Source organism: Asterias amurensis, chromosome 3, assembly GCF_032118995.1.
Source record: "Asterias amurensis chromosome 3, ASM3211899v1".
Lineage (NCBI taxonomy): Eukaryota > Metazoa > Echinodermata > Asteroidea > Forcipulatida > Asteriidae > Asterias > Asterias amurensis.
The window spans coordinates 15,762,064-15,906,242 of record NC_092650.1 but is presented as its reverse complement, the minus strand read 5'-3'; the positions used below and the strand labels follow the sequence as shown (position 1 = coordinate 15,906,242).

Genomic DNA, 144,179 nt, shown 5'->3' with positions numbered 1-144,179 from the left:
ACTACCAGGCATTTGTAACAAGGTGACGGTGTGTTTGTCTGGGGGGGGGGGGGGGGTGGACCATGGGGCGATTGTGTTTGATGTCCTTGGCAAGGAGGCCAAGAGGGTTTTGAGAGTGAAGAGCCCTTGCCGAAGTACTGCAGCAACCTGCTCCATACATGTACAATGTGTACAGTCATCATGGATGAGTGTACTGGGGCCTCAGTTTAGGTTATTGCCCTGTGTGTCATGGCTCTTGAGAAAAAAAAACACTCACAGACCATGAACAGAAATGTAAACAGCCTTGTTTAAAGCAGGTCTTTTCTTAACACTGCATAATATGTTAAAGTATGCGAGAGGCATTCTTTTCTTAGTGTCCAGCTACAAGAATGTTTTTTGTATCGGTTAATGTTGACTGTTCTATATTATGGACAATGTACCATAGAGGAATGTTATCAAAGTGTAGTCAGTACATGTTGGACATGTAACTACAACATATCCATGTACCAAAAATATGAATGTGTTTTGTTAGAATTGTGGTTGGTATCAAACACCATAAAACAATAACATTACTCTAAATTTACACTGGACTGCAGACTCAAGGCCAGTTATCTCTTTAGCCTGGAGCCAGTAGGCCTAAACCCACAAACAGGACAAGTCGGACGGTTTTGGAGTTTTTGACCAAGTGTTACTTTTCAATCTGATCAATATACTTTACACTAAACTCTCATACAACACAAAGGAGATCAATCTTCTTTAAGTAGTGCAAAGTGCAATGTTACAATTGTGTAGTTTTCTTGTTTTGTTGTTTTCATTTCAATTCTGGCCATTTAAAATCAATTACATAATGTCTGGTCCAGTAAACCTTTTGAGCCACACAACATACCATTAGCAGACCGATGGATTTCACAACCACCCACCCAGACACCATTTCAAGCCCTAGGTGTGGTAATAATGTACATGTACCTGGGGTAGATTTCACAAAGAGTTAGGACTAGTCAGAGATATCAAAAATGTATGGCTAGTCCTAAGTTAGGACGAGTAACTGGTCCTAACTCGAGATAAGACTAGTCCTAACTCTTTGTGAAATCCACCCCTGTGTAGGCCTACTTCACCATACACACAGTAAGGTGCCCATTTATACCCAAGTACATGTACATTGATATACAGAACCTCTCAGAAGGGGGGCGGGATGTACACCAGGTCTTTATGCTTCATTTCTGAAAGGGAAAGGGCACCAAGGCATTTTCCCCTTGGTGAAGGGCACACAGGCAATGACTGGGGGGCATGGAGGCAATTGCCTTCATTGCCTCTGTGAAGTATCAGGCCTACATGTTTACATGTCACTTCAAACGTGCCCCAGACAGCAACACACACAAAATCTGCTTCCCAAAATGGCGCAGCCAAGGTTTATCGTGGGCGATGGCGTCAGATTAACTGGGTCAATATTTGAAAAACAAAATTGGCTAGAAATAGAATAGATTGGTCGGGGCAAGCATTTAAGTTTGCAGCACAGGTGCCGTGTTGATAAGCGGTTAGTCACCTTGTTTTGTTCATGAGGTAAGGTAAACATTGCAAGCTGTTTTTCCATGTAAATGATGTAGTTTTTCAGACTGGAACTCTGTTAAAGGCACTGTATACGTTTGGTGATTACTCAAAATAATCATTAGAAGCATAAACAAAATTACTTGGTAACTAGCAACGGAGAGCTGTTGATAAAACATTGTAAGAATCGACTCCCTCTGTGAGAAAGCGACAAATGTCTCACTTAAATATTTTAATCTGAGAAATACCTCAGGCTTGACACCTTTCCCAGGCGTCTGAAAGCACACAAGGTTTTTGCATCAAGGATGTTTTTTTTTTTCTTTTTTTTTTTTTTTCTTGCAACTTCAATGAGCAATTGATTCCAATTTGGATACATGTACGACGTGTTTGGATACATGTACACCGCGTGAGAATACTGGTCTTTGACAACACACAAACGGTGTCCAGTGCCTTTATGGGTACATGTAGGTAGAGAACTTGGGACTTTATTTGACTTATTATTAAAATAGAAAAACAGAGGCCTTCAGGGAAGGCAAACAAGAGTACAGAAAGAGGTCAACAAACATGATTGATTAGTGATGTAGATCTGTCAATTTCTGTCAGGCACCTGATATCAATCATCAGCTGTCATAAAGGGGATGTCCTTCACCTTCTACAAACATTGCTGCCAATCTCACAGTGATGTTTACAATATTCTTCTATGTCAAGAGGAAGGGTGATGACGTTGAGGATACCCAGGTTAATGAAGACGTAAACAAAAATGGACAGGGCTGAACATTACTAAAGCCGTGTTCCCATTGGATTTTTTTCTTTCGCCGAAATTACCATGACTGGCTTAAGTGTAATTCTACAGCGCAAAGCTGTTCGCATTGGACTGTTTGGTGGTACTGATGAGTTACCGTCGCTGCATGTCACACTTCTGTGACCTCTTTTAACCTGTTAGTTACATCACGGTCACTGTATGTTGACAGCTAAGTCAGTTTACCATGCGTCCTCATGTGACTTAATTTTGTAATTCTACAGGAAAAGCTGTGATACTTAAAAAAAAAAATTAAAAAAATAGGTCCAATGGGAACACGCTTAATCAGGCACGATATTTTTTCCTTGGTGGAAAAAGTAAGGAAATTCAAAATCCAAACTTTTGATATGTAAGTGGAACATTTGAATTTGCCTGTACTGCATTTTGAAGAATAGTGAACCACTTCAAACAGGTTTTTTGTCATGGAACTTTGGCTTTGAGGGCAGATACATTTCTGAATGATATTGATGACGACATTATACAGTGTACACTGCACTGTACCACCAACCCTTAAGGCCTTGGGTTACTTGAACCAAAGTGCGCCCCTGGTTTTGGGGTGAATGCTTGAGCTCTCTTTTACCAGTAGCAGATCAATCTAACTGCAAACTACAGATTAGCAAATGTATAAAAAGATTCATGATTCATGAATTAGGGTTTCGTTTTTTAATCCGAGGGTATTAGCCCCAAGCTTTTAGCAATCTGGATTTGCATTCTGACGTGATCAAATTGAGAGTAAATAGTTTAATCCCGCCCCTCGGCTAATCTTTTCCCAAGTTGCAAATTGAATCTCATAATCTCTAGACTTATTGATTGGGAAAAGCTTCGGCAGGCACTAGGACTGTAGCTTTCAATAGAGGACGGTAACCACCAGTAAGTAGAACCCGTATTTTGGGAAAATGCAGGAAAAATATAGAATAAAATAAATTGGTTAACTATTATTTTACAGGATCTCATTTAAAAGATGCTAAGATCTACATTGTACTACTAAATTATAATGTCTGTCATTGTGATACCGGCTGTTAAAGGCAGTGGACACTATTTGTAATTACTCAAAATAATTATTAGCATAAAAAACTTTCTTGGTGACGAGTAATGGGGAGAGGTTGATGGTATAAAACATTGTGAGAAACGGCTCCCTCTGAAGTGCCATAGTTTTCGAGAAAGAAGTAATTTTCCACCAATTTGATTTCAAGACCTCAGATTTAGAACTTGAGGTCTCGAAATCAACCATCTAAACGCACACGACTTCGTTTTGACTAGGGTGTTTTTTCTTTCATTATTATCTCGCAACTTCGATGACCGATTGAGCTCAAATTTTCACAGGTAAGTTATTTTATGTATGTGTTGAGATACACCAACTGTGAAGGCTAGTCTTTGACAATTACCAATAGTGTCCACTGCCTTTAACACATAGGATTCAATTTGCCTCCAGCTCGGAGGGCTAGTGGTAAGACATCTACTCTAGCAGGGCAAAGGTTGTGGGTTAGAATCCCACCTCAGTTGCTTTTTTTTCACAGAACTCTGGAAAGTATAAGGTGCTTAGAGGCACTAGACACTATTGGTAATTACTAAGAATAATGGTAAGCATAAAACTTTATTGGTAACGAGCAATGGAGAGCTGTTGATAGTACAAAACGTTGTGAAAAATGGCTCCCTCTGAAGTAACAAAGTTTTTGCAAGAAAGACGTAATTTCTCACACAAATAATAAAAAGCCTCGTGCCTGAAAACTTTAATAACTACAGTATTCATCTGAAAGCACACAAAGTTGTGCAACATAAGGTTTTTTTTCTTTCATTGTTTTCTTGCAACTCCGATGGCCAATTGAGTCCAAACTTTCACAGTATTTTTTATTTTATGCAGATGTTGAGATACACCAAGTAAGAATACTGGTCTTTGACATTACCAATATGTGTCCAGTGCCACTAATACACAACGGTGTGAGGATAAAACTAATTTATAACCATGGAAATTGGAATAAGTTCTTACTTGGACTGTTTTCTTCATCCGCTGTGACGGGCCGGGATATTCTGAGGAGTAGATATCTGTCAGGAAGAGGGAGTTGATTAGTGTGCTCTTACCAAGTCCAGATTCTCCTGTAAACCAAAGACACAAAAACAACAACTTTATTTAGACACTCTGCAACAAACTAAGTCGACAAACGAAATATTTGCAAATAGTTCCCAATATTGATGCCATCTTTACGACAATTTTGGTTGTGGCTTTGGGCTTAGACGAATGTTCAAATTTGTCTATGCAGCTGAGTGGTTCACCGACCAATCATTCCCATAGTTTAAGTAAAAACTCCTGCTTGCCACAGGCAGTGTTTACGCACAACGCAATCGGGCAGTATCCCCCTCCCCCCTCCCAAAAATAAACCCCAAAAGCAACATAACAAACAGCAAATAAACAAACTATTGACTGTGATATGGTAGCTTAATTGGGCAAGGTTAATTTGGAACTATAAAAAGAGCCAATTCATTCCACTTAATTTTTTTTTCTCGTTTTTTTCTGTTGATTTTTTCAAACTCTGAAAATTTGACATTCATGATCATGTAATATACATGCAAGTATGTACATGTAGGTTTACACATGTACACTAGGGTCTACATGGGCTACTCTAAACTGTCTGACTACGTGAAACCATGCTACATGTAACTCACTGTATACGTACATAAGAGCACTAGGTAATGTGTCTATCAATGATAGCATTTATTACACTATGCTGATACTGCAATCAGTTATCACCCAATCATTAATCACTTGGCATACCAATGCAGTGTAAAAGCAATTAGCATTCAGTACAGCCATGAATTCCAGTTCCCATCCACAATTGGTACAAATTGGAAAACCCAACCAGTATTCATGGTGTTTACCCCATGGGAACATGTACATTGTACAACTCTATTCTGTATTATCAAGGATGTTTCTCTCCATGGCTGGAGGAATACTGTACTGTAGGGAGTAGGCTACAATGTATTTATACACCAGGCATGGATTGCTTTGGCCCTTCAAGGAAAAAGTGGGAATATATATCATTGGGGATTGCACTATTTGTTCACTTTTTGGGCAAACCCTGAAGGCTGCTGTTTGCTGTATGTGCACTTTGTTAACATGTACAATGTGTCATGTACTTTGATATTTCCTCTGTTTTGTGGTAAGATTTGGGTTTTTGTCTCTGTCTTCTGTTCATTGTGTTGTATTTTTAAAGCCCGAAACAACGAATAAGGCCGATGCTATGGTTTCTGAAATGGACAGGTTTTGAGATGTACAAGTGTACATGTATTTCAAATTGAGAACTACGTATTCCTTCTTGTCTGAGGTAAAAATAGTTAAAAGGAGAAGCTATTCCCAAGAGATGGCCCGGCATTAATATTCAGTTGTTACTTTTCTGTTTACCCATCAACCAACATTTTCGAAACGAGATCCACATTTTTAATTAAACATTGTGCATTCCATTGAGCATGGAGGAAAAAAAATATAGAAAGCTGTGGTCCCTTCTCCCTGATTATTCTGAATGGCACACATTGCCTTCCATGTATCCCCGCACTGTATTATGTTTGGGTTCAGCTGCATACACCCAACACCACCAGTCATCACTTATAATTTCCAAGTCTCACCGGAGGGTGCCGTGAAATTCACATCATACACTAATAAATAGCACAGAGCGCACAGAGGGAGTGCGTTCTTGTTGTTACAGACAATTACTGGCCCTCTGTATAACACGGACAATACACAGTACAGCGTAGTGTACATAATGTGTCTGTGAAACAACAGTGCAGTCTGGACACCAGGTTACAATGTCGGTCTACATGTATGCTGGGGAATAATTAGGACACACACTGCACATAATATTGCATGACCTACTGCATATTTGATAGATTCGTCAGCAAGGTCTAACCTCCATGGTCTAACGGCTTAGCCATCTGACAATGTACAGTTCACATTCTGTACACATTGCTAATTAAAGGAATGAACAGGCCCGGAACATGCACTTTACAGTAAAATCATGGAGGTAATAATATCTTTCTCCATGGTACAACTAGAGAGCCGTTGTACACAACAAGTAATTACTCTCAAGTGGTGTGTTCATACAGCCACACAGATACACGTAGGCTACACAGAACAGTATGAAATATTTCTCTGCCCTTCATGATATGGGCCTACATTTAAAATCACCAACTGCACTTTCTGAAAATAACATTTTTTTATTTTAAGAAAATAATTTTTTTTAAAGCACATAATACATTTCAGAACCAAATACTGAGATGTTTTCATTCTTCATACCTGATACTGACAACAGATGTGAACACTTGTGACTCAAATGCACATTTTGGAGGAATACTGTCCATGCATAGAAAAAGGGCCACAGAAAAATCCCCCTTGCTGCATTGGTGAAACACTTCTATTCTATGCAAGGTATTGATATTCATGCAAAACAAAAATAGCTTCATCTTGAGAGATCAAAATTGTTAAAAAAAAAGGATTGTTCCAAAAAACAAGTGGAATGTTTGGGTAAGGAGGTTAATATTGCCGTAAGTGTGTGTACACGCATTGACCCATTACCACGTAAAGGTAGCTTTGAAGGGCAAGATATGGCCCACTAACCACACACACAACAAATAACAATACCCTTTGAATAACGGTCCTCAAATCAACAAGTACAAACGGTCCACTGGGCCGCAATGAATCAGACAAACCAGTTTGACCATATTTGAACACATTGGTAATATCTATCGAGTCAAATCCTGGAATTCGTTCGATTGGAATGTTGATTTGGCGTCAACAAAAGCTATCTGCACTTTTCTTCCACTTTTACATATTATATGTACTACAAGTTGTACGCATTATTGTGTGTACACAGCTTTGTACTACCTGGGTTCATGGTTTTGTGATTGTGAAGACTGTGTTTTATTTTCAATCCGATTGATCCTGGAAAGTGTGTTGACATTTTGCTTGCTTTTTGTTTAAATGGTCACCTCACAAATGCTCCATTTTACATACAAACACAAGTACAAACCTACAAGTGGAAAGTTCTATGAGCTCAAACCCAGATACTGAACACCTTGCTGAACACACATATGCACACTAGCCGTCACATCGCAATAATAATGCAGCGCCTTTTTCTGATGCGACGGCCAGCACGTGCATGCAGTAACTGCATTTGAGTCCATGACTCCATGAACATGTGCAGCCACATTGAGTTGAAACAACTAAAAAGGGATGTGGGGTGTTTTGACGTGGGTGTTTTCCCTCCTTTCGTTTTCCTGTACAAAACCATTGCATCATGCCTGCAGACTACGGTCCAGTTTAAAATCAAGCCCTGCTAATGTGTACAAAATAGACAAGTACATGTCGGTGTACGTGTATGCCTGCATGTAGACCCTCCACATCAATCAGATTTTACTGAGTTTGATTGTACACCAGTGAAAGTCACAGTACATTACAAAGTAGACAGGCTTTAAAGCCCACATCCTGTGAACTCAATAGCCAATTGTGAAAACAAGTTTAGAGAACGAACAAAGCGTTCAATTCCTTCCATTCAGCGATTGCACAAATAATCCTGTGATTGGAGTGGGTTTAAGTACACTGCATTGAACCATGCCACTACCCACCTTTCACCCACCGCAATCGTACTCTTTATTGAACAACAGAATGGAATGCTTTCTCTGGGGATAAATACTTTTCAAGGTTGACAATTTTCATGGATTTTTTTTTATTCCTTCTTTAGCACAATGGTGAGGGTCAAAACCTAGTAATACTTGGTAAAAATTGGTGTGTTTAAATGGATTTGTTTGAAGGTATTTCCGGTTCAAGTTGAAATAACTTGCATTTTATGTTTGGCCCACATGTAGCCCACTATACTCTAAACCTCCAAAGGTTGATCCGGAAAGCTACCTTAAAAAATAAAAAAATAAACAAAAAAAGCTCTTGAAAAAAATACACTAGTGTATAATGTTTAGCCCTTTTCTGCCAAGTGTTTCAGAAATTTACTAAAAAAAATTTCATATTAATTCATTTGTGTTGCCCCACTGCAGCAGTTTCTTTTCAATGGTACATTTGGTTTATTTCCGCACAATGACTAGGTACATCTTTTTAATTTATTTTAAGGAAATAAATTCAATAAAAACAAGCCACACTGTCCATACAAACATGTATTCAGTCCAGCCCTTAATTTATGTTTTATAAGCATCAGTATTGATTACAAACCAGAGCAAGATACATTACATAATGTATTGACCCAAACCACCTTACCTCATTATCACAATAATCTTGGTTGTACCATTTTGGAAGGCGATGTCAGAATGTGTTGTACATTGCAGTGCACATTTTTTAATTAGACATTTGCCTGGGTTGAGGGTTTGAGTTGAGGTACTACGTACCACTCCCAGTATCACTATCTTCCCTGTGGGTTTCTGAAAAACCATTTAGCCAGTTTAAAGCGAGTGCAGCTTACAGATTAAATCTAAACATCAGAAATTTTATAGAGCTGTGTACTAACCTAATCATTACGATAAAGCACATTTTATAGTAGAGCTTACATGTACTGCGTCACAGTTCTGCCCGCAGTGGTCGGTGCCGGAAAACCCGCCTGGCACCCAGGATTTCTGACCACCACACATAGTACTTGGAAAGTTTTTAGTTACATTTGCAATTTCCTTTCAAAATCAAAGGTTTTCAATGAAATATAAAATTGGGTTTTACCAGTAACAAATTGTACCGCAAGCCATTTATTTCGAGCACTTCTTTGGTTTGTCTATTTATGATCTACCATGTTATAGTGATCCATCTCGCAATGGTTTCCAGGGAAACATTTTTCCACCACTTAAAGGCAGTGGACACTATTGGTAATTACTAAAATAATTATTAGCATAAAACCTCACTTGGTCCCGAGTAACGTGGAGAGGTTAATGGTATAAAACAATCATTGTGAGAAATCGCTACCTCTGAAGTGACATAGTTTTCGTGAAAGAAGTAATTCCACGAATTTGATTTCGAGACCTCAGATTTAGAACTTGAGGTCTCGAAATCAACCTCTAAACGCACACAACTTCGTGTGACAAGGGAATTTTTTCTTTCATTATTATCTCGCAACTTCGATGACCGATTGAGCTCAAATTTTCACAGGTTTGTTATTTTATGCATACATGTACACCAACTGTGAAGGCTATTCTTTGACAATTACCAATAGTGTCCACTGCCTTTGAGAAATAAATGTAGCTGAACAGCACTCGCAGTATTGATTCGGGCATAGTCCAGGGTGATATGTCTACACTAAGTGACCTTGACAATGTCTCTGGAAACAGTGCTCAACCCAGAGGGCATAATAATAATAATAAGAATCAACTACAAAACATGTATCAAGCCCACGCTAGCAAGAACCTTTTCCCCTGAGGTGCTGAAAAGGTTGAGAGGAAATTAATTAACATCACATGCAGATGTGAACAGGAATATCTTCAGCCTACATTGTGTGGAATAGAAGGAGTATACATCGTTTATCAGTTTCAATAGATGGAGTGTGCCCAGCAACAGAATTTTAGAACAAAGACAGATGAAGAAACTGCATCACAAAATAAAAGTAGATTGTCTCGGGGTATGATGTGGAGCGAGAAGTTAACAAGTCCTCAAGTGTTTAACACACATTTGGCAAGCAGACCACTGGAAGGTGTGCCCTTAACTTTTTTAGTGGCTAGCCAGCAGGACCAGGGCCCAATTTCATAGAGCTGCTAAGCACGAAAATTTGCTTAGCATGAAACTTCTTCCTTGATAAAAACAATATTACCAACCTAATTTCCATTTTGTTGCATTTCCTGGTATTCAGCTGAACATGTATGCTCAAATCTTGAAAATCACGTAGAAATTTGGTTGGGAAATCCTGTTTTTATCAAGGCAAACATTTCATGCTAAGCAAATTTTTATGCTTAGCAGCTCTATGAAATTGGGCCCAGGTGGCTTGTGATTTCACTAGTCCTGCCAGCTTCTTCACTGCTACATACTTGAAGGTTTTTCTTTCAACATTGGAATTAGCATGTATGAGACGACTTGCACGAAGTACTTAAGCAATAGACTAGCCAACTGGACTAGTTGGACACAATACTGACTGGTCCTCAAGTGTTTAAAAACAAATATGTGACCCGCTCTGTGAAAATGAGTCAGATCTATGTAGGCAATTTCAGGAATTGAGTTATATGCATGGCTGGAAAGAACACACCAACAGCAGTAATTTTGTATGTGTCTAAGCTTTGGGGTGTATCGCGTTGCTGAGTTACTCCCGTTTGAAATTAGCCACTACAACACCATTTTTTGTGAAAAACGAATTACAAGTAAAATGATATTTTAAACTACAATTGTGCGCAGAAGGATACAAATTAGACATACGTATGATCACAAAATTGTTGTATTCATAGCTTTATTGCCTAAAAGTAAGTGTTCTAGAGGTTAACCATGCAACTAAAGATCTTAAAAAGAAAAAAAGATTTTTAAATTTTTTTTTAATACATTTTCCGCATTAAACTGTCCATAACTCAATATTGCATTGGGCGACATGTGACTCATTTTCACAGAGTGGGTCACATATTTCACCAGCAGAGTAGTGGATGATACCAGCTGCACCAGCTGTAGCAAAAGCCAAATGATCCCAAATCCCCCTAGTCACTCCTTAACACTGCATTACATCCCTCAATCCTTCTGTCAAATTGACCCAAAAGATTTGTTTTCCCCCCGTCTCCTGTTGGTTAGAGCTCACAGTACAATCACCCAATTGTTGGATGGATGAGATATTTCACAGGTTTGTGTACAAGGTCAACACTGGTCTCCCTTGTGGACTTGACGGAGAAGAAAGCTTCTTTTCTTCTAAACCAGAGTTGATAAATTCCAGATTGTGTGAAAAATCCTGAACAATGTACAAATCAGGTAAAACCACCTTAATACATGTACATTGGGTTGACAAACTATGGGTTTATAATTATAAACTGAGTTGCATCTGGTGATCCCTTGGCTTCAGAATCCAAAAGATTTAAAGACACTGTACACTATTGGTAATTGTCAAAGAGCAGTCTTCTCACTATGTGTATCTTAACATATATGCCTAAAATAACAAACCTGTGAAAATTTGAGCTTGATTGGTCGTCGGAGTTTCGAGATAACTATGAAAGAAAAAAACACCCTTGTCACACGAAGTTGTGTACTTTCAGATGCTTGATTTCGGGACCTCAAATTCTAAACTTGAGGTCTCGAAATCAAACTCATGGAAAATTATCTCTTTCTCGAAAACTATGTCACTTCAGAGGGAGCCGTTTCTCATAATGTTTTATATAATCAACCTCTACCCATTACTCATTACTAAGTAAGGTTTTATGGTGATAATTATTTTGAGATAATACCAATAGTGTTCATTGCCTTTAAAGAAAAATATAGTAAAGATAACACAGGCAGATTCTGGTTAAAAAAAATAACTAGAGACCATTGTTTTTATGCCTATTTCCTGATAAACACACCATACATCCTGCATGATTTTAACATACAATTCAAACTCCCTATAAGGAAGCGGTTTCTGTTCTATAAAACGTTTTGTTTTTAATAATTACATTTTAACCATGGACATAGCATTTTTAATACTACTGGCACATCCAGGATGTCCACTGTAGTGCAAGATTTACTAATAGTTTGTGGTTTGAAAATACAAAAACATTTTGCCTTCCGTTATTAATTTGGGAAATTAATGGGGGCGATGAAGACCGGATGAAAATGGTGGCTGGATAATGTTGAGCTGTCCTGTACTCAGTGTCAAGCTGATGGTCACAGCACATTAATACCAAATGACAAACAAGTAGGCCTACAATGTATTTCAAAATAGCTTCTTTGGGGGGGGGGGGTTAGGGTAAGGGTTAGAAACAACCCACAGCACCCACAGAAATTCCCGTGGTGCCCTGTGCCTTTGCTGTGGTGCCCTTTGCAAAGTTCCAACACAATTTTAAAATTTTCCTCATAGGCCTACATTCAGGCCTGATACTTCACGGAGGCAACGAAGGCGATTGCCTCCGTGTCCCCTGGTCATTGCCTTTGTGCCCTTTGAAATGCTCCAGTACAAATTTGCAATTTCATCATAGAGTGCCCTTAACCAAGAAGAAAATGCCTTGGTGCCCTTGCCCTTTCAAAAACGAAGCATACAGCCCTGTACATTATACACATTTTTGGCCCAAATTTAATAAAATTGCTGGACTTGCCTGCCCCCTTGCTGTTTTTTTTTTTTCATGTGGAACTTGAAGTGCCCCTTACCAGAGCAAAAATTGCTGTGCCCCTTCAAGAATGAAACTCAATGCCTCGGGGAAAGTACTGAGTATACAGTGATAACACACATCGGTGTATGGATAAAAACCAAAAATAATATTCTTTATCCCCAATGCAAATTTAACATCTCTTTTTTTATATCAATGCCTGTTTTTGATCTACACAAATGATAAACACTGATGTACAGTAATACACTATATACATGGCTCAATTTGCTCAATCGCTCACATAATGCCATTTTGCTATGCCCGCATGTCACATTTTATCATTTTCGTCGAACATGTGTAAGAATTTGCTCTCTGGTAAGAATCCAGCGAAATTAAATGGCTATTGCATCTACTATATGAATGATCTCAGGACTGCGCCATGCTGATAATGACTCATGCAGCATTCTCAAAGGTTCTATTTTTACGGATGACCCCTGCTATTCATGTTTTAAAGCCATTGGACACTTTCGGTACAGGAAAAAAAAAAAAAAGTTCACCGATTTACAAATAATTTACAGGGTTTACAGAAGGTAATGGTGAAAGACTTCTTTTGAAATATTAGTCCATGAAATGCTTTACTTTTTGAGAAAACGGTATAACAATATAAATTCTCGTTAACGAGAATTACGGATTTGTTATAAACACATGTCATGACACGGCGAAACGCGCGAAAACAGGAGTGGGTTTTCCCGTTATTTTCTCCCGACTCCGATGTCCGATTGAGCCTAAATTTCCACAGGTTTGTTATTTTATATATAAGTTGTGATACACGAAGTATGGGACTTGGACAAAACTGTTTACCGAAAGTGTATAATGGTTTTAAACCCATTTAGATCTTCCTGATGTTGTATACAAAGGCAACACAAATCAGCAAGATATTAGTTTCGTGACTAAATGCAGTGGACACTATTGGTGATTACTCAAAATAATTATTAGCATAAAACCTTTCCTGGTAACGAATAATGAAGAGAGGTTAATAGTATAAAACATTGTGAGAAACGGCTCCCTCTGAAGTGACGTAGTTTTCGAGAAAGAAATAATTTTCCACGAATTTGATTTCGAGACCTCAAGTTTTGAATTCGAGGTCTCGAAATCAAGCATCTGAAAGCACACAACTTCGTGTGACAAGGGTGTTTTTTATTTCATTCATAACTCGACAACCAATTGAGCTCACATTTTTCACAGTTTTGTTATTTTATGCATATGTTTAGATACACCAAGTGAGAAGACTGGTCTTTGACAATTACCAATAGTGTCCACTGTCTTAAGACGTTTTATTTTGTTTTTAAAAAAGAAGTTTAAAAACCTTAACAAAGTTACATTTTAGATTTTAGGGTAAAAACAATGCGGGCACTAAGAGAGTTCAGATCGAAAAATTTAAACATTGATTACTCTGAATAGACCCCCTCTGAAAAGCCCTCCTGCCCCTGAATATGCAACCGTTCAATCCTCTATTTGTCATCACTCAACACCACAATATTTGAACACCCAACCTCAGATAAGAAAGGTATGCATGGCCCAGTGATAAGTAAATTGTTATTTGGTTTTAACAGACTTCCTCAATACTTCCATGACTTTTCTCAGGAATTTTTCATGGGAAATTGCACACTAAATAAATTTCCCATGAAAAATTCCTGGGAAAATTTATTTGACCTATTCACACTTGGATTGCAAACCCTTGCATTTTCCCAGGAATTGGCTACCCATGCTTATGAGACCAGCCGTCGATTTCACAAAACTCTTCGTAACTTAAGACTAATCTTAGGAATTTTTAGGACGAGTCCAAACCCTGCACTGTAGCATGCAAACCTTAAGAATAACCCAAAGTTAAGACGAGTTACTCATCCTAACTCGAGATAAGACGAGTCTTAACTTTTTGTGAAATCGGCGGCAGGGCTAGAGTCAGACAGCATAATTGTGGTAAGCATCTTTAGTGTGCATTTTTCCCCCGAGGAGAAAAATCCCATGGAGTGTGAAACGAACATGGGGTTGCAGTGGGGTTAAAAAAAAACAGCCGTCGATTTCACAAAACTCTTCCTAACTTACGACTACTCTTAGGACTTAGGACGAGTCCCAACCCTGCACTGTAGCATGCAAACCTTAAGACTAATTCTAAGTTAGGACGAGTTTACTCGTCCTAACTCGAGATAAGATGAGTCCTAACTCTTTGCGAAATCCACGGCAGGAATCATCTGGGGATTTATCATCCCCCGGGACGTCCAAAACAAACTTAAAATTGTCCTCATAGAAGTGCCCTTTACCAGAGGGAAATTGCTGTGCCCCTTCACGACCGAAAAATCAAGGCTTGACTGCAGTCATTCATGATTCAGATATTTTTTGACCTTGACACAAATCAAACATGAATAAGTAGATTACTTACCAACTACCATGAGTGTGAAATCAAATCCCCTCTTGACGGATCTCCTGTAAACTTGATTAGGAAGATTAGCAAAACCTACATACCCCTCCATGTCTTTTGGTTTATTCTAAACGGCACAAAGAAAGAAGAACAAGAGAAACAAATGGATTTAGAAAATTAAAGAAACACGATACCTTGAAATCTGGAGGTGTGATCCTCAATTTAGAGGCAAATTGAACCTTTGATTTTTTTAAAGCTATTCAATTGTTTTAATCCCTTATAATGTAGATAAAACTAATGTAGTGCAAACATGTTTTTAGAGGTGGTACAGTTTGTGAGATATTGCCCCAAAATCCAGAGTGAAGACGCCTATCCAGGAAGAATAATCCCAGATAGGAATATACGATTTGTCTCAAATTCAAATTTGAGGGCATAAAAACTGATAAATGTGTTAAAGGAACACGTTGCCTTGGATCGGACGAGTCGGTCTATACAAAAGCGTTTGTAACCGTTTGTTATGAAATGCATATGGGTAGAAAGGTAATTTAAAAGTAGAATACAATGACCTACACAAGTTTGCCTCGAAATTGCGTGGTTTTCATTATACTGTGCGAACAAACACGGTCAGCCATTTATGGGAGTCAAAATTTTGACTCCCATAAATGGCCGACCGTGTTAGTCGACAAGGTAAAAGAAAAACCGTGCAATTTCGAGGCATGTTTGTGTGGATCATTGTATTCTACTTTTACAGCATCTTTCTACCCATATGCATATTATAACAAACGCTTTTCAAAGACCAACTCGACCGATCCAAGGCAACGTGTTCCTTTAACATTTAACCAAATTACTTTGAGGAAAAATGATTCTCAAAATGCGTTAAACTATCAAAAGCTGCAGCAGGCTTCTAATCAGTCGTCAGTCGTTATTTTAATCTTAAAAAACCTGACCCCCTGTCTGAGTGTCTGGTGAACTTTCTATGAACTTCTTTCCATGTTTTAAAAAAGATTTTCAGTTCATCGGGCTATCCAAATTGATGAATTGACTTTGCCGGAAATTAATTAATTAGTTTGGAATCATCGATGAGGCAATGATCACTGAATTAAATTTGTGAATCAGTCTGTAACATGTAGGCCTAAACTGTATACTTTATGTAGGCATCCTTTGTGTAGGCCCACGGTCAATCCATTTCCTTTGTATACAATAACAGAATGCTGCACAAAATGTCCCAGTTGCTGCTCACAAAAATCATCATTTTCTACTCTAATATTTAGAGTGCACAAAACATGTTCATTCAATGCAAAATGGTGCTAGCGCCACACCCTTATTATGTTTAACACTTGTACTTGAAATCTTGATAGCGTTTTTTGTCCCATGTTTTGGGTGGAACATTTTCTTAACTTCTGTATTTTTTAGTATTTTGAAAACTTGGCTGTATTGAATCACTTTTGACCTTCAGGTCACTTGGGACTCTGTCAAGGTGAACGAATAAATACAAATAAAAACTTCACCAGTTCACTGAGACGTCACAATGAAAATATTATCAAGATCAAATGACTCATTTAAATATTATGGACTTCGGTCAAAGGCCAAACAAATCCTCTGAAAAGAAAAGTCAAATTTTCTTTTTCAAAATATCTTTCAAGCTGAATCTGTTATTGCAGGTTTCAAAGCATTCAAACAATTCCTGAATTTAAATTCATTTTTATTTGGAAGCTTATTGTAAGCAAAACTGGAATGCTGTCAATCAATCTTCTGACAGAAAAAGTCTGCCAATCCCTAAATGTTGAAAGTTAAAGGGAAGTTAAGGGACAGTGTCGAGAGGAAGTGACTAAATATTCATGATGTACACAACGTGTAGATTGCTGGCGACTACCCACAGGGAACCATGATGTCATAAGGTTTACTGTGGGTCATGGTTCTTTGCAAACTTAAAGGGTTTCATAATAATTGCTTCTCTTCACCCAGGGGAATAAATGGGTACCTGCGAGGGTAGAGGTTGATATTGTGAATGAAAAAGCCTTTGAAGCGACATAAACTGTTGCCCAGGTTGTATACTCCCAAGGGAGCTGAGAAACATTAAAAAGGGATGTTATTGGCCCTATGACCAGGGCACTAATGTAAAGCGCTTAGAGAATTAAGTGTTAGTTATTAGGCGCTATATAAATCGAAGGTTATTATTATTATTATTATTTATAATCACTATTTAAATAAACTAATGGGAATAAAAAAAAACTACAGCAGCTTACAGTAAACACTTCCAAATACGTGTGGTTTTGTTATAAACACCACTTTAAATTCTTCAAAGTGTGTCATGAGATACTGTTATTACTATTCTGGACTGGAACTACATGGAAGCCACAGAGTCAGTGATTCTGTTGCCCAGTTCTTTGCCTTGGTGCCCCCCCCCCCCTTTTCAATAGCTTGGAACCACATGTATGAAGTGTCAAGGTTTTCCAATTGGGAAGTGTCCCTCGCTAACGATTTTGAAGTTCTTGTTTGGCAGAATGAGCTTTTACAAATCAACAAGACAATAATTAGATGTTGTGGTGCGATAGTACCACCACCAGACAGGAAATATTTGTCCCGGGGGAGTGTCAAACGTAGTACTGAATTCAGTTCCTGTTGTTTTTGTACTTAAGCAAACGGAACTTTTAATATCTTGAAAAAGACTCCGCCAGTGCTAGGGTCAAACTGAAACAACAAACCGTTATTAATTGTTTCATATTCCATGGACCATTGAAAAAACTTTGTGGACTAGTTAAATGACAATCTCTTTGCTGGCCTATCTATCAAGGAGAACAATTTAAAGGGTAAAAACCCTGTCATCAGATTGGAATTTATGTACGATGACTACAAATTTATTGGGTACTTTTATTAAAGTTAATCAACAATGACCACAACATAAACCAGTGGAGTGCTGTCTGAACTCCATTTTATTTCCCATCAATGAGAGTACTTTACCTACTTAAAAAAAATGCTTAGCAAAAAAAAGAATAAATGAATACTCACGGCTGTCAATGTATTTAGTGCCGGCATGTTGTAGTTGATGAAGTCCAGAGAAAAACAGCATCAGAACGCAACCAGTCAAACGTATTCCAATATGGGTGAAGAAGAGAAGGGGAAAAAAAATACACACAGGAACAACGATCAGTAAAATAGTATCCAAAACGCAAATACTAAATCATATCATATTCCCATTTGAAGTCAGAAGTGTCATGAGTGATGAGATCACTTCCCTACGCCAGACTATTGCTTGAAGTGAACGGTGAAACTACACATGTGTACTGGTGAGGTTCCCTATCCAGCAGTGATTATATTATGCAGTGATCCGATGACCAGAGAGTTTTAGCTGCGATTAAAACCACACACAGTCCACACACACTGTACACGTCATGCAGTGCTTGTGAATACAAGCCTCTGTCTTCCCATAGAGCTACGGTCTTCCTGTGGTGGGGAATGTCAACCAAGGCAGCCTGTAGGTCAAACCACACTACATGCGGAAATGTAAAAAACACAGCACTTGAAGTCTTCACACAGAGCCAGCACCAGTTGGCAATCACACTCTCTGCACAGTGTATGTTTCTTATGAATCACTCTCTGCACAGTGTATGTTTCTTATGAATCACGCTGCTACTACGGTACAAGCATGCAGTCTGTCTGTCTGTCACTACATCTAAAATTTCATTACTGCCTCATCATCTGTTGTTCATTTCAAGCGCGCCTCAATGTTAAGGATCTAATGTTCTTTTGATTATGTATTAAGTCTTTGCTATCCTGATGCAGGCTGGCTGGTAATCCTCCAAACATGCACAGCCCACAAGTAAATATTCCCTTAAAAGCTCTACCATCAAAGCTTTGCATTGTTCTCTGCAGGGATTTCAAAAGAGGCAAAATAGAAAGTTGCTCTGGTAGGAATGCTGCTGCATCACACAACAACAAAAACCACTAAGCCTTCAGTTTGTAATGATTATGAGGGGCATTGTGAAATCAACCTTAGAAAAGTACTCAAGGAACTTTGCATAAAGAATCCCTTGGTTTCTTGTCCAGGGATGTGGTTTGCTAGAAGTCCCCCAGGCAAGGTCTTCTTTTTTTGCACCAAACACAATGTACACAAAAAAGGTACTCTGTGTATACTACAGTTAAGTAGAACAGTGAAGGCACTGACTAACTAAAGGCTTCATGAACATTAGACATAACAGTAGACAGGCAAACTACTCTGTCACAAGTACAATTTCGGAATGGTGTCCCGGCTAAGCAAATGTTCTCTGCTTTTAAATTTAAAAGCAGCGGTATGAAAATGTGTCCTGATCATGTAATACTAATAAGAGAGTTTCCACATGGAGGGACTAGTTTTCTTTGGTCAAACCATGGCGGTTGCTGGACGCCGTTTTCATTCCAAATGCAGCACAACCAAATTGGCAGACTAGTCTGGCCCCCTTTGTTCGCCCATGCGTCAGATCATTTGGTACAACTCAACCAGTTTGATCTCTGGCAATGTCTTCTCATTTTAAATAATGACTAATGTTTATTCAATACTTCCTGCTGTCAAATTCAGACAATCTATTCTAGGACTGAAACCAGACAACCAATGCAGGAAGATCCTGCAGGGCAGAGCCAGACTAACAAAAGTACTACGCCTGGAATGTCGTCTCTGACTGAGAGGGCAAGGCCATTTTTTTCATTTCAAAAAGCCTATGGGAAACTCTTGAATGAGCACCAAGAAGGCAAAGACTAGGGCAACAGAAGCCATAGACTAAGCACAAAAACTATTTCACTTGAAACCCGACTAAGGCCAAATAAAAAAAAAAAAAGCATATTCAGCGTCCCTTTACATATTCAGCGTCCCCGATACACTTAAACGATTTCAGACGGAAATAACACAAATTTAAAAAAAAAAGCCCCTGCCAGTTGTCAGACGGCCATTTTGAAGAAAGAAAAAGGCCCTCCTTCCCTTTTTCAACAGGATCTTTTATTTTTTATTTTTTTTGCCTTAAGGTTACACCCAAAAATACAACAATATCAATGTATTGTCTTTGACTTGTTTCCTGTTTAGTTTTGTAGTAACTTTTTAAGCAGGCTCTCTCTATGAATATGAAATTGGGCCCTTGACCCAGGGATCCAAACATCCACCCAAACACAGGGGAAGGCCTGGGTCTGGTAACTTTAGTAATATTTAAAGGCAGTGGACACTATTGGTAACTGCTCAAAATAATTATTAGCATAAAACCTTACTTGGTAAAGATTAATGGGGAGAGGTTGATGGTGTAAAACACTGTGAGACACGCCTCCCTCTGAAGTGATGTAGTTTTCGAGAAAGAAGTAATTTTCTACCAATTTGGTTTCGAGATCTGAAAGTACACAACTTCGTGTGACAAGGTTGTTTTTTTTCTTTCATTATGAATATTATCTCGCAACTTTGACGACCAATAAGCTCAAATTTTCACAGGTTTGTGATTATATTCATATATGTTGAGATACACAAACTGTTAAGACTAGTCTTTGTTGACAATTACCAATAGTGTCTAGTGTCTTTAAAGAGCTTGGTCCAAAACTAAGTCTCCTACTAAAAGATCTAAACCACAAACGTTTGTCTATTTCCCACTTGAATTCTAAATAAGCCGGATCGTGTTTGATACAGAGGAGGATTGCTGCCCCTCTCACTACGTACAGTGTAGCTGGTTTTGAATCACACAAGCAACTTAAGCCCTCTGTTGTCTGCTTGGACTAACAATCTGGTTACCACCTCTGGTCGATTGAATAGAATTGGAGTCATTGACAGCGCACCTCTATCAATCATGTGTCTATTGATCAACGGATCCTTGAGGATTTTGGACGGGTGGAAGTCTATTTTTACCACTTAAGGTAAGAGTTTTGTTGCAAAAACAAATTTTTCTTGATTTTGCCGAAAAGTATGATAAACATTCCTTTGTATGGTCTGTAAAGTTTGTTTTTTTCATTTTCTTTGAAAATTATCTCAAATTTCCAAAATTTTCTTTGTAAGTTATCTTGTAATCCGTATTCTTGCTTTGACCATTACACCTTATTTTTTTTAAGACATAAAAATAAGCATGGCACAGTTAAGGCACACTGAAATACCTTGTACTTAGGGTCTTATCTCTTTTGAGCTCTTATTAATTAACGAGAGTCAACTGCTGTGACTGTATAGTTGGTGGGTGCAAATCAGACACAAAAGTGCTACTAAACATAACTTGGAAAACTTGGAGCACTAGCAGGGACTTGGTAGGGGGGATGTAAAATTGGCCCTGTGTTTAGTCCCAACCATGTCCGCAACTGCACCACCGGGCAGGGAAAAACATCCCTCAGTCACTGGCAACAGTTATTTTCTCAACAGCACACTGCATGATCCCTGCCCAGCTTCTACTCATGGAACTATTTCAGGTTTCGTCCGCTATCTTCTCCATTAACCTTTTACGTAAATCACGATACTGGTTCATTAAATTTTGGTAATGCAAATCTCCTTTTTTTTTTTTTCTCGCCAAAACTAGGCTCTATGTCCTTTGAACTCTCACTGGCCCTGTGGGTGACAAAAAATCAACTCCTCAATCTCAAAAATGGTTAAAAATGATAAATTTTTACCGTAATTCAGTCCCCAACTACTCCGTTTTACCACTACACTACAAATGCCGATTGTTCCCAAACTCTGCCGAACGCATGGCGAAGTCACAACACGTGACGAGTGGCGCATACTATTTTTTCCCCAGGACAAACGTGGAGAATTATCTGCACACGTTCGTCCTAGAAAGAAAAAACACTGATCCGGCTTTGTGTACAAAACTTATGGACACGCGTCTGGGACTTGGAGTCGATTTCACCAAACCCTTCCTAACTTAGGAATCATCTTCTGAAATGACGACGGGTTCAGTTCCGTACCCAAGTACGTAGGACGAATTGAACCCATCCTAAGTTAGGACGGGTTGCTCGTCCTAACTCGATTACCAGCCCCACCATGTGGAACATGGCCAAGGTTTTTGCATAATATTTGCAAAATTGTGGACTTCGGCCAAGTTTTAAAGTTTGTCGAGCTAGTTATAGCAGGGTCCTTCGCTGTACCATCTCATCAGTTCATGTCTAGCTACTATTGGCCAGAACTATGCACCCTCCAATTGCCCAAAAATGCATTTCCTCTAAAGAAAAGGCTAAAAAGATAACTTCACTGTAGGTAATCTGATGTTACTTCTAGAAACTATAAGGCTCCCCTGTGAGCCTTATAGAGGTCTCATATTTAGGGCCTCCTTAACGCTATACGTTTTTCAAATCAGCGTTGATGGGTGAAAGTTTTACGACCATTAGCCAGCCAGAACTGAAGTTTCCTGTGTACTGTTCACCTAAAGCTTTCCCCACCCTACTCAATATACATTCAAAAGTTTAGAACTTGAGGTCTCGAAATCAAGCATCGGAAAGCACACAACTTTGTGTCACAAGGGTGTTTTTTCCGTCATTATTATCTCGCAACTTCGATGACCGATTGAGCTCAAATTTTCACAGGTTGGTTATTTTATGTATAATGTTGAGATACACCAAGTGAGAAGACATGCTTTAACAATTACCAATAGTGTCCACTGTCTTTAAGGAGGCCCTAAATATGAGACCCCTATACAAGTATAAGGCTCACAGGGGAGCCTTATAGTTTCTACAGAAGTAATCTGATGTTATGCTTGCAGGGCTGTATGCTTCGTTTTTGAAAGGGCAAGGGCACCAAGGCATTTTCTTCTTGGTAAAGGGCACCCTATGATGAAATTGTAAATTTGTACTGGAGCATTTCAAGGGCACCAAGGCAATGACCAGGGGACACGGAGGCAATCGCCTTCGTTGCCTCCGTGAAGTAACAGGTCTGTTCTTGTCAGCATGTGTCTGTTTTTGGTTTGTTGTTGCTTACGTTTATAAATGTTATTCCTCCATGTTATTACACATAGGACTAGGCCTAATATACAACAAGTTAATTAAACCACCATGATTAAATCATGGGGGAGAATTAATTTTTCCTCCATGATTAAACATGATTTATTGAAAATGTTGAGTTGTGAATGAAATGAATAATGATATTATCTCAAATGTGGAAAAGATGGGCACCGAAAAGATGTCTTCCACTATTTTCAGTGTTTGTGACTGGAAAACTACTAACTAGTGTAGTTTATTATATTAGTAATACACTCAAATACGATCATGCTTTTGGTCATAATAACTTTTTAAAAATCTGAATATTTTCTGTTTTGTCATCGACACATAGAAATATAGGCCTGCCTAATCACTTCACTCTTCGTCGGCAGACAAAACATTCACGTGAACCTCCCCACGAGTAGTGAAATGGGATGGGCAAGTAAGTCAGTCCAAATCTTCACCTCGCTGTATCCGGACTTCAAAAACACACATTTTCCTCATACAAGCGAAAATACAATTCTAAAAGTTACCTTTACTTGGTCCATTTTTTCTTGGCATTCAAAATAAATGAATATTATTAGAAACTTACCCATAATAAACTGATATGTCACAGGCCTTCTGGTCGAATTTCTTGACTTTCGCCTGTTGGTAGAAATTGCATGCCTGTTGTACGCATTAATTATCGCTGGTTACCCTTACGAGATACCTTTGGTTCTTGTCATTACGCGTACGATGGGTACCCACTTTGTTTTTGTGACCGCTGACCGGAGCACATCGGCACAAGAGAGGGCGCACTTCATCTTTTCATTTTGTAGCTTCGTTTTGAAAAAAACTTGAGTGATAAGAAGTCATCATAAATACAAAAAAATGCTGAATGCATTAGTTTTTAACAACGGAAACTAGCTAAAAGTTTTTACAAAATGTTTTTTTGCACATTGAGTTTCATAAAGTATGAAAGCAATTTAATTCCCAATAGTGTATTTAAATGACTTGGGGTGTTGTCAAATGGGTAAACAGAGGGGGAAACCCGAATGTCACTCTAATAATTATACTCTAATAGAACATACCACTAGCATGCTAGTTTTTCATCAGAACCACCACCCTTTGTTTTCGAGCCCCAAGACAGTTTTCAGCAAAGGCTAGTGTCCCCCTAAGACGTTCCCGCTTCAAACAGCAAGTTGCAAACTTACAAAGGAAAACTGCAAAGTACTATCTAATCGGGGTGAAGAAAAAAAGACAAAACAATTAGGCTCTACAGCAGAGGATTTGAATGCGCGATCTCTGGATTAAAGACACTGGACACTATTGGTAATTGTCAAGGACAAGTCTTCTCACTTGGTGCATAAAATAACAAATCTGTGAAAACTTGAGCTCAACCGGTCGTCGAAGTTGCGAGATATTAATAATGAAGAAATAAACTTCCTTTGTCACACACGAAGTTGTGCGCTTTCAGATGCTTGATTTCGTCGGACCTCAACATCTAATTCTGAGGTCTTGAAATCAAAATTCGTGAAAAAAATTACTTCTTTCTCGAAAACCACGTTTCTTCCGAGGGAGCCGTTTCTCACAATGTTTTATACTATCAACAGCTTCCTATTACTCGTTACAAAGTATGCTAATAATTTTTAGTAATTACCCGGTGTCAACTGCCCTTATAACGTGCCTTTGCTCTACCACTAGGCCCTACCAGCTGTGAGGTATATATCTAACTACGATCATCCAGATAATTCATTTAAAGGCAGTGGACACTATTGGTAATTTACTCAAAATATTTGTTAGCACAGAACCTTACTTGGTAACGAGTAATGGGGAGAGGTTGGTAGTATAAATCATTGTGCGAAACGGCTCCCTCTGAAGTGGAGTAGTTTTCGAGGTAGAGGTAATTTCCAAAGAATTTGATTTTGAGACCTCAGGTTTATAACTTGAGGTCTCGAAATCAACCATAACGCACACAACTTCGTGAGACAAGGTTTTTTTTCTTTCATTATTATCTCGCAAGTTCGATGACCGATTGAGCTCAAATTTCCACAGGTTTGTAATTATTGATGCATGTTGAGATTCACCAACTGTGAGGGCTAGTCTTTGACAGTAGTGTCCACTGCCTTTAACAACAACAAAACATTGAAACCAGAGCAGAGTTCGCCCAATTCCGACAAGTCATTACCCAAAGTTTGATGGACTTTATTCTTTGTGTTTATTTAAAAGGGTATAATACAGGTCAAACTTTTATTGCAGTTGTGAGATAAGTCTCATAGTCGAAGTTACCTGTTCATGTTTGTTGCGTGGCGAAAAACTCTGCTAGGGTAGATAGGTGTTCCCACTGCAATTTCACAATGGAGTTCTTAACGATAATGCTCTGTTTGGTGGTCTTGAGTTTGCTAGCGTACATAGCGGTAAACCTCGCCGTAACAGACCGGGGCCCACTCCATGGGCTGTACGCTGTGCCCGGCCGGTGGTTCACGCTCAAGTTCTTGGTCATGAGGTGTTTCCTTGCATGGACTAGCGACAGGAAACACAACATCCGTAAGAGGGCTCTCAACTTTACAATGATGCAGAAGAAAACCAAAGAAGTAGCAAAGATGGAGTCCTTCTATGGATTTGAAATGGTGGGTTTCGCTTCCTGTTAAAAATATTACATAAGTTTTAATAATTTGACTATAGGAAGGCCTACCGATAACCCAACCTGGCTAATTAAAGGCACTGGACACCCAACCTGGCTAATTAAAGGCACTGGACACTATTGGTAATTACTTATACTAACATTAGCATAAAACGTACTTTGTAACGAGCAATGGAGAGCTGTTGCTATGACAAAACATTGTGAGAAACGGCTCCCTCTGAAGTAACATAGTTTTTGAGAAAGAGGAAATTTCTCACTCAATAGACTTCAGCCGAAGCCTTTTATTTTACATCTGATCCACAAAGAGGAATGTAACAAAGGTGCATTTATTTTGATTATTCTCTTGCAAACTCGATGACCAATTGAGCCCAAATTTTCACAGGTTTGTTATTAATTTGTAGGCCTATGCGTGGGATACACCAAGTGAGCATACTAGTCCTTGACAATGGGAGACTTTTGGGACGCTTGGTGGCAGCAGACTTACCAGGTAAAATCCATTGTTCTCGGTAATGTGCGCATGCTCAGAACTACGTAAACAATGGAAATTTACCTGGTAAGTCTGCTCCCACCTAGCGTTCCAAAGTCTCCCATTGCCAACGTGTCCAGCGCCTCCAAACCGCTAGTTCACGAGGTGCAATATATTAGTTCCAATTACAAAGTCATATCTGCGTTTGCTGCATAAAAAGTTGCACACCGCGCGGATTTAAAAATGGCCATGCGCCAAATCAACACTGCAAGTGTTTATTCGCAAATATTGTTCAAATTTTGACTGACGTTTTTGTGGAGAACTTTCGGAGTCGTAATCTCCAGAAATTACGTTGTTAGAAATTGCAGAGTTCTCTTCGGAACGAAACTCAGACCCAGTATCTTTTCATTAACACCGTATAAAGTGTCATTTCAATACTGAGTAAGAGCTACACAATACAATGCTTCTAAGTTCGCTACCCCTCGCTCGAGGCTCTAAACGCAAGTGGGTGATTTGTGGGTGAAACTTGGCCCGATTTCATAAAGCCGTTAAAATTTCTTTGCTAAGCAATTAGTCGGGCACCAGCTTTATAAGCTTCGCAAATTTCATGTCTTTTGGGCTGGTAATCCGATTCTGCTAAAGCATTACTATTCTGTGTTAAGCGAGTTTTTGTGCCTTGTAAAATTTGCCCTCGTGATTTGTCGACGACTCCATAAAACAATGTCTGTTCGTTGCTGACCGGAACCATATTATTAGATATTTCTCACAAAAAACAACCCCAAGGGCCAGAACTGTTTGTACATCAACGGAAGCGACAAAGGTGGTGCAACTCGTCTGACAGTCCGGGTGACAATCCATCCAGATGACAGGAGGGAGGTGTGGTTCCTGTTGAGAGTGCCTGGTGTTGGAGACCTGGTTCTACCAAGCCATCCGGACTGCATTGTAGACAACGTCCGCCCTGGGGACGGATTCAACGGAGCAGGACTGACCTGTACTGCCATCGATCCTTTAAAAACATGGAGAATCTCCTACAATGGGCTTTGTAGGTATGTCAGACAGTCATACTATTATAATGAGCAATTCACAGTTGTGACTTAAGAATGTCTGTCTAATCAAGTTCCCGTCCAGGGAAATCGGCAAGCTCCCGCAGTCCCTCAATATTCTTAAAGGATTGTTTTTTAAAGGGAATCATAGGACAACACGGGAAAAGCCAAAGTGTTGCACAAAAAATAAAGAAATAATTGTGACCCGGTGCTTGACGACAATAAAGTGAAATCGGCAGGTAGCTTGGCAGGGTTGAACATACGACATTGTGATTGGAAGTTCAGTCTACAACCACTGGCCCACGGTGCCGTAAGTCAGAACAAGTCTGAGTAGATTGGGTTTGGTCTGTTAAACGATCAATCTTGATGACAAAAAATGTGTAGGCCTACAACAATAACAGTGGCATTTAAAACGTTGCACCATGTGGATAATATGCAACAAGGCTGACCGTAACACAAAGTTAAGACTGTTTTTTTTATCATTACCACAAGCTTCATATAGAAAAGTGACTTTTTTTCTTTTTTAAAGGATTGGCATACGTAGAAATTGGAATGACGACGACCGGAGACCTTCGGTCCATGTTCGATGCAGCCTGTTGTAAGTAGATCAGCTTCATTCATTAGTAGGCCTAAGGTATAGAGATGGTGGGATTGTGTCTTTGATCTTGGAACTTAGCACGTGAGGCAGAGTATTGGCTGTGATGGGGCCATCGCAAAAGTCGTTTAAAGGCAGTGGACACTATATTGGTAATTACTCAAAATAATTATTGGCATAAAACCTTTCTTGGTGGCAAGTAATGGGGAGAGGTTGATGGTATAAAACATTGTGAGAAACGGCTCCCTCTGAAGTGACATAGTTTTCGAGAAAGAAGTAATTTTCCACGAATTTGATTTCGAGACCTCAGATTTAGAACTTGAGGTCTCGAAATCAACCATCTAAATGCACACAACTTCGTATGACAAGTGTTATTTTTCTTCCATTATTATCGATGACCGATTTAGCTCAAATCTTCACAGGTTAGTTATTTTATGCATATGTTGAGATACACCAACTGTGAAGGCTAGTCGTTGACAATTACCAATAGTGTCCACTGTCTTTAACAAAACCATGATCAATCGCAACAATTTGACAATCATCATGCTTGCTTTGCTACACCTATTATACAATTGACATTTTGCGATTACTCTAAGCCAAGCAAACTTTCCCATGAATGTTTTATTGTTACAGGCCAAATTCCACGCTTATCACCAACACGCTATAGATGACACTGTTATGTATTTGATATGAAAGGTTTATGACCTTTATACACTAATCTGAATACAACAATTATTACCATGCACTTTTGTTTGAATAATTTTTCCTTACCATGTCCTTATTTCCAGGTGGAGTGCCTTCACAACGTTTTATGATTTCGCTTCAGACTTCAATCCCAGTCTTGAAGCGGACAGCCTAGCAAAAGAACAATGGACTCAAGAATGGTTCGCCAAGCTCAAAAGGTCAGTTTAAGGCAATGTTGGGCTTGTGTGACGCTATATGTGGCAGTATAGACTTGTTTGTGTACTGCGTCAATAATTGAATGTCAGGTTGAGTGCCTTTACAACATTTTATGATTTCACTTTATTTTATGATTTCACTTGTTATGAAGCGCGGAATGTTTAGCATGCCCTTTTGAAAACACAAGCACCCCTCTCCTGTCCATTATGTCGGATCAATGTAGATTTTGTGTTTCAAAACTTTTTGTTTCAAAGAAACATTTTCACATCTTTCCAGCATGCATCAGGACCACTATACTCAGTTTGGTATGATCCATGGAGTTGTTCAAGTTGACGATGGAGACGAGACTAAAGTGGTCATGCGTGGTGTCAAAGAACGTCTCATAGGTAAGTGACCGTCGAGAATGTTGGAAACATGGGCTCGTGTACCCGCCGCCACTTTTCGTTTAGAACTGCCACCCTCATAGATATTTCTGATTTGGGGATTTCAGTATTTTTTTTTTTAAATCGATTTAGAAAAAACAAAAAAATCCCAAACGAAAAGCCCTACGACAGTAGCAATTTCAGAGTGCCCGCACAACTCTCAGTCAATGATGGGTCTTCAATGACCTAATTGAGGGCGTTGGTCTTGCAACGTCAAGTGCAAGGGGTATAATAATTAGACTTGACTCAAGTCCCAATCCTGTGCCATCCCCATGCAGGAAACTACTAGTTTGTGATGCTCTGCATTCCCCAACCTGTTCCGCATTCTCGGGGCCACATTTTGACGGCAAGCGCGCATTTCACTGTGTTCGCTACGTGTTGTTTTATCTATAGTAGGTTGGTGGTGACACAAGAATGGGACTTGAATCAAGTCTAGGGGTATATCAACGAGGAATAGCATGTAATTTATTACAACTCATAATACATCATGCTCATTAAAAAAAAACGTAAATAATCTTCCTTTATTTGTTTTATGGCCATTATTGTAGGTCCTGAACAATTGCGTGATTTCCACACTCGTATAGCAAACTACATTGTCTTGGAGGTAAGAATTACAATGAGCCTAATAATAACTTTAAAAAAAAATATAATACAATAATGTTTAAGTTGGCAGACTCTCTGAAACAAAAAGTACACAAAATAAAGTCGGGTCCCGTGTTTGAATGCTTTCGAAAGCATGGCTTCGGTTTCCTCCGTTTTTCTCCGGCTTCCTTCGTCTTCTTCCGGTTTCGTGGCCACTGGACTAAAATTAATTGCTAGAATGTTAGGCCGTGTCCGAATTAATAATTTGTTTTACTCAATTCTTAAAAACTACAGTACTTCAGCGAGTAATATTTTCAGGGAAGCTTTCTACTACGTATCATTATCTTCAAACTGTGTAAGTTTAGTGTAAATCCTCCACTTTGTATCACGTTGATTTCGTATTTTGCAGAATGGTAACTGTTTATACGTCGAAGCCTCATGTACACCTGGATATAAGTCAGAGTAAGTTGAGTTTTATGGGTGTTTATTTCTCATGGTAGTTGCTATAGAAAATAACTTTACCCAGAATTTAAGCTGACCCACCGTGCTCATTTAATGACACACAAGACCTGAAGGTCAACAATTTTTTTCCAGAGGCCGTTACCTACTCCTATAGGGCTGAAACAGGGTTACCCCCTTTATAGTCCATACAGATGTAGGCTTGGTCGTGTTCGCATCGAATATGTAGGCTTGGGTATCACCAGTCCGAGTCCGATATGATGAGTTGTCAATATTACTGTGAAGCGCATCTTATTGTACGAACAATAATATTAAATCGATAAACTGTGTGGTTTTCCGATTATTTACACCTTTTCTGCATGGATTTCGTTTTCATTTCAAATTTCAAGCAAAAGAGCGGGCTTCTTGATGAAAGTGGTTAGTGACGTCATTCCTGCCTCATCAGTCAATCTCCCACTGTCCGTTCTGATGGAGAATGCAGAAGAAGTACCGAAAAACTTCACCTTTGACCTCCATCTGGAAGGTATGCGTGTTGTTTCATTCATTGAAGATGTTTTGTTCGGTTCTGCATAACAAAACGAAATATACAATTTGTTCATTCTCGATTTTATTTCATCGTGCTTTTATGGGTTTTAGTAATACAGCATTCTTAAAACCGGGCAATTTTACGTTTCCTCATGCTAGGTTTTTGATGTCCCTTTGAGTTTTATTTGGCAGTTTACCTTATTGAAATGATTGGATAGCTGTTATCCCCATGGTAGTAGAGTGAACCACGGGCCTAATTAGGCAACAAAGACGACATCCAAATGTATTATTAATGTGATGATTTACAAAACACACTAAATTGGCTACTCACATTACATCAGAAATCAATGTTCATTCTAATTTTTGAAAACAATGTTCAATGATCGATTTGTTTGTCAATACTTTTTATTGCTCTCCTTAAAGATGGATTGAGATTGGATATCAAAGTCACTACAGACGACACTATGTACTTCAACATGGGCAGCGACTGGTGTGTTCAGATAGGGGAGGGAATGGCCCGCTTCACTGTAAACGGCATAGAAGGATGGGGTGTGTGTCAGACACTTAGAAGGTTAGTCGTGGTAGCTAATAAGAGACTTAGGAACGCTAGGTGGCAGCATACTTTACTTGGTAAAATCATTGGGTGCGTTCGTTTAGCTTCCCAGGGTCGACCCCGGTGTGTGGCGTTTTCTTTTTCCAGGACGAACGTGTGCAGATAATTACCTACGTTCGTCCTGGAAAAAAAAACCGCCACACACCGGGGTCTACCCAGGGAAGCTAAACGAACGCACCCATTGTTTCATGCTCCTTCGCTGTGCTCTTACACATGAAAAACAGTTTCACCCTAATGACTGACAATAACACAAAGTACAATACAATCCATTGTTTTGTATTATCAGGTTTATTAAAGCATGGGAATATGCCGGTGGTAGGCCGATTACTTGGTAAAATCATTGTTTATGTAGTTCCAACGTTACCGATAACAATGGATTTTACATGTGAGGTATGCTGACATCGTGTCCAAAAAAGTCTCAAAATCAAAAGTTCTTTTTCAAATTTCCAGAAGGTTACAAAATGTTATTTTGAAAGGACTCATCTGGTCAAAGTCAGAGCAAAATGTTCACTAGTTATTGTATATCATAGTTTGGCTTCAAAATGGATACCGCTTCAAAACATTTCAACTAATGTATGTATTTAAAGACACTAGACACTATTGGTAATTGTCAAAGGCCAGTCTTCTCACTTGCTGTATCTCAACCTATACATAAAATAACAAACCTGTGAAAATTTGAGCTCAATCGGTCGTCGCAGTTGCGAGATAATAATGAAAGAAAAAACACCCTTGTCATACGAAATTGTGTGCGTTCAGATGCTTGATTTCCAGACCTCAAATTCTAAATCTAAGGTCTCGAAATCAAAATCTTGGAAAATTACTTCTTTCTCGAAAACTATGGCACTTCAGAGGGTGCCGTTTCTCACAATGTTTTATACCACCAACCTCTCCCCATTGCTCGTCACCAACAAAGGTTGTATGCTGATAAATATTTTCAGTAATTACCAATAGTGTCCACTGCCTTTAATGATATAACTTCTTAAGTACAATAAATTGCTGATTTGTAAAGAAGTAGTATAAAACCAAATGCTGTAATAATTTTAGGGTAGTTTTAGCAATATTGTATTCAAAATAATTTTTAATCAACATAATTTTATATAAATTTCAAATTATTCGAAACAGGAATGATGGAGAGAAACGAAATCTTGTTGAAGAATCACTACCCAGGCTGTACAGGGAACCAGGTAACTTCAATGTCTACTGATGTTATCCTTTTGAGCTCTTGTTTTTAGTGAGAGAAGGAACAGTTCGAAAGTTTAAACTTTCAGCCAATGCCTCATTTGAACTAATCATAATAAAGACATTTATAAAGGGTAAAAACATATCCACCCACTCAAGGATTGACAAGAATGAAAAGTTATATAAAAATTGCAGTGGACACTGTTGGTAATTGTCATAGACTAGCTTTCACAGTTGGCGTATCTCAACATTATGCATAAAATAACAAACCTGTGAAAAGTTGAGCTCAATCGGTCGTCGAGCTTGCGAGATAATAATGAAAGAAAAAAACACCCTTGTCACATGAAGTTGTGTGCGTTTAGATGGTTGATTTCGAGACCTCAAGTTCTAAATCTGAGGTATCGAAATCAAATTCATGGAAAATTACTCCTTTCTCGAAAAACTATGTCACTTCAGAGGATGCCGTTTCTCACAATGTTTTATACCATCAACCTCTCCCCATTACTCGTCACCAAGAAAGGTTTTATGCTAACAATTATTTTGAGTAATTACCAATAGTGTCCACTGCCTTTAAGGAGTGCTTTCATTTTGGTCTTGAAATTGTCGACAGTCTTACTTGATTGTCTTCACTGAGTTGAGAGGTCTGTTCAACGAACGAGGAGCAGCAGAAGCAATAACGCTTGACCACCCAAAAAACTGTATTGTATATTTGTTAGACGGTGTACCTCTGAAAGACATCTCGGTGCTTGTCGTACCTCTGTCGGCGAGTGCGTGTCAAGTATCAAATCTTACTGGAGGGAAAGGATCACAACTTGCGAAACTAGTGGCTTTGCGAAATCAAATGCCTGTTGAGGTAAGTCTATGACCCTTTTCGAAACCACGGCTGCGGCTTTGATTTCGGCTCTCGTCTGACGACATGGCACGGATACGCAAATTACGCACAATATGCCAAACCACTCGCGGGGCCAAGCTATAATATAGCCTCCGCCGAATCTTATGAAGCCAAAGCCGTGGTTTCGAAACGGGCCTTTGTTTCATGTGGAAGTCAACAAAAGAAGAAGACTGATTTGTACAAAACAAACTCAAACCAACAACCAAATGGGAATCTAGCCGTCGATAAAGTTACACTTCGTTGAAGATACAACCTAAATATTGGCAGTTTTACGGGAATTCAAGCATTTACACATTGTAACACAATATCTGATTTGTCTCTCTAATTGAATACAGTACGAAGTTCCAAGTGGTTTCTGCATCACAACAGCTGCGTTTGACAAACATTTGAAGGTAATTTTAACCATTAGGTCTAAAAAGTAAAAATAAAAAAATAAAAAAATATTTTTATTTTTTGTGTGTGTTAAAATATACTAATTCTAACCCGTCCTCCTGTCCAGTTCTTATTTGTTTTTTTTAAACCGCAGAGCTCTCAATAATTGGTTAATAATATTTATACTACAGTTTCATCACATAAAGGCTTAAATAGCCCCGTAAAACCAATTCAAAATACTACTCAAACTGAAACAAAGGAGAAAATGAATGGACCTTCGAATAGCACTTCTTAAAAAAAAAAAAAAACTTTTACCAAACTTTCTGGACTTTACTCTCTGTGTTAGCGGCGTATCAACCGATTTGAAAGAAAAGCAATTGCAAGTTCCGAAACGTTTTGAAACATAATAATTTGGAAATATTGTGTGAAGTACATATGAATTGGACATATTGAAGATGCTATGTCAGATTTTTGGCCGATTTGACCCATAAACTTTGATTTAAAATTCAATAGGTATTTTGATTGGGGTCGAGAAAATTACAAGCTTTTAATTGAGCCATTGCTCGAAAAAGTCCGCCAATTATTAGTAGCAGTGAAATAAAGTGCTCAAAATTAGTTTTTGTCGTGATCCCGACAATATATCACGTGACCAATGTGTTTTATAAGAAACGTTTAAAATTTTTGTCCTGGTCCCTGACCATTAAAAGTAAAAATTAAACTTTTGTTCGTTAGAGCGGGTGATAAAAAAAAACTATTTTTTAACGTTTGGGGCCAAAAATCTGACATAGCATCTTTAAAAGTAAAAAAAAAACAATTTCTAAACGAGTGCAAAATTCCCGCTAACAAAAATTGTTATGCCCCCAAAATCCCAACGGGATCCCGTTTGTGAAATCCGGCGATATCCCGGTTTCACTTTTTATGGGTTTGGTTTTAGACGATTACGTTTACGTTATTTGATTCCAATAGAACAACCCAGATATACAGAAGGCTGTGACAGAACTGAGTGAAGTGTCTTGTAGCATCCGGGAGGGGAATCTACAGGAAGAATGCGAAAGGTAACTATAAATAATGTTAGAAACTTTTATTTGCTATAATTTTCCCGCTTCTTTCTGGATCCTCCCCTTCATCCCTTTCCCTTTTTTTCTATAGGATATGTATTTGTTTGTACTTGTTTTACGCCTTTGAAGAAGGTCCGGTTTGTATCGAAAGCTATAAGGCCATCTACCCATACTCGTTATTTAAATACAAACATGATATTTGTTGTTGTCTATTCATTGAGTGCGTGGATAATTTATTTTCACTTCTTCATCACAACAAAAATAGATCCACACGCCCCTCTTTATTTTGCAGGGTCGTTGACTTGGTGTATAAAACCATCCTCTCCAATGATTTGAAAGCGGAGATATCTGGGATAATCTCGACGATGTTCGGGGACTTTGACAGCGCGAAGACATTCGCAGTTCGCTCATCAGCAGTTGGTATGTGAAGCCTTAAAGGCAGTGGACACTATCGTTAGTTACTCAAAATATTTTTAAGCATAAAACCTTACTTGGTGATGAGTAATGGGGAGAGGTTGATAGATAAAACATTGTGAGAAACGGCTACCCCTAAAATGACGAAGTTTTCGAGAAAGAAGTATGTTTCCACGAATTTGATTTCGAGACCTCAGATTTAGAATTTGAGGTCTCGTAATCAAGCGTCTGAAAGCACACAACTTCGTGTGAAAAGAGTGTTTCTTCTTTCATTACTAGGGACTTTTCGTTTTCGACGACGGATGGTTCTGCGACGGTTGTTCAGCTAAACGTCGTTTTCAGCACAACGAAGATTCATCCCAAGTACTGTCGTAGAAATTGAGGGACGACCGTCCTCAAAGCCGACGCATGCGCAGATGACGCCAAATGTCATCTTTACCGTCGCAGAACCATCCGTCGTCAAAAACGAAAAGTCCCTATTATCTCGCAACTTCGACGACCGATTGAGCTCTTAATTTTCACAGGTTTGTTATTTTATGAACATGTTGAGATACACCAACGAGAAGACTATAGTCTTTGACAGTTATCAATAGTGTCAAGTGTCTTTAAGTGCTAAATTTTATTTTCCTCCTTGTGTCTTGGTGCTCTTTGTTTGCAATGTTCTCCTCTCATCTTTAGGTGAAGATAGTTCATTGACGTCTTCCGCTGGCCAGATGCAAACGTTCCTTGGTGTGAATAGCTTGGCTAAGGTAAGGCTGCGTAAAATTACATTAAAGGGAAGGTACACGTTTGGTAATTACTCAAAACAAATATTGACTAGGCAACGAGCATTGGAGAGCTGTCGATATTATAAAACATTGTGGGAAACGACTCCCTCTAAAAGTAACGTAGTTTTGAGAAAGAGGTAATTTCTCACTAATATAATAAAAGACTTCTAGCTAGAAGTCTTTTATTCTTATCTGAAAGTACACAAATTCGTCCAACAAGGGTGTTTTTTCGTTCATCATTTTCTCGCAACTTCGATGACCGATTGAGCCCAAATTTTCGCAGGCTTTTTATTTTATGCTTATGATGGGATACAACAAGTGAGAACACTTGTCTTTGACAATAACCAATCATGTATCTTTCCTGGGTGTGCCACATTAAACAAAGATGCAATGGAAGAAAACGTAATTTTCATCTGACAATCAAGCCCCGCTATCTCCATGTAATTCTTTTTCCAAGAACAATTAACCCACTGTAATATACTATTTTTCTGTCTGTAGGTGTTTCAGGCTACACAGGATTGTTGGGCATCTCAGTTCTCGTTCCAAGCCGTACAATACCGAAGGTAACAAAGTGTCGATACTTACTCTCGTAGTTTATATTATACGGATCCGACAGAAAGGACGGGTTGGTTTGACGATATTTTAGTTGTGACGGCTGAGTCCGAAAGGGAAAATCTTGTCAGATACCTTGGTCCAAGTTATTGTTTCTACTTACTTGTAAGCATCGATTCGACACCCATGATGACAACAAAGCACACGCTATTAAGAGTTAAAGCCATTGGACACTTTCGGTCAACAGTATTGTCCGAAGGCCCACACTTCGTGTATCACAACTTTTATATAAAATAACAAACCTGTGAAAATTTAGGCTCAATCGGTCATCGGAGTCGGGAGAAAATAACGGGAAAAACCCACCCTTGTTTCCGCACGTTTCGCCATGTCATGACATGTGTTTAAATTAAATCCGTAATTCTCGACATCGAGAACTAATAAATTGTTTTAATGTTTTCTAAAAAAAGTGAAGCATTTCATGGAATAATACTTCAAGAGAAGTCTTTCACCATTATACAGATTTACAAATAACTTACATTACAGAAGGTAATGCATTACCTTCTGTAATGTAAGTTATTTGTAAATCTGTGAATTTTTGTTGTTCTGTTCCGAAAGTGTATAATGGCTTTAAACCGTGGTTCATCCCGCGAATGCAAAAGCGATATACGATTTTTGACGTCACAAACTCGCAACGAATAATTTTCAAGTTGAGCTGTGTTCAAACCCCCTGTGAAACATTCGCAGCAAGGGCAGCCCAGTGACGTCAAAATTCATCTTGCATTCGCAAGAAGCATTCTAATTGTTTGTTTACAGGCAGTACGGTCAACCAGTAGACACCGCTATGGCAGTAGTTATACAAGAAATGGTTTCTGGAGAAAGTGCGGGTAAGACGCAGCCAATGTTTTATTATTTTTTATTGTAGACCAATCCCTAGCCCACGTTTAACCTGGACTTATTAATCCTTTGACTGCACCATCATGATATCCACAAAAATGTATAATGTGAAGTGTGTATAGGACCAGGATGCGATGTTTATAAGATGGCAATATTGGCAATCGAAGTGGTACGGCTCGCTTGTGCGGCACCTAAATGTAGCCCGAACCCTAAATGTAGCCCGACCTAAATGTAGCCCTAGGTCCGGGCTACATTTAGGTACATGTTTGGGGCTACATTTAGGTCGGGCTGCATTTAGGGCTCGGGCTATATTTAGGTGCCGCACACTCGCTCATACTTTGAAAACGATGACTATGATAAGTACCGACGTTCAAATAGAGCAATTAAAGCCCAAGAAGGTGGGCTAACCAATATTACATTATCGATTTGACGGAGACTGAATGTTTTAATTCTACTGACCAAAGTATGGAATTCTTAATATTTTGGTGTTTTGACCCAATTCCAGGTGTTGCATTTAGCCGTGACCCACTGACTGGTAACCCAACCAAGATTGTCATCAATTCCAACTATGGACTGGGAGAGGTAAGGAGTTGAACATTTTCTTCAATGCTAAAAAAATACGCTAAAAAGACACATCCTTTTCGTCTGACAACTCACACCTGTTATCAACATGTATAATTGCTTTTCCAAACTTTTCCCATTGGTGGGTTTTCCCGTTATTTTCTCCCGACTCCGATGACCGATTGAGCCTAAATTTTCACAGGTTTGTTGTTTTATAAAGAAGTTGTGATAAACGAAGAGTAGGCCTTTGGATAATACTGTTTACCGAAAGTGTCCAATGGCTTAAAGCCATTGGACCCTTTCGGTAAACACTATTGTCCAAGGCCCACACTTTGTGTATCACAACTTCTATATCAAATAAAAAACCTGTGAAAATTTAGGCTCAATCGGTCATCGGAGTCTGGAGAAAATAACGGGAAAACCCACCCGTGTATCCGCGCGTTTCGCCGTGTCATGACATGTGTTAAAAATAAATCCGTAATTCTCGCTAACAAGAATTGATATTGTTTTACTGTTTTCTCAAAAAGTAAAGCATTTCATGGAATAATATTTCAAGGGAAGTCTTTCACCACTACCTTCTATAAACCCTGTAAGTTATTTGTAAATCTGTGAACTTTTGTTTTTTTTTTGTACCGGAAGGGTCCAATGGCTTTTAGGTTTACTGAAAACAGTTATTCATTGCAAACACTGGATCTTTGCTTTTGTTTGTTAAATGACCTTTTACCTTGCAATATTAAGACATCGGACAGAGGCCAGAAAACATTATCAAATATTGATTAAGCTATTCGCCTTATTGAATTCGAAAGTCTGTAGTTTCTGGAGTGGTAGAAGCAGACACGGTAATACTACGGGTTGACCTCAACAAGTCATTGACTGTAGAAAGCAAGGTGATTGGACGCAAGGAAGAGGCCATTTGCGTCGCAGGTAAAAACATTCTTAATCCGGATTTAAAGGTAGTGGACACTACTGGTAATTACTCAAAATTACTCATAAAACCTTTCTTGATTATGAGTAATGGACAGCTCCCTCTGACGTGACGTAGTTTTCGAGAAAGAAGTAATTTTCCACGAGTTTGATTTCGAGACCTCAGATTTAGAATTTGAGGTCTCGAAATCAAGCATCTGAAGTCACACAACTTCTTGTGACCATGGTGCGACATGGATTTAATTTTTGGCGTGTGTTCATTTTAGCCATAGTGGAAAAGTTAGACAAAGTTTCATGTAAATCTGAGCTGATTTGACAACTACTGGTTAATTTCAACCCATAGGTTTGTACAGTAAATATTTGGGGGAGGGGGTGTCTGGCAGGCCTAATGCAGCAGAAAATTTGTCTGGCGGTTGATATTTTTAACTTAGTATCATGTTGATGACCATTTCCACTTGGTTTCATGTGGTACATACAATGTTTGATTCAGCCCATTGTTTGTCCTCTTTGTTGGGGTTCATGCGCCACACGCAGCGGGGGGGGGGGGGGGGGGGGTCCCCAGCAGACATCCATATCTGATTACGTCAGGTTATCCACTTAATGTTCCTGTACTCAAATATTGGTACCTCGTTCCTTTACACCAAAGTGCTCTGGGCTGCCGGTCTAATAGTTTTAGATATATCGAGATGTCTTTCTAATAAAGCTTATCCTGTTGACACGCATGTTTTCCCGTCAACTTGCTTTTTAAATTCATTTAGGAGGAGGCGGAACACAGACCATCCACCAGACTAACAGTAAATCAGCGAGTTGCTCAATCTCAGATGCGCTGAGCCTTAAACTTGGACGAGTTGCACTTCTGGTGAGCATATCATGTCAACACAAAGAGTGTATCTCCATAGCCTATGAGAAAGATTCTGCTGGGGTCGACACGTCATGCCATTAACTATTTTGGTCTTGCATTTATATACGATATGTCCGTCGGTGAACTCTTGTTCATTATTAGTCCTGTGTTTGATTCAATATGCCTTGGGCCTACTTGTATCATCACTGACGTGCTATATTGAAACCTCCAAAACTTTACTTGCATATTTCATTAAAGACAGTGGACACTATTGGTAATTTTCAAAGACCAGTCTTCTCACTTGGTGTATCTCAACATATGCATGAAATAACAAACCTGTGAAAATTTGAGCTCAATTGGTCGTCGAAGTTGCGAGATAATAATGAAAGAAAAAACACACGAACTTGTGTGCGTTTAGATGGTTGATTTCGAGACCTCAAGTTCTAAACTTGAGGTCTCGAAATCAAATTCGTGGAAAATTACTTCTTTCTCGAAAACTACGTCACTTCAGAGGGAGCCGTTTCTCACAATGTTATATACTATCAACCTCTTCCCATTACTCCTTACCAAGTGAGGTTTTATGCTGATAGTTATTTTGAGTAATTACCAATAGTGTCCACTGCCTTTAATGTCTACTAAGAAGTAAACACTCTTAATATAAGGTTTCAATTTGTTTGTTTTCACAGTTGGATGAGTGTTTTTCTGATGCCAGGGATATTGAATGGGCCGCTGTTGGAGATACCATCTATCTGCTCCAGGTAATATATAGCCTTTAGTCAAGGCGCACGCGGCACACCGGATGGCACGCACAACCCAAAAAATGTAACCCAACGAATTGAAGACTATCACCGCGAGCGGCAAAGCCGCGAAGCGCCTTTACCAACTCGTTTTGGGGCCTTATGTTTTTCTTTACATTTGCCAACGATTTTGGTGGGAGAAAATGTAATCCATAATGCATTAGCGTGGTGAGTTGCTGGCCAATAAGAATCCACAATTACTTGCATGACGTCACAAGAACGTTCGATGCAAATTCGTTGCATTTTCTCCCACCAATATCGTTGGCAAATATAAAGAAAAACAAAAGGCCCCTAAAACGAGTTGGTAAAGGCGCTTCGCGGCTTCGCCTCTCGCGGTGATAGTCTTTTTTCGTGCGTTACATTTTTGGGGCTGTGCGTGCTATCCGGTGTGCCGCGTGCGCCTTGACTAAAGGCTAGGTAATATACGGTGGCTCCAACATTTTAAAGGCAAAGTATGCAGTGATCACAAAAATGAAAGTCAGATAAGGCGCGTCTTATCCGCTGGAAATTACGGTATAGTAAAGCAGTGGTAAAATCCTTGCTCTATATGGTAAAATGATGGGGTTTAGAGAGCTGTCCCCGGTAGTTGTATGAGAACGATATATACTCATTTTTTAAAATGGAAAAATACTGTTGTTCTGCTGACTTTTTTTTCTGGTTCAGGCACGTGCCATTACAACGTTCGACGTTCCATCTCAGTATGAGCTTCTTCATAAGTTTGATTCGGGTTTACCATCGGACAAAGTTTGGATGAGTACAGCCAACATCCAGTGAGTTATATTTCTCAACAATACTTCCTTTGTTTAAAATAACGAGCATTTTCCAGAGGGATATGACTCAACAGTCGCTATTCTGGAGGGATAAATTTTGGTAAAAGAAATCTTTATTTTTTTTTAATGTTATACATGCAGACAAATAGTTAGTTATCAGAATTTTTTTTATTATACAAGAACATTGATAAACCCATGAGGTTGTGAACCTTGAGGACATGGGACTGAGCAAAACACCAAGTAGGTTTCCATTTCCAGTATTGTTTGGTATTTTGTTTGGTATTGTTATACCAGATATCTCCCTGGTATCCTTGCTCCATTTCGTAGTCGTTTTACCCTCATATCTTGCTTATCTAATAGCTGATTCTTTCATTGCTGTTGTTGTTGTTGTTGTTGTTGTTGTTGTTGTTGTTGTTGTTGTTGTTGTTGTTGTTGTTGTTGTTGTTGTTGTTGTTGTTGTTGTTGTTGTTGTTGTTGTTGTTGTTGTTGCTGCTGTTGCTGTTGTTGTTGTTGTTGTTGTTGTTGTTGTTGTTGTTGTCGTTGTTGTTGTTGTTGTTGTTGTTGTTGTTGTTGTTGTTGTTGTTGTCGTTGTTGTTGTTGTTGTTGTTGTTGTTGTTGTCGTCGTCGTCGTCGTCGGTGTCGTCGCCGTCGCCGTCGCCGTCGCCGTCGCCGCCGCCGCCGCCGCCGCCGTCGCCGCCGTCGTCGTCGTCGTCGTCGTCGTCGTCGTCGTTGTTGTTGTTGTTGTTGTTGCTGTTGTTGTTGTTCTTGTTGTTGTTGTTCTTGTTGTTGTTGTTGTTGTTTTATGGTGTATATAAACATATTTCATAAAATAATATATAATTTTCAGAGAGATGTGCCCAGGTGCAGTTTCTCCACTGACCACTTCGGCTTTCTTCATTGACTGTGACGTCATAGATCAGGTACACGTATACCATTACGGGAAAGCCCCATTCATAAAAGAGGCCATACAAAAAAAACATTTTCATTTCGGGCATAACCGGCAACTAACACCTGTTATACCTCCAATAATTCTGTAATTCCTTTATAAAAGTAGATTTTGGATCATGCACAAAACTATGCAGAAGGGCTGCTGACATAAGTTTAATGATCCAAGTCATTCAATGTAACACATCCACTTGTGAAAAGGATGTATAGTTTTCAAACAATAATTGTGGCGGAACTATAGGAAAATTAGATGCGCTTTCCTGTAATGCCATACACGTTTTGACAAAGGCCCTTTCAAACCGCCGCCAATCAAGTCTACTAGGATAACGGCATCAGTCGTTTTTCGTAGACTAGATCACGGGCAGCATAACCAGTATTTTTTTGGTAAGATGTCAAATAATCAAATAATACAATGTGAAAATTATAAAGAAAATGCACGGTGTCCACTCAAAACAGAATAGAAGTAACTTTCAATTTCCTTAATTTGTCTTTAGCTGAGTGGCCGTACATTTGAAAAGGCCATATCGTTCCCTGCAGTTCGACAGATAGTTGTGTCTTACAACCACGCCTTCATCAGTCTCACCGTAAGTTTCATTGAATAAATGAAGAGAAAATATAATTAGCTGTTGCAACTGCTTACCATGCACAAAAGGACCTATCGTATGAATGCAAAACATAGACAATGACCTGACGTTTCGACCCTAGCAGAGTCTTTCTCGAAGGGTAAAAAAATAAAAGAAAAAAGTAAACCACATGTGTCTTTAAAATGAATTAATTTTGTTTTAAAAACCCTACTGTATAGCCCGCTTATTTTGTACGCGAACCTCCCCATTGAAGATATAGGTCTATAAAATACCGGTATATAAACACCTTGCAAAGAGGTACGTTGTCAGGACAGTACTATTTGACCACGTCGTACACGCTGGTTAGCTCATGCCATGATAACCTAAGCTGGACCATACCACACGTCCAAAAGGGGTTGTCAATCAACATGGGACGGTGAGCTGGTTGGAAATGGGCAGGAAAAAGTTATGCCAACATCATTTGGTACAAACATGTCCATTGTCAATGGAGGTGAAATCAAAATCTAATTAATTAATTAAGTGAACAATTGAGCTTCATTAAATCAACCCAGGCAATATCTATAAACAGACAAAACATTTTGAAAAAGATAATGCAAAACAAACTCTCTTAAACTATAGGGAACAAATTACCATAATGTGCTCACAACAGAGGGAGGTGGCAACCAGGTTTCGCGTAATTTAAAAAAAAAATGATACAAACCAATATATTTCTAATTTTTTGCCTCTATTTTGGACCTGGATATAATAGAATATTTTGACGACTTACCTGAAGATGATCCGGGTATCCGGAAACAGGTTTGGAGGAATGCTATTTGGAGCGGTAAGTTCACATACCTTTAAAAGGGGGGGGGGGGGTTAAAGCGTTTGGTAAAATGTCAAAGACGTATTCTCACTTGTTGTATCCCAGCATGCATGCATAAAATAACTAATCTGGGAAAATCTTGACTCAATTTGTCTTCGAAGTTGCAAGACAATAATGACAGATAATTCACCCTTGTTGCAAATATTTGTGTGCTTTCAGATGCCTATAACAAAAGGCTCCAGACCTAAAGTCTTTTTAGTATTAATTTGAGTGAAAACTCTTTCTCAAAACGTCACTAAGGAGAGAAGTTGCCCTTTCTTTCAAACTGCTATCGAGGTGCGCTTATACTAATTTAGTTGTGTTTCATTGAATGTGTTAATTTTAAGTGTCCCTTACTAAAACATTTAATCAAATTTCATCGAAATTATCCATTTTCCTCTCTCTAGCCGTTTGGCGAGGATTGTGTGGTAGAAGCTAAAAAGTTGACCCAACCTGCTGTAGCCGGGTGGCGCATGTACCTGTGCCGTCTCAAGTTTCTTCTGGTAAAGAGTTACGATTTCGTTCTATTTCATAGAGTTGCACAAACACACAAATCAGGACACTAGAGTTATGTTCATCCATGGAGGAAGGAAGAGAAGGAGCTCGAACGACCCGCAAAACCGCAGAGTAACAAAAGAATACTCTGACAATGCCCCTGTCTGGCCAGTGGAAAAAGATAGGATACCTCCAGCTGGACGGCCGATTAACGAGTAGGATTAAATCTCTTTGTACAGAACGTGTGGTACCGCCAGTCTGCGCTCTTGACTGCGTGAAAAGTTGAATCATTGGAGACAAGAATTGTGAATATACACGTTTTCATTTACCGTTTGTGGTGTTTCACGGAAACATCATGGCATATTTTTACATTTTTTGTGACTTTCCGGTCACTAGCGGTGGTTCAAAATTTGGGTATTAGCACACGAGGGTGGTTGGTATTCAATTGTGTTTTTCGATTTGGTGGGCACAAGTGTACACAATTTTTATCAGGTCTCAACAAAGTTGTTTTTCTGTATTATATCCATACGACATACGACACCATGGTTGAGTGAAGAACCAAGTGCGCACGCGCAAACTCACGTACGACAGGTCGCCCATTGTCTGTGTAAGGTATGTGGGTGATTACGAGATGTCGTTAAACGGTTGCGGTACCACGGGTTCGATTTTTTAAGTCCCTTCTTTCGAGCTCCTTCTCTTCCTTCCTCCATGGTTCACCAGAGTAAGATTATCAGCCAAACTGACAGAAATCTGTTCGGGCAGCTGTATGAAATTGGTCCACGTGGTAAGAGACCAGCGGTATTGATACTGGTCGCTGCCCAGTGTTGTCAGCCTGATAGGTCGCATAATGTTGGCTCGTGCAAGTTCAAAACTTGTGTGTGGTAGTTTGAAACCTTTTTAAGGACACGAGTTCTAAAGGTGCGCGAGGAGCTACGCTGAAGACCTTGCCGATATTAATACTGGCAAGGTCTTCAGCGTATAGCACAATAATGTACACGAGCAAGTCTTAAAAGACTTCCTCGTCTACAATTTTGTTCCTTTACTCAATGAAAAATATCATGATTTTTCTTTCTTGCATAAGGGTATGGAAATTGTTATCTTACATTTTGTATTCGCATATTAAACTGTACAGGCAGTCTTCTTCAATAGGAAGCGGTTAGAAGAAGAGTTTGCTCGAGCTAACCAGCATTTGACGCAAATTTGGAATACTGCACGGGAGCAATTTGACGACATTTGCAAGCACCCGGAGTATGGGTACAAGGTAATGAATTAACTACCCGGAATTGAACAGGTAGTTTTTTTTAAGTGAGGGCGTAACCCCAGGAACTAAACAAAATGTGGGAAGGTTCCACTAGTCAGTCGGGGGGGGGGGGGGTTGCTGAGGCATGTTCAGGTGTGGCGGTTTCAACTTTCCGGTAACATTACGTCATGCGATGCCTGCGCACAGCAAGCGAATGTAGTCCATTTTTAGTGCCGTATTGAGTCATCCGTGTTACTCTCCGGTAGTTGTCCTGGCGGCGTCCACGAGTACAACGAGCGGCGAACGCATGGTTCGTGTGAGAGAATTTGGTGTGAAGACCAAGCAAATTATCCTGTATTTGACCAGTGGTACATATACCGAACGAGCGTCAGAGAATTAGAAGATTTGTTTTACTATTCTGGTTTAGTTCATTTATTTATTACCGTTTTTATTTTATTTATTTAGTTATTTATTTATTTTTATTTCACTGAACTACAGTACTCGCCAGGGTACTCGCGGCGGTATTTTTGTCTGGCTACGTCACCCGGAAAACTGAACACGCCGGAAAGCTAAAACCTTTCGAACAACGTGCTGAAATGTCCGGCTACGTCACCCGGAAAACTGAACACGGCGGAAGACTGAAACCGCCACACCGGGACGTGAAACCCCCTCTCTTACACCATTTTAGCTTTATGTTAGAGACTTGTGATTTTTTCCCCCACATTCTCACAAGGGCTGTGTTTATATTTTTCTCCTTCCTCTTTTTTTCTCCGTCCTCTTTTATTTGATTTTCTTTTGTTTGACTTTCCTGTCAGATGCTACTTTATCACGCCTTAGAAACCCACAAGTCGGCGGTCTTGCAGGAGACTACTGCGTCACTCATCCGCAAGTACACGACCGGTAAGCTCTTTAATCAAAACTATTCATCTTTCGAGACCACCAATAAACACAATTGACATAAAATAAGTGTAGTTGGGTTTACTGATTACTATTCGAAATTGATGGATGTTTCATTTTAGCCCCTTTTCATTAACGGAGCTTTCCTCTTTTTTACTGAACCTAATAAAGACACAATTGCTAATGTGGAGGGAAATGGGAAAGGTCTACAACACAAAATATTTCGAACACCGATAGAAATAATGTGTCCTGGTTGACAGAATATTCATAACATAAGTTCGTTGTATTTCAGAGGAACTGCTTTCTACTCACATCGCCATGTTGTTGTCTTCCTGCCCGAACGTTGAGAGTGCACAGGTGCCCTTGGCAATGGAGGTATGGTAAACGATTCCTTACAACGTAAAACAATATTGCATGTAAAATAGAATACAAAAAGTAAGTATAAATGAGTGTTACAATCTTGAAAAATAACTAGAAAATTATTTATTGCCAGAAATAGAACACAAATACAATGCTGAGATTTACAATAGACAAAGAGTATAAGACCGTGTGTGAAAAAAACTATAGGCAGCCCAAATATTTTCCAAGATTAAAAATTTAAATTTGACATGCACATAAATTAAGCGCCCTCAAATTGCCTCATCGGTGCAGATAGTATAACTGCACAGACAATATTCTCGGATGCTATTGTACCCGAGAGACTATTATGCTTACTCAGAAACTTTAAACGCAGATGAATACAAGAGCATAATATTAGTGACTTCATGTAAATTGTCTCCCTCTTTTTTCTTTGATTCAAGAAAATAGCAAAAGCCATTCTGAAAGAAGATAAGAGTGAAGAGTTTCAGGCGATGACTCCCGACGACGCCCTGGACTGGCTGCAGGGAGCATCCAGCGGTGAAGCAGGGATAGTGTTTGCTGACTTTCTTCGATGCCACGGGCACAGATGTATCCGTGAGGTAGGAACCAACATCGGGCCTGTGATTATTTTGCCTTGATCAAGGCGCTACAGCCAGCCGCGATCTGCAAAATCCCAGTCCCCATCACTGAATTCCACCAGTGCATCCCCATACATAACACAGTGCATATAATACGTATACAGCGTATGTACACACATACGTACTGTACATGTACATGTACCATCTGTATACGGTACACTTACGGTACATGGGTATGAAAGTAGAAAGACACGACCGTACTCACGACTACGCTATACTGTTCTCGCTGTACAATGTATGGTAATGTACATTTGTGTATGCACTGCATGCGTGTGCAGCGAACCGGGCCGGGGAACAGTACGTCAACAGCCTTGATCAAGGCTAGTGATTATTTGGAAAAAGATTATTCCTGATTTTAGGGTTTGTTATAATATTGGCATTCTGATGGTCTTTATATGAGGCGAACTCATCAATACATAGATGAAAGACTTATAGCTTATGTTGTGATCAATCAACACTTTCTTATTGTGTTGTTGATATTAAAAGAAATGCCTCTTTGGTAAAGTCTTTTCATTAGCGACTCAATCACTTGTTTTTCAGGTTGAGCTTCGAGATAAGTCTTGGAGCATGGAGCCAGCACAAGTGATACCGTCGCTACAGGTACGAAAGATCATTAAAACCCCTGAAGTGTGGACAGTGGACACCCATCAAGGGAATGCTCCATTACAAAAACAAACTAAAAAGACGCATCTTTTTCGTCTGAAAACTTACACGTCACCTGTTTACTGCTGTTCCAAACAGTGGACTTTATTGGACCATGCATGCACAAACCAATTGGGCTTATGAATGCCCTAAATAATTTAATGTATGACACAATCTACTGAAAAGGACATTATACTTTTTGAGTTTTTTGTGGCCAAATTCGGAATTTTTTTAATTGAGCTATCCCGTATTGCATTCAAATCTAACTTGCTTTCAAATCTTTAAAAAAAAGGAAGACAATTTTTTTCGTCAATGTTGTGGCTTATAATTTGTAGATTTTGTTACAGTTTTTGTTTAGCATGTTCATTTACATGTTCCTGTATTTTGTTTAAAGCAGGTCGAGTCCTTCCAACCACAAAGACTTTGTTTAGATGGTCTGCCCACCAAAGGAACATGGCAAACTCTCACCTTATACTCTAGCTCTCATCACAAGGGATTATGAAAGCCAAGCGGACAACAGCCAATCTCTCTCATATTATATAAACATTGGTTTATTGGTGACAAATCAAGAAATTTTGACTCGGTCTAGACGGCGCGGCAACACTTATTTCAGTCACTGTGAAATCAGCGGTTAGCTTTGTGAGATTCGAACCCACGACCTCTTGATTGCCAGTCATGTCAGTGTTGTTACTGGCCAGTCATTTCAACCAAAAGGACGTTGCTGGTAGTATTCCGTATTGTAATTTATCTGGGCTCGTAAAGTGACTCTTTATATTTGCAGGCAGTTCTAGCGACGGGTTCACACAGTTCATCCGAGAGAAAACGTGTACTGAGTGCTGCTGAGGCAGTGGACCAGCTTGGTTTGGCTCTACCGTCAGTCATTAGGTACGGACATACACTATGGCCCTTTTCGAAACCAAGGCTTCGGCTCCAGATGCGGCTCAGGCTAGCTTGGCCCCGCGGTCGATTGACAATATTGCGCATGCTTTGCATACGTGATCAGGGCTCCAGACGAGAGAACGGAGCAAGAAGCCGAAACCAAAGCCGAACCCGTGGATTTGAAAAGAGCCTATTGTGTGATTCAGGTCCTCCGTTTTAAGCACACGCACAGTAGTTGCCTCAGCAAAACCGTTAACCTATAGCCATACCTTCTAGAACGGATTTAATTTACTTTTGGTTGTTTTTTCATTATTTCTACAAGGCTCTGCTCCATAATGCATTACCAATCTGCTCATTCAATCTGCGGTCCTCCAATTAATTTTAACTTGTTCTAAAATTAACACCCTTCGGGATTGTCATTTGCCACATACTTGATCTACACTCTTGAACGAACCATATTCGTAATATTTCCGATGTACACAATGTCAAAGTTACTCTAAAAACTCACCTTTTCAAATGATGTATTTCTTTAATTCTCATAGCTCTGTCTTAAAGTCTTTTGATTGCGCTAGCGCATAACACACACATGCCTAAATCTTAAAGGAACACGTTGCCTTGGATCGGACGAGTTGGTCTGTGAAAAAGGTTTGAAACCATTTGTCATGAAATACTATGGTTATAAATAGCACGGTTTTCATTTTACGTCGCGAACTAACACGGTCGGCCATTAATGAAAATGGCCGATCGTGTTAGTCAACAGGGTAAAACGAAAACTACGCAATTTCGAGGCATATTTGTGTTGATCATTGTATTCTACTTTTACAGCATATCTTTCTAACCATACCGGTTTTATAACAAACGGTTACAGGGGTGGCTTTCACAAAGAGTTAGGACTTGTCTTATCTCAAGTTAGGACCAGTTACTCGTCTTAACGTAGGACTATCCATGCAATTTGTATATCTCCTAGGACTAGTTTTAAGTTAGGACTGGTCCTCACTCTTTATGAAATCGACCCCAGAACGCTTTCAAAGACCAACTCGACCGATCCAATGCAACGTGTTCCTTTAACTTCATAATTCGCTCACAAACAAAAATAAAATAACATAAAATAACACATCACCCTCAACCCATTGCAAATGATAGGCTAGCCCTAGCACAGGTACGACGTCACACTTCAAGATGCGTCATTATTCAATCTTAGCCAGTTGTAAAAGTAATTTTTTAATCTGACTTTACCTTAAAAGGAAGATCTTGGTGAGTTATATTGTTCCAAAAACCAGAGAGGGCGTGGCGTGCAGAGAATCAAGCAAGGTCAGTTTTACATTATAGGCATAGAGCTATATAGCTCTATGATTATAGGACTACTGTAATAGACATCATTCTGTCCCCATCTTGGTATTGTTTCTCGTATCGAATAACAATTAACGAATGCTAAAAATCAATTTGCAAATAGGTACCAGACTATTTTGTTCAGGCAGCTTCGGTTTGGTAACCTTTCTTCAGCCAGTGTTTTGGCCAGAACCCAGATTTGAAAACTATGGAAAGCCATAAATGCAAATATCGATATCGCTATTTTGGGTAACAGTGTAATAAAATTGTTGAACTAACTATGAGAGGTATTATATTTAATTGAAGGTTTGCAGAAAATGTGGATTTTGTTAAAAATCTCTGTTTTTACGATTTAGTGTTTTACTAACATTCGGCCGACCATGCCAACCAAGCCAGGCGGCTTATCAACAAAGAAAGGTCTACGGCTGCACCATAATGAAAATTTACTGGCAGGCGATAATGTTTCAATCAGCATGCTCTGATCGTCTCCATTGGGAGAATGCTAAGGCTAGATGTAGCCTTGTACAAGGCTGTTGACATACTATTTGCACCGCTGTGGGTGTTGAGGGCGACTGACTCTTTGTCACTCGCGATTCTGTTGTCCACCGGATGGACGTTTTGGGCGGCAGGTCCCAAAGTTTTAAAAAGTTGAAGTAGAAGTACTATACACTATTTGCACCGCTGTGGGCGTTGAGGCGACTGACCCTTTGTCAGTCGCGATTTTTGCTGGGCAAAGGTGAGGGCGTCAATAGCGGTGGGACTTTTTGGCCCCTTTTTTGTTTTGGGGTTTTGGGTTTTAGGGAGTACCCTTTTTTACCCCACCCACCCTACCCCTTTTTCGCTCCCGGCTGTGGTTTCTACGTTTAGAACCTTTTCTACCCAGTCCACAATCAATGACGAGACTGGAGCCCAGGACGAACAAAGCGGTGCAAAAAATTTACTGTTCCCTGGCCTGGTTCGCGGCACACGCATGCAGTGCATACACGAATATGTACAATACCTGCATTAGTACGGCCAGAACAGTATAGCGTAGTCATGAGTACGATCGTGTCTCAACCTCGTACGTGTGGCTGGTTAGTAGGATTTATGCCGATCGCGGCCGGCTGTAGCGCCTTGATCAAGGCTATGCTAGATTTTGTAAAAAGCTGCCTTGTTTGATGCTTGTTTGAGATTGACTTCTCCTTTTGTTTCCAGTCCATGTACATCAAGATCAATCACAACCTGAAGGAGGCGTACTGGAGGTTGGCCGATCTCATGGTCAAAGAGGTAATTTAAAATTACTAGACATTTATTTTTAAACCATTGATACAGAAATGACCACCACACAGTTAAAACACCCGGGTCAGACTTCATTGTGATTCTGTGTGTGCCCCCCCCCCCCACCTCCGATAAAAATACAACTGTTCCATTTAAACCAAACCTTAACTTACATGCTAATTTCATTTGATTGATTTCTTGACTTTTCAGGGCCGCATTCCCGATGAAGATTTGCTGTTTTTCTTTCTTCCCAACGAAATAGATCGTCTCCTGACGGACAGATCACCAGCTCTTATCTCCAGGTATGTGCCATGATTTAGATATTACTCAATATTGGTATATTTTTTAAGAACTCCAATTTATACCAAGCAAGAAGATAATATCTAAGTAGGATTTGAAACTTTCTCCAGAAGACGATCAGAGCATACTGATCGAAACGTCGAGTTGAAACCAACGGTTCTTTTTTAGAACCACCCCAACTCATTAGAGAGTCATTACATGGTGTTACCGCAAATCTTTCTATATAAGATAATATCTACTTACTGGGTAAGTTAATATTTTTGAGAATTAGTCTTGTTTTATTCTACTGCTGCGGAGTACACTTTCGGAATTCGGGAGACTTCTCTTCTGAAAAAAACCCTTAAAGACCGTGGACACTATTGGTAATTGTTAAAGACCAGTCTTCTCACTTGGTGTATCTAAACATATGCATAAAATAACAAACCTGTGCAAATTTGAGCTCAATTGGTCGTCGAAGTTGCGAGATATGAATGAAAGAAAAAACACCCTTGTCAAACGAAGTTGTGTGCTTTCTGATGCTTGATTTCGAGACCTCAAATTCTCAACTTGAGATCTCGAAAACAAATTCGTGGAAGTTACTGCTTTCTCGAAAACTACGTCACTTCAGAGGGAGCCGTTTCTCACAATGTTTTATACTACCAACCTCTCCCCATTACTCGTTACCAAGTGAGGTTTTATGCTGATAATTATTTTGAGTATAGTTACCAATAGTGTCCACTGCCTTTAAGTGTTGAAAGTATGAAATCGGCCATGACAACTACTTTCGCTACACGTGGATTAAGGGGAATTCGCGTTATTTACCTTCACTAAAATAAAAACGCACGCCACCATTTTGGTTCGGTTTCAGAGCACTGCGGAGACGCCGTATCTTACCTCAGCAGGACTCCATGAGGTTTCAATTGGTGTTTGCAGGTCTGCCACAACCGGTGAGGGGATTCCTTTATTCAAACATTCAGTTGAGAAAGACTATTATAAATGTAAACAAGAATAAGTTTTTGCTGCCCTTGTTAAAGACAGTGGACACTATTGGTCATTGTCAAAGACCAGTCTTCTCACTTAGTGTATATCAACATATGCGTACAATAACAAACCTGTGAAAATTTGAGCTCGATTAGTCGTCGGAGTTACGAGATAACCATGAAAGAAAAAACGCCCTAGTCACACGAAGTTATGTGCTCTAAGATGCGTGATTTCGAGACCTCAAATTCTAAACTTGAAGTCTCGAAATCAAATTCGTGGAAAATTTCTTCTTTCTCGAAAACTACGTCACTTCAGAAGGAGCCGTTTCTCACAATGTTTTATACTATCAACTTCTCCCCATTACTCGTTACCAAGTGATGTTTTAGGCTAATAATTATTTTGAGTAATTACCAATAGTGTCCACTGCCTTTAAAGCCATTATACACTTTCGAAACAGAACAAAAAAAAGTTCACAGATTTAAAAAATAACTTACAGGGTTTACAGAAGGTAATGGTGAAAGAGTTCCCTTGAAATATTATTCCATGAAATGCTTTACTTTTTGAGAAAACATTAAAACAATATCAATTCTCGATATCGAGAATAACGGATTTATTTTAAACACATGTCATGACATGGCGAAACGTGCGGAAACAAGGGTGGGTTTTCCCGTTATTTTCTCCCGACTTCGATGACGGATTGAGCCTAAATTTTCACAGGTTTGTTACTTTATTATATAAGTTGTGATACACGAAATGTGGGCCTTTGGACGATACTGTTTACCGAAAGTGTCCAATGGCTTTAAAGGGCCTTTGAACCAACTTAATCTAAATATCGGAATGCAGAGACAGTTTTTAATTGGTCCGATGGGGATCGAACAAATCGTCAAAGAATTTCAGAGGTTTTTAATTGATTAACAATCAACAGTAGCTTCTTATGTAGCTCTCAAATCCTACACCATATTGGACTATATACGTTAATTGAATTGTGAGACCTACTTTATTTTCATAACTGCCACAGTGTAATGGTTTACAGTGTGCTGTGGCGCAATATGCTGCCAATACAACCATGCAGGAACACCGGGCGAACCCCTTCTCATTTCAGTAGAGAGCCTGTGTCAATTTAGAACCACTTTTATGGAACATTTTAATTTAAAAATTACTTCTTACAATTAATGAATAACCTTTGCATGTCTCTTTCAAAATATTTAACCAGATTAAGGAGGGTGTCGACCACGATATCACAGATGTCGAACTGAAAGGTAATTATTGGATATATAAAGTTGAGATGAACAGAATAAGCAGACAATATTACATTACATTGTACATGCGGGTGTGTTCTTAGCACTAATGTGCCTTCACATTATTAAGGACAGATTTACGGTCGTCACGACTTATTCTTTTTTGTTGGGGGGGATGCATAATCATGTTGAAGATCTGCAACAGATGCCACATCACTACACTACTGTCCTTGGTTGCAGTTGTTTTTAAACAAACAAACCAACCAGCCAACCTGCCATATTACCAACCAACCAATACAGTCAATATCAACCAATTCAATCTATCTATTAATCGATCACTCTACCACATCAATGCATAAATGCATAATGAGCAACGATTCATGTATTATATACTTTTCAAATACGATTCAAATACTTTTTAACTACTTTACGTGTAAGCTTTGGTTTATGTTTGAATTATTTTGTTTGTGTTTTGTGACAAGTAAAGTCTGAAACCGGCAATGTGGAATGCACCTGGTATATAATGTGCTTGTAATATCCGTTTTACTTTGACCTTTTCGCAAGCAGTATAAACTGTTAAATGAGGTGCATGCTGGTCTAGATAGGGATCTTGCCGGTTTCAGACTTTACTTGTCACAAAGCACAAATAATTCAAACATAAGCCGTTTTGCGTCTTGCGTACACACGGCAGTCTGTGAGAAAACGAACAAAAGTTTGAATTTCTTAACATTGGGAGTTGCATTATTTCATGAAAATGACGGATTTGTGAAGAATATAATATGACGACCGAAACCCACCGCAGGAAAATATATGCTGCCATGCAATGTAAATCTGTTGAAATCAGTGGTTTCTTGCAGGTAAGATTTGAGTTATGAAGCTTTGAAAATTGTCCGCCCCAGAAATGGACTCCGATATCCAGGACGTCACTGTAGTATAATACGAAAGTGTAAGGCCGCCAGGGTTAGCTAGGGATCAAACTTGATCGCTAGCCAGACCAGCATGCACCTCATTCCAATCCTAATGCGCACGACTGTCTAGTCTAAGGCCGTGTCCGAAACGACGACTTTGGCTACAGCTACGTCTAGATCAGCGCGTCTACCAGTGTTGAAGAATAGGTAGACGCGCGCGATCTAGCCATAGCTGTAGCCAAAGTCGCCGTTTCGGACACGGCCTAAGTATGTGCGATAACGTTGATTTAAACTGGAAACTTCCTGCCCTCTTTGACACAGGAACGCCAATCAGTCAAGGAGTCGTCAAGGGCACGGCCAGGGTCGTGACGAAGCTGCAAGATGCAGCCAACATCAAGGTAAGGGTCCCCCTCTCATTCCGTGATTGAATTTCTCTTCACTTTCGCATATCACGTTAAAGGCAGTGGACACTATTGGTAATTGCTCAAAAATATTATTCGCATGAAACCTTTCTTGGTTACAAATAATGGGGAGATGTTGATGGTATAAAACATTGTGAGAAACGGCTCCCTCTGAAGTGCCATGGTTTTCGAGAAAAAAGTAATTTTCCATGACTTTGATTTCGAGACCTCAGATTTAGAACTCGAGGTCTCGAAATCAACCATCTAAACGCACACAACTTTGTGTGACAAGAGTGTTTTCTTCTTTCATTATTATCTCGGAAGTTTGATTGCCGATTGAGCTCAGATTTTTACAGGTTTGTTATTTTATGCGTATAATGAGATACACCAAATGTGAAGGCTAGTCTTTGACAATTACCAATAGTGTCCACTGTCTTTAATATAAAGATATACACTATGAAAACAATGTGTCAAAATGACCCAGAAATGAATCAACCTCATGACGAATTCAAGTTAAAAGTCATCTTTATAACCCTTTTCCGGGTCACCGGTGTCGCATGCAATTATGTCCTCAATACTATCCGGAGGACATTATTGCATACGGTTCTGCATATGCAATCGCGGACGCTGCTGCATATTGCAATTGTGTCCGCCCGGACACATTTGCATATGCAGTTGTGTCCGCCCCCGTGCAAAACCGTCCTTGAAATTAACGCCCTTCGGGAACACGTTTGCCATTGTTTTACTAGCTAAGTGCAAGTCATGAAAGGCATGGGAAATGTTCGGACGTTGGGTGTTCGCTGCAATCATAAAATACATGAATATTCATGCTGCATATACGTAGGTTCAGTGCGCGCGCACATACATGTACAATCATGTACATGTCCACCGGACGGTTTTTGCATAGCCCCGGACACGATTGCATATGCAAAAGTATCCGGAGCGGACAGTATTGTATTGCGGACACAATTGCATCTGACACCAGTCATCTTAAGCTGGGAATTCGATCAGGCCCAGGGACCAGGGCACAGTTTCATAAATCTGCTAAGTTAAATGTGCTTAACATAAAAATTATTGCCTCAGTTTTGATAAAAACATGATTACCAACCAAATTTCCACGTGATATTCATGATAAACAAACAACAGCTGAATACCGGTAACAAGCAATTTGCAACAAATGGAAATTTCGTTGGTAATCTTGTTTTTATCAAGGACAAAATGTTGTGCTAAGCAAATTCTGTGTGCTTAGCAGCTCTATGAAATCGGGCCTAGGAATTAGGATAATTTCTGTGTTCTTACTTAGGGTGTTTCTAGACTGTATTTTTTAGGTTGTCTAATGTTGACATGCTTTAATCTTCTAGAAAGATGATATCCTCGTGACTAGGATAACTGATATTGGTTGGACTCCGTACTTCCCTCTGATCAGCGGACTGGTGACAGAGATTGGGGGTGTTCTCTCTCATGGTATGCCATGCAGTGCTATATAGAAAGGTTCCCTATAAGCACTTGTACTTGCTTTTTAGAACCAGTGATTTCAACTTTACAAATGAATTTTCTAAGAAACACAGCCAAATACTCACGTAATTTTGTTTACGTTTCCACTAGTGTCACTAGTCATCCTCAAGACGAGGCACCACCAGTCGGTTGGTTGCGCTGTTGCCTGCTTCGGCCACTGGATGGTGGTTTGGCCGAGTGTGTCCTCCCCCGGGGCAGGCCTGCCCCGGGGTGAAACTTGGGGTATTAGGGGGTCCCATGTGTGATACTTCAGTGATTTCATTGGATTTCATCCAATTATTTCATTGGATGAACGTGCAGTGAGGTAATGTCTTTGTTTTGATTGGTCCGAGGTGATGTGGTTGCAGCTGACAAACAACACCTCGGACCAATCAAAATTCAGGTATGGATAGCTTACGTTCGATCGTCTGGCTGCATGCATGAGTGTCCACATGTGAGAAACCCGCGACGCTATCAAGATAGTTGAAGGCACTAGTTGACTATAGACTTCCAAACGAGTAGTTCGAGTGAGTATGTCGCTACGAATGTACGTCACAGTGATCAACCACATTGTCGACTTAACGCGCCAAACTAACCCAGAGGTCGAAGCTAATAAAGTTTAAGTCCCGCCGTAGTAAAATGTTCAGTTGTTCAACCCAAAATTGTTCATTCCTCAGTGGTGGTATAGGCCTATCACTATTTATATCCAAACTAATATCCGCTAAAACCTGCTTCGAAAACCTTGCTTGTTATTTTGACATCTCTAATATTTTCATACAGGTGCTGTGGTGGCCCGAGAGTATGGCATTCCATGTGTAGTTAATGTGGAGCATGCAACCTCCGTATTCAAATCTGGTATAAACAATTTATTATCTTCAACATTAACACATCATTATAATCTGATGCCATATCTACATCAATAAAATGCAGGCTATGGGGGGCAACTTCTCTATATAGAAAAGAATAAATTTGAATTTTGAATTTTATTAAAATTTACAACTTCGTGACCCGAAGGTCAAGTTACATAGTCTTTACAATTGTTAAAATAGATACGTTATTTCAATTATTTTTTAAGGCAAACATATAAAAGAAACAAATTTTGCTTGATACTTATACGAAGATGACTGTACATATTTTTGTGTATTGTTGCCGAGTAAATAAATGTATGCCACTGTACAAAAGAAGTACGTACAAAAATTACTCGGTAAGTCTGCAGCCACCTGTAGCAACCCAAAAGTTCCTCACTACATTTGCTTTTTCCAAACTATATTAACAGCTATCTATGATCTTAGAAACAATGTTATTGTCTTAATGACCTTGTAGTTAATTATAACATATTGTATAGACCATTTGCGATAATATATGTACCTGTTATACAATTTGTTTGGCAGGTGATGCTATTGTGTTGAACGGTGCACTGGGGACCGTGGAGAAAAAGAAAGACCACCAGTGACGTCATCCACTCAATGGACACCGCTGTCGATATATCGACAACGCCAGTGGCGTAACTCTTTATTAGGAAAAAAGACGAAGACTTTTAAAATTACATAGAAAGCACGAGTTGGTCCCTCTGAAAGTGCAATTTGATTGCAGATCTATCCAGTACAATCAAAAGTTTGTTACGGATACCTGACCTGCACCCGGGTACCTGACCCGTATGGCATCCTGACAACATCAATATGGAACCACAGCAGAACCTGACTATTTTTCACGTGAGAAGTCCGTCGTCTGCTAGGTTTTCTATATTGTTTTAAACTTGGTTTTTCAGGGACAAGGACTAAAAATTAGCCTTGGTATTCATCATTTTCGGATTCAGCACCCCCAAATTAGTTAAATCAGGTATGTTACCAACTTTTACTCAAAAATGCCGCTCGAAGTTGTTTTTTTTAAATCTGGTCTAGACACATTGAAACCCTTGTGTCGTGTCAGTTAGTGAAAACGGATCAGTTTAATACTGTGCAAAGATTGCAGTGCATATTATTATTTCTGGTTCAGTTTATTAATTATGATCACATTAAAAATTGAAGAAAATTGAAGTAGCCCAAAGTCCAAAATCACTTGAATTATACCAGACGTTTCAAGAAAAAAATGCTTTATGGAATATCATTTTTTTTTAAAGTTAAAATTACATATAAATATACAACAAGCAAAAGAGCCGAGTGGCTTTACAGCAATACACTGTAAATTGAAGAAAAATATTAAGTGAAGGATACAAAATAGAAACGAGGAGTCAGCATGATGACCAACAGGAGATTTGAACTCAAACTTCGTTAAAGGAACATTACAGAATTGTTAAGAAACAAAAATCGTGAAGATCACAGATTTGCATAAAACTTACACGGTCAAATGATGATGATAGTTGAAAATATCCTTTGAAATGTTTCTGTCTGAAACGTCAGATTTGATGAGAAATAAATAATCTAACTTCACGTTTGGAGTTTATCGCTCAGTGAGCGGTTTTTTTTTTTTTTTTTTTTTTTTTTTTTGCATCGTAGCAATGCAAAACTTGTAATCGGTTTTTCACTATTCTCTCGTGACCCAGATGGCCGGTCGATCTTAAACTTCCACACGTTTGTCAGTTTATTTATATGGATTACATAAAGTGCTTAACATTGCCAACAACTGTTTTGTTAGCAAAACCCAATTCTGTAATGTTCCTTTAAATTGAAAGCCTCAGTGGATAATGTACAAACTTATTTACACTGTTTTTTATGGTTTTGTACACGAATTCATCAGCTGAGAATTAGTTTTCATATTTCAATTAAAGGAACACGTTGCCTTGGATCGGACGAGTTGGTCAAAACAAAAGCGTTTGTAACCGTTTTTTATAAAATGCATATGGTTGGAAAGATGTTTTAAAAGTAGAATACAATGATCCACACAAGTTTGCCTCGAAATTGCGTGGTTTTCCTTCTACTGTGCGAACTAACATGGTCGGCCATTTATGGGAGTCAAAATTTTGACCCCCCATAAATGGCCGACGTGTTTAGTCGACGAGGTAAAAGGAAAACCACGCAATTTCGAGGCATGTTTGTGTGGATTATTGTATTCTACTTTTACAACAGCTTTCTACCCATATGCATTTTATAAAAAACGGTTACAAAGGCTTTTCAAAGACCAACTCGACCGATCCAAGGCAACGTGTTCCTTTAACTGATCAGAGAGGGCCTATATACAGTTTGCTTTGCATCACAAATTTGCTGAAGAAATGGTAAGGAATACACTCTAATACTGAAGTAAAAGAATACAGTCATAAACATGGTGCAAAGAATCATTAGAAATATAGTTGCACTCAAATTTGAATGGACAAAATAAAGGAATATTTACTGATTGTGCTCTAAACTGCTCAGTGTTGATTTCCATACATAAGGTTTCATTTTTTTATACAATGTACACGGCAATCAACCTTTTTGACCATATTATGGTTCTAATTTATAATAAAACACTGATTAAATAACATTCATTGCAATTTACTTATAATAATTGTGTTGAGAAGACTGAGTCAGGTGTGATATATTTACAGGTTTCCCCGGCGAATTTCAGCACTATGCGTTTAAATTCGCACATTTTCCCCCTAATCCACTCAAACATTATAGGTTTCTTTTTTGACTATTATGCATTCAATTTTGATTTTTTTTTACACACATGATTCCGTTTTTCTCATTCAGACTAGTTTAAGTCAATCTATTTATAAAACGCACTAAGACTACACTTTGACCATTCTTAATTTGAATTTCTACTACCTATATACATAATACAAATTGAAAGATCTTATTATTTGACCAGTGAATGCCAAACTGGTGATTGTCTACAATGGCCAGCCGTCGATTTCAACAAAAAACTCTTCCTAACTTAGGATTTATCTTCGGACTTAGGACGAGTAAAGTTCCGTATCCAAATACGTAGGACGCATTGAACCTATCCTAACTCAAGATAGGATTCATCCTATAGCGTTCGTAAAATCGGCTGCTGGTCTGTGGTAGAATGAGCAAGTTGTTAAAGTATATGGACTTTTGTTGAAATTGGCCACTTAGCGCCAAGACTAGGTTCGGATATGCTTCAACGCCTCGTACCCTCTAGAACTCTCTAAAACCCGATTTGGATGGTCAAGTAATCCGCCGTGCCCCACGCTGGAAACAATCAAAAGAAGTGAAACAAAACAAAGAAATGCAATTTAAAAGGTTGAAGCATAGTTATCAAAGTTACGGTACACAATTTGTAATGTAAAAACATAGATACTATATGGTTTGCGGTAACACCATGCAAAGATAAACTCTAATTCAGACGGGGTGGTTTTGAAAAGAGTTTAAACCTGGTTCGTTTCAGAACCCCCCCCCCCTCAAATTATTGCCCATTGAATTTGCAAGAAAATAATGAAAGAAAAAGAAAACAGCCTTGTTGCATTACTTTGTGTGCTTTCATTTGCATAACAAAAAGGTTTCAGCTGAAGTCTTTTATTATCTGAGTGAGAAATTACCTCTTTCTCAAAAACTATACTTACTTCAGAAGGTGCATTTTCTTAAAATGTTTGATACCATCAACAGCTCTCCATTGCTCATTAATTGTGTATGCTAAAATAACCTTGAGTATACCAATAGTGTCCAGTGCCCTCTAAAATTGTATTAAGACATTAACTATAAAGTACTGTTTGACGTACACCAAATTGATGCAGTGCTCTCTGTGCTATACAGTATGGCTGGATAATCGCTGAAGGATGTCTCAACTGAGCAAACACCTTCCGAGTCTATCACCACCAACCAACCAATCAGACAGTAGTCATCATTGTTACTGATGTAGAACCGTCGATGCCATGGGTTCCTAAAGTGTGTATAGGACAAGAACAGGCAATATTTATGGTTTGCGATATATTATTTTTCGTTTGTGGATTATTTATTGTTTATTTCCAATTGAACGCGGGATAGTATACAAATATTGAGTGGCTCGCCGAGTGAAATGGATTAGTCCAAATTTTACCGAGCGATATAATATTCCTTCCATTCCACGAATTAAAGGAACACGTTGCCTTGGAGCGGACGAGTTAGTCAAAACAAAAGCGTTTGTAACCGTTTTTTTTATAAAATGCATATGGTTGGAAAGATGTTTTAAAAGTAGAATACAATGATCCACACAAGTTTGCCTCGAAATTGCGTGGTTTTCCCTCTACTGTGCGAACTAACATGGTCGGTTACAAAATGCAACTGCTCGCCTCACCACCTTAACCAGACGCTCCACCCATATCACCCCCGTCTTAAAGTCCCTTCACTGGCTTCCCATCATCGATCGCATCGCCTTCAAGATCCTCATTCTCGTTTTCCAGTCACTTCAAGGAAATTCACCGGACTACATGACAGACATCATCAGTCGACATCTACCGTCACGTAGCCTTCGTTCAAGCAGCGCCTTGCAACTTACTGTCCCCCGCACCAGTCACTCTTGGGGAGATCGATCCTTTTCACATGCTGCTCCCAAACTCTGGAACAATCTACCCCTTGAAATTAGTCAGTCTTCTTCATTGACTGTATTTAAATCCTGCTTAAAAACCCACCTGTTTTCCTCACGTTTTTGTGATTAATTTGTTGTTCTTTTCTTTTCTTTCTTTTCTTTTTGTTAGTGCGCCATGAGCGTCAGTCATGGCGGATACCGGCGCCTTATAAATTTTCATTATTATTACTATTATTATGTAGGCCTTTTTTTCACATGCAAAAAATGTATCATTCGTTTGTATTAAAAAAGAAAAACTGGCAGCACAAAGCTGAATAGTGTTGCGTTCAGGGATGTTACCTTAGTTTGTTTTCTTTCTATTACAACTGTTGTTATGTTATGTATGTTTCAAGTTGTGCAAATGGAAACCAACCGACCAACGAGAGTTGTTTGTTTTTATTCATGTGGCGGCAATGCGCTTCCGTATATCAGAATCACTTTCACTTCATAAAAGAATTCCATTCAAGATCTATGCTCACGCCACAGACATTGTCGCTATGGCAAATTGGACGATTCTTTTGGTTATTTTATGTCGTATGGTCCAGTGTGGTTTGACCTGGACCTTTGCTAATATTTTATTAGCAGAAAAATAAATTGCATGAAAATGATCACTGCATAATTATGTAAATTTGCTATCGGGCTAACCACCATTTTTATTGACTGAGTATAGGCTTCACATACCAGCCGTCACTGACATCTCCATCGATAGAGAAGTAATTTGTAGTGGCCGTTGGTGTCAGGTCACTCCATGGAGAGGATAGAAGGCGCTCCTTGGCGAACCAGCTCGTAATGTTCGAGTCCACTCCATTGAATACCAATTCAACGTTGACCCCAGTGTAGTCACACAAGGACAGTTTGACCTAGGGACATAGATTCAAACGGTGTTTTAAAGACAGTGGACACTATTGGTAATTGTCTGAGACCAGTCTTCTCACTTGGTGTATTATATCTCAACACACATAAAATAACAAACATGTGAAAATTTGAGCTCAATCGGTCGACTATCAACTTCTCCCCATTACGCGTTTCAGATACACAGATGCACAACTGATTGGGTTCGAGGTGGGTAAAAAGACGTCTGGGTACTGCACGCCGTGTGATAGTCGTCGGACTCACACGGCAAACGATGCACTGTCATACGGCCGCCGGCTAGTAAAACTAAGACATATCATGTGACGCGCTCTAAACCAATGAAAAGGCAGAATATTTGTAAGGGTGTTATTATACAAATATAATATGGTTTGAGGGTGACTAGACGATATTAGCTCCCCAAGGTATTGGAAGTTGACAAACTAGTTCCCGAGGCGAAGCCGCGAGGGAACTAGTTTGTCAACTTCCAATACCGAGGGGAGCTCATCGACTAGCCACCCGAAATAAACCGTGTTATATTTGTTTTACTATACTTCATACTTATTCAGTTACCGAACATGAGTTTTGAGCAAGAGAAAAATGATTACTGTGAAACAAAATGCACATGATAAGTTTGTTAATGTGTTGGATGTCGCTTAGAGAGCGTTGTTCGTGCGTATACTTATACAAAACGGTGCCACGATCAATAGCGCCTGGGGATGACGTCGCGCAATGGTAGTGCGCATGACAAGTACAATAGCTCCCGGGTAACTATTACTTGTCATGCGCATTTACCACTTGCGTGAATACTCACGTGCGTGCTTGGTAGTTAGCAAAATAAACACCTGGCACGTGATGATGAATGGACCAATGAGAACTCGACTCTCTGTCATGAATATGTATGAGGTATAGTTAAACAATGTATGGCATGATTTTTTTTCCAATAACATAATATGTAAAATAAGCAAACTTTTTCATTGCTTAAGATTGTTTTGCTTAAGCAGCTTTCTGAAGTTGGCCCCAGTATATGCCCTAGCCCTACACCTGTTTATTGGTGTTGTGTTGAGTAGGTATACATATTCAAACCGGGAACCTATAACAAAAGAGGACATTGGTGTCCACGGTTCAGGAAAGGTACACAGCTGGAAAACGTGTACAAAACCACTGCAAAGAGGTTAGAGTATAATGACAATCGCATGTCTACAGGTAAGGACACGTAGGCTTTACTGCTTTGGTTGAACCGTCATGCACTTAAAGTAATTTTGCATATATTTTTTACAGGACATGTTTTTTAATTCTATTATAAATAATTATGCACATAATTCTGGTAGCCTGGCGTTTATACCCTAACGAATACATGCAGTTTTAGTATTTCCAGCGAAAACAGCTTTATGAAATCGGGCCCGTGCATGGTGTGACGGACGTACTAAATATAATCGCTGTCTATTATTCATACATAAAACCCCTGAAGCACCAATTAGGCATTCAAGCAATTCCTTTGTCCGTCGAGAGGTCAATGATGACAAGAAAAACACGTTCAGCTTGAGTGCCTTTTTTCACAGAGGATATTATTTTTTTCAAATTTCATCCTCGCTTTACAAACAAGCTGAAGGCCATAACAGCAAAACAAAATATAAAGGTCAACTTGATATAATAGTGACTTCTTGTAGCGCTCATCGCCCGTCACTCTGTGACGCTCAAGACACTTCAACTATCAGTATTTTTCCTGTTGGAGGTGGGACTGAAGTATGAGACCTACTCCTTTAAAACACCATGTAAGGGTTTACAAGGTGCTGTGGCGTTATATGCCGCCAACCAACCAGGAACACCTTCTCTTTACACAACACACGGGACCTACGGCTTTACGTCCCATCCGAAGGACCCGTTGAAATGTGACAACACCCATTGTGTAAAATGTTTAATACTGGGTGTGTTTTTTTTTCTCACTGCGAACCCACCTGCTTCATAAAGTGCAACTGTCCATTCATCCACTGAGAGTAAATCCCTGGGTTTCGAAAGTTCCCGTGTGAAACTAAGTTGTTGTCGCCATAGTACCAGGTCGAGTTGGTCCACAGATCAAACATGTTGATTCCCGTCCCAGCATATCCTCGGAAGGCCATGGTCCATTTAATCTCTATAAAGTAAACGCTTATAAACATTGAAGAAATCCTAAGATGTCGACATTAAAGGCACTGTACACCTTAGGTTATTGTCAAAGACAAGTTTTCTCACTTGGTGTATCAGCAAATATGCATGAAATACAACAAACCTAAATGTGTAAATTTCGACTCAATTGGTCGTAGAAGTTGCGAGAGAATAGTCAAGACAAAAAAAACGCCCTTGTCGCACAAGTTGTGTGCTTTCAGATGCCTTGAACCATGCTTGAACTGATTCCTCAACTCAGGTATCTCATTCAATTCAAATAATATTTTAGTGAGAAATGACTTAGCCTATTTCTCAAAAACTATGTTTCTTTTCAGAGGGAGCCGTTTCTCACAGTGTTTTATACTGTCAACAGCTTTCCATTGCTCGTTTCCAAATAAGTTTTTAGGCTAACAATTATTTTGAGTATATTTAGCAAAAGTGTCCAGTGCCTTTAAAACAAGAATTAAAGTTGAGGGGAAGATATGGATTCAAAGATCAAAGTTAATGTCTAAACGATTTAACATTCAAGTTAATATAAAGCTGCCTCCCTGTTTAATATCACTGCGGTATAAATTATAGGCATAATTATTGTATGTTTTGAGGAACTGTAACCATTAGTTTGTGTCTTCTTATATATTCAACAGAAGTTCACATTAAAAGTATTGATGAGGGAAGTATAAAGTTAAAAGTTATAACCTTTTACTCCAAAACTAGTTGACCAAAGAAAAACAATCAGAATTGGTTTGATTTTTGTTGTAATGACCACAGTAAGTAAAACTTGAAACGAATCACACACTGTGGTATACTGTTTACAAAAGCACTCCATTATTGAGGGGCAGACGTCGATTTCACAAAGAGTTAGGACTCGTCTTATCTCGAGTTAGGACGAGTAACTCTTCCTAACTTAGGATTAATCTTAATGTCTGCATGCTGCAGTGCAGGTTTGGGACTCGTCCTAAGTCCTTTAGATTAGTCTTAAGTTGGGAAGTGTTTTGTGAAATCGACGGCAGAACAAAAACTTTAAAATCCGGATGGATTCAATAAAAAATAAAAAATTCACCGCAATGGAGAGAATTCAAGTTTGAATGTAGATTTTTTTCACGTTTTATTCAGGCTTTATATTATTTTTTTCCCCATCAGGTTTGATTCAGGTTTGATTCCGGTTTCACTCGGGAATTATTCACGTTTTATTCAGGTTTTGTTTAAATTGTTGAACAATTATTAGAAATAAAAATGACATTTCCTACAACCCTTTGCAGAAGACATTAAAACCACGATCTTACCTTGATTGTCTGGAGTTGAAGGTTGAGTAACATAATCATTCGACTGTGGATGAAAATAGACTCAATGTAAGGCGGGTTATACAACCAAATGTATTACTCTGCTGAAAAAAAGGTGTCACGCACGGGAAAAAAAAGACCAGCGCGAGCGAGCGACGAAGCCCGGAAGTTCGCCGCAAAGTTCGCCTCAAAGTTCGCCGTGAAGGCGGCCGCGAAGCTTCGCTCGTCCCCAGCGCCTTGCTTTATGTAGACTGGCCGCTGGGGCCGAGCGAACCGCGAAGCTCCCCGCTCGCGCTGGTCTCTCTTTCGTGCGTGACATTTTGGGGTCGTGTGACATCTGGGGTGCAGGGTGTGCCTTGACTAAAGGCTATGCCTCTAGCTCCTTAAACCGACAATCTCGGTGTCTAGTCTATATAGTTGGTAACCCCATGGAGATAGAATGGTAAGACAATGCTCTAGAATTGCAAGGATCGTTGGTTCGAATCCAGCCCGAGTAAAACATGCTTGTGATTGCTTTCACAGGACTCGGGAAAGTACTGAGTAGGCCTATACAGTGCTTATACACACATCGGTGTATAAATTATGGGTAAAAACCAAACTGAACTATACGAGACTTCCTGTGAAACTAAAATATTGCTCTTGATGTGGCTTTTACATCCGACAGTATACCAGAGCGCATGAGAAGGCATTGTTCCGTTTTTTGACAGGTATAAGCATTTCACTTTATTGGCCTATCCTTCTTTAGAAACACGCTCTAAACTTTTTGGGTGCACCGTTTATCACATAAATTGTTCTTTGATTTGAATATATAGCAGCCTACTTTGACTCAACATGTCCGAAACATTTTAATTGTGTGGAAAAATTAGTGTCTAGGCCCTAGGCTTCATCTCCAAGTGAACTATTTTCCACTATGCTCTTACATGCTGCGCCTCTGTGGTGTACACTGATCCGTAAACCCTGGATACCAATCTGTCGAAATAAGAAAAGCCATCATCTCGTTTGTAACTCTCAGGGAATTCCTCTTTCCTGGCGTCGTTGAGTTGACACACTCCATTCATGTCATCGTGATTGAATGACAAGCACATACTGCGTCTCACGCAAAGCATCAAACACTGCATCCGAAGTGTTCCCGATTGATTCAAGAACGAGCGACCGGTCAAAATGTGGTTTTGGGATGGATGGAAAAGGCTTCCATGAGACCGGAGACAACTCGACCCGGCAACTAGCGACTCATCGGCCATCCATACCAACATCACCGTCAAACCAAACGGTAGCGGTATGCTCATCTTATTTAATTTTACTGAGAATTTGTTCAACATCAGACGGCCACTTTAAGATGAGTTCTCCACTTAATTTGCTGTTGACCAAGTTGAACTGGTAGATTTAGAACGCACTATTTATGCCAGACTTTTTTCGCAGCAATGGTTGAGTGCCTTGCTTATAAAGGCACTTAGTGTACCCAGTCTCGACTTTTTGTTAAATAATTTACGCCGAATAGCCTTGATGCTAAACGCACAATTTTATGTAGAATTATTCATTTTCATCACAGGGGTTTTGTGTATTTTTTTCAGGGGAACAAAATAACGTGGAAAAATCATTATTGAAAACAAAAAATTGTAAGCGTGCATTGGTCCTATAAAATGTTTCACATCGACTATCGAGCCGTCCCGCATCCAGCTCCGTCAAAATGTAGCTATTAAGGTCCCAAGAGGCTTGTGCGTGTTTGGCTTGTGCGAAAAGCGCTCGCCTCTCACCAAGGTGAGCCCGGTTCGATTCCCGGCCAGGGCCATAGTGTTAGTGGAGTTGTGCGTTGGTTCTCTGCTGTGCCACGAGGGTTTTCAAGACCATCCGGTTTTCTTCCCTCGGGAAAAATCAAACACTTTCGATCTTGGCTGTGCTCCGTGGTCATAATGGGTTGATGTGGCTGGCAGCCAAAGGCGCCCTTGCATGCCTGCTTCTCGAACACGTTGTAGCCGCGTCCTTCGCAATTCAGCTCTTAGCTGCGAGTACGGATGATAGCCCCAAATTATTATAATTATTAGAATGGAACAGGTTGGGGGATGCAAAGCATTACAAAACAATAGTTTTCTAAGGGGGCACAGGGTTGGGACTTGAGTCAAGTCTAGGTATTAGCTGAATTCTAGTTGGATTGAAAAGGTCATGCCAGAGCTGAGGGCAAGGTTTCATTGCTCACGTGGTTGCTCTATGTTACTTCGGACCAATCGTACCACGTTATGCCAAGAGGGGAAAGCTTACGTCACTGCATGGCTGCTCACTTGGGCCAATCATAAAACAGTAGAGAGGCCTACAATGTGAAAGCTTCCGTCATAAGGTTTTCCTCCCTCGCGAGGTGGTGTTTGTTGGAATACCGGACACTTCGGCACCTTGCAAACTCGGCACCAGCAAACTCGGCACCTCTCAAACTCGGCACCCACAACCTCGGCACCTTGCAAACTCGGCACCCACAAACTCGGCACATGCACAACTACAAACTCGGCACCTGGTTGAAAACGCTCAATCTGCCACGGTTACAAACTAGGCACCCAGTTGGAAATTGAAATAAATCCAGATCCTCGTCGTGTGTATCGACGGGTTCGACGTCGTACCGACAACGATACACACCTAATAATTAATATTAAAATACGTAATTTCGATGTCCAAGTATTTTTTGTGACAATTTACACGAAACTTTGATCCAATAAAACACCAATTCAAAATAAAGAGTACGTGTTAAATAATTTCTGTTACAGACTGTCGTGGACTGTTCTTTTTCACGATTCCACTATACACCGCGTGCATGAGCAAACCGCTACCGTGTGGTGGGGCAAAAGTCCCCCATGGCCGACGGCCGCCATGTAGGCAAAACACGCTCCCAAATCACACTCTCTTCAAAATCAAAAAGTCATTCTAACGTTTTCAATGTCCATTACATTAACACATAGCGATGCACTTTTACCAAAATGATTGTGAAAGAAGAAAAGAAGGAGAACAAAACTGAACGTGCGGACGTAAAGTTTCCCTAAAAAAATCTCCGATGCCAATTTTTCAAAAGTTCGGAACCGGTTATGGCCATATAAGCTACGGTGCCCGAGTTTGGTTTGGTGGACCAAAATAGGCCGGTGCCGAGTTTGTTTGGTGCCGAGTTTGTTGGACCAAAACAGGCCGGTGCCGAGTTTGTTTGGTGCCGACATTCTTGGTGCCGAGTGGGTGCCGAGTTTGCGAGGTGCCGAGTTTGCGAAGTGCCGAGTTTGCTAGTGCCGAGTTTGCAAGGTGCCGAAGTGTCCGGTACCCTGCACTTTCACCAACATTAAAAAAAACGAAAAACAAAACAAAAACTGTGAACGTGCGGACGTAAAGTTTCCGGGGAAAAAAATCTCCGATGCCAATTTTTCGAAATTTCGGAAGCGGTTATGGTCATATAACTTATAAGCTAGCATAACTACTTATTATGTTAACTAAATTCAAACCAGTTTTTATGGTGTTAATACCACTCTTCGGGTGGTATTTGCTTCGAGTTTGGCTTGGTGGACCAAAATAGGCCGGTGCCGAGTTTGTTTGGTGCCGAGTTTGTTGGACCAAAAAAGGCCGGTGCTGAGTTTGTTTGGTGCCGACATTCTTGGTGCCGAGTGAGTGCCGAGTTTGCGAGGTGCCGAGTTTGCTAAGTGCCGAGTTTGCTGGTGCCGAGTTTGCAAGGTGCCGAAGTGTCCGGTACCCGTTTGTTTTGCAATAATAACCACTGCTTGGTTCTGTAATTGTTTTGTAATAACCACTGCTGGGTTTGTAAAGACCATGACCGTGTACACCTGTCTTTATCATTATTGTCGATAAGGTGCACTATAGCCTCCTCTACATCGACCAATATTCATGTGGCAATAGTTTACGGAGGCAGTGGACACTGTTGGTAATGGGAGACTTTTGGGACGCTTGGTGACAGCAGACTTACCCACGCTTGGTGACAGCAGACTTGCCAGGAAAAATCCATCGTTCTCGGTAATGTGCGCATGCTCAGAACTACGTAAACAATGGAAATTTACCTGTTAAGTCTGCTGCCACCTAGCGTTCCAAAGTCTCCCATTACTCAAAATAACTATTATCATAAAACCTTTCTTGATCACGAGTAATTGGGAGAGGTTTACAGTATAAAACATCGTGAGAAACAGCTCCCTCTGAAATGACCTCAGAATGATTTAGAATTAATTTTTTGAGGTCTTGAAATCAAGCATCTGAAAGCACACAACTTCGTGTAAGGATGTTTTTTCTTGTATTAACATCTCGCAACTTCGACGACCGATTGAAGCTCAAGTTTTCACAGGTTTGTTATTTTATGCATAATTATGTTGAGATACACCAACTGTAAAGACTAGTCTTGTGAAGACTAGTCTTTGATAATTACCAATAGTGTCCAGTGTCTACAAGTTAAAATAAAAGTTTGATAATAATATTGTGGTAGGGGATCCGTGCGCCGCGATCCGTGCACTCATACGGATCTAGCGCCCTCTCTTGTTTGGTAAGTAACAGTTTGCACGTCGTCCGCCGTTTCAACAGGTGTATTATTTTGGTGGTAAAAAATCGAAGATTTTGTATGAAAACTGTGTGAAAACTGGACCGGTATAATTATTTGAAATGTGGAAAAAGGACAACTAAGGAATGACCAGCTTCACACCCAAATTCTGGAAGCCAGGTAAGGTTAAGCGCTATTGCAGTGATCTTTGCACTTGCCTTTCGTTAAAAAATATTGAGCAGTCAAATTGCTTGTAAATGCACAGGAGACTGGGTTCGATTCCCAGTTATTTTTTAGGGGCAGTTGGTAAAAGTCGGAGGTAGCCGGCCGGAGGTTGCGTTAATTGCGCGATAAAAAACAAGATTGTTTAACACACTCTACTAAGTCTTGATGAAGTTTGGAAGACTCATCCTTAGCCTTAGTTAGGCAGTTGAGTTATGATCAATTCCCTCTGTGCCTCTTTTTTAGTTTTAGTTTTAAGTTTTAGTTTTATAGGAAAAATTTTCGGGGAAAAAAAGAAAGAAAAAAAAAAAAGTTCACAAATTTACAAATAACTTACAGGGTTTACAGAAGGTAATGGTGAAAGACTTCTCTTGAAATGTTATTACATGAAATGCTTTACTTTTTGAGAAAACATTAAAACAATTATCAATTCTCGACATCGAGAATTACGGATTTATTTTAAACACATGTCATGACACGGCGAAATGTGCGGAAACCAGGGTGGGTTTTTGAGCCTAGTGGGCCTTTGTGTTTGGACAATACTGTTTACCGCAAGTGTCCAATGGCTTTAAATGGGGTTAGCTGGGGGAAATTATCATGATATGTCCCGAGAGTCTCTCTAGGACCAGACTCCAGAGGGAATCGACCCGACTGCCTCTGCAATCGTGTGGGGGAAACCATGGCAATTGCTGCAGGTGTTGTGGGTTATTTCAAGGCCCGTCCTTATTTGAAATTAAAGATTGAGTTAATAATGTTTGAGAAGATGTTAAAATTGCATCGGGGGATAAAGAATATTAATTTTGTATGTTTACCCATACACCGATGTGTGTTAGCAATAATGTTTACTAATTTGCTCTGGGTCTGTTTGTGGTAACTGCAGGCACAGACAAGCCAGGGGCAGGTCTTAAGGAGGAGCGGCGTCAGGTCGGCGAAGGAAGTGGCGAATGTGTTGTCTATAATCCGAATGTTGCCGTTTCCATTGAACAACAGAGGCAGAGACTACCCGTCTTCAAGGTAATTCAGCGAATGGTGGTCGACCAAGATTTTGGAAAAGTTTCCGTATGGCGTCACCACTTTTTCACTTGATATGAAATAATATATTATCTAATTTACCTCAATGAGATATCCCTTTTTATAAAAATGAGTGAAAAAGTGGTGGCGCCATACGGAAAGTTATCCAAGATTTTTTAGCCAGGATCTAGTAATTTTGCTGGAAATGTAAAAACAAGACGACCAAATTGTTCACTCACAATAATATCGAAGCGCACGTATCCTACCAACAACGTCAAGGTGCTACTTAGCCTTAGTATAATACATTTTCTTATTTATAGTTTATAAATAGAGACAAAGACACACTTCTGTTGTAGTATCATCGGGTCATGTTCTCTAACTCTCAAGAATCACAGTAATAACAAGATGGCTGCTCGCGTGGCAACTGCCTATAGTTACGAACACAAGAGGGCGGTGTAACATATAAAGTAACTTATACAGAAAGCGAGGTTATTGTAAGGTATGAATTCTGAGACTCAATTATGTATCACCTTATAAGGGTTTACAAGGTGCCACGACGTATTCAGTAGCCACAGCCAGGAACATCGGGGCGAACCCCTTCTATTTTCGATAAGTGCACTGGGTTCTTTTACATGCATTACACAACACATGGGACCAACATCTTTACGTCCCATCCGAAGGACGAAGCAGTGGTCAAGTGTCTTGCTTTAAAAGGACACAAGTGTCACAACTGGAGATTCGTACCCACACTCTGCTGATCAGAAACACCAGAGTTTGAATTCGGTGCTCTTAACCACTCGGCCATGACACTTCCACAATACATTATTTTACATGTAAATTACAGATAAAAGAGGTTGTCCAAATTTAAAACAGGGTGTCCAGAAGATGTTTAGGCACCCATTTGGTGCATGGACGACAGGCCCGGAGTTTCATCTTTGAGTGAGCAGGGCCATGTTTTATTTATGCTAAGGGCACTCCCATAATTGTAGGTCAACATATTTCGTCTGGACCAGGGGCCAATTTCATAGAGCTGCTTTAAAAGCAAAAAATTTGCTAAAGCACGAAAATAGCTCGCTTATTTTACACATGTTACTGGCCAAAATGTCATGCCATATACATTGCTTATGACTAGTATTTAGCTGTTGTTTACTTAGCATAACAATTGAGTGGAGTCTTGGCCGGTAATCTGATTTTACTAAGCAATGAATTTTTTGCTTAAACAAAATTTTTTGCTTAAGCAGCTCTGTGAAATTGGGCCCTGGAAGTATTTTTATGAGTCTAGAATCAATATGAAAAAAAAAGAAAAAAAGTTTAAAATGCATTTAGCTACTATTATGTTGTCACCTTCAGCATGCATCTTCTTGAATTGTATCTTTACAGCATCGAAATCACATCTTGTATCTCCTCGAAAAGTTCCAGACAGTTGTAATCGTCGGCGAAACAGGATGTGGAAAGAGCACCCAGATCCCTCAGTACCTGGTAGAGGCCGGGTGGGGTGCAGATGGGTATAAAGTGGGTGTCACACAGCCCAGGAGGGTGGCTGCTGTCACAGTAAGTCCATGTGTTTTCTGCATTATTATATAGTAGGGTAAAAAGCACCCAGATCCATAACATGTACCTAGTTGTGACTATGGGTGGGGTGCAGATGGGTACAAAGTGGGTGTCACACAGCCCAGGAGGGTGGCTGCTGTCACAGTAAGTCCATGTGTTTTCTGCATTATTATATAGTAGGGTAAAAAGCACCCAGATCCATAACATGTACCTAGTGGTGACTGGGTGGGTGGCAGATGGGTTCCAAGTGGGTGTCACTCAGCCCAGGAGAATGCTGAGATGGCAAGTTCATGACTTTATTGGAAATATGCTTGGACGTGGCTGAGTTAGTCTATGTAGCCTTTTTCACTTTTGTTATTTGTTTATTCAATGGGAGACTTTGGAACTCTAGCTGCATGGCACCAGACTTATCAGGTTAATTTCCATTGTATACATAGTTCTGAGCATGCGCACATTACCAAGAACAATGGATTTACCTGGTCAGTCTGCTGCCACCTAGCATCCCAAAAGTCTCTCATACAGCCTGTAAGCACAAAAACTTGCTAAGTACAGAAAAGTATTGTTAACAGAAACAGGTTACCAGCCAAAATTACATTGAGTTAACATTGCTGAGTTAACATTGCTGTTACTGGTGCCCCGCTCAATTTTTGCTTAGCAAAGAAATTTGTCAAGCAGTATTTTCTACTGAACAGCTTTGTGAAATAGTTAATGTGAAACTGTTGTTGCCTTCTTCTCCCCTAGGTGGCTCAACGTGTCGCTGAAGAGCGTGGCACCGTCATTGGTCACGGGGTCGGGTATTCCATCCGCTTTGAGGATTGTACAGACCCTGAGGCAACCAAGACTAAGGTAATCCTGTTCAGAAGAGCAAAGTAATTCCACTGTGAGCCACGCCCACTTCACGCAATCATGATCTTGTCTTTAAGGACTTATAATGTTTTTGCATAGAGAAATAGTTTTTGTTTATTTTTAGTTGAGGAACTAAAACTAAACAAAAACTATTTCTTAATGCAAAAACATGACATCCTCTTAAAGCCAATGGACACTTTTGGTACAGAAAAAAAATTAAAAGTTCACAGATTTACAAATAACTTACAGGGTTTACAGAAGGTAATGGTGAAAGACTTCTCTTGAAATATTATTCCATGAAATGCTTTACTTTTTGAAAACATTAAAACAATATCAATTCTCGATAGCGAGAATTACAGATTTATTTTAAACACATGTCATGAAACAGCGAAACGTGGTGAAACAAGGGTGGGTTTTCCCGTTATTTTCTCCTGACTCCGATGACCGATTGAGACTAAATTTTCACAGGTTTGTTATTTTATATATAAGTTGTGGTACACGAAGTGTGGGCCTTGGATAATACTGTTTACCGAAAGTGTCCAATGACTTTATACAGAATAGATCAATCTTCTTTCAGTGTTTGTTCAAATTTATTTAACAATTTAGATGATACACCTTTGTTCTGATCTTGATTCCTGCGTTCTCCTGGATTTTCTGCTAAAGTTGAGCCATGTGGTCCCACGGTTTCATTGCCAAAAGGACTTGTCATCTGATTTGGAATAAACTCTATTTATTTGTCCTGGTTTTTTTTGGTCTTCAGTTTATGACAGATGGGTATCTTGTGAGAGAAATGATGAATGACCCGCTGCTTTCCAAATACAGGTAGAGATATATTTTATTACAAAATAATTAATCACAAGTAAAGGTAGACTGACTGGGTGTATTTTTAAATGATTTTGGGGTTGAACAAAGAAATAATTACTAGAGGAGGATTTCAAACGAGAACCTCTGGTTTAAACTGACTTAAAAACAATTGATGAATAATAATTATTATGCATTTATTTCATTAAAGAAACCATTTTAGATCATATAAAATACTCAACATCGCACAGTAGAGCTTTTTAAAGCTAAACAATTTTTATTTTTATTTTTAACATTGACATAAACTATGAAACATTCCAAGGCCCTAGTTTCAAATCAGCGTGCTTCGGCAAAATTTGCACAGCGCCCCTAAATGTCTCACAGTTTTAGAAAAACAATTTGTGGGGGAAGGGAACCCGGAGAAGTGTTCATTTGTAAAAACAGAAATCTTTTGACGTTTTATTCTGACATCATACTTCCTTTTCTGCTCTGTTACATTTTTTGGTCAGTGTGATCATGCTTGATGAGGCACATGAGAGAACGCTGTACACGGACATCGCCGTCGGACTCCTCAAGAAGATCCAGCGGAAGAGACCCGAGATGAGAATCATCGTTGCCTCGGCAACGCTGGATGCAGAGGCCTTCAGAGACTTCTTCAATCAAAATGAAACGGACGATACAAGGTAGCTTGCGTAAAAACCGTCTTTGGCAGAGCTTGAAATACCCGCTGGACCACTGGCAAAAGAATTGAGTGATTATACGCCTCTCTTAATATTTATGCATGATGTCATAATTGTTACCCAAAATGAGGCTATGGGCGCACGTCCGCCACCACTTGCAGTGGCTGCGCCTATGGCCTTGATTTGGGTTAGCATTGTGACGTACCTCATGCATAAATATTAAGAGAGGCAGATAGTTCATATGGTCAGGAAACAAGCATGAAGTACTAGAGTTTAAAGTCATTATACACTTTCGGAACAGAAACAAAACAAAAAGTTCACAGATTTACAAATAACTTACAGGGTTTACAGAAGGTAATTGTAAAAGACTTCTCTTGAAATATTATTCAATGAAATGCTTTACTTTTTGAGAAAACATTAAAACAATTATCAATTCTCGACATCGAGAATTACGGATTTATTTTAAACACATGTCATGACACGGCGAAACGTGCAGAAACAAGGGTGGGGTTTCCCGTTATTTTCTCCCGACTCCGATGACCGATTGAGCCTAAGTTTTCACAGGTTTGTTATTTTATATGTAAGTTGTGATACACGAAGTGTGGGCCTTTGGACAATACTCTTTACCGAAAGTGTCCAATGGCTTTTAACAGTTCTGAGACTGATTCAAATGCTAGTCTGTGGGTTTGTTTTCCCCAAAGGATTTCATTTATTCAGAACTTATTTTTCCTCATGTTATGGGGGTTATTGTTGTGTGCGATGGTTCTAACCAGGAATGAACCTTGCTGGTAAATGGTAAATTTTTGTCTGGGATACGTTCTTCATTTGGACAGTTCTGTGACATTCTTAAATGATTGTTGCCAAGATTTTGATTTGAGCATTGTTGTAATTCATCATTCATTCATCATTCATTCATCATTCATTCATCATTCATTATAGCCGTCCTCCCGAGGCAAGCCCCAGAGATGGCCTCCCAACCACTATGAGTCTCTGTTGCTTGCTAAATGTCCTGCCGCCGATTTCACAAAGCGTTAGGACTCGGCGTATCTCGAGTTAGGACGCGTAACTCGTCCTAACTAAGGATCAATCTTAAGATCTGCATGCTACAGTGCAGGGTTGGGACGCGTCCTAAGTCATAAGATTAATCCTAAAGTTCGAAAGAGTTTTGTGAAATCGACGGCTGCTGAGCAGTGTTGTAATCAGTGCCTGTTTTGATCTCACTATCTCTGCAGCAAAGACACGGCTAGCATCCTCACAGTTGAGGGGAGAACGTTTGCAGTGGATGTCTTCTACAGTCTCAGGTGATTGTTGTTATTATTATTGGTTTCTAGTAATAAAACCAAGGATGCCTTATAACTGAACTGAACATAATCACTCTAGCTTGCAAACCTGAGGAAACCTGTAAACAACTGTGCTTGCTATGTGAACAAGAAACACCGGTGTTAACTCCAACTCTTCCACGATAAGTGCACTGAGGCTTTTTGGGCCCTACGGCATAATGGGTACTGGTCACTTTGGCACCTTGCAAACTCAGCACCTGCAAACTCGGCACCTTGCAAACTTGGCACCCACAACCTCGGCACCTTGCAAACTCGGCACCAACGAACTCGGCACATGTACAAATACAAACTCGGCACCCAGTTGAAAAAGTTTTATTTTCACACTGCGTGGTAGGCCTCATTTTTGATGTCCCACCATATCATAGTCCCATATTTTTTTAAAAACTGTACATGAAGCTTACGTTATTCCCTTTGTTTTTTTAACAACTTGACTCTTCGAGGTGATATTGCTTGGTGCCAAGTTTGTTAGTCAATAAAAGGCCGGTGCCGAGTTTGTATGGTGCCAACATTCTTGGTGCCGAGTTTGCAGGTGCTGAGTTCCGAGGTTGTGAAGTGTCCGGTATTCGGCTTAATGCCCCATGTTGAAGTATCTTACTCGAGGACACAAGTCTCATGGGGGGTTTCAAAACCTCATTCTGCTAATCAGAAATCCCAGAGGCTGAGTTAAGAGAGGTCTGATTCTCGAGGTAAGGAAAGAGTTTTTGTAACAAACCTCTGTTTAAACAGAGGAGTTGTTGCACTGTTGTTCAAAGACAGATTCGAGTCAGGGGGGCCAAATAGCTACAAAGCAGGGAAGAAACCACTGAACCAACCAAAATGCCCCGGTCATATCTAGATTGGGTAAGAACAGGAAATGGGGCGAGAGAGGGAACAGCAGGGATGTAGGGACAGAGATAACCCATTTTCGTAATGTTCCTAATGTTCAATCATCTCATTTAATAACAGCCCAGTACCGGACTACGTCAAAGCGACGGTGGATACGATCATGAAGCTGCACAAGACGGAGCCAGCCGGTGATATCCTCGCCTTCCTGACCGGACAAGACGAAGTTGAACAGGCAATGGAAATGGTCATGTAAGTCACTTGAGTCCTTGAAAATGGAAAAAGCTTTCAAAATTCTAGGGTCAATTTCATTGAGCTGCAATAAGGATTTTGATACCTTTTGTAGATCAATTTTTTGGCCATGCCATGAATCCATACACTGTGAATGAAGTTGTATGTAATACATTTACCTGTAGAAGTTTCAGCTTTTTTAGTCAGGAGAGTTTTCAGGAGAGTTTGGTAAATACGTTGTACATGCTAAATTAGTTTTCGTCTCCTGAGACAAACAATTATTTTCGGGACATTGTTTTACTCATTTCTCAAAAAATGCAGTACCTCAGCAAGTAAACATTTTAAGGGAAGCTTTCTACCGTCATTCTCTTCAAACCGTGTAAATCTGTGAACATTGAGTTTTGTGTCATACAAAAAGTACCGCAACCCTTTGAAGTATTTGCAAATTTCTGTAATTGTTAATGTTTTGCAATCTGTTCCTTATAGGCAACAGATCCGCACTTTCTCCTCCGACCATATGAAGATGCTAGCTCTACCGATGTATGGCAGCTTGCCTGGCAAAGAGCAGATGAGGGTCTTCGAAAGGATCAGCCGCAACACCAGAAAGGTTGTCCTAGCAACCAACATAGCAGAAACATCAATAACCATCAATGGCATTGTGTATGGTAGGTGGTTTTTTTGTTGTTGTAAAAACTGTTCTTGGCCTCTAGCATTATAAAAAAGCTTTTTATAGAAAGAGGCCAGAATAACACATCTTTTTATTGTTACCAACTTACACCTGTTATCTCCATGTAATTCCTGTTTCATAATAATAATAATATTAATAATAATACCAAAGTCTTATATAGCACACGTATCTACCAAACAAGGTACTCAAGGCGCTGAGTATATACAAACTTTCAGAAAGATATGTTATTGCAGTGATGAATTCTGAGACCCAATTGTTTAGCACCTTCTAAGGGTTTACAAGGTGCTGCGGAGCATACAGCAGCCACAGCCAGGAACACCGGGGCGAACACCTTCTCTTTTCGATAAGTGCACTGGGTTCTTTTACATGCGTTACACAACACATGGGACCAACGGCTTTACGTCCTATCCGAAGGACGAAGCAATGGTTAGGTGTCTTGCTTAAGGACACAAGTGTCACGGCTGGGGATTCAAACCCACACTCTGCTGATCAGAAACACCAGAGTTTGAATTTGTGCTCTTAACTGCTCGGCCATGACACTTCCACAATGTAAACATACTCACTCAAAAAGATGTATAGTTTCCGAGTTTCGGGGAATTCCCCAAAAATGATTGCACCTCTGAGCATGGACAAATTTAGAAAATCTTAGTTGTATTAAAGCAATTAACTAGCTTCTCTTTTTTATTTTTCTTATTCAGTGATTGACAGTGGCTTTGTCAAGATGCGAGCCTACAACTCAAAGACAGGTCTCTCCGGACTAGTAGTGGTCCCCGTGTCCCAAGCCTCGGCTCAGCAGAGGACCGGCAGGGCAGGTCGTGTAAGGTCAGGCAAGGCGTACAGACTATTCACCGAGGATGACTACAAGTCACTAAGGAAGACAACAATACCTGAGATGCAGAGGTAGGACCTCTAATCAAAGTGAAGCCATCTTGATTCAGAACCACTGCAATCTTTATAAATGCCAGTAAAAAAGATGTAACAATAAAAAGCTGATATTGCCAACTATCTACCAACCAAAAAACCTTGTGGTATACATGTAGATGCACACAATTGGTGATGGCCTCACACTAAGACCCTAGCGGTCTTTATAGCTTCAGAAAGGAAAATCAACTTTTGACTGAAACTTAAATTTTCTTTAAGATAACAACTTTGCAGGGAAATACTAGCTTGATACAAAGTAAGTTGTTTTGGGGCAAAGTTTGCCCTTAAATTTTCTAGTGACGGCCAGCATTCCACTAGTCCATTAGATATTGATCTGGTCATTATTTCAAATAGTATAGAGAAGCTTTTCAACACTAAAACTAGTCAGTCGAACCCCCTGAAGTGAACTTTGACTGATCCTCATGTGGTTTTAACTGGCATTTAGCTAGCAGAACACTGTTATGGGGAATCGCTGTTGGTGTTTTAAAATTTACTTTCTATTGTCTGATATAAAACTGCTTCCAACCATCTTTAACAGGAGTGACCTGAGCACGGTAATACTTCAGCTGAAATGTCTCGGCATCGATAACGTCCTACGCTTCAATTTCTTATCGCCGCCGTCAGCCAGGGCTATGATGAGGGGTTTGGAGCTACTCTACGCTCTGGGCGGTATTGACGACCACTCCAAGCTCTCTCAGCCACTCGGGATACGCATGGCTGAGTTTCCTCTCGATCCGATGTTTGCCAAAATGCTTCTTATGTCAGGTAGGAAGGGGAACCTGTTGTTAGTTGTTTTGACGTGATGCTAGCAGGGTTGTACATTGATACTAACTTTTGAACCTAACACTCAGAAGTGCCATAGCTGACTGGTCTGGTGTACTGGACTTAAGTTCTGGCCATAGAGGTCTATATAGGAACTAGAGCGCGCACAGGCCTATATACGCAACCCGGCATGCGTGTGTTTGTGCGGCCATTTTTTAAGTTGGCAAAACAGTATCGCGAAGCGTTCAAATCCAACGTGTACTTCATATTCAATGCACATATAGAAAGGAGCGCGTGTCTCCTTGCGGTCCCGTCGTGTTTGTGCCAGTGGAATCACCAGTGCGCCCTTTAAGTTCTTATATATAACTCTATGGTTCTGGCATTGGTTCAGGTATAGGTGGATGAAACCAAAGCCAGGGCCCAAACCCACGCTGTCGTTTGTAAACGGGCCTTAGCCTTAGATTAGTTGCTCATAAGGTGTTTATCATTATGCATAGAAAATGTTGATCTGGTAATAACATCGAGCTCACGTATGTCCACATCCCTGGCATTAACAATCCCACCGCACAATCCAGTGGACTGCGAGGTTACTCTGCTTGACCCGACATAGTGCCTACCTCAGAGAACAATCCTACTCAAAGGAATATCAAGGTCTTCCATTTTTTAGGTTTCCAGATACATTCTCTTGGAACTTCATTTCAGGGGGAGATGTTTCACCAAAAAAAATTGGTCTGAGCATGAACTTTAAAATCTGTAAGCTTTTAGACTAAAATCAAACAATGGGGGACTTTTGGGACGCTTGGTGGCAGCAGACTTACCAGGTAAAATCCAATGTCCTCGGTCATTTGCGCACACTCAGAACCATGTAAACAATGGAAATTTACCTTGTAAGTCTGCTGCCACCTAGCGTCCCAAAGTCTCCCATTGATTTGTTTTTTATTCTTACCAATTCTGTGTAGTAACTTTTAAGAATGAATTAAAATTCTTTCTTGACTTTCATCTTTGTCTGGTTTGTTTCTCTCTAAGGGGATTTTGGCTGCTCGGAGGAGATTCTAAGTATAGCCGCCTTATTACAAGTTCAGAATATCTTCCAAACTCCCTCCAATGAGAAAGGCAAGGCTGTAAGTATGAAAAGCACTTTAGTTCAAACTCATGTTCAGTCTAATGTTTTTTATTGTATTTTGTAAAGGCTCGTCTTCTGATATGTGACTGGAATTCTTTATGAATTTAACTTTTTTATTTTGAATATTTTCTCATTTTATTTTAGTTGTACTGATATGATTCTTGATGGTCTTTTCTAAATACGTGCATTCATATAAATGCATACGTTCAAGTCTTTTTATTTTGATGTCCTCTGTGTCTGTTATGTTTGTAGGAACAAGCAAAGAGGAAGTTTTCGGTTGCCGAGGGAGACCACATCACATTGTTGAATGTTTACGAAGCTTTCATCAAGGTAAACATTTTACATGTAGTTGACCCTAAACCCTGTTGTTCGAAAATTCAGCTAAAATATGTCACAAAGGTTACAGACGTATTCTTATTTTCAGTTTGGACTGCGTATACCCTGCTTTGCTTAGTGTTACTTCCGAAGACTAGTCAATGTGTAGCGATTGCAGACCTGGAATTACATCTTTGAGAGAGCACGGCCATTGTCATTTTGCGAAGGGTACAGATTCCATCTGAAAATCTTAAAAGTCTTCAGGAAACTTTCAAAGGGGTATTAAGGCATAGACCAGAGGCAACAGGAGAGACCATGTGAGAGTTCTGTTTTTTCTGTCAAACAAGACTGTTTTTAAAGCTAATGTTGCATTTTCTTCCTATACAGTTTGGCAAAAATTCAAGATGGTGCCATGAAAATTATCTCAACTACAAAGGTAGGCGGTAATAGTACAAAATAATAATACTGGGTTCTCAATAGCGCTTTATCACACCCCTAGGGGCGTATCAAAACCCTCAGTTTTTCCTTCAAGGTTTATGGGGCTACATTTTGAACTGTAATGGTTTACAAGGTGCTTTGGTTCAATATTGTACAAATATTTATCAAATTGCCAACTTTTGATCAAACTACCAACTGAGAGCCGTTTTTAAAATCCATTTTTTATTTTTTTATTTTTTACATCAAATTAATAAAAATGGGAAGATGAGACCAAATAGATTGGTATTGTTTTTAAAACTAAAGATAAATGTGTGCAAGCAGGTTCGCGATCACAAGCTTCCCACTCTCTCAAGCTTTCATGCTTTGAGCTCTCAGTTCAGTTTTTTTTTTTTTAAACAGCCTATCCCATCCCTGAATGTTGGCAGTCTCCTTATTTGTGAAGATCTGTCAGTCACTTTCCCTTGTGGTTGTTACTCGATAAATAATTTTTTTAAAAAGATTTTTGCAATTAATTAATTTTTGCAATTGAACATTCTGTTTCTCGGAAAAGGTCTCTGCAGAGCGATGACTGTGAGGGAACAACTTAAAAAACTGCTCAAGAAATTCAAGGTGAAGATTGTGTCAAGCGAGGGAGACGTTGACTCCGTTTGTCGTTGCGTTGTTGCGGGGTTCTTCGCTAATGCAGCCAGGTTGCATCCGAGCGGGGAGTACCGGACGATTCGAGACGACCATTCCATCCATGTCCATCCTTCATCAGTACTGTACACCGAGAAACCGCCACACTGGTAACGTTCATTTCTTGCATTAAAAGCCATTGGACCCTTTCGGTTCAGGAAAAAAAAAAGGTTCACTGATTTACAAATAATTTACAGGGTTTACAGAAGGTAATGGTGAAAGACTGCTCTTGAAATATTAGTCCATGAAATGCTTTACTTTTCGAGAAAATGGTAAAACAATATAAATTCTCGTTAATGAGAACTACATATTTATTTTAAACACATGTCATGACACGGCGAAACGCGCGGATACAAGGGTGGGTTTTCCTGTTATTTTCTCCGGACTCCAATGACCGATTAAGCCCACATTTTCACAGGTTTGTTCTTTGATATAGAAGTTGTGATACACGAAGTGTGGGACTTGGACAATACTGTTTACCGAAAGTGTCGGATGGCTTTAAAGGGAAGGTTTGGTTATCACTCTTAAAATGAATGGCAATAAAAAGCTTTGGTAAGAAGCCTACAGTAGTGTTTGATAGAGTACCGGTTAAGCATTTTGAGAAACATTTCACTTCGATGTAATGTGAAAAGATATTAGTTTTTATGTTCCAAAATTTGAATCTGGGAAGCGTTAAGGGAACACGTTGCCTTGGATCGATCGAGTTGGTCTATTAAAAGTGTTTGAAACCGTTTGTTATGAAATGCATATGGTTAGAAAGATGTTTTAAAAGTAGAATATACTAATCCACACAAGTATCACTCAAAATTGCATGGTTTTCCTTTTACGTCGCAAACTATCACGGTCGGCCATTTATGGGAGTCAAAATTTTGACTCCCATAAATGGCCGACCGTGTTAGTTAACAACAGGCCAGGACTCGAACCCCCATTCTGTAATTTACAACACCCCACTTAGAGAGTACAGTGCCGGCGCATTAATCCGGAGAGACCATACGTCAAGTTCAACTCTAGTAAATTTTTCTTTGTTCAACCCATAACTGTCTTCCGGCTTGGTGTATATTTTCAGGGTGGTATTTCATGAAGTTCTACAGACTAACAAGGACTACATGAGGGACTTGACGGTCATCGAGCCGAGCTGGCTGTATGAGCTTGCTCCTCATTACTACCAGTATGGTACGGTAAGTAGTCAACAAAAACTCAATATCGGGAAATCTCCCACTTAGAGACCTTTGAGATGCTAGTTTTGCATCCGTCCCACACAGAAAAGCACCTACTCGGACATGCATTGGTAGTACATGAAGGACTTCTGACCTTTGAACCTTTGAAGATGGACAGCGTCATTTTGTCTTTCTGGGGACCATGTGCTATTTTTCAACTGTTGAAAACTCGCCCCATCTATGGCTATTTGCTGCATTTTAATCGCATGTTTAGAACTATATAAAAAAACCATGTCAAACCTCAGGGTCGGCTGAGTAATGAGCGGGGTGCCTCCGGGCGGTATGCGTGACAAAGGGTTAAGCAGCAACCTTTTTTTTTTTTTGACTGGTCGCTTTTGCCTTTATATCTTAAAGGCAGTGGACACTATTGGTAATTGTCAAAGACTAGCCTTCACAGTTGGTGTATCTCAACCTAAGCATAAAATACAAAACCTGTGAAAATTTGAGCTCAATCGGTCATCAAACTTGTGAGATACCAGTGAAAGAAAAAAACACCCCTATCACACGAAGTTGTGTGCATTTAGATGGTTGATTTCGAGACCTCAAGTTCTAAATCTGAGGTCTCAAAATCAAATTCGTGGAAAATTACTTCTTTCTCGAAAACTATGGCACTTCAGAGGGAGCCGTTTCTCACAATGTTTTATACCATCAACCCCTCCCCATTACTCGTCACCAAGAAAGGTTTTATCCCAATAATTATTTTGAGTAATTACCAATAGTGTCCACTGCCTTTAACTAAAACCTTGTTAATGTGAAGGCATTTTGTATCATTTAATTCCCAGGACATGGAAATTGCAGCCAAGAGAGCCAAGATGGAAGATCCCACAAGCTGACATTGTTACAATCTGGCTGGCCGCTGTGGGCTGTAAAGCTCTGGATCAAGGCAGACAAACTTGAGGACAGATACTGTAGGTTTATGCTTTTCAGATTGTGTATTCCTACTTGGGAATATTCGTCCTGGGTGGGTATATTCGCTCTGGATTTTCGGCAAAATCTAAAAAAACTCCCAGGACATGGAGATTACGACAAAGAGAGCCAAGATTGAAGATCCCACAAGCTGACAATAATACAATCTTGCAAGCCAATGTGGGCTGTAAAACTCTGAATCAAGGCAGGCTGACTTAGGGACAGATACCAGCCGAGTTACCCGGTCGAACAATGGGAGTTGGTACGCACACTACTCTCAGCCCATGGTAGGTCCTTATTGACCTTAGTGAGGGCGCTGTTTTGGGGCTTGTGATATCATTATGCAAGATCCCACAAACTGACAATGTTACAATCTTGCAAGCCAATGTGGGCTGTAAAACTCTGAATAAAGGCATGCTAACTTCGGACAGATACCAGCATAGTTACCGATTGCGTATTCCTACAGGGGAATATTCTTCTGGGACGGGTATATTCGCTCTGGATTTTCAGCAATATCTCAAAAACACCCAGGACATGGACATAACGGCAAAGAGAGCCAAGATTGAAGATCCCACAAGCTGACAATAATACAATCTTGCAAGCCAATGTGGGCTGTAAAACTCTGAATCAAGGCAGGCTGACTTAGGGACAGATACCAGCCGAGTTACCCGGTCGAACAATGGGAGTTGGTACGCACACTACTCTCAGCCCATGGTAGGTCCTTATTGACCTTAGTGAGGGCGCTGTTTTGGGGCTTGTGATATCATTATGCAAGATCCCACAAACTGACAAGGTTACAATCTTGCAGGGAGTTGTGAAGTGTAAAGATCTGGAAGGCAGGCTAACTTACTGACAAATATGTCAACGCTTGACTAAAACAGGATTTGAATCAACATTCATTATCCATTCTGATTGGTCGAGAGGGCATCACGAGGTGTTGTTTCATAGCTGGAGGGGTTTTGTGTTGAAAGAAATCATTGAATAGTTATTATTTCTGCATTTATTTTACCTTTTAACCAAAAGTGTTGATGTTTTTTGACCGAAAGGTATTCATGAATGGGAATCAGAGTGTGTTGAATCGTTTTTTAACTAGTGATTTAAACCCGCCAAGGCCTGGTTCTTGATAATTTACCTCGACTTCGTCACTGTAAAATTTCCAAGTCCAGGCCTCGGCGCAGGATTAAACCGCTTGTTGAACCACTTCACCACACATTGATTCCCTTAATCTTTACCAACTGAGCTATCTACCCCAATAGCTGTCTGAGTTGGCACCTTAATCCAGATGCTGTTTGTTCAAATCCTACTCTAGTAAATTTTTCGACCCCCAAATCGTTTACAATTTGTGTTTTATAATTTGTAAATAAAATCAAACATCACTTTACAAATATAGGAGAGTTATGTGTTTTTATTTCCTCGTCATCATCAAATAATATGCAGTAAAATACAATGTTGTAAATGTTCAAGATACTGAACTTTAAAAGCACAGGGGTGGATTTCACAAAGGTAGTCCTAACTTGGGACTAGTCCTAGGCAATGCTAAGAGATAGGACTGGTCCTAAGATTAGGACCAGTAACTCATCCTAACTTAGGACTGGTCCTATCTTTTAGCATTGCTTAGGACTAGTCCTAAGTTAGGACTACCTTTGTGAAATCCACCCCCTGGACACCATTTGGTAATTGTCAAAGACCAGTATTCTCACTTGGTGTATCCCATCATGCATAAAGTAACAAACCTGTGACAACTTAGACTTAAATGGTCATCGAAGTTGCAAGAGAATAATGAAAGAAAAAACGCCATCAATGAACAAATTTGTGTGCTTTCAGATGCCTGAGAAGGGCTTCCGGCCTGAAGTCTTTCTCAGATTCAAATATTTTAGTGAGAAATTCAATTTCTCAAAAACTTTGTTACTTCAGAGGGGGCTGTTTCTCACAATAATTTATACTCCATGTATCAACAGCTCTCCATTGCTCATTACCAAGTAGTTTGATGCTAATATATATTTTGAATAATTGCCAAATGTGTCCAGTACCAAAGCTCCTATCCTTAAATTTTGTCTCCATGGCGTCTTCCTTTCCTCCTTTTTAGCTATTTTCATCAGGTTGGTTCATAACTGATCTCTCTATAGCCTTTTTTGTCCTTTTTTTTTCTATTTTTTTTTCTTCCTTTAAAATCTCGTCCTTTAATTTTGTCTCCATCCCTTCCTCTTTTGTATCCATTTTAAATTTTCATTGGGTTGTCTCGTAACTGATCCCGTTCTCCTCTCATTTCTAATGACATCAGCCTCAAGCCTCTTCTCCTTTCAAGTTCTACTGAAGATCAGTACGTAACTGATCCCATTCTCTTCTCATTCTCAAAGCCATCAATCTCAACAACGTCTTCCTTCAAGCGCTGTGAAGATCAGTACATAACTGATCCTGTTCTTCTCTCAGTCTTTCTCAAAATCAAGATCAGTACATACCATCTCCAAAAATGGCAGTACACTGTACATGCTTATCAGGGCAATGGTTATAAGCCGCGAAAAGGCTGTGTGTCAAACATCTGCTTTAGTTGACCATGCAAAAGATTTCATAAACTGATCTTCACCCATCCGCCATGAAGAACTCCACATGAGACAGAATACCTACCGGGAAAGTAACACGCAATCGAAATACCTGAATTACAAAATAAATTTTATAAAACAATCTGCAAGACCAATTGAAGTTAACACTGACTAGTGTGAAAATTGTTTTAAAAGTTTTGTCAAGCAAAGAATGTTACAAACAGAATAGTTTAAAAAATCCACATACATGTAACTTGGTTTCAGTGTTTATGTGCGAGAATCAACCCCTTGAAAATGAGGAATTTAAAGACATTGGACACTATTGGTAATTGTCAAAGACCAGTCTTTTCACTTGCTGTATCTCAACATATGCATAAAATTGAAAATCTGTGAAAATTTTAGCTTAATTGGCTGTCGAAGTTGCGAGATAATAATGAAAGAAAAAACACCCTTGTCACACAACGTTGTGTGCGTTTAGATGGTTGATTTCGAAACCTCAAATTCTAAATCTGAGGTCTAGAAATCAAATTCAAGGAAAATTACTTCTTTCTCAAAAAATATGGCACTTCAGAGGGAGCCATTTCTCACAATGTTTTATACCATCAACCTCTCCCCATTACTCGTCACCAAGTAAGGCTTTATGCTAATAACTATTTTGAGTAATTACAAATAGTGTCTACTGCCTTTAACACAATTAAAGGCATCTATTTTTCTTCACTTCGCTTTGATGGTACACTTTAAATGCACACCACCAGCCCTGGGGTGGATTTCACAAAGAGTTAGGACTGGTGTCTTATCTCGAGTTAGGACGAGTTACTCGCCCTAACTGAGGACTAGCCATGCATTTTTTACATCTCCTATGACTAGTCCTAACTCTTTGTGAAATCGACCACTTGTCCCAATTCCATAAAGGTGTCTAGCAGTAAATGGTAATTGGGCAATTTCTTTTGCTAAGCAAAAATTAGCAGGAACACAGGCGCTAACAATAAACATTGTATGGCATTTTGGCTGATAGCCAGTTTCTGCTTAGCAAATAATTTTGGCTTTTGAAATTTTGCTAATGAAAATCAATGGGGTTGTCGCTAGATTCAATAACAAGTACATGCAAACAAAGCAGTTCTTCATTTACCGGGTTTACAAGTTGAGTGTATGTTTTGGGGAATGGAGGGGGCGGGAAGGGGGGGGTATGAGTTACAATTTCACTTTGCAATCTTACTATTTACTGCAGTCGTCAGTTCCTTGTCATTCTTTGACCACCTTTTCACCAATCCCGACATCTCATCTAGACTATCATACGAGACCGTATCAAACATCCACGTCTTCTCGGCAAAACTGGGACAGTCGTTCAGAGTCAAGGAGCATTAAGAGTCTGTACATTGACTTCATCGCATAAAGAGTCTAGCAGAAAATTGTGCTTAACAAGTTATACGCTAAGCCAAAATCAGCAGGCAACCAGTCACAAACAATGAACATTGTATGACATTTAGCTGAGCAGTTTCTGCTCAGTCAAAATGTTCACTGCTTAGCAATTTTTGTGCTTTTGGAATAATTATTTACCAAATGTGTTGTGCCCCTTGACCTTGAGCAATTTTGGGTGGCGACCATTTTGTCAACCACTAGGCTAAAATTCCATGGTTAACTACACATGAAATACTTCCTGGGTACCACGCAAAATCACCCGATGGTCGACTTGACCCAGGTGGTACCAGCATGAACAGCGCCCTCGGCTGTTTCATAAAGGATACGTTCTCCTGTACAATACGCTCAAATCTGTAACCCACTGCAGCATGTCTGCTATAGATGGCCACGTTGCCGAGGCTGTAGACACCTTCACTGTGCCGATCTCCCTGTAGTGATTGTGATATGCATTGAGTGAGTAGGTACCGTACTGCATGTGTTTGTGGCAAACGTCTTCCATCGTCTCTCTGGAGGAAGAACAAATTTAAATGACAGTGAAAGGTAGGGCCATACTTTGGTAACGACCCTGGAGAAATAAATATTATTGTTATTCATTTGGTTTATACCAATGTACACCGATGTGTGTCAGCACTGTATACTCGGGACTTACCAGAGTTCTGTGAAAAAATATCAGAGGCATATTACTCGGGTTGGATTCAAACCCACGACCTCTGCCATTCTTGAGCAGTGTCATACCAACTAGACCACCAAGATTGTCTGAAAGCTAGGGGCAGTTTGAATCCTATGATTTAGCAGCGGGTACTGCAAATGATTTAACATCTATTAAATTGTTATGATTGTTATTATTTAAAAAAAACTTACAGACAAGATTTCAACCGCGTCATCACCACCTCTGCTGATTGCAGCAGCTTAAACTCCAGCCTCGCTTGGAGGTCTGGAAACTGCTGCAGTACATCAGAGCTGCCTTCTTGGGCAGCAAGGCGAGAACACTGCAGCTGCTCCCCTAAGTTTGTCAGTGACTTGACCAACGAGAGGGATTCTACCGTGACGTCCTGCCAGACCAACTGTTGCTGCTTGACCATCTTGAAAGTTTTCCGAAGTTGTTTGTGCACAAACTCAAGTCCATGTTCGGTTGTTACTTTATGCACTGTCGACATTATTCAGAAGGAAAAGTTGTCTGGTGGAAGATCAAAAAATCGTTATTGAAATTATAGCTGCGATAACGTAACCGGGTTACTAACCATCCTCCCGACATTAATGGCCGGGCGGAATAAGAACTTCTCCACATAAAAAGAATTGCACTGGCGACAGAACAACTACACATGTGTACATACATAATAACTACATTTGAGACCCATGACAACACTCGTCAACGACATTGCAAAATTTAATACAATCATAACTTACTTCCGGTTTTGCATGTGTGTAGCTAGCGACACCCACGTGTATTTTTTGTGTACACACACAACATAACAAAAACCTAGCATTTGCCGTCACGAGAGGGCGCTCAACCAATATTATTGAACAAACTGCGCTTGCGCTAATCTTAACGAGATTTGTTCAACGAGCGGTTTATTCAATCAAGAAGAAAAAAATGTCAAAATTTTCTCGAACCGTAAACCTTCGTATGATTGACATTTAGAAGTGTAAATTGTGCCTACATAAAGTATTTAGTTGTCTTTTCACAGGGTGAGTATGATAATTTTACGTTTGCGATAAAATTAACTATTTCTGAGTACATATTTACGAACAAAAACAAAAACCTGAAACTCGTAGTCGTACTTTTACCTTTTATTACTACATGCTGGTGCTGGTGGGAATGTACGTGTTCCGGTCACTTCGGCACCTTGCATACTCGACACCACAAACTCGGTACATGTACAAATAAAAACTCGGCACCCACAGTTGAAAATGTTCGATTTGCACACTGTGTGGTCTGGTGGTTGGCCTCAGTGTATTTGATTTTTTTGATGTAAAAAAAACTAAAACTACAATACAATTACAATATTAAAATTAAGTAAAAAGTTCAGTGGTCCCACCTTCCTTGGAGTGTGTTTTGGCTACCCAACCGACTCAACAAGTCCGTTACTGGTTGGTCTGAACAGCTTGTCACCGCGCTCAACCGAACACGCGAAAACGCGCAACCGATGACCATTGATTGTTTCTGGTTGGGGTAGCCAAAACGCACTCCATGGCCCGGCCATGGAGGAATAAATGGTCCCACCCACGTGCCATGTAAAAAGCTTAATCCTGTTGAAGGTGCAAGCCTTACAAATTACAAATATTATTATTAGAATAAAATTATTTTTGAAACCAAAATTGCCAGAAATTAGGGCGACGTTGTCGTTAGTTAACATAACACTGAACATGCTGAAGTCAGTGCCAAAGTACCGAACTGTCGCCGAGCCGTCAGGATCGTAGTTTCCATCCATGGTCGGCGCTTTTCGGCAAATCATGCTCTGTATGCAACAATCCAGTAAAACCCTTAAAGGAACACGTTGCCTTGGATCGGACGAGTTGGTCAAAACAAAAGCGTGTGTAACCGTTTTTTATATAATGCATATGGTTGGAAAGATGTTTGAAAAGTAGAATACAATGATCCACACAAGTTTGCCTTGAAATTGCGTGGTTTTCCTTCTACTGTGCGAACTAACACGGTCAGCCATTTATGGGGGTCAAAATTTTGACCCCCATAAATGGCCGACGTGTTAGTCGACGAGGTAAAAGGAGAACCACACAATTCTGAGGCATGTTTGTGTGGATCATTGTATTCTACTTTTACAACATCTTTCTACCCATATGCATTTTATAAAAAACGGTTACAAACGCTTTTCAAAGACCAACTCGACCGATCCAAGGCAATGTGTTCCTTTAACAAAACGCTTATTAACATTAATAGTCCAATAAAAAAAATTAAATGGCGATGTTCTTTTTTGTCACCGACATGGACGCATTTTAGCCTAGGCCCGCTAGGTTTAGTCTATTAAAAAAAACGTTTTATTAAAAACTCTTGCTGAACCATTTGAAGGGTGGACAATTAAGTTTCCAGACTTTGGAAAACAAACTTCACCCCAATTTTCTCGGGAGTTTGGAAGCGGTTTAATCATCTATCATAACAAGTGATTTTGCCATTGACAGCGTTTACTATAATATAAGGTTCAAACCATTTTGCATTGTGTAAGTTGTTCATTTTTTAGAGGTAGTACCGATGTACAGGACTCCAGGGTGACATTATGCTTATTTTACAGAAAATTAAAATTATATAATAACTTGTTTTTCTAGCTAGTTGTTGTTCCATTACCAATCGCCGAGAAATCAACAGACAAAATGCCCAAGAAGAGGAGGACGAAGACGGTGCAGTCGAGCAAAGCATCGGCACCATCCGGAGGCAACGAGAGCAGTAACTCCAGCAACGAAGACAAAAGGGAAAAGCTGGAGCTGTATCTCAAGGACTTTGACATGAGAGGTTTGAATGACTAGATAACACTCAATTTTTAAAGGCAGTGGACACTTTTTGTAATTACTCAAAATAATTATTAGCATAAAACCTTACTTAGTAACGATTGATGAAAGGGAAAGGTTGATGGAATAAAACTTTGTGAGAAACAGCTCAATATTGTTGTGTTACAAGAATTGCTTTTTAAAAGATATATTTCATCTCATTTTTTTTCCCTCAGTGGCTAACTGCCTTCTTCAAGCAGATAATGAGTGCAAGGCAATATGTGCGGCCATCAATCACGCCTGTATGATGGAGCTATTTAAGCTCCCTAAGAATATACGAGAAATGACAAGGGCGGAGTTTATGGGTAAGTTTGTCTCTTAAAAATCAGGGCCCATTTTCATGTCAGTGCTTACCGTAGATTTTTTTAAAAAATCTTTCATTTTATTTATCCCGGGGAATAATTACCTTAGAGTTATGCCCCATAAAGTGTGTGTTAATTTATTTTGATTTAAGAGGAAAAGCATTATTTTTGCAGCTCCTCTTATAGGAACACGTTGCCTTGGAGCAGACGAGTTGGTCTATAAAAAGCATTTGAAACCTTTTTTATAAAATGCATATGGTTTGAAAGATGTATTAAAAGTAAAATACCATGATCCACACAAATTTTCCTCAAAATTTCATGGTTTTCCTTTCATTGTAAAAACTAACACGGTTGGCCATTTATGGGAGTCAACAAATTGACTCCCATAAATGGCCGACCGTGTTAGTCAACGGGGTAAAAGGAAAACCGTGCTATTTCGAGGCATGTTTGTGTGGATCATTGTGTTCTACTTTTACAACATCTTTCTAACCATATGCATTTTTTAACAAACGGTTACAATTACTCTTTTCAAAGACCAACTCGACCTATCCAAGGCAACGTGTTCCTTTAATTATTTTTCATTTTAAATGTTTTCTTCTTGGCTTGAGCCTTGTTTGAAAAAACAGGGCTCAAATTTTACTGGCCTGAGGCCAGTAGTTTTAGTGTCAAGGGCCAGTGTTGACTTATAAAGGCAGTGGACACTATTGGTAATTTTGCAAAATACTTATTAGCATAAAACCTTATTTGGTAACAAGTGATGGGGAAAGGTTGATGGTATAAAACATTGTGAGAAACGGCTCCCTCTGAAGTAACGTAATATTTGAGATAGAAGTAATTTTCCACAAATTTGATTTCGAGACCTCAGATTCCGAATTTGAGGTCTCAAAATCTCAACTGAAGCACACAATTTCCTGTGACAAGGGTGTTTTTTCTTCCATTACTATCTCGCAACTTCGACAACCGATTGAGCTCAAATTTTTACAGGTTGGTTATTTTATGTACAATTGTTGAGATACACCAAGTGAGAAGACTGGTCTTTGATAATTACCACTAGTGTCCAGTGTCTTTAAGTACTGTGTTCGACACGGATTGACACCACTGTTAGTGTCTAACGGTGCTTTGTGTTTGCCACCATAGCCAAGGGAGGTAGTGTCAACAATAATATGTTGCATCAAGTGACGGAGGTCGTTGACTCTATTACTTCATCAATACTACCCCCAACATCGGCAGAGCACAAGACAGTCTCCTCATCCCAGGGAGAGTCTTCAGCTACAGAGAGTACTCAAGGTGCAGAGGGGACGACAGCCACGAAAAAGGTTTGCCCACTTTGACTTTGACTTGATAATAACGATGCTCCCCAGGATTTCTCAAAAATGTGAGACTTTCAGGACCCAAATTTCAGGAAGTTTGATGGTGTAAGCATGATCTGAAATGTGGTCCTTCAGAAAATGTTTACAATGCTTTTATTTGTGTTGTTTTATCAGCCATTTTGTGCATGGTGGGGTGTTCTAAATTGTTTTATAATTTATGATTGTTGTGAACTTGAATTTGTTTTGTTACGAAATTGGCATATCAGTTGTAATCAGCCCGGTACACTAGCTTGTGCGTGGGAAGAACCAGATGATAACTCAAAAGAAGGGTTTCAATTTTTTGTCCTTAATAATTTGTTTTTGGCACCATGACACTGTATTGACAATCATTGCCTGATAAGTAGAAAAAGATTGCAATATAATATCGTCCTGTCGGTGCAAAAATTTATTATTTTGGAAGTGTCGTGGCCGAGCGGTTAAGAGCACCGAATTCAAACTTTGGTGTTTCTGATCAGCAGAGTGTGAGTTTGAATCCCCAGCCGTGACACTTGTGTCCTTTAGTAAGAAAAATTACCATTGCTTCGTCCTTCGGATGGGACGTAAAGCTGTTGGTCTCATGTGTTGTGTAACGCGTGTAAAAGAACCCAGTGCAATTATCGAAAAGAGAAGGGGTTTGGCCCGGTGTTCCTGGCTGTGGCTGCGCTGTATGCGCCGTAGCACCTTGTAAACCCTTATAAGGTGCTAACTAATTGGGTCTCAAAATTCATCACTGCAATAACCTATCTTACTGAAAGTTTGTATATACTCAGCGCCTTGAGTACATGTACCTTGTTTGGTAGATACGTGCGGTGTGAATATTCTCCATGCAACATTCATGTTCATGTATCTAGGGTTCCATTCATAGCAGACTAGCTTTGTATATTGTGTAAAACCTTGTTGGGTGATGTTGAAGGGTCATATAGTTGGAGGGTTGACTGTATACTGTTCTTGAGTGGGCACAACAATTTCCCTCTGGTAAGGGGCACCTTTGAGGAAACTTTTAACTTGTATTAAAACCTTGCAAACAGTAAAAGCACAGGGCACCACAGCAATTGCTGTGGGTGCTTTGGTTAACTCCAAGCCTGTGTGCAGATATGCATTCACCTCATGGTATCTTATCACAGGCTGGCACAGTCTATCATCATTCGGAAAAGTGCTCAAATCAAATGGTCAGAGGGTAAGATTAGTTTTGAACACTTGACTTATTACTTCCATTGCAATGTTGTACACAGAAAGCATCAGCCAAGGGAAGGAAGCGAACCACGACAGCGACCAAACGCAAAACACAAAAGAAGAGTGTTCTGGGCACAAACCAAAATGTGAACACAGAGGGAAGTGCAGGACCACCACAGACACTCCGAAGATCTACAAGGTATTATAACAATTATAAAGATTTGCATTGTGCACATGTCCACCCTGCTGGCTGTACAAGGTGCAGTAAAACTAAAAACAAATCAGGGAGTAGATGGTATACAATGCTTAAAGGAACACGTTGCCTTGGACCGGTCGAGGTGGTCTTTGAAAAGCGTTTGTTATAAAATGCATATGTGTAGAAAGATGCTGTAAAAGTAGAATACAATGATCCACACAAACATGCCTCGAAATTGCACGGTTTTCCTTTTACCTCGTCGACTAACACGGTTGGCCATTTATGGGAGTCAAATTTTTTACTCCCATAAATGGCCGACCGTTTTAGTTCACACAGTAAAAGGAAAACCACGCAATTTCTAGGCAAACTTGTGTGGATCATTGTATTCTACTTTTAACACATCTTTCCAACCATATACATTTAATAACAAAGGGTTACAAACGCTTTTTTATAGACCATCTCGTCCGATCCAAGGCAACGTGTTCCTTTAAATACACATTGGTTTAAAGGAAGAAGTCAAATAGTGTTGTACACTGCTGTTGTGTGTACGTAATGTAAAGACCTCGCATGTGGGCGTCACTTGGGAAGGGCGTCCTCACTTTAGTGGTTAAAACAGAAGTAGCCTGAAACTCTGACGTCACACTTCGAGGCTCCTAGTTATTACGCCAGATATCTGCCTTTTAGGGCATGGCCATCATCACCTTTGACCTCCCATTCATTTCACATGGCCTTCATGGTCCTGAAGAGTTGCAGTTAAATCTGATGTGCATATGTATGCTTATGAAGCCAATACCTGTCTTGCTGATAAAGACAGGGACCAGTGTAAAACGGCTCGTTGTCATTTGCCAATCCTTTGTACCGCGTGTACAAATCGGTTCCATCAACATTTTAACACCAAGATGGCAAATGGAAGCCATTATGGAAAATGACTCTGCTAGAATCGAAACATGAGGCCATTAATACCCCAAGGGCTGTTTTGTCCAGTCATCAGTTCGCTACAGCCTTTTTTTTATTTCTCCTTTTCTTTTTTTCAGGAAAGCATCAGCAAGGAATACATTTGTAACACCAGCTGCCAGGACCGGGAAAGCTGGGAAAGCATTGGGTTCAGGATGGGACACACCAGCGATCACCCCCAAGTTTGATCCCAGGTCAGTTTTTACTCAAGCCCTTAAGCAGGCCTAGAAATAACCCAAGGGTCCGCAGCAATTGCAGTAGTGCCCTGTGCAGTGTGCCTGTACAAATTTACATTTTCCTCTTGAGTTGCTGTGCCCAGTGTTGTAGCCTTGTAGCCACGGTGGGCGGTACTGGGTGGGCCTGCCATGCAGTCGATTTCACGAAACGCTAGGATTAATCCTAACTCGTAGGATGGGTTCAATGCGTCCTACTTATTTAGATACGGAACTGAACCCGTCCTAAGTCCTAAGATTAATCCTAAGTTCGGAAGAGTTTGGTGAAATCTACACTAGGACTCTCACGTTTTGCCCAGCACTCTTGAGCAAAATACGTTATGCTGCCCAGCACAGATTGTAAATATTGTCCACTTTGCATTGGTCTGAGACACAGCTAATGATAAGGGGTGAGAAATAACACAATCCAAAGGCCAATCAACTTATCGCATGGCCCCCATGACACAAACAATTTGGAAACCTGGCCCCACATAAACACGAATAATTTTGTTGATCTCCTTGCCCTCGTTAGACTTCCAACAAAATCTGATTTATTGCCCACCACTAAATTTGGTAGCCTGTGCCCCTTCAAGAGTACAGTTCATTTCAAGGCCTTATTTGAAATAGATTTGACTTAAAATTTAACATCTATTTATAATTGATGTCTTTATTCATGATTGCTTGCTTTGTTTGTTTTCACAATGTTTGATGTATACTTTTTGTGTGAGGGTTTCATGTTGTCAAGCGCTGTGATCATGCCTCCTTTATAAGCACTGTTAATTAGTATTATATTTTGTTATAAATTGTTCATTGCAGGTTGCCAGTGACGCCAGCTACATGTGCAATGCGTGAAGCGAGACGAGGAGAGACTATGATGTCATTGTCTGGCAGTCCCCTTTCTTTACCTAGCGCTAAACCAGACGGAAATATCATCAAATTTGGTGATGGCACAGTAAGTAAAACTCAGACTTTGGGGTTTTGAAAAAGTAGAAACGATTGCACCACTCGGTTTTAAAGGGAAGCTATACGTTTGCGTCAGGATGGACAGGTCCAAGCGCGGACGAGGTCCAGTTTCGAAAATACCTTTTTGCTGTGAAGTCCTGCCGTGTCGTCTTGCAAGTGTGGTATAGGGTAGCAGTCTGGAACTGTGTGCTGGTTGAGAGCACGGTAGGAGCTGTTGCATGTAGCAATAATATACAATGTACATGTTTTCTGTACCAAAATAACGGCTGTTGCATGACTAAATATACATAGCAACAGTCACTACACACTCTTAAAATTAAACAGAGAAAGTTTTTTTCCGCTATTTCCTTGTGACTGCAAAGACCAATGGAGCCAAAATGTTCACATTCTTGTTAATATTTCAGGTATGTTAAATGCATAGCTGCCAACTTCTCCCTGCTTCTGCAGAAAGTTCTCTGAAAACAAACCTGTCTTTCCTGTTCTGATGAGCAAATTTAAAAATCTCCTTGATTCTGGAAACTTTTTTTTCCTATTTTATTGAATACAACTCTAAATATCTCCCTGATTTTTGTACAAAATCTCCCTAATTAGAAGATGAAAATATAGACCTTATGCACATGACATCATTTCAGTAGGGCACCCTCACCTAGAGGTCAAAAGGAGGTTGTTCATTGGCCAATACTATAATGCGCCGCTCGTACAAATCTGTGCGTCTCAATTGTTTCGTCACCGTTTTTCCTCTGAGATGGTGGCTGGATGACGTCAATGTATAAGGTCTATTGGCAGCTCTGAATAAGTTGGGTCACATAAAAATGTTTGCTGTGATCTTCGACAATTACCAATGTCGCAATGTGCTTTAAAGGCAGTGGACACTATTGGTAATTACTCAAAATATTTTTTAGCATAAAACCTTATTGGTAACGATTAATAGGGAGAGCTGTTGATAGTATAAAGCATTGTTTGATACAGTTCCCTTTGAAGTAACGTAGTTTTCTAGAAAGAAGTAATTTTCCACGAATTTGAATTCGAGACCTTAGAATAAGAATTTGAGGTCTTGAAATAAAGCATCGGAAAGCATGCAACTTCATGTGACAAGGGTGTTTTTTTCTTTCATTGTAATCTCGCAGCTTCGATGACCAATTGAGCTCAAATTTTCACAGGATTGTTGTTTTATGCATATGTTGAGATACACCAAGTGAGAAGACTGGTCTTTGACAATTACCAATAGTGTCCAGTGTCTTTAAAGCCATTGGACACTTTCTGTAAACAGTATTTTTCAAGGCCCACACTTCGTGTATCACAACTTCTATATCAAATAACAAACCTGTGAAAATTTAGACTCAATCGGTCATCGGAGTCGGGAGAAAATAAAGGGAAAACCCAACCTTGTTTCCCCACGTTTCGTCGTGTCATGACATGTGTTCAAAAAAAATCTGTAATTCTCATTAGCGAGAATTGATAAATGTTTTAATGGTTTCTCGAAAAGTGAAGCATTTCATGGAATAATATTTCAAGAGAAGTCTTTCACCATTACCTTCTGTAAACCCTGTAAGTTATTTGTAAATCTGTGAACTTTTATTTATTTTTCTGTTCCGAAAGTGTAAAATGGCTTTAAGCTAGTTACTGCTGAGCAAAATACACTCACGCTAAGCAAATACTTAAATAAGTATTTTTTGGGAACATCAAGACCAACAGCTTGTAAGTTTTTTTCTCTTCTAAAAGAACACTTCTTATCGAACAAATAAAAATTATGTTTTTTTTGTTTGTAAACTTTCTTTCAGGCCTTGGAGATTGTGGGCTCATCGCCTAAGGTTGACATGAGTATCAATGAAACGACACGTCAAAATATCCTTCTACTGCAAAACAAGCTGGCCAAGATTCTGAAGACCTGCTCAACGGGTCAAGAAGACAGTGTGATCGTATCCCCCTGAGTGACACCAGCTTTTTATAGCAGCAATTTAACAGATGTTAAAGTTTGCATCAGGGATAAAGAATATTATTTGGTTTTATAAAATATCACCCATGTGTGTTAAGTATGCATGTGCTTGATACACATTGGTGTATGGGTAAAACAAAATAATGTTCTTTATCCCGATGCAAATTTTGACATCTATTAATTTTCTTTTTACTTTGTGGTTTCCTGCTTGGTCAGAAAAGTTGTCCCCATAAAACTATTCAAAAGGCTATCTGAATTGGGTGATGGAGTTGAATGGTTAAAAAAGTTTGCCTCTGTCTGTACAGAACACCAAATTTTATATTCTCTTTTGGAGTGTACATGTAGTGCCTTCAAACCTTTGATCAAGTTAGATCTATTTAACTGTAAATAGCTCCTTATGTTAGTTGTCATAGTCATTAGTATACCTCCTAATATTTTGTGCGATTTGGAAGGACTTGTGTTTGTTTCAAAGATGGCTTGTTTTACAGTAGTGATCACTCGGCCGAATCCGTTTAAAGGGTCTAAGTTATCTTAGCATCAATGTACCTTCTTTGAGATAATCACGATCTTTGTTTATGTAAATAGTTTAGTATTGAATACATTTTAATATTTTAATGCTTCTGGCTGGCACCTTGAACACAAATGGGAGGAGGGAAACTACCAAGATGAGGTTAAGTTGGCTCAGTTTGGGAGAGCGCCTGTACTTTAATCTAGTTATCACAGGTTCACATCCTGCTCTTGACAGTTTTAATTATACTTTGCAGGGATGTGAGATTGTTCAGACTTTTGGCTGAATTCTTATTTTTGATGTTGGCCTGGTGAAGAAAATCAGACAATATTTTTTTTACCATAAGTAAAGAAATCCTACTCATTTGTCTACTCCTCTAGTGCTTTGGATACTATTTCCAAAAGCTCCATGAAATATATAACCCCAGGGGTTACCAAACAGTAGAAATGGCATAATTTTGACGTACCCTTGAATTATCCAAGTTTCATTAGTAATTACTCTCATCACCTCTGGTTGTTCAACCCAAACCCAGTCAGTTTCCCTTTGTGATTTAAAATTGAAGTTTAATATTTTATAAACAAATGCAAATTATGACCTATTATTGAGTAACCTATAGTACCTACACAGGTCTGTATGTCATTATTTGGCAAATGTTCAGTAGAGTGACACAAAATACAGGAAATGTTTAAGAAAGTAAATCAATATCAACATCACTGGTTATTTTTTGTTTTTCTCCCGTGTTTCAAGTTTTTAATCCAAACCGCTAGCTTTGTAAATATTATGACACTTGAAAAAAAGTTCTTATGTGATTTAGTATTATGGAGACTGAGACCTTTTCTCTTTGACAGAGTGTATCATCATAAATTGGTTATACTTGGTTATTAAAACTTGAACATTAAAGAGTAACTGAACAGGTGTGGCAGCAGAAATTAAAAACTTAATATTAAATAAAATTGAATATTAACATGTAGGCGTACTGAATTGTTTCATTTTGATGAGTTTGTATGATTTTTTTTTTTTTTTTTTTTTCAAAGGCGACCAATCTTTTTTGAAGGGGTTGGGGTTATGTTTTGGTGAGTCTCGGGACAGCTGAACCAGTTTTGGGCTGGCACCTTTCTTCATACAAAAAGTTGGGGAAATCTGACGGTGCAGTCTCCTTAAAAAACTGACCTAATTTCCGGAAAAGTTTCCGTATGGCGCCACCACTTTTTCATTCGATATGAAATAATATAATATCTAATTTACCTGATTGATATATCCCTTTTTGTAAAAATGAGTGAAAAAGTGGTGGCGCCATACGGAAAGTTATCCATCTGGGGAATTCAAGACCTGTAGCGCTTAGAAAAAAACAATAAGGAAAGGTAAACGTTAACAAATACAACGACCGTCATCACCGAATTCTACCCAAGCCCGAATGTGATGACGGTCGTGGACGGTTGTTAAAATGGGGCCAAAGGTTACCGCAGACCGACCGATGTCACACACACACACGCGGCGCGGGCGGAAGTTACGTCTGAAGTCGACGAGCGCGCTGTATGATTTTGCATCATGGAGGATCGACCTGACTGCTGACGGCAATATCTGAACAAAAACTATCACAATGTGGGTGCTACAAAACAACAGAGATTGTGGTATGTATAGCATGTATAGATCAAAATGTGCATGGTTTACTTACAAAGACAACTTTGAATCTTCAAATTTTCTGAAGGAACAAGACGCTATTTTTCTACGTAAAGTTTTCTTTCAACATTGTACTAAAAAAATACTAGGCCTAGCTACAAGTACAAAGTATTAAAAGTTAACTAACAAGATTGTAAGTAGAACTTAGAAATGTTTTGAAGGGATGAGACTTCCAACAATACACAACTAGCCAGCAGGACTAGTTTGAGAAAATTCTTACTGGTCCAAGGTGTTTTAACTAGCAGCTGACCACTGTTAAACTTCCTTGAGGGGAGAACACTACTGTTGGTGAGCAATTATATTTATAAGACATATGCAAGAATAATGGATTTACCCCATCCACCAGGGCCCAATTTCATGGCTCTGCTTACCGCCGTATTCTGCGCTTACAATCACGAATCCCAGCTTAGGTCCAAGCGCTGAATTTCTGCGCTAGCCTTGTAAGCGTGGAATAAATCTTATGCATTGACGTCATCCAGCCGCCATCTTTGAGGTCAAACGGTGACGAAACAATCGAAACGCACATTGATTGGCCAATAGACAACCTCCTTTTGACCTCAAGGCCAGGGCGCCGTACTGAAATGACAGCATGTGCATAAGGTCTATACAAACGCGGAGTACATCCGTTTAAAGCACAGAATTCCCTGCTTCTGTAAGCGCCGATTCTGTGCTTACGGTAAGCAGAGCCATGAAATTGGGCCCTGGCCTCTAAGCATTCCTAAAAAGTCTCCTTCGTTTTTTTAAGTTCAATCTGATAGTTAACTTTTTTTCTTTTTTTCCCCATGATATGATACAGATATCCGCTTTTATCTAATCGAAGGCCAGGAGTACACTGTTGGACGCCGAGGTAAAGAATGGTTTAGAAGTCTATCCCTAACTATCGGGGCCGTGAATTGGGGTTTTAAAACTGTATAATTGCACATGGGACCCACTTCATGAAGCTGTCCAACGCTGGGCTGCGCAATTCATTATGCATGACTATGGGAGGGAAAGCTCAGTAACTGCCATGCTGAGTGAACTCCAACTTCAAACATCAGTTGGAGCTTATGATATTAAATCAAGATCAAGATGAAAAGCAGCATCCTCTTTCATGCCCTTATTCTGTCCGCAATTTGTGGTGGGTGGGTGTGCCAAAGCATTCCTTTTTTTAAGTAAAAAGATTGTAAAAGGAACACGTTGCCTTGGATCGGACGAGTTGGTCTAAAAAGCATTTGTAACCGTTTTTTTAATAAAATGCACATGGTTGGAAAGATGTTTTAAAAGTAGAATACAATAATCCACACAAATTTGCCTCGAAATTGCGTGGTTTTCCTTTTACTGTGCTTACTAATACGGTCGGCTATTTATGGGAGTCAAAAATTTGATATCTTTCTAACCATATGCATTTTATAAAACACTGGTACAAACGCTTTTCAAAGACCAACTCGACCGACCCAAGGCAACGTGTTCCTTTAAACATTGATTATTCTGAATGGTCCCTTACGTTTTTTCTTCTTCTATGTTTGTAGATTGCAGGATCTTGATTCTAAACGACAACTCAGTGAGTCGTAATCATGCCAAGTTGACAGTCACACATTCTGATGCCAATCTGGTAGGTTCAATTTTAAAGGGATTAAATACGTTTGGTAATCGGAACCAACTGTTTTCCTCAATACATAAAGTTGTAGTTAAAGGCAGTGGACACTATTGGTAATTACTCAAAATAATTATTGGCATAAAACCTTACTTGGTGACAAGTAATGGGGAGAAGTTGATGGTATAAAACATTGTGAGAAACGGATTATATTCCACGAATTTGATTTCGAGACCTCAGATTTAGAACTTGAGGTCTCAAAATGAACCATCTAAACGCACACAACTTCGTGTGACAAGGGTGTTTTTTTCTTTCATTATTATCTCGCAAGTTCGATGACCGATTGAGCTCAAATTTTCACAGGTTTGTTATTTTATGCTTATGTTGAGATACACCAACTGTGAAGGCTAGTCTTTGACAATTACCAATAGTGTCCACTGCCTTTAACTAACATTTGCCATGAATGTGTGGATATAAAATTATAGAAGTTATTATAATTCTTTAAAAATAAAATCATATTGGATTTTTCCTCTGACTTTCTGTTTTAGAGCAAACCGCTTGAGAGACCTCTCCTGACCTTCCATGAATCGTCAAAATTTGGCTCATTAAGAAATGGCGCCAAACTGGGTAGTGGTGACACTTCTCTTGAAGATGGTGACCTCATCACCTTCGGTGCCATGAACTCCAATGAATGGAGGCAAGTTATTAATATTATTGCATATTGCTCATTATATTTATGTGGCTTGCCATGGCCTAGTGGTTAAGAGCACCAGATTCAAACTCTGGTGTTTCTGATCAGCAGAGTGTGGGTTTGAGTCCCAGCCCTGACACCTAGGCGTCCTTAAAGGCAGTGGACACTATTGGTAATTACTCAAAATAATTATTAGCATAAAACCTTTCTTGGTGACGAGTAAATAGGGAGAGGTTGATGGTATAAAACATTGTGAGAAACGGTGCCCTCTGAAGTGCCATAGTTTTCGAGAAAGAAATAATTTTCCACGAATTTGATTTCGAGACCTCAGATTTAGAGCTTGAGGTCTCAAAATCAACCATCTAAACGTACACAACTTCGTGTGACAAAGGTTTTTTGTCTTTCATTATTATCTCGCAAGTTCGATGACCGATTGAGCTCAAATTTTCACAGGTTTGTTACTTCATGCATAATGTTGAGATACACCAACTGTGAAGGCTAGTCTTTGACATTTACCAATAGTGTCCACTGCCTTTAAGCAAGGCACTTAACCATATTGCTTAGGATGGTGGGAGATAAAGCCATTGGTCCTGAGCATTGTGTAACGCAAGTAAAAAAAATAATAGGCCTAAGTGCACTTATTGAAAAGAGAAGAGGTTCGCCTTGGTACTCCTGGTTTGATTTGAAGCATATTGCGCCACAGCACCTTGTAAACCAAGTGGCAACTGTAAACCAACTGGCAGCACAAAGCTGAATTATTTGAATTATGTGGCATTACAATATGCTGCTGATCAGACCAGGAACACCCCCTTTTCTTTGCGATAAATGTACTGTTGTTTTGTTATGACTCGAACCCACACTCTGCTGATCAGAAACACAAGAGCTTGGGTTGGTTGTTTTTATCCACTCGGCTACGGAACACCACAAGGACTTCGGCACCATCATTCCATGACTCGCTGGGCTGGTGTTTAAACCTGCATTCTGTAAACAACAGTCAGTTTAAAGACACGGGACACTATTGGTAACTGTCAAAGCCCAGTCTTCCCACTTGGTGTATCTCAACATATGCAAGAAATAAAGTTGCGAGATAATAATGAAAGAAAAAACACCCTTGTCACACAAAGTTGTGTGCTTTCAGGTGCTTGATTTAAAGACCTCAAAATCTAGTTCTGAGGTCTTGAAGTCAAATTTGTGGAAAATTACTTCTTTCTCGAAAACTGCGTTACTTCAGAGGGAGCCGCTTCTCACAATGTTTTATACTATCAACCTCTCCCCATTACTCTTACCAAGTAAGATTTTATGCTAATAATTATTTTGAGTAATTACCAATAGTGTCCACGGCCTTTAAATAATGAGTATTGTTTTGTGTGTGTTTCTTTTACAAGAGTGACATATGAACCACTAGTGGTAGCCTTTTCATCACTTCCGTCGGTCGAGAAAAAATCTCTGAAGTTACTGACACGTAAACTTGGGGGTCACGTTGTTCCCGAGTGGAGTAAAGAATGCACACATCTCATCATGACGCAGTTGACCGTCACCATCAAGGTTGTAAACAATTTCCTCAAAGTTATCATTCTGAAATTATTTCTTCAGTGATTTATTTTGTAAAATCGCTTTTGAATTAGTCTATGTAAATTTAGATCAAATTACAATGAAACATGAACTAGGCCAATATTTTCCATACAATTGAATAATAGTAATACTAGTGGCTTCTTTCTTATATAGCGCGCATATCCGTCACTCAATGACACTCTTGGTGTTGTTACATACAGTGTTTTCTTCAAGGTATGTTGTACTTAGTTTGAATTATGAGACCTATTATACACATATTGACTGGCAATGAGGTAACTAGTGTCATCTATTCCCCCGAGGGACTTTGAGTGACCAGAAGGGCGACCTATTTCCCGAGGCCGAAGGCCGAGTGTAATAGGTCCATCTTCTGGTCACTCACAGGCCCGAGGGGGAATAGACGACACTAGTTACCGAATAATGCTAGTCAATATGTGTTTTATAAAACAGCTCGGTCTTAAAATGTCAAATAAGAACAGAAAAAGGAATTTTGTAGTTTGTTCACGGTTCAAGTCAAGAGAGGGCGCTGTTACGCAGGCACTATTTGCAAAGACTAGTGCCCGCTCTGGTACTATTCCCGCAAAACACGCGCGCGCGATCACTAGCCTATATTAGTTCATCCCATGTGACCGTGTTTCAGCCAACCAGAATACAAAACAAGCAAGAGGTGTGTTATAATGTCATCTATTCCCCTGAGGGAAATTGAGTGACCAGAAGGGAAATAGGTCCCTCTTCTGGTCACTCACAGGCCCGAGGGGGAATAGACGACACTACATGTAGTTACCGAATTATGCTCGTCAATATGTGTTTTATAAAACAGCTCGGTCTTAAATGTGAAATAAGAACAGAAATCTGGAAAAGCAAGAGGTGTGTTATAATCCTTAATAGCACCTTGTAATGGTTTACAAGGTGCTGTGGTGCAATATGCTGTCAATCAAACTAAGCTCAAACCAAGACAAACATACAGATAGTGGATTTGGACGGTGTCTGTTAAAATGTAACAAAAAGACTTAATTTCAATTACAGGTTATCGGGGCCCTGGTAACCTGCCGCCACATCGTCACTCCAGAGTTTTTGCGAAAGACGGAAGAGGCGGCTGCCGCAGATTCTAAGATGCCCGATCCACTTAAGTAAGTTGTGCGTGGGAACACGGGGGAACCTTTCACGGGGTTCTCCCTACTCCCCATTAAATGAATGCTCCATAAATAAAGAGGGTCTGGCAACTTACACCTGTTACCTGTTTGCAACTGCTTTTCCAAATAGTGCCAGACTTTAAATTAGCTTTGATTGATTGTTTTTAAGTTACCACCCAACCCTGGCAGAGACGGCCATAAATGAGAAGGATGTATCGTTCCAGCCGAATGTCGACCGACAGACTCTCTTCAATGGCATGACTGTTGTATTCCTTACTGCCAAACAGGTGAGACCAAATCCAATATAATATTGCTTGTTTCTGACTTTTTCTCTTTTGCTCTCTCTTTATGCATGTATTTCCACTTGACTGCGTATATTATACTTACATGTACATGTTTGTTTTGTAATCATTTACCCTTCAAGAAAGATCTCTGCTGGGGTCGAAACTTTAGCCATTAACCTTTTTTTTATTATTATTTTTTTTTTTTTTTTTTGACTTTCTCCTGAAGCTAAAACAGCTCGGTCAGATTGTGGAGCTAGCCGGAGGCAAACCGGTGCTGATCGATGAAGGGATGTCAAGAGGTGAAGAGAAAGTTCTGACGGATCCTTCAACCATCGTCATGTATGCTGACCCACAAGACCAGAGCCAAATTATGACTCAGGCTGGACAGGAATGGGCAACACAGGTTATGGACGTTCTCAAAAGGTGACCACTGCAAAACCACAGATTTACATTAAACTTACATGGTTCGAAGATAATGGTGGGAGAAAGCTTTGAATAAAATATTACTTACTTTTGAGATATGAGTAAAACAAGTCATGAAAAAAAAATGTCTCGGTGAAGCAAAAATTATTCAAGAATGTAAAACATATTTTCAAATATATTGTTTTACTCATTCCTCTTAAACAACAGCACCGCAGCAAGTAATTTTTCAAGGGAAGCCTTTTCCGATCATTATCTTCAAACTGTGCAAGTTTAATGTAAATCTGTGGACATTGTGTTTTGTGTTACAAAAAGTACCCCAAGCCTTTACAGGGTGTGTTCAAGTCCCAGACATCAAATACAAGACAACCAGTCTAAATACTGGTCATCTGGGTGGGCAGGGCTCAAATTTTACACTTGACCACTGGCTGGAGGCTAGTAATTTCAGTGTCGGGCCAGTAAGCCAAGGTCGGTTGGTCGTGTTTTCTTCTGTGACTCAAAAGAATGATGTTCAAATGTTGAGTTTTGAGTCTCACAAATAACATTTGTCAATCCTGCTGAAAACAGAAGAGATACATTTTTCACTTTGTTTAAAAAAGTTGAGATGATAAAATTGTTTTCTCATTTTTCATTTTTCATTTTTCTAATCTAGTCTGTTCTTGAGAAGAAACTATAAATAACTGTAAATCTCCTGGGGTGAGTGTTGGCCCTGAAAAGAGCCGGTTGGGTCTCGATGTTTCAAACAGTATACTCTGCTCTTCTTCTTATTTATAGTTTCTTTTTTATTTCTCCACACCATAATAATATCAAAGTCTTATATATAACGCACGTATCTAGCAAACAAGGTACTCAAAGCGCTGAGTATATACAAACTTTTAGAAAGATAGGTTACTGCGGTGATGAATTCTGAGACCCAATATAGGTTTACAAGGTGCAAAGCTTCAAACAATACTTAGTATCTTCTTGTTTGATTCTGGTCTATGTAAATAAAATCTCAGTCCAGTAAAGATTCTGAGCTACAAGTGCTGCGGTCTTGTGGATTTTCTCCCTAAATTCGAGCCCTAGGGTTCAAACATGTCCGATGAATTGGAATGGTTGGTGTGCACTTTGTGATGTCAATATGGCAGCGCCCTACATGTAAAAAGAAGATCGACACCACAATTAGTTTGTTTTGTTTTTAACATTGTTTTTGCTGTATGTATACCTCTTTTATACATGACTTTTTTATTCTCCAATGGTGGCGATACACAATTCGTTCAACTCAAGATTGTTAGTAACATGAGCAAACATTAGCAACATTTGCACAAGTGGAACGCAACCCAGGTGGGCATTGGATTGATTATGATGGGCCACCTGTTAGCTTGTAAGACTGGGGGAGGGGGGAGTGTGGGGTGCCAAAAGATAACAAGCTTTCACCATTTTCTGAATGTTCTTGATTTAGGAGAGACCTTCGACCCATCCCTCAGTCTGAGCTGGGTCTGGCCGTGCTGTACGCATCAACAGAAGTTCACTGCAACCCTAGAGTCGCTCAGGGTGAGTTTCAGCATGGAGTTATGTGAAAGCTTGAAGGTTCACATCAACAACTGTGAATGTTATAATCTTGTTATTCTTTTTTCAATTAAAACCAATGTACCCTGAAAAGTGACTATAGCACTGAGACCCATAGACCTGAAGATACCTGTTTTTGTTAGTCTTAATTTAAAGCCTGGCACATTTAAAGCTTCAAAAAAATGGCCCTCATGTTTTGACCCTAGCGGAGTCTTTTTCGAAAGCCTACATGAAAGACTCTGGCCTATAACTGTTTATTCGTTTGTTTGCAATTACCACATAGTTTCTATTGGTTGGTATGCTGTTTGCGACAGCGTAATTTGTTTTCATATTTGAAGCTTAACATCAGCCTTTTTCCTCAGTCTCCTGACGATGACTAGCGCAAGCTAGTCCAAACATGGAGACCAATTATATAACTCACTCCGGTGCAGTGCAGTTAATTACGATCCTATAAGCTAAAGTAGTAGTCCCAGCCAGCCAATTTCCTATACCTTCCGCCCAGGTAGTAGTTAAAAAGCAGGACAGTTCTTCTCATAACTGAGAAGTCTCCTGAACATCCAATAAATCTAATCTGCAGCAGTAGAATATATAGCAAGGACAAACTCTACCTGGCAAGTAGATACACACGGCAGTACTGCAAACCTAATATTTAACGTCAGCCTTGTTTTCATTTACTAGCCGGTTTGACCTTCCTGCATCCAGTGGCGGCTCCTTCTCTCACCCAGGACGTCTTAGCCTCCGAAACACAACATTCTAAACTCCCTCAATCTCAAGTGCCAGAGACGAGGAAGACTTCATCAGTCGCAAGGCAACAGCAAGAGAAAACTAAGATTACTGGGCCAGAAAAGTCGTCAAAGAAAAGGTAATAACAAGCAGGAGCCATAATTAACTCCAGATACACAGCCATGTTTGTCGACCCAGTACAAAATATGTTCTCTTTGATGTTCCACTGTTAGAGGCACTGGACACTATTGGTAATTACTCAAAATAATTGTTAGCATAACAATTGGCATGTGTTTGGAACCATGCACCCCTTTTAATGTTGTCTCTCATCGTGCAGTCTCCGCTCCAGCTGGGGTTAACATTAATAAGCAGGGGAACAAGGGGAGGGTATGTTTAGTTTCACATGGCCAAAATATTTTGGCTGGGATTGTAGCTACTAGGACATTTGAGAATCAATATTATTTCAGTATTTTTTTCTTCAATTTAACTATACAACATATGTTGTTTTATTTGAAAATTACACAATGATGATGATCTTTTTTATTTCTTCCCGTTAAACAAATATTAGTTTTTGAAATATTTGTATTCACATCAAGCAAATGATCATTTCCTCCTTGTGTTGTTTTCCTTTCTTAGGGTGAGAGAGGAGGACAATTCCAACATCTCTGCACCGTCCAAACTCCCTCGGAGGGAACCTGTGAGCCTCCCTAATCCGGACCAAGCGCCCTCAACGTCGATCCTAGACGTTATCATGAAGAACGCAGCTCCGGTTTCAAGCAAACAAGCGGATTCAAGCAAACAAGCATCTTCTTTGCAGAAATTGCGGAACTCTTCTTCTGCTCGGATTTCGACACAGAAACGCTCGCCAGAGGGGATAGTGAAAGCTGATGCCGCAAACCCACTTAAGAAAGGTCACCTTGGGTCCGGATCAGATGGGGACATCCTCTCGCCATCTGAGCGAATTGATAAGACCAAGAGTCGAAACCCAGAACGCAACCCTAATCCTTGTACATCAGAGAAAGATTATGTAACAGTTGAAGATAGTGACGATGAGGCAGATGCGAAGACACTTGAGGATGATGTCATCCCTCCATCAGGAAGACCAGATGAGAAGGATGTCATCCTGCCGACAGGACGACGAGATGAGAAGATGGTGAGGGGGAGAAACAAAGACATCCATCATCTCGGACTTGAGTCCCAATTAGTCAAGAAAGACAGAGAAGTCACAAGAGCAGACTCTGACGGGGACATCATACCACCAAAAAGGGAGACAAACGACAAGACGACAAATAAAGACATGAATGATCATAAATCAGTCTCCCAAGCATTCGAACCCAAAGCCATGGACGCGAAGATTGCACCATCTGAAGGAGGCACCATCACAAAAGACGTCCTTCCTCCAACCGGGAATGAGAACAGAGGTAGGAGGACAGGGAAGAGGCCGAGGGATGATGCGGTTGCCATGGATATAGAGGATGCTAGCCAGAAGAGGGATGTCACTGAGGAGGGCGGCGGGATGAACAAATCCAAGAAGAGTAGATTGGCCGAAGAGGTACAGTTTAAATGTTTTGCATTTTCAGTGGATTGCGATTTTCTAAGTCGGTTGTTTCATTCTGAATATCAAGGGCTTTTTCCACAAAGTTTTATTTTTTTTTAAAGACAAATGAAGAACCCACAGAGGATTGTTTGTCGGGAATTTAAAATTTGAGACTTTTTATGTCAGCCTAGTGAAGAAAATCATCCATTTTGGGGTTTTTCACAGATTAATTTTTTTGCTCTTTCAGTGGGGTGCAATTTTCTCTTGCATTTAATTTTATATTCTGATTTGGTGGCTTTTTTCTTTTTCTACTTTTCTTTTATTTTACCCAAGAACAAACACATATGTTGATGTCTGTGTATTTCAAGTTTTTGAATTGGTTTTTTTTCTTTTTTCTTCTTTAAATGCTTAGGGCCATTTTCTGGTCGAAGTTTTTGACAAATCTATTGACATTGTCGTGTTTATTTTTGAATAGGATTACAAGGGATCGAACCCTACCATTGATCAAGAGCCCATATCACATGATGCTAATCCCCCTCTACAAGAAATCCCCACAGGATACATCACGGCCAACAAAAATATCAAGGTATTATAACAATTGAATACAAAAAAACAAATACAGGTTAGCAGCATATTGCGCCAAAACACCTTATAAACAATTACATGTACATTGTGCTATGTAAAAGGAGTAATCAAATGTAGTCTTGCAGAAAAATACTGAATGTACTGGCGTTTCGTGAAATTGGCTGCTGGCCTGTTTAAGTAATATTCAGGAATTTTCACATTCGTCAAAATCTCATGCCTATTATTCTGGACATTTGATTTCAGTGTGAGCCATCGAGTCCTTCGGATCCTACCCTGCCGTTCAATCTTGCCATTGTTGAACAAATTGACCTCGTCATCAGAATAGCCACAGCTCCTCCAACGAGGCAAAAGACAAACGCCAAGAACTTCAAAAAATTCAAAAAGGTGAACAAAATCTGAACTTTTGGATAATAGGGCGTGATAATAGACCTTTCCCATAAAAATGTATGCTAATTATATTCACACAAGTGTTCAGACCCTATTGGTTGACAAACGCCATAGAGATGCATACTAGAAGCAGACACAGTATCGCGTCTGCGTCACACCGCCATTTGCCGCATACAAAACGGCACAATGTTCCCTCATTTTGCCAACAAAATGTTATTGCGCATGTTCTTTGTGCAGTTTACATATTTCATGGGAAGGGTCCATTACAGTTAACCATAGGCCTGAGGCCAGTGGATGTAGCATTAGGCCAGTTTTATTATGTCCGTGCTCGTCCAACATTCTTGTGTTTTTCATTTGAATAATAATTAGGTGAGGTTGGCAATAGCACCTTATAAAATCTCTTTTGCGTAGTGTTGGTTCTTGAACAGAACCGTTGGTTGACAAGTTACGTTTTCAATCAGTATAGCAGAATCAGGTCAGAATAGCACAGCAGCGTTAAAGCAAGGGGTAGGTTTATCAGACGGCTTTAAAGGCACTGGACACTATTGGTAATTATTCAAATAATTGTTAGCATAAAAACTTGCTGAGCAATGGAGAACGGTTGATAAAACATTGTGAGAAACGGCTCCCTCTAAAGTTGTAAAAACGTAGTTTTTGAGCAAGAAATAATTTGTCACTTAGTTATTCGAATTGAATTTGAGACCTCAGCTGAGGTCTCGAATTCGAATTGAAGCATCTGAAAGCACACAACTTGTGCGCAAAATGTTGTTTTTCTTCCATTATTCTCTCGCAACTTTGACAACCAATTGAGTTCAAATATTCACAGGTTTCTTATTGTATGCATATGTTGAGATGCATCGAGTGAGAAGACTGGTCTCTGACAATTACCAAAGGTGTCCAGTGCCTTTAACTTAAAAAATGATTTCCTCAGCACTGACTCTGGAATCTTGTATTTTGTTTGTTTTGTCGCAGGCATCGTATGTTGGTCAGTTCAGCATGCCTCACATCATCGGTGGATCAGATCTTTACCACAGTGAGACGAGACAACTCGCTGAAGCCAGAGCTGAGATGGCCAAAGAGCGAAAGGTGAAGACAAAAGAAGTCTTTAGTTGCTTAGTGTGTGGCTTGAAGTTGCTGATCACACAAGTCGCATATGTCTGAACACTGGTGTTTCTGCTTAGCATAGTGTGGGTTCGGGGTCAAGATCGTGGCACTTGTGACCTTAAGCAAGATCGTTCATGCTTTGTTCTTCGGATGTACAGTGCCAGCAAAAGAACTCGCTCAGCTACTTTGGGCCTCAAGCAAAGTCATTTTTTATTAGTCTACCTGGTATTTTTCTCTACAAAAACAAATAATGCTCTATTTTTTCTATTACTGTTCCCAAAAGCTCCTTTGAATCTATAACTCCAAGGTTTGTAAAAAGGTGGACATGCCGCTATTGTTTCAATGTTCTCCCTTAGATCTGGATTCAAGTTTCAGACTTTTTTTATCAGCAGTGACTCTGACCCCCGGTTGCATCTCTTTGTTTTCAGGTTCTCGAGAAAGAAAAGGAACAGAAAGCCCTCGATGACGATCTGTTCAACTGGGAGCCCAGACCAACCAAAAGACGTCGCTGATTAATCAGTCAACCAAGGTATGTCTTGAGCATTTTTAAGTGTTTACATTCCCAGTAAGAATCAAAACTTTGCAAGGTAGGCAAAACGATTAAAGGGATTGGTAATTACTCAAAACAAATATTAACTTAAAAACTGACTTGGTAATGAGCATTGGAGAGCTGTTGATAGTAAAAAATATTGTGATAAACGGCTCCCTCTGAAGTAGCATAGATTTTGAAACAGAGGTAAATTCTCACTAAAATAATAAAAGACTTATAGCTAGAAGTCTTTTATTCCTATCTGAAAGCACACAAATTCGTCCAACAAGGGTGTTCTTTCTGTCATCATTTTCTCTCAACTCAAAAGGCCAATCGAGCTCAAATTTTCACAGGTTTGTTATTTTATGCATAAGTTGAGATACACTAAGTGAGAAGACTGGCCTTTGACAATTACCAATAGTGTACCTTCCCTTTAAGTGAAGTTTGCGGAGACACTTTGTACGTAAATGTTTCTTGTCAGCTCTCTATTAGTTTCAAAGGTTGATGATGATAAGGTAAAAGGTTTGACCTCTGCCCTCTTCCATAGCAACCAAAATGGCCGCCTTCCACTTTTTTGTTTTTTTAAACCAGCATGCTCTTATCATGCACCAACGAGAGAGATCATCTCGTTTGGGTGTTTTTCCTAGAGCAGACAGTAACATAGGTGTGAAGCGTGGAGGCGTGCCTTGAAGATTGAGGCTGGGCCCTTGGGATTTTACACTACAGGGAAGGGTGGGAAGGGGGTTCATAAGCTGGGGTGGTTTGCTGTCGAATTGGAAGCTGTGGAACGGCAGAGGACATGACACCAAAGGAACTATCTGAAACCATGAAACAATGATTAATAGACTGAGCTGTTTTGAAAACTATAGTTCGTATAGGGTCATTCCGTGTCAAATCACCCAATGGGTTAAACCCTACCCTCTTCAAATTTGCTCAAATTTTTTTTATGGGGTAATAATGGCTCAACAAGCTCAAATTTCAATTTTCAGCTCTATCTGATAAACGGTTTTCGCGCTACGACATGCTCTTTCTCGTTGATTTCGGTCAAAATGCGCCTGACCTCTGACATTCAAATGACCATAAATCGGTAATCTTTGGGTCAAATTGGTTGAAATTGGTGTCTTTGAAAAGGAAATTGTGTAAGCTTTCCAAATATGTCTTTATTTTTTTTGTAGGAACATGTTAAGGTATGATAACTTTTTGACCTCTACTTTGACCTTGAATTTGACCTTGTGGATCATGTGATCTGGAGATGAACTTCGGTGAAAATTTACCCCCATATGTTTTCTCCACAATATCAAAAAATTAGAGTTATAATATTTTTGGCTTGCCTTCAAGCTCCATTCAAAGTTGCCCTACTGGCCTATTCCTACGCAAAGTACATGTACATAACATACATGTCCATACGTATGTATATCAAGTGAGGCTAGTGGAGCTCTAGCATTGATCTCCATTATACTGACTGGATAGGACATCGCGTCCAAACGCAGGCCGCGCGCGTATTTTTTCAAACGGGTGAAGACCGTTCGTCACACGAAATGCGTTGTACACTTTTAAACGGAGTTGCTGCAAGCAGAGAGAAGTTTTCGTCCTTTTAATTGTCATTTGGGGATTAATACAATTGGAATCGGATCAAACAAACTAAAAATGCTGATGGTGAAGTCGTGCGCGGCTGTCAATCACTGGAGGAGGGGAAAACTGAGTCGGCAAAGGGATTGTCTTTCCATAAGTAGGTAGACCTTTGCATTTTTTTAGCGATTCATATTATTATTATTATATCTAACGTTACAAATATAAGCCGGAAATTTAACCTATCTTTCATAAAACTAATTATTATAGGCCAAGTATTTGTTATTTTTACCGGGCAATACTATTTTTGTTTTGCTCCGTTACAGATGGTTGTCTGGATTCGACGAGGGCTGGAAGCCCCGATTTCAACAGATGTTTGTCATAGCATCAATAATTAAATGGTTCGGGAAAGCGACAAGTATATGCGAATTATGTACAGACGATACAAGTTCGTTGAGAGGATCAGTCATCTCGGAAATAGCCGACTTCGTTATTTGTGACCAAAATAAAAATATTTATTTCTGGCGGAACAGTTAAATGGCGGCGCAATTCCTTCAAACGGGTAAATTAATGTGCACTTGGTCGGGTTTGAGTCTGTCAGTTGAAGTTGTAAATTGAGAATAGAAATGTGGGGAAAACATGACGATCGATAGTTTGAAGTATGAAAAAGTTTCTGATTGAAATGCAATAAAGCAAACTAACTTTACATTTGTTTCTATCAAATGCCCTATTAGTATTACGATAATGATATTTAAATTTCTAAACAAACACTCGGCCGAGAAACTGTATTGGGATTCAGGTACATGTTTTTTTTATTCTTTCAGTTCATTGAGAAAATGGCAATAAACCATATAAAGACAAAACAAGAGACGCTCCTACAATAAACAATTCGAGTAGGCACTAGAGTGAGAACTACATACTCGCTAAAATCGAGGGAAAAGAACAAGAAAGATGAAAACAAAATACTCGGCTATTTCCGAGATGACTGATCCTCTCAACGAACTTGTATCGTCTGTACATAATTCGCATATACTTGTCGCTTTCCCGAACCTTTTAATTATTGATGCTATGACAAACATCTGTTGAAATCCGGGCTTCCCGTCCTCGTCGATTCCAGACAACCATCTGTAACGGAGCGAAAACAAAAATAGTATTGCTCGGTAAAAATAACAAATACTTGGCCTATAATAATTCTTTTATGAAAGATAGTTTAAATTTCCGGCTTATATTTGTAACGTTAGATATAATAATAATAATATGAATCGCTAAAAAAATGCAAAGGCCTACCTACTTATGGAAAGACAATCCCTTTGCCGACTCAGTTTTCCCTCCTCCAGTGATTGACAGCCGTGCACGACTTCACCATCAGCATTTTTAGTTTGTTTGATCCGATTCCAATTGTATTTATCCCCAAATGGCAATTAAAAGGACGAAAACTTCTCTCTGCTTGCAGCAACTCCATTTAAAAGTGTACAGCGCATTTCGTGTGACGAACGGTCTTCACCCGTTTGAAAAAATACGCTCGCGGCCTGCGTTTAGACGCGATGTCCTATCCAGTCAGTATATTGGAGATCAGTGGTTGGAATGGAGTAAAATCAAAATGGCCACATCGTGATAAAGGTCTATAATATGGGGGGGGGGGACCATGATGTAAGCTCCGAACTCCAGGGTTAGCCGTGCTTTGAAATCGAGCCCTGAGTAATCACTTGTTATTATTCCTCCTAAGAGATACAATGTAATCTCCTCTAAATGGATTATGGCTTTATCTGCAGATTATGTTTAATTTAAACCCCAACATTTTTGAGATGAGATTTATTGCCCTGTTAGTGTTCAGCCTTGCTTATTTAAAATGACATAAAATGAAACAAAGCAAACTGTTCAGAGGAGAAGTGAAATGGTGGTTGGGGGGACAAGACAAAACAAAATGAAACAAACAAGAGAAGCAAGCAAAAACTGAAGAAGATTTTTGAAATGAAATAAAAATCAAATTCGATGAACCAGCTTGTAGTAAAAAGTTGAGGTGTCACGGCCGCGAGCTGTTAACCCTTGCGCACGCAACGGTAAACATAACGTCAGACGCTCCACAGTGCGCCATGAAAATTCAATCGATTTCCGGCTGTATCCAGAAATCGTTGGATAACTTTCGGTGTGATTATTTTCTTGTGTTACAAGTTGAGTTTATTTTGTAGATGATGAAATTATCTTTTGAATGATTTTCACAGGTCCTTTGTTTGACACACCAAATTCAAGATTTCAGGTTGGAAACATAAGAGAGATCAACAAAAATGTTAAAACATTGTTTGCGTATCAAGTGAAGGTTTGTTTACGTGGAAAGTTGTGCGCACAAGTTTTCTCAACTTCACTGTCGTGAGACAGAAAAACAAAGCTACGAAAAATGGTTGAAAATAATCACAACATACCTTTAGAAATGAAAATAAATGCCTCGATTATCAACAGATACCTTCTGTACCTAAAATCTTTTGTAAAATCCTTTCAAATCGCGGTATTCCGTATGTAAAAACACCAGAAAGTTTGACCTGATACAAGAAGCGGGAGACTGCCATTACTGTGTACAGGCGCTCGTAGTACGTGGTACATCCCCAATACGGTCCTGCTACACAGAGAAAACGTACAACTCCACACAGGGAAAAAGCACCTACTCATACATGCGTTGTTTGGTTGTGAAATGACTTTCGACCTTTGAATCTTACATAATTTTTCTTATGTGGACCATGTGCTATTTTTAGACTGTTGTCATCTTGAGATCGCGCTCTATCTATGGCTGTTTACTGCGTTATAATCGCATGTTTATAACTCAAATTACACAATGTCAAACTGCGCGGACGCACGCAGGCGGTATGCGTGGTAATACGCAGGGCGCCTCCGGGCGGTATGCGGGCTAAAGGGTTAAGAGCGCCGGATTCAAGCTCTGGTGTTTGATCAGCAGAGTGTGGGTTCGAATTGGGGAGGTAGTGCTTTCTGCTCTACCAGCCAGGTTTCGGACTGAAGATACCCAAGCCTTCATCTGTATGGACTGTAAAAGGGGTAACCCTGTTTCAGCCCTAGGAGTAGGTGGCAACTGGAAAAATAGTTGATTTGTAGCCCACACCTTGAAGTGGCCTTCAGGCCTTGTGTGTCTGGCGACTTGCATAAAAAAAAAACCAGTAAGCCACTATATTAATTTAACAAGAGAGAATAGTGTGTAACGGTAGTTAAAACAAAACATACAACAGGATTCAAGGACTCTCAATGGTTAGATGCTGTCACATGATTAGGTTTCACTTGTATAGCTGAGCAAAATACTCCACAAAACGCATCAACTGCCAATGTACAAATCATGATTTGTCACTCATTAGCATTCTGTGAACAAAAAAACAATTTCAGCCTTTAAATTGTGTTGCTTTGCAAAATTTACTAGACGACATCGTTCCCTGCTACTACCAGGTTTATTGATTTCTAAGTGGAAGTTTTTTATTCATAATTTAATATTACGTTGTCCTTGGATAATATTAAAGCATTTGATGCTTGGTGTTAATTAAAGGAACACGTTGCCTTGGATCGGACGAGTTGGTCAAAACAAAAGCGTTTGTAACCGTTTTTTATAAAATGCATATGGTTGGAAAGATGTTTTAAAAGTAGAATACAATGATCCACACAAGTTTGCCTCGAAATTGCGTGGTTTTCCTTCTACTGTGCGAACTAACATGGTCGGCCATTTATGGGAGTCAAAATTTTGACCCCCATAAATGGCCGACGTGTTAGTCGACGAGGTAAAAGGAAAACCACGCAATGTCGAGGCATGTTTGTGTGGATCATTGTATTCTACTTTTACAACATCTTTCTACCCATATGCATTTTATAAAAAACGGTTACAAACGCTTTTCAAAGACCAACTCGACCGATCCAAGGCAACGTGTTCCTTTAAATACCAATAATTGATGAATTTAAATTAACAGCCATTATTATATGAGGTCACAGGAAACTCAATAAGTACAGTTAATATAATCTAAGGCTGTTTTTCAGTAGATGGAGGCGTAATAAAAGTGGAAAACGAATCAACTAGTCACTACCCTCACATTCAAGTGGTGTACAATTACATTTTTATTTGATGAATCGTTAAACATCTATAAAAAAAAATATTTAAAAAAATATTCAATTAGAAATTTGTTTGTCTGTACTTTATAGACTTGTAACGTGCACATATCCACCCTGCTGGGTGTTCAAGGAGCAGTCAAACAAAAAACAAAACAAGACAAAAACAGACACAAAATTAGTCCTTAAAGGTGCATGTAATTTTGGTCTCATGAGACAAAAATTATTTTAAGCATTTACAAACGTATTTTCATTACATTGTTTTACTCATTTCTTAAAAACTAAAGCACCTCGATAAGTAATAATTGAAGGGAAGCTTTCCACTATCATTATCTTCAAACCCTGTAAGTTTAATGTAAATCTATGGACATTTTGAAAAAGTACCCAAAATTCTTTAAAAACCTGTGACATAATTTTTGAGAAGAGATTTGAATGTTGTGGTACAAAAAGACAAGATCTTAAAGAATTGTTTAGTTCCTTCCTGAGCTCAAAATTGTTAAAGGCACTGGGCACTATTGGTAATTACTCTAAATAATTGTGAGCATAAAAACGTACTTCATCAAGGCACCTGAAAGCACATAACTTGTGCCACAAGGGTGTTTTTTTTCTTTCAGTATTCTCTCGCAAATTCGACAACCAATTGAGTTCAAATGTTCACAGGTTGGTTATTTTATGCATAATGTAGAGATACACCAAGTGAGAAGACTGGTCTTCGACAATACCAAAAGTGTCAAGTGACTTTACAATATTTAAAACAAATATTTTTAAAAAGCCTTTAGAATTAGACAGAGATGTTCCTGTTAATTGTGTTGTGGATGGAAAAAAAAGGTGTAGTGACTCGTTCTTTCACTGCCATTTAGAACCATGAAAGAGTAGCTGTAACCCCAGTGTTCTGGGGCCAATTTCATAGACCTGCTTAAGCGAAAAATTTGCTTAAGCACGAAAATAGCTCGATTATTTTTTACATGTTACTAGCAAAAATTTCATGCAATATATATTGCTTGTGACTGGTATTTAGCTGTTGTTTACTTAGCATAACAATTGAGTGGAGTCTTGGCCGGTAATCTGATTTTACTAAGCAACGATTTTTTTGCTTAAGCAAAATTTTGTGCTTAAGCAGCTCTATGAAATTGGGCCTAGGTTCATAGCAGGCACTGTGTACAGATTTTCTTGTGCTCGTTTGGGCTATAGTGATTAAAGTTCACTTAAGAAAAATCTTTAATAATTATCTTTAAAATAGTCTGAGGAATCAAACTTAAGCAGTAACTTATGACTAAGCAAGTCACTGTCTAATGTCGCTCATAAATGACTTATTAAAGGCACTGGACACCTTTGGTAATTGTCAAAGACCAGTTTTCTCACTTGGTACATCTCAACAGTATGCATAAAATAACAAACCTGTGCCAAAATCTGAGCTCAATTGGTCGTTGAAGTTGCGAGAAAATAATGGAAGAAAAAAACACCCTTGTCGCACAAGTTGTGTGCTTTCAAACTCAAATATTTTAGTGAGAAATTACTTCCTTCTCAAAAACTATTGTACTTCAGAGGGAGCCGTTTCTCACAATGTTTTATACTATTAACAGCTCTCCCTTGCTACATTTTTATGCTAACATCAATTTTGTTGAAATTACCAACCGTGTCCAGTGGCTTTAATCAAACCACTGCCTGTTCTTCATCCACTTAGTCTATTTCATGGAGGTTCTAATTTCTACCTCAGTGGTCTATTTTGTTGACATTCTCTGTCCAAACATGAGAAAGAATACAACTAGTTAGTGGTCATTCAAAACATCCATTGACATCCAGGGTGATTGTTTACTTGGTTACCATGGCTGCTGACCTTTGCCCTCTGTCCACATTTCGAAAGTGCTTGTCTTTCTGGTCAGATGATTATGTATTTTTAAAGGAAAGAAACCCATACAAAATAATCCCTTTACATTGTATTAGCATGATTGGGAGGAAGTTAAGCTTGGGTGCAAATTGACTTAGAACCTGTGGCCTGGTTCGGTTATGTAATAGGGTCTATTGAAAAAGCTATGAAAAGAAGTGCCACAAATAAAGGAGTTTTTGTTCCAAGTAATCCATTGGAATTTGTCCTAGGAGTGCCCCCCCCCCCCTGATTTCTTCAATTTGGTGCCCCATGCATGTTTTTTCCAAAGTGGGATTTGATGCATTGCATGGTGTTTGGTAACACCATGGGCTAACTGGCCAAAATTTCGTAGAGCTGCTTAAGCTTAAAAAGTAGCTTACCACAACAAATTATGCTAAGCAGAATAAGGTTACTAGCCAAACTACCGTGTACAATGAACCATAACATGTATAAATGCCTGTAGTGGATTTCACAAAGAGTTAGGACTGGTCTTACTCGAGTTAGGACGAGTATGGAGGAATAATTTATTCCTCCATGTCCTAACTTAGGATTAATCTTTTAAAGTCTGCATGCTACAGTGCAGGGTTGGGACTCGTCTTAAGTCCTAAGACCAATCTTAAAGTTAGGAACAGTTTTGTGAAATCGACGGCTGGTCTTCTGCTCTTTTCTGCCAACCACAAAACAGTTAAGCCTGCAGCTCTATAAAACTGCCCTGATGGCCACAGTTTTCTCCAGCAAAAATTCTTTTCTTAAATTTTCCTTTTATTTACCTTTAAAATGTGTTTATGAAATGTTTGAACGGTACTTTCTTGTTCCTGCAGCCAAGCGTGTAAAACTTCGGAAAAAAGTGCCATTGTTGATTTTTTATTTTTTCATTTCAGATTTTGGACCAGCAGCTGAAAGCAACTTGCCACTGTCAAGCCAAGGCACAGTGCGTTTCCAACGCTAACTCAACGATTTCCAAGGTTGTTTTTTGATCAACGAGTTTTGATATTTTTTATTGAACCATCCGATTTCCAAGGGTTGTGAAGTTTTGTTGGTGTCGGGTTTGAGCAAAGCTTGTCTCTCATGGTTACACTTAGGCACACTTACTGTGATAGTAGGTCCATGGAGGAAGGAAATAGCCTTTGCCACAAAAGAAAAAACTCTTGTAAACTGTCCATACATCTTTGGTAAAATGCTGGAAGTTTTTTTGTGCAAACAAAAATTCTACCTCTATGGTTACCTGGTATATAGCTCCTCTGCCCCGACTGTAAACACTTACAGTGATTGAAATATTGGCAGTTGTTTGGCCAAAAAACAAACATAACAAACATGTTTAGCGTCCCCTCACGCTTCCTTTTGAGGGGCTTTTTTTTTTCCTTTCTTTTTTTTACGAAAAAGAGGGATACATTTTATTTTATTGATCTCAGACGGAACAAAATTTATTTTGAAAAATGCCATAGCCTATTGTCTTAAAAAAAAAACAAGGGGAAAAAAGGCCCTCCTTCCTTTTAAAAAAAAAAAGAAGTACGCTAAACAGGTTTTATTTGTTTGGCCTTAGACCTACTTTTTTGTTTGGGGGTGGGGGGGGAGTCAGTGATCCACTGCATTGAAAACCCTGCTTGTTATTGACAATAGGGACATAATTATCCATGGATGACCAAATTTGCCTATAACGGTACATGTACTAGCATAACTATGTGGAATGTTTGTGCAGCAGAACTCTCTTTAATCCTTTGGGTAAATACTGATATAGGCCCATTGTCAACATCCCCCATGATCCATGGAGATCTAACCTTGTTCTATTTTGAGCACAGTAGAATTGCCGCCTTTTTTTCAACACAAATATAAAGACAAAAGCCCTTCCTCCGAGGAAGAAACTTGTGTTTTTGAAGTGTTTGGACCATGGTTGGATGTTGGTTGGACCATAGAGAAGTGGTCCTTTTTTGGCTGGACTTCCATCATATACAAGGGGCACACAACAGCTTTTCACAGTTTTTTAGCCCAGTTAAATGTGTTCTACATATGAGGCCTGACAGCAAAATAGTTGTTTGTTTGTTTGTTTCTTCCTCTATGTTTCTTGTAACATATTTTGACCCTTACTTAAAACATAGAGGAAGGTCTCTGTCCTTCCTCTATGCTTAAAATGATCATTGTCACATTATCAAGTGTATTTTTATGGCGGTGTAAAATGTCAATGGCATTTTCTTACGTAAATGATCAAAAGTTTCTTTGAATGCTCATAAATTTTTAAACAAAAATGAAAGTTTTACTTAGAAAACGAACGTTTCTTTTTGCTAAACAAATTCTTTGAAGACAACTCTTGGCTCTTGATCAGTTAGCACCATTTTACCAGGCGCTCCAAATTATGAAGGAAAAAAGGTAGTTTTTCAAAATCCAAACAGACTGCACTAAGCACATTATAGCTCTTATTTTATCTGATACTCTCATTTTGAAATTTGACGTCATCAAATGCAAAGAGGTATGTACATTACAGTCAAAAGTTCAAATGCAGTGCTGTTCTGATGGAACACCATCAACATTCAGGAATGAACTAAGAATTATCCAAACAAAAACTACTGACAATGTATTTCATCAAATATATTTGGATTTTTACATTTTACACCGTTTTAACTTGAGGTTAGGGACTTCCAAAACCCCGTTCACACTACTCTATACTCCGGGATTGCCCAGGGAATAACGACCATCCTTTTCACAGCATGATCACTTTCTGCTTGGGAAACTTGCATACCCTGGAGACTAGCCTCCCCTGCTCCGGAGAAGGGGTAATCGGTAAAACCTTTGGGTATTCTTTAAACCGGAACCCCGTGGAATATAGGGACTAAGTGTGAAATTGCGCCAGTCCTGGGGCCTCCCCCAAGGCTGTATTCCCTGAGGATAAGAGAATCGGTGTGAAAAGGGCTTAAGATTTTCCCCCATTTTTATTAGCACTTCATCTAACGTAAAACAGGCATGATATTATTCCTACTTAAAACAGATCACTGAAGTTTTGTTTAGCCCTTAAGGAAAAAAAAAACTAAATTGTTTTTATAAATAGCAGATACTTATAGGTCTGCCCTTGTGTGCTCAAGAAAGTTGTCCTAATTGTTTCCAGGGACCAAATATCACGCCTGATAATGTGTGTGCATCACAAAACTAAATTTTACCTTGGATCCCCCTGTTAGATGAGTTGTCAGTGTTGCCATAGTGATTTATATTGTGTTGTCACACTTTGCGTAGCAATTAAAGATTGATACAAATCTTAAGATCAATTGTAAGATTAGCTCTGTGTAATGGTCTTGTTTAATCATTCTTATTACTGCCCAGATGTGGCTTATCTTGTTGCACTGTTAATTGTCCAGATAAAAAATATACAACAACATTCTGAGCATTATATAAAGCGATGTATGATGGTGGCAAGTTGAACTGGATATTTCGACACCTCGGTACCAGCCGCTAGCAGCCACCATGGCCTCATTAAAGTGTCATTTTATATCCCTTTTTAGGTTTTTATTATTATGGCTTCACCCCATACCAGTCATTCTTACATGCAGGGTATACTTTTGGTAATTGTCAAAGGCAAGTTGCTTCACTTGGTGTAACCAAATATTATGTGCATAAAATAACAAACCTGTGAAAACTTGGGTTCAATTGCTCATCCAAAGTTGGGAGGAAATATTTTATGGAAGAAAAAATGCCACTTTATACGTAGAATTGTGTGCTTTCAGATGCCTGGGGTTCAAAATTAAATGTTGTTATATATAATGATTAAACAGGTTTTACATGTTAATGGATATTTTGAAAGTCATGCTTAGTTTAATCATTATTTTGAAAGGCATGCTGGACTTACCCCTTGCCATTTTTTCATTTTAAGGCCTAAATTTGATAAAAATGCTGGACTTACCCCTTGCCATTTTTCCATTTTAAAGGCAGTGGACACTATTGGTAATTACTCAAAATAATTATTAGCATAAAACCTTTCTTGGTAACGAGTAATGGGAGAACTTGATAGTATAAAACATTGTGAGAAACGGCTCCCTCTGAAGTGCCTTAGTTTTTGAGAAAGAAGTAATTTTCCACGAATTTGATTTTGAGACCTCAGATTTAGAACTTGAGGTCTCGAAATCAACCATCTAAACACACACAACTTCGTGTGACAAGGGTGTTTTTTTCTTTCATTATTATCTCTCAAGTTCGATGACCGATTGAGCTAAAATTTTCACAGGTTTGTTATTTTATCCATATGTTGAGATACACCAACTGTGAAGGCTAGTCTTTGACAATTACCAATAGTGTACACTGTCTTTAAGGCCTTTATTGATAAAAATGCTGTTCTTGTGCTGGATGTTAAAGGGCACCATACAAACGTATGAAGCAAGGCACTTCGCTATTGAACTTCTCAGTTGCAAGTAAGATTGACTAGCCCCCACCACTATCATCATAATAACATTCATAAATCCAGCAACAAACAAATTAACACAGAAGAGAAGCTGTTATGATGTGTGTTGTCTTTTTTATTAGTTATTTGTTATCACCGAATAAATCTTGATACAAAATTGTTGTCCAGTATTCTGAAAGATAAGCCTAGTCTCTCTCTGTAAGTTCTACACCCAGAAATAGATAGCCTCCATGTAATTCAAGGCCTGGTACAATCTACCTGGGCCCAATTTTATGGCTGTTTACCGTAAGCACAGAATCGGCGCTTACGAAAGCAGGGAATTCTGTGCTTACGGCAAGTGTATTTCACAAGTTAGCTGCGAATTTTGGCTTCTGCGCGTGCATAATCCACGTTACTAGGCATTTTGCGCTAACAAGGCTAGTGCAAATCATGATCGTAAGCGCAGAATTTGGCGGTAAGCAGAGCCATGAAATTGGGCCCAGTTATCACCCTTCAAATACACTCTTGCCCATTTTGTGTGACCTGTACTACCTAAATAATTTTCCGATATCGATGCTGATAACAATGATCAGTTTTTATACAGGGCTGTATACATCCAAAGGGCATCTAGAAGAGCTTCCAACTTTAGTACCCCTGGTCACTGGGCCTTAAATCATTCCTTAAACCATCTCAGCTCCCTGGGGAGTATACAGACTGTGCTGCCAAATATGTAGCGCACTAAGCTAATTCCATCTCTGCCCTCGCAGGCACCCTTTTACCCCCGGATGGAGAGAAGCAATTATAGTGAAGTGTCTTGCTCAAGGACACAAGTGTCACGACCGGGATTCAAACCCACACTCTGCTGAACAAAAGCACCAAAGCTTGAGTCTGGTGCTCTTATCCGCTCAGCCACGACACGCCACAGGATTGAAATCTCCCACGGTGGATCTTGTGGTTCAGAAATACCCTTGAATGAGTATAATTTTTAATAATGTAGCTGTCTGGTCTCTGCAAGGTTTGTGAAGTACTTTGCATAATAGGAGGGTTTATGATTATCGCAACTAATAATTGCATACAATGTTTCAATGCTGAGAGATGAAGATACAACCAAATTCCATTATAACTTTTGGATTTTGTTTACATTTTAAATTAAAATTTGTTGCAAGAACACCCTGATTCAACGTAACAACAAAAAAAGCGACCAATTAGAATGATAATTCTAATAATAGGTTAATTTCTTAAATAACCATACATTTTAGATTATAAGGTAAAACCGAAAAAGTTTCATTAAAAAATATTTATACTTTTAAATATAGCAGTGTCAAATTAGATAGCAATAGTAAAAAAAAGAAAAGCAATCAGTTAGAATAATAATTATAATAATAGGTAGGTTTCAATTTGGGAAAATTTGGGGTCAATTGATCATCGAAATTGCAAAGAAGAAAATTAAAGAAGAAAATTAAAGAAGAAAAACATTATGCGTAAAATTGTGTGCTTTCAGATGTCTGATAAAACCTTCAACATTTTGGGGTGAAAAAAAGACTTTTCTTTGTAACTACGTTACTTCAAAAGGGTTTAGTTCTACTCTAACAATGTTTTATACTGACAATTATACAGCTCTCCAGTGATGTTTACCAAGCAAGTTTCTATTGTCATGAAGTTGTGGAGCAATTACCACAAAGGTATACCCTGCCTATTTTTGTTAGAGTTGACAGTGCAATATTTATTTTATAAATATGTAACTAACATTGTACATTCTTTAAAAATATTCCTGATGTACACTAACTTCATCAATTCCTGCCTGACTAAAGTACATCAAACATAATTTACACATTCAAATGGAATTAACAGTGCTTTCAAAAATACTTCATAATTTGTACAAAACACCTCTAAACCCAGCATTCACAAAACACTCCCAATGAATTTTTCTAAAATTTGAATCTCATAAAAAGAAACGAACATGCCCAACATAACTGTTCCTAACCAATACTACAATTTAAAAATTATAGGAACATTTGGTTTATTTGCTCATACTCTTACCCGCATAACAACAAATGATAAAGGGTGCTGATTGGAAAAACTTCCAGATCACCCACCACACTCCAAAACAACCTTGTGTATAAGCCTTTTTGAAGTATGGCGGACACAATGCTACAACACTGTAAAGTTGTGGTAAATTTGTGCGTATTGACCATAGAAATAGAACGCATGTTATTCAGTGAAGTGCGCATTTTAGGCGACGCGGCGTTTACACGTAAATCTAATGCCCACCAGTATGGTGAGCGTGGCATCAGTCGCGGCGTGTGACGCGCGCGTATCACGTCCGCCATACCTCAAAAAGGCTTATTGAGAGAGTTGCAACATGGAGGAACCAGTTTTCTTTGGTTATGTGCTTGCTGGACGCCATGTTGTCTCCAAATGCAGCACAACCAAATAGGCAGACTAGTCTGGCACCCCATGATCGCCCATGCATTTCTTGAGGAACAAAATGGCTTCTAATTGCAAGTTGTCATAACTCTCCCAATACACGACTCTGGTTTGTGGCTTACAGAAAAGCCCTCTATCCGTGGACTAGTGCAACTTGTTTAGCGTTGAGTGTGTACACGTCCGTTGGTAATGTATAACCAAAGATGTTTAACCAACTCAACAAGAACATGAAGAATGTCTTGCACAACACTGTATTTTAACCTCTCAATAGTTTTATTGCAATTTGTTTCTTACATGATGTTCTTTCTCATACACCCACCAGATATTGGCAACAACCAACAACCAATACAATTTTTGTTGCCAAATCTTTTTGAATCAATTCCAACTTACTGTCTCACCCATTTGTGGCCGGTTGACAACAAAATTTAAAAACGGTTTCATGCTAACAAGCTTATTATATCAAAGTTTCAATTGAGACATTGATTGGAAAAATGTATCAATGATTTACTGTTTTAAGAAACAAAATTATTTTGTTTTAAAAAAAAAACGAGTGGAAAATAGGAAAGAATACAGACCTACAACCTCCTAGCTCCGCTTGATGAAAAAGGCCCTGAGCTAATTCGTCACTTGAACAGAACATTCCTCTGCATTGAGTATTATGAACATTTTCCTTTGGTTCGAAATGCTTTAAAGGCAGTGGACACTATTGGTAATTATTCAGAATAATTTGTAGCATGGAGAGTAAAGGAGAGCTGTTGATAGTATAAAAACATCGTGAGAAATGCTCCTATGAGAGGACGTAGTTTTCAAGAAAAAGTAATTTTCCATGAACTTGATTTCGAGACCTCAGATTTAGAATTTGAGGTCTCGAAATCAATATTTTTTCATCCATTATTATCTCGTAACTTCGACGACCAATTGAGCTAAAATTTTGACAGGTTATTTTATGCATATATTGAGATACACCACCAAGTGAAAAGACTGGTCTTTGACAATTACCAATAGTATCCACTGTCTTGTTAAAGGTATTAAACGGTATTAACAAACATCATTGTTAACTCTTTCGAGAACATAACGGCCAGAAACAGCTTTACCAAAACATGAACAACGTCTGCCACTATTTTGTCATCGCTACCAATCGTACAATACCTTTAAATTGCAGGTCTTAGATTTGAAATCCTAACAAGGCACAGTAACATACAATTAAAAAAAAACTGTTTTTAAATAATGCTGGGAAAGAAACTAATACCCTGCTAGGTTTCACGTGCACCGTGTGTTTTACTGTAGATGTGACTTGCAACGGCGAGAGCCCCGCCTTTAGCAAACCTTACAAAGTTATCGCCAACTAGCGGTCCCATGGCGTACAAGCCTGGCTCCGCGCGCGCCTCCATCGTGTACGGGTTGACATCAATGGGATTGTTCTGATACGAGATGGGTGCCAGCTCCTCTCTCACCCCTAGATGTTTACCCTCATTGGGCAGGAAGGAGAGATCTGGTCGCGAGCCGATCAGCACAACGGCCACAGACACCTGCAAGTACCCGCAGCCTTTCTGACCCTTAATAGCTACCCTGTGGTTTGGCTTAAATTCATGTACCGTGCTCTGTTGCAGACTCCTGTAGCTCAAGTCATCAACGAATTCGGCGCTGAATTCAAGCTCCTTCATCAACCGGTGCACTCTGTGGTACTCCGGATACATGGACTTTGGCAGTTTGGAAAAAATGAGTTCCTTATCGGAGGCGGAGCGTCGGAAGGCGTGGACCACCGGTACCCCTGCGCTCATAGCAGTGAGGACTGCATCGGCGGCGTTGAGACCAGAACCGATGATGAGGATAGGATCCGAATTAGAATGTACGTCCTCCTTCTGAATCGCCGCTTCTAGATCCTTGAGGCTGTACAAGACGTACGGAAGATCCTCACCGGGTACCTCAAGACGGTTCGGAATACCCAACATCCCCGTCGCCAGAATAACGTTAGGGGTCAGTATCGTGAACGTGTCTCTCGCGCTAACCGACCGGTCGCAACATGTCGTGTCCGCTACAAAGTGACCCTTCACCTCAAAGATTTTCTGACCCTCATACTTGCGACATCGTGGACACTGGATCTCTGGCTCCCCACTCTCGCTGTTGATGACCCGTCTTCCTTTGAGCTGTTGAACCGACGTGACCAGGGTGTAGGGTCTGAAAGACTTCTCCAACCCTGTGAACTCGACATACTCCTTATAGTAGCGAGAGACTTCACCCAGTGAGGCTCTGCCGTTGGTGTCATTGACTTTACCTACACGCTCCCTAAGGAAAAAAAAAATATAATAAATAAATGCTCAATTATACATAGTTCATAATCGTTCATGCGTCCACAACTGACTGTGCAAGTTTCACATGCATCTTAAACACTTTTGGTTTTCATATCCATTACTTCAATTTATGAAAGAAAGAAAATGAAGTATACACTAGTCCATAAACAGAATACTATAAAACCTCAGACAAACCTTCCCCCCCCCCCCCCGAAAAAAAAAAAAAAAATCAACATGTACCGGTATGCATATATTGACAAACCTGTGAAAATTTTAGCTCAATTTGTCGTTGAAGTTGCGTGATAACTATAAAACTGAAAAACACCCTTGTCACACGAAGTTGTGTGCTTTCAGATGCCTGATTTCAAGAAATCAAATGGAAAAATACTTCTTTCTCAAAAACTACTTCACTTCAGAAGGAGCCGTTTCTCACAATGTTTTATACTATCAACCTCTCCCATTACTTGTCACCAAGTAAGGGTTTATGCTAACAATTATTTTGAGTAATTACCAATAGTGTCCACTGCCTTTAACCCCAAACCCTTATGAGCCCTCAACCAAAAACCCTGTTTAGCCCCCTACCCTAAACCCCACTGGGCCGAAAACCCCAACTCGAGTAAACAGTAAACCCCCCACCCTAGTGAGCTACAGGAACTTCACTGCCGCTAATATTATTTTATATAACACCCAAGCATATCCTTGCCATTTGATTGGAGGATTGTCCGTCACATGATAGCAAATAAAAGTACCATTGCACGCTTAGTCACTCACCATGCTTTTTCGTTCCATCCGAAAAGTACCATTGCACGCTGCCAGCGTGCAATGGTACTTTTTGGATGGAACAAAAAAGCCGAGTAAAAACTGCGTGCGCGTGTCTTTGGTAACGCAGCAGTGCTACTGCAAGGTAGTAAAATTACTAGCATTCGGCTTCAACAATTAAAAATTGTAGACCTACGCTTTGTTTGTTTTGAAAGTTGTATCTTTCAATCAACTTTGATGACCAATTGAGCCCAAATTTTCACAGGCTTGTTGTTTTATGCATATATGATGGGATACACCAAGTGAGAAGACTGGTCTTTGACAATTACCAAAGGTGTACCTTTAAGCACAAAAAAAAAAAAAAAAAAAAAAAAAATGGATATTAGACTAAAAGTAGGAAGAATATCACGCTTGAACAACACGCTCTCCCAGTGTTTGAACCATTACAAATTATATATACCACTATCCAAGCAACGATAGCTACACTAAGTTTGTTTAAACTGGGTCCACCTTTCACTGAAAGCCGACCTTTGGCCGACCACTTAACAACTCCAACCCATTATTTGCCAAGTTGGGATCTCTCAAGTCAACATTCCACTTTGATGGCAACAACACTCCGCTGTAATCACATGGAGTGGTTTTTATACATTTGAACTTGTATTCATGCCACTCTGATTCTAATTTTAAAAAGTGTCTATTAATATGGCACCCTTGACTTTTTTATAAGCGTTTGACATCAGTCATTTGCCATCAGTTTGTGTTGATGTTGTTATTATTTGTTTATTTACCTGTAGTCAGCTACCCAGTCAGGGAAGTTCATCCCTGGTAGTTCCATCCAGCGTCCCAGGCTCAGAGTGCGTACAGAGTCCTCCATATCCTGAAACATGACAAGCGAGATTTGGAATTGTCTTTTTTGCGCCTTGAACACCCAACAGGTTGGATACGTGCCAATTACAAGTCTTTTATTAATATTGTTATTATTATTATTAGAAGAAAATAGGATAAACAGGGATATTATAGGCTATTGTAAAAACCCTACACTGGGAGCGCAAAGCGCGAATGTTTTGCAAGTGCAAAAGCTTGCGAGTGGGAAGCCTACTAGTATAAATATATCTTGGGTTTTCATAGCCCTAGTCTGTAGTCTGGAGCATTCTCTTTGGTTATATCTTTGTGTTTTTTTTTAAGAATGAACTTAAGAAAACAAAATTTAAAAATACTATTATTTTTATGGAAAATCATTCCCCTGGATAAAGGGACATACCAAGGGCAAATTCTTTGGTAGAGAACTGAAAAGAAGCAACTTTACTGACTCGCATCTCATTTTTTGAATTTTAACAGTATTTAGGTAGAGATTATGCCATATTCGAATGTAGTTTTCTTTAAAAAATTAACCGAGCCAACAAAACACTCAGTTTGCTTGATAGCATCATGTGGACTGTCTGCACGTATGGTGATTAACAAGTTTAAAAATCAATGATCCATAAAGAGCTTAAAGTGACTTCGTCTTCTAACTTACCCTCCATGATCCGCCTGCTTGCCCCTTCCCTAGTACCCTGTGATTGACAGCCTTGGAGGAATCGAATCTCCACTCCAGACGCGTCTTCTGGTCATCGTCAAAGTCTGCATTCGGCTGATACAAGTTGTCAAACAGCAGGGACACCGGGTTCAGTGACCGGCCCTCTAGTCCACTACTAAGCAACTCAAGATCCTATCAAACGAAAAACAACAAAAAATTTGATCGAACATGCTCTTTCTCTTTAACTCGGATCTCAGAGAAAGTATCAAATACCAGGGGCCAGTTTCGTGTAACATAACAACTTTCTAGAAACAGAAAAGTCTTGCCTTATAACATAATGATCACACAAGCTCTTTTTTTAAAACCCATATCTTAGATGTGTCAAGTAGCAGGGGCCAATTTCATAAAGACTGTAAGCATAGAACCTTGCTAAGCACAGACAAATCTAGCTTAACAGAAGGTTGCATTGTTGCAACTGGTGCACAACAAAGTACGTGTAACTTTGTTGGTTTGGAATATCATCTTTGATGAGAGGGCAAGACCATTTCCATATTGCAAAGGACACATCCATTGGAAAATCTTAAATTCTATTGGAATGTTTTGAAGGGGCCCAAAGGCCAAGACCAGGGGCAACAGAGCCCATGGCCTCCGCAGCCTCCATTTGGTCCAGGCCTGGGGTGCGTTCCACTCGCGCAAACGTTGCCAACAGTTGCGCACGTTCGCCAACAATTTCAAGTGGAACGAGTTGTTCGCCACCACCGTTGGCGAACGTTGGCAATTTTGCACAAACATACTTCTGAGGTGTTGGCGAGTGGTTTTTAAAATGGCGGACAAGCATGCGGTATTATTTCTTTGTCACAAACATAACTACATTGTATTTTCGGTGGATGATAATGCAGATTTGGAATAACAAAGTTATTTAGTTGATGTAATGATGTCAAAAAGAGGACTATTACAGCAAAAACAAAGATTTCAAAAATACTACGTATCGTGCGCAACTTTATGCAACTTTATGCGAACATACTTCTGAGGTGTTGGCGAGTGGTTTTTAAAATGGCGGACAAGCATACGGTATTATTTCTTTGTCACAAACATAACTACATTGTATTTTCTGTCGATGATAATGCAGATTTGGAATAACAAAGTTATTTAGTTGATGTAATGATGTCAAAAAGAGGACTATTACAGCAAAAACAAAGTTTTTAAAAATACTACCTATCGTGCGCAACTTTATGCAACTTTGTGCGAACATACTTCTGAGGTGTTGGCGAGTGGTTTTTAAAATGGCGGACAAGCATACGGTATTATTTCTTTGTCACAAACATAACTACATTGTATTTTCTGTGGATGATAATGCAGATTTGAAATAACAAAGTTAATTAGTTGATGTAATGATGTCAAAAAGAGGACTATTACAGCAAAAACGAAGTTTTTTAAAAAACTACGTATGGTGCGCGCCATCTTCATTTCAGGGCGCCGCCATATTGACATGGCATATACGCACCAATCGTTCAAAAGATGAAAAACGTTTGCGCAAACAGTGCGAGTCGTTTGCGCGAGTGGAACGCGCCCCTGGCAAAGAATGTTGCCTACAGTAACACCATATGTGTATCTACATGTTCTTGCTGGGTAAATTATGTTCTTATGACATGTATGAGAACTTATCTTGCTTTATATTCTACTAACCCAGAGCAGGGCCCAATTTCATAGAGCTGCTAAGCACAACAATTTTCTTAGCATGAAATTTCTTTCTTGATAAAAATAGGATTAACAAAAAAAATTCTATTTGTTACATATACATTGCTTGTTACTAGTAATCAGCTGTTGTTTGCTTCCTGAAAATCACATGGAAATTTGGTTGGTAATCCTGTTGTTATTAAGTAAGAGATTTCATGCTAAGCAAATTTTCGTGCTTAGCAGCTCTATGAAATTGGGCCCTGATCTTTCAGAGACTTCATTTCATGCTAAGCAGATTTTCGTGCTTAGCAGCTCTATGAAATTGGGCCCTGATCTTTCATAGACTTCATTTCATGCTAAGCAAATTTTTGTGCTTAGCAGCTCTATGACACTGGGCCCTGATCTTTCAGAGACTTCATTTCATGCTAAGCAAATTTTCTTGCTTAGCAGCTCTATGAAATTGGGCCCTGATCTTTCATAGACTTCTGTGTTGAGTGCTGGTGAGTGCCAACCTTGCTGAAAGTTTTCTCCGCTCTATTATTCTTTCTTGGTCGCTCTATTTCTAACTTGGAAAGAAACTAGTTCTTACCTTAAGTTTTTTTCTCTTTTTTTTTTTTTTCTCTAGAAGAAGATCAGAGCATACTGATGGAAACGTCGAGTTGAAACCAACCGTTCTTGTCAGAACCACCCCAACTCATTAGAGATAGTCATTACATGGTGTTTGACGATGAGTATGCTCTGATCGTCTTCTGGAGAAAGCTTGAAGAAGATCAGAGCATACTGATCGAAACGCCGAGTTGAAACAAACGCTTCTTTTCAGAACCACCCCAACTCATTTAGAGATAATGGTGTTACTGCAAACCTTTCTATATCGTATTTCCACCATGCAAAGTTTCAAATTTTACTTAGTTCTTACCTGTTGAATAAGTGACTCCTCTTCGTCCCCTTGGAGTAACCTTGCATGTAGGTATGGATCGGGATGGGGCTCTTCACTGGTATAGTACGGCCAATGTCCCGATAGCATGTAAGACAGGCTTATACCTGACGGTCCATTGCCTGGAATAAATAAAACATAAATCAAATTATTTGCTCAAACTGGAATCTTAAATTTTTCAAAGTAAGATCTGGACCCAATTCCATAGAGCTGCTGAGCACAAAAATTTGCAAAAAAGATTACCAACCAAATTTCCACTTGTTGCATATTGCTTGTTACTAGCGTTCAGCTATGGACTGCTTAATCCGGCAAATCACATCGAAATTTGGTTGGTAATCCTGTTTTTATCAAGGAATAAATTTCATGCTTGAGAACCAAATTTCCATGTGATTTTCAGGATTAAGCAATCCACAGCTGAATACCAGTATCAAGCAATATATGCAACAAGTGGAAATATGGTTGGTAATCTTGTTTTCATCAAGGTAGAAATTTCATGCTTAGCAAATTTTTGTGCTTAGCAGCTCTATGAAATTGGGCCCAGATCAGCAGGGCTCAGCTGGTATAAACTCTTGGTAAACTCTGTGGACTTGTGTTTTTCATTTGAATAAATACCTCATTGTGTGTTACCTTTGTAAACAAATATTGACTGACATGTGATCATTATCTTTCAAATCTTTATCAAGAGTATCAAAGTACACTTATAAATTTTCTTTGAGTGCTTGTTTAAAGGGAAGGTATACGTTTGGTAATTACTCAAAACAAATATTAACTTAAAAACTGACTTGGTAACGAGCACTTGGAGACCTATTGATGGTATAAAACATTGTGAGAAACGGCTCCTCTGAAGTAGCATAGATTTTGAAATAGAAGTAATTTCTCACTAAAATAATAAAAGACCTCTAGCCAAAAGTCTTTTATTCCTATCTGAAAGCACACAAATTCGTTTAACAAGGGTGTTTTTTCTTTAATCATTTTCTCCCAACTCCGACGACCAATTGAGCTCAAATTTTCACAGGTTTGTTATTTTATGCACATATGTTGAGATACATTACACCAAGTGAGAACACTGGTCTTTGACAATTACCAATAGTGTACCTTCCCTTTAACTCTTTTATATTCTGGTCCAGTAAAAATGTTACAACACAAGTTCTGCAGTCTTGTGTCTTTTTTTTCCAAAAATTCAAGCCCTTATCAGATGCACTGGTTGAAAAAAAACTAATATAAACCACTGACTGCCACACAGTAAATGTACCTAGATTTCTTCATAACAGTAAATATAGCAAAACAATTACAATTTACAAGGCCCGATTCCATCAAGATCATAACGCATAAAGTAGAAGCTTTACATGGGTAGAGATCTTTTACGAAAGAGAAACTAGGAGTGTCCCTAATGACAAGTCCTGAGGAAGATTGTGCCAAATCAAAATAAGTTAGGCCTATGTAAGTCTTTACTTTTTTGCTATGCAAACTTTCTGGAGACGAAATCGTCTCCCTGGAATGTACACTTACCGATGACGACCGCTTGTGAATAGCAATGGTCCAGGGCACAGTAAGGTGAATCTTCACTGGTTGATGTACAGCTGATCTTATCAGCCATTCCTTAGCACCGTCTCTCTCCAGTCTTAATCGCTCTCTCTCTCCGGCCCTCCTTATCTTCCCCTTTCAAGTAACAGTTTCTACCCACCAGTCAAATACTCAAAATTCCCCCACCGTCCGTGGGTTTGATCTTGACCTCAAAATGAAGCAGACCTTGATGGATCTGATGACCTGTTACAAGTGTTGCAGGGTCAAGTTTAACTTTTTAATTTGTTCCAAACCGCACAGGAAACTCTTCCTGGAGATTGTGAGAGCCTCAGGCGGAGCAGATCTCCTGGGATTTTGAGTGACTGGAGTCTGGGATGAGTATAGTATCCCGTCTCATTGGTCGGACGCTGAGCCTAATGTAAGTCTGTTTGGTCTACATGGCTGCAAGCATCGCACGATGTGGTATCTGTAAATAAAAGAAGTGCAAACAAAATACATCAAATCAGTTCCCAAGGTTCTCTCGGCGACGGTGATGACACAGGAACAAACTAATTTAATGTAATCAAACGGACTAGTCGTCCCCAAGGCTTGTAATTTGTTGACTGTATGGACCAGACAAAAAAAAAATGACAGATGAAGGACAACACTCTTAATTGGAGGGATTTAAAAGTTTATCCAAAGGATTGTAGTTAGTGACCAATCCATTTAAAGATTTACTAACATTGATCCGAAGCATTTAAAATTAAAATCTCAAAAGATTTTATTTTAATTGTAAAAATGAATTGGTTCCTAATTACAATCCTTTGGATTAAATGTAAATCAGTTCCATTTAGAGTGTAGCATACATGTACCTAGATTGAAGTCCAGTTTAATTATACAATTCTTTTTTTAAAGTGATTTACTAAGATTCTTCCTCACTCCACAGAAAATTCTACCCAAACTGTTGGATTCTAAGTTATTGCATGTATGGTGGTTTGCAAATCCCACATAAAAGCAGTACCCTTTGATTTGTGAAGGCCTGGGTGCTGATTGCCTCCATGCCCCATGGTCAGTGTCTTGGTGCCCTTTGAAAAGTTCCAGTAAATGTTTTTTTTTAATGTCCCTCAAAAAGTTGCCCTAAGAAAAAAAACTGCCTTGGCTTCAGGAACACAGTATCAAGAAAATAAGATTATGATGGGTTGGGGATGGTTAGGGTTTGAAGATAAAATGTTACTTTCTGCGGCAGTTCAAAGGGTATTTATTCAGATCAGATGGTAAATAAAAGATAATCCCCCAAAAAACTCTGATAATGACAAGGATTTTATAAACTCTTTACCGAAGTTGCAAGCCAAGCTAGGCACTAAACGAAGCCTTGTATAGTGTGTTGCATGCTTTATGTACTTTATTTGCTTATGGTACCAAAAGTGATTCTTCGCTTCGCCCTTTGTTGGCCATCGCGCCAGCAAGGTTACTATTTTTTGCAAGTCATCCAGGGTTCTTTTACAGTGCTCAGTGGGACAGAATTGTGAATGTTTTTTGTTTTGTTTTTCTTTTTCTTTCAAACAAGCAGACACTGAAATATACTGAAACTTGGCAGACCTGCTACTTTAATAATAATATTAATTCATTCATAGGTAAATGATATTAATAAAATAATAATAATAATTAAAGACTTGTATAATGCACACATTATGTAAGGCGATCAAGGCACAGTAAAAAAAAAAGAGAAAAAAACAAAAGAGAAACAGAGTTCCAGTTTGGCCGATAAATCAGCAAGTTACGCTGAAAAAAACCCAATGTACATGTAAGATCCTATTCTTTTAAACAAACAGACACATAATGTCATGATTTTAATTAAGAGGTTTGGGGGTTTGATGGAAGGTTTTATTTTCATTCCACATGGTCTAGATCACCGTCCAGTTGTTTTCCTATGGCTGTGAGCAAAACTGGTTGTACTGAGACCCCTACAAAATATGATCGTAGTATGATCACAACATTGCTCTATATCTTTTAGTGCAGTGGACACTATTGGTAATTGTCAAATACTAGCCTTCACAGTTGTTGTATCTCAACATATGCAACAATAAAAAACCTTTGCAAATTTTAGCTCAATCGGCCATCAAACTTGCGAGATAATAAAAGAAAAAACACCCTTGTCACACGAAGTTGTGTGCGTTAAGATAGTTGATTTCGAGACCTCAAGTTCTAACTCTGATTTCTAAGGTCTCGAAATCAAATTCATGAAAACAGGAAGCCGTTTCTCACAATGACAAAAGAAAGGTTTTATGCTAATAATTATTTTGAGTAATTACCGAGTGTCAACTGCCTTTAATTGATTTTTTGAATTGGTTGTCCTGACCCCTTAGAATGTTCACTGTGACCATAAACTACCCGGTCAAGGGCAAGGGACAATGTACTTTTGACAGACATGTGTCTATGTACAGAGAATATCCAACCGACACGGTCACCCTTTTATAAATTATTCTTGGTGAAATATCAAAGGGTCATTATAGTGTACAATGTATCATTTGCTCAAATTGTCACAAAAGAGTGATCGGCTGTCTCAGGAAGGTTTTGTTTAATAACACAAAAACGTGATCACACAGGCTTAGAAATAGTAGAATCTAAACCTTGTGACAGCCGCATATCCAAGTTTTTTTTTAAAGGAATTTCAGTTTGTGCAATTTGTTTGAAGGCACTTACTGTATTATGTTTTTTGTTGCGCGAGCAAGGGCTTGAATTCGAGGTAAAATCATATTCATCAAGATCACAGGGATTTCAACTTTATTTAGCCCTGATCAAACTGTTGAATATTTTGTTCAATAGAGTGCTTTTAAAATCGACACACACACACACAAACAGAATCGGTACAATTAATTTAGGGATACAAATTTGACTGATCCTCAAGTGTTGCAAGTGGTGAATTGTCAAGTGGACCATATTTGGGGAGTACTTACGTACAAATGTAGGGAAAATTAATGTCAAACCCTACCCTCCCTTCAACACTTGTCCCAGAAATGTCCCTGGCAGTTTAAAATGTAGGCCTCTACATGTAGGCCTACTTTGTAGGTGTGTATAAACCTTGGTTTATGACCAGTAAAAAGTGTTGAAACATGGGCGTGACACGCAAACTTGCAACTATGCTTATAAGACAGTTTCTTCATTCCAATTGGTCGAGAGCAACGGCTGAAACAGTTGTGCCACATCACGCGATACGCGCGACGCCCACAGCATTCCCTTAGAAGGAGTTCTTTACGCGAGAGCGGCGGAGGGCCTTACCATTCATAGCTTGAGGGGTGTTGTGTTAAAAGAAAACATTGAATAATTATAATTTGTGCATTTATTTTACTTTTTGACCAAAAGTGTTGATGATTTTTGACCGAAAGGTATTTATGAATGGAAATCAAAGTGTGTTGAATCGGTTTTCAACAAGTGGTTTAAACCCGCCGTGGCTTGGTTCTTGATAATTTACTTCGACTTCCGCCTCGGTAAAACTATCAAGAACCATGCCTCGTTGGGACTAAACCACTAGTTGAAAACCTCTTCACCACACATCGATTGCCTTATTCAAGTACAATTGCAGGTTGGAATTTGTGCATGGGGGGTCAGGGTTGGTTAGGAGGGCATGCACAAGGCTTTCAGACATTAAGCTCAATGTTCAGTAGAATCATTTCAACCCCCACGGTAGAATCAAGAGTGAATTAAAAGTGTTGACATTGAGCACAAAAGGCATTCACACAGTGGATTCATGCAATAAATGTACTGTAATTGTGCAGTATTCTAAAACAACATTATGTTCAGAGCTTCATTTTCGTTCCAAATTTTCGTTCAAACCTCAATAGTTTTTTCACCAGCTTTTATTTATTTTGTCTTTGCCATCAGTTGATCTCCGTAATAAAAAACTAACATATTGACAACAAAACATCAGACAGTACAGTTAACAATGACAGTAAAAGACAGTGGACACTATTGGTAATTGTCAAAGACCAGTTTTCTCACTTGGTGTATCTCAACATGAATGAAATAACAAACCTGTGAAAATTTGAGCTCAAATGGTCGTCGAAGTTGCGAGATAATAATGAAAGAAAAAACACCCTTGTCACACAAAGTTCCGTGCAATATGACATGGTTGATTTCGAGACCTCAAGTTCTAAACTTGAGGTCTCGAAAACTTAAGGTTTCGTGCTAATAATTATTTTGAGTAATTACCAATAATGTCCACTGCCTTTAAAAGTCATGAACAATATATTTTTTATTAATTCTATGTTTCGATATTTCCTGTCATACCCTTGAATTGGCTACCATTGGTGAGTATTACTTCGTTCTTGGGCACCCTAAAAGCACCCTAAACAATGAGAATTTTTTACTGCAATTCAAGGGCACCGAGGCAAGGACTAGAGGGTGCATGGAGGAAATCGCATTTGTTGCCTCCATAAAGTATCACTCAGGACTGAATGACATTAATCTTCTCTTAACCTGCTTGCTCAAATGAAGGCAGTGGTCAAAATTGAGTTGACAATTTTTACTCATTCATTTCAGATTCCGTCTCGTAACAATTTCTCTTCTGGCGAAAATTTTGAGTAGCAAGCCTTGTCTAGTGGATTTCCTGATGCAGGAAAAAGCATGTAATAAAAACATGATAAATGTGTACTTAGTTTTAAAAGAACATTAATGCCAGTGCGACTTGAACACCCAGCAAAGTGGATATGTGCGCATTTAAAAAGTCTTATTAATTATTATTTAATCTGGCACTCTCCCACTTCCACACAATATCCCTTTGCAAGCATCTTTGTTGTATGCATTCATTCTCTAAAAGTTGAGTCCTTAAAAGGGTAATTCAGATTAGTCAACGTTTAGGCCTAAATATTTTAACACTTTGGGTGGTGGGTCAAAAGAAAATCGGTCAAAATAACTAATTATCAACTGACTGAAAGTCAGTTTTTATAGGTGTGGTAGAAAAGTAATTTACATAATTTCTTATTGGCACATTCCCGTGTGAAAAAAACTAACATCTAAATCCATTGATATCACATTTCTAAAGTTAGCTAAAAAATAACGGTTCAATGCTCTATACGTAAACATAGTTGGTAAAGGCATAATATAGACTAGACTCCCCTAGTTTAGAGGAGAGCAACTTTTAAAGATCACACACAAAAACACAGCAGGGCAAGTTTACAACTTTTTATACAATTCAAGCAACAATCTCCACAAATACGGACAAATTAATACCACACAAAATAAATAATCACAAAGGGTCCTACTACTTGCCGTCAACTCACTTGCGCCATCAACTCGCCGTCAACTCCTCCAATATACATTTAAAATCCACAGAAGAAGCATAGAATTGTAGAGTATCAGCTCAAAGAAAATTCGCAGAAGTTGTAGGTCATATTTTGGAATAAAAATTGAGTTTTTTCTCGCGACAAAATTATCTCGAAGCAGCAAAACCGCGGCCGCCATCTTGCTTTTTCACATTGATTAGTCTTGGCCTAAGATGTCAATGATTGGTACTTTTTTTTTTATCAACACAAAGTCGTGAATGAATTTTTACCTAAAACCATGAGAAATATGTAATTTAGCCCAAACTTAACACTTCCGTGCCCCTTTTATAGATTTTGTCATGTAAGTTTAATGAGTTGACTGCACGAGAATGAGTTGACAGCGAGTTGACGGCACGAGAATGAGTTGACTTGACGGCAAGTCGGCGAGTTGACGGCAAGTAGTAGGACCGATCGTAAATGGTAGCTTCCCACTGTTTCTTGCTGGGACAGACAGTGTGTAGGCAAATAATGTTAATTGTAGATGGTTCATGGAGGAAAAAATTCTACCTCTACGGATGGTACTTCTAGAAACTATAAGGCTCCTCTGTGTTTCTAGAAGTAGGATGTTTATAGCTAGTACTGTACTCACAGTACTGTATTCTCAATACATATGGTGGGGGAAACACATAACATAGGGTGAAATCATGGAGGGCATCAATCGATGTTCAGTAATCAGTTTCTTCAATTTTGTTTTTCCATGGAGCATGGACGTAGACATGGAGCATGTGTCTGATCATGGACCCAGGAGGTAGGATTGCTAATAATCCTACCTCCATGGTCTGATTTATTCCACCATGGTCTGATCTAAGCACGCTTGGTCTAACGTCCTCGCTTAAAAGACGTCTGCAGAGTTATCAACGTAAACGTAAACGTAGTAAAAACACGAGGTTTTTCCAAATCACTCTCCATGCCATACAGTACACGGTTAACGATATACTTGTTCACCATGGAGGCTGTTCGACGTGAGTTATTTCATCACGAACATTCTGGTAAATCTATGTCCACATTATTGCACTCGTAAATACCACAAATGACGACCAAAATTGCAACGAGTACAATTCAACTGATTATTAACTAAGTGTTTGTTCAATACAACATTTCAATAGATTTAACTCACCGTAAAAGGCAGCCAGCAAGCACGGGGGACTCCGGGCTAATGAACGGCGATATTGGGTCACAGCGTCACGAATTTCCTGAGGGGATCCGATCCTACAATTAACACGTGCCGTTTGATCGTCCACAACCCAATACCCGCTGCATGCAAACTGCATTATGCGTAGCTATATCACGGTCAGCTGTCACCACACACTCCGCCCAGCCCATTATTGTATTTAGCCGGGTACCAAATTTAAATTTAGCAAACGACCGTCACTTGACCTCCCCTACCGTGTAGTGATGGAGGAAGACCTGACACTGCATATGCATGCATTGTTGTGTTATGTGTTGTTTGTGTTGTCTTTTGTCAAGATGCGTTATACCATGGTTATACTGATTCTGTGTAACAGTGGCAAAGTGGGAAATGTTAGGTTTTTAGACACCTTCAAGAGAATTATTTTTTTATTTCATGTCACGTTATTTGATTTTTCGACCGAAGACTGTTTGTATAAAAAAATAGGCCTATAATACTGAGGGAACAATGCGCGCTAGTCTATGCGATCATGACATGAGTTCGTGCTTATTTTAGTGTGGCGGTTTTTCGTGCAATTGGGTTAAAAAAGCTTTTTTTCCCAAT

The 144,179-nt window shown here is 39.3% G+C and overlaps 7 protein-coding genes across 10 annotated transcripts in view; 4 read left to right on the top strand and 3 right to left on the bottom strand.

Annotated features, from left to right (window-relative positions):
- The window catches only part of LOC139934653 (septin-7-like), a 59,948-nt gene extending 41,229 nt beyond the window's left edge, over positions 1–18,719 (bottom strand). The window contains exons 1-3 of one of the 4 annotated variants that reach the window (XM_071928977.1): positions 17,967–18,719; positions 14,979–15,084; positions 4,311–4,417 (exon numbers count right to left, since the gene is read on the bottom strand). In XM_071928977.1, coding sequence (XP_071785078.1) covers positions 4,311–4,417; positions 14,979–15,084; positions 17,967–17,993 — 240 coding nt within the window. In that variant the 5' untranslated portion in view covers positions 17,994–18,719. The remainder of the gene's footprint in view (positions 1–4,310; positions 4,418–14,978; positions 15,085–17,966) is intronic. The other 3 variants (XM_071928976.1, XM_071928979.1, XM_071928978.1) reach the window with 3 other exon arrangements.
- A 6,411-nt stretch (positions 18,720–25,130) lies between these two features.
- On the top strand, positions 25,131–59,276 carry LOC139934737 (rifampicin phosphotransferase-like). The gene is made up of 41 exons (XM_071929124.1): positions 25,131–25,462; positions 26,726–26,988; positions 27,515–27,583; positions 28,369–28,482; positions 28,757–28,866; positions 29,451–29,506; positions 29,894–29,946; positions 30,333–30,466; positions 30,892–31,039; positions 32,204–32,265; positions 32,977–33,113; positions 33,488–33,544; positions 34,491–34,579; positions 34,875–35,002; positions 35,675–35,745; positions 36,262–36,326; positions 37,129–37,199; positions 37,715–37,791; positions 38,577–38,694; positions 39,453–39,553; positions 40,222–40,293; positions 40,996–41,102; positions 41,950–42,022; positions 42,542–42,631; positions 43,380–43,451; positions 43,880–43,975; positions 45,100–45,228; positions 46,023–46,107; positions 46,397–46,479; positions 46,905–47,063; positions 47,643–47,702; positions 48,526–48,629; positions 49,868–49,934; positions 51,147–51,218; positions 51,420–51,511; positions 52,357–52,435; positions 53,683–53,728; positions 54,937–55,013; positions 56,378–56,480; positions 57,291–57,365; positions 57,902–59,276. The coding sequence occupies exons 1-41, from the start codon at positions 25,190–25,192 to the stop codon at positions 57,961–57,963; spliced, it is 3,999 nt and encodes a 1,332-aa protein (XP_071785225.1). The 5' UTR covers positions 25,131–25,189; the 3' UTR covers positions 57,964–59,276.
- Positions 59,277–70,795: 11,519 nt separating this feature from the next.
- LOC139935256 (probable ATP-dependent RNA helicase DHX35) lies at positions 70,796–86,681 on the top strand. The gene is made up of 17 exons (XM_071929765.1): positions 70,796–70,946; positions 71,869–72,002; positions 73,380–73,550; positions 74,292–74,396; positions 75,157–75,218; positions 75,707–75,880; positions 77,110–77,178; positions 78,163–78,291; positions 78,757–78,935; positions 79,657–79,858; positions 80,418–80,644; positions 81,668–81,762; positions 82,017–82,094; positions 82,467–82,515; positions 83,068–83,302; positions 84,259–84,370; positions 85,192–86,681. The coding sequence occupies exons 1-17, from the start codon at positions 70,913–70,915 to the stop codon at positions 85,240–85,242; spliced, it is 2,106 nt and encodes a 701-aa protein (XP_071785866.1). The 5' UTR covers positions 70,796–70,912; the 3' UTR covers positions 85,243–86,681.
- A 51-nt stretch (positions 86,682–86,732) lies between these two features.
- On the bottom strand, positions 86,733–90,743 carry LOC139934950 (AFG2-interacting ribosome maturation factor-like). Its single transcript, XM_071929376.1, has 5 exons — positions 90,682–90,743; positions 90,136–90,451; positions 89,601–89,780; positions 89,072–89,187; positions 86,733–87,936 (listed from the first exon to the last, which is right to left on the bottom strand). Exons 2-5 carry the CDS (start codon positions 90,429–90,431, stop codon positions 87,896–87,898), a joined length of 633 nt encoding a protein of 210 aa, XP_071785477.1. The 5' UTR covers positions 90,432–90,451; positions 90,682–90,743; the 3' UTR covers positions 86,733–87,895.
- Positions 90,744–90,821: 78 nt separating this feature from the next.
- Positions 90,822–101,330, top strand: LOC139934727 (borealin-like). Its single transcript, XM_071929110.1, has 8 exons — positions 90,822–90,963; positions 92,557–92,740; positions 92,952–93,080; positions 94,215–94,393; positions 95,659–95,798; positions 96,830–96,943; positions 97,778–97,913; positions 99,706–101,330. Exons 2-8 carry the CDS (start codon positions 92,602–92,604, stop codon positions 99,853–99,855), a joined length of 987 nt encoding a protein of 328 aa, XP_071785211.1. The 5' UTR covers positions 90,822–90,963; positions 92,557–92,601; the 3' UTR covers positions 99,856–101,330.
- A 531-nt stretch (positions 101,331–101,861) lies between these two features.
- Positions 101,862–123,168, top strand: LOC139934651 (nibrin-like). The gene is made up of 16 exons (XM_071928974.1): positions 101,862–101,999; positions 102,845–102,895; positions 103,557–103,639; positions 104,170–104,318; positions 105,698–105,857; positions 106,908–107,011; positions 107,184–107,301; positions 107,525–107,721; positions 109,160–109,251; positions 109,945–110,128; positions 110,626–111,541; positions 112,002–112,112; positions 112,355–112,495; positions 113,471–113,584; positions 114,031–114,131; positions 122,541–123,168. Exons 1-15 carry the CDS (start codon positions 101,969–101,971, stop codon positions 114,112–114,114), a joined length of 2,535 nt encoding a protein of 844 aa, XP_071785075.1. The 5' UTR covers positions 101,862–101,968; the 3' UTR covers positions 114,115–114,131; positions 122,541–123,168.
- A 1,684-nt stretch (positions 123,169–124,852) lies between these two features.
- On the bottom strand, positions 124,853–143,702 carry LOC139934652 (oxidative stress-induced growth inhibitor 1-like). The gene is made up of 6 exons (XM_071928975.1): positions 143,565–143,702; positions 137,133–137,613; positions 135,606–135,745; positions 133,013–133,204; positions 132,285–132,373; positions 124,853–130,732 (listed from the first exon to the last, which is right to left on the bottom strand). The coding sequence occupies exons 2-6, from the start codon at positions 137,218–137,220 to the stop codon at positions 129,700–129,702; spliced, it is 1,542 nt and encodes a 513-aa protein (XP_071785076.1). The 5' UTR covers positions 137,221–137,613; positions 143,565–143,702; the 3' UTR covers positions 124,853–129,699.
- Between the last annotated feature and the right edge of the window lie 477 nt (positions 143,703–144,179).

Coding starts and splice junctions, on each gene's coding strand:
- LOC139934950 (XM_071929376.1), bottom strand. CDS start 90,431: ATGTCGACAGTGCATAAAGTAACAACCGAACATGGACTTGAGTTTGTG. Junction 89,188..89,600: donor AGCGTATTGTACAGGAGAAC/GTATCCTTTATG, acceptor CGACTGTCCCAG/TTTTGCCGAGAAGACGTGGA. Junction 87,937..89,071: donor ACTGACGACTGCAGTAAATA/GTAAGATTGCAA, acceptor CTTTCCCGGTAG/GTATTCTGTCTCATGTGGAG.
- LOC139935256 (XM_071929765.1), top strand. CDS start 70,913: ATGACCAGCTTCACACCCAAATTCTGGAAGCCAG. Junction 72,003..73,379: donor AGAGACTACCCGTCTTCAAG/GTAATTCAGCGA, acceptor GTATCTTTACAG/CATCGAAATCACATCTTGTA. Junction 73,551..74,291: donor GGAGGGTGGCTGCTGTCACA/GTAAGTCCATGT, acceptor CTTCTCCCCTAG/GTGGCTCAACGTGTCGCTGA.
- LOC139934652 (XM_071928975.1), bottom strand. CDS start 137,220: ATGGCTGATAAGATCAGCTGTACATCAACCAGTGAAGATTCACCTTAC. Junction 135,746..137,132: donor TTCACAAGCGGTCGTCATCG/GTAAGTGTACAT, acceptor TATTTATTCCAG/GCAATGGACCGTCAGGTATA. Junction 130,733..132,284: donor GACTGGGTAGCTGACTACAG/GTAAATAAACAA, acceptor TTTTTTCCTTAG/GGAGCGTGTAGGTAAAGTCA.
- LOC139934737 (XM_071929124.1), top strand. CDS start 25,190: ATGGAGTTCTTAACGATAATGCTCTGTTTGGTGGTCTTGAGTTTGCTA. Junction 43,452..43,879: donor GAGGAATGCTATTTGGAGCG/GTAAGTTCACAT, acceptor TCCTCTCTCTAG/CCGTTTGGCGAGGATTGTGT. Junction 52,436..53,682: donor TTGCAGGTCTGCCACAACCG/GTGAGGGGATTC, acceptor ATATTTAACCAG/ATTAAGGAGGGTGTCGACCA.
- LOC139934651 (XM_071928974.1), top strand. CDS start 101,969: ATGTGGGTGCTACAAAACAACAGAGATTGTG. Junction 107,722..109,159: donor GTTATGGACGTTCTCAAAAG/GTGACCACTGCA, acceptor TTCTTGATTTAG/GAGAGACCTTCGACCCATCC. Junction 109,252..109,944: donor CAACCCTAGAGTCGCTCAGG/GTGAGTTTCAGC, acceptor TTCATTTACTAG/CCGGTTTGACCTTCCTGCAT.
- LOC139934727 (XM_071929110.1), top strand. CDS start 92,602: ATGCCCAAGAAGAGGAGGACGAAGACGGTGCAGTCGAGCAAAGCATCG. Junction 92,741..92,951: donor CAAGGACTTTGACATGAGAG/GTTTGAATGACT, acceptor TTTTTCCCTCAG/TGGCTAACTGCCTTCTTCAA. Junction 96,944..97,777: donor ACCCCCAAGTTTGATCCCAG/GTCAGTTTTTAC, acceptor TGTTCATTGCAG/GTTGCCAGTGACGCCAGCTA.